Raw genomic sequence first — 109,833 nt, forward strand, 5'->3', positions numbered from 1 at the left:
CCAAAACAGTTGATTCTGTGCCAAATAGTTCCATGTGATGAAAGAAGTTCAAATAAGATGTTTTTTTCTTTTTACCTCAAAAGAGCCTAAAAATACATATTTGAGCTTAAGAAGATTTTTTGTTCAGGTTGATTTTGGATTTTAAGGCAGTTTTTTACATTTTCTGGAGGTCATGGATTGGTTTGACAAGGTTCTTAGAGTGTTTTCTAGGTGTTTTGGATTGAAATTGAGTTGAAAATGAGTTTTCAAAAGAAAAATCAGGAACTTGTTTTTTCAATCACTGTGGAGAGCTCTAGATAACGCGTTATTTATTTTTTTGAAAGTAAATTGGAACGAACAACATGTCGTCCACTCCATTAACTATAAAAAAATAAAGGTTCACACACGAGTTTTTTTTTTTATAGGTCAAGTGTTTGGTCTGGCTTAACAGCTCCTAACCTCATTCTTATCTTTTTTTAAAAAAATTTAATATTTTATGTCTTTTTTAAAATAATTTTAAGTTTATGTTTTCATTAATGCTCATTCTTTGTGATTTTGTTTTTTTAAATAAAAATTATTTTTTAATTATATTGGATGTGTTTAATTTTTGAAGAGGTTAATATAATTCATCTATGATTTTTTTATATTTATATATATTAAATTTATTTGTTAAAAAAATATTTATTTTTTTACAATATTTTAAATATGTGCAGCCTTGCATATTGTTTTTCCTTTTATTTTATTCAATAAATTTTATATGCATGTCAATTTCTATTACAAATTAATTTAATAAACACAACTGGGTAAATGACTCTTGTTGCGATATTAAATATCTTGATCTATATTTTACTCTTAATTTTTCCAATTTTGTTTTTCTTTATCGTTAATGATTTTTTTTAATATATTTATACAATGGTTCTTGATTTATTTAATTAGATGCGTGTATAAGGTTTTCAATTACATTTAGAAAAACAAATTTATGTAAAAAAACACGTTGAAAAATTTTATATATTCATTTTTTTTCATTTACTAATGTTTTCAATTTGATTCTTATTCTTTTGATTTTTAATTTTTTTTCCTTAACCTTTTTATAAAAGTTTTATTGTTTATAATTTCACCCTTCAAACCAAGTTTATAGTGTTTTTTGTTTCATTTTGTCCCTTATTTTTTTTTATTTTTTTTGCTTTATATTTTTAATCCTTTTATTTTGGCTCTTATTATTTTGGATTTTTTTTTAATTTTATCATTCAATATTTTATTTTTTAGAAATTAATTTTCATGATTTTTTCATATATAATGCTTCTGGTATAATAAACTGTAGTTTAAAAAGCTAATAAGAGTTAATATTTTTTTAATCTTATTTTATTTCCTAATATTACTATTCGACGTTGTTTTTTTAGTCATCTCCCAAACTTTTTTTTCATGTTAAAAATTTTTGGTCCAGCATGCAGCACAACCCTAGCCACCAATCTAATTACTGTTGCAGTAAAGGTATTTCTACGTTTTTGTTTTTTTTTTTTATGATAAACCTCGTTTTACCATGGAATTCATCGCGGTGCTACTTTCAAATTATAGCTGCAATCTTCTTGAGTAAAACTTCTTTTTTGGTCCATGCATAGCCTCTTGATTGTTTTCAGGAAATAATCTATTGACTACAGTCCTCAAGAATGGGACTATTGCGTTGTTCATCAAGTATGAGTGATATACTTAGCTTTCTTAGCACACGCTCCTTTCTTAGCACACGCTCTTACCATCTCATAAATTCTTATCTTTTGTTCCTTCTGCTTATGTCGATCTTCATGTTCTGTAATTCTCTTTGCAGGTCTCCAGATGGTATTTGATTTTTTTAAAAGGAGGCCGCCGCCGCGGCGGCTGCTGCTGCTTTATAAGAAAATCAATATTAGGCTCCGTTTGTTTGCAGGAAAGTTGTTTCCTTTTGGAAAGTGAATTTCGGGGAAAGTGAATTCCGAGAAAGTGAATTCCGATGTTTGGTAGTGTTATGGAAAATGAACTGGAAAACACTTTCCTGTGTTTGGTTATGTTATGGAAAAGAAACTGGAAAATAATTTATTAATGAATTAATTTTTTTTTTCAAGTTTATCTAATATATATAAAATATTTAATATAAAAATTTAATCAGTAACAATAAAAGAATGAAATCTAAAAAGTATAATGATGAATTTTTTTTATTATAATATATATTCATACATAGCTTATTTTATAAAATATAACTATATATGTCATATCATATTATATAGAAATAAGCTTGTGAAATATTTTTTAAGTAAAACCTATTACTATATTTTTTTCAATTTTAAAAACTTAAAATAAGCGGACAATAATTCCCTATTTTTCCTGTTATATTCATTCCACATTTTCCCTATAATTTCGTTATAACCGATTTGTATAATTTCCCATTAGCATTCAACAATTTCACTGTTCCCATTCACAAATCTCCTCCAATTCCCCTGCTCCCCAATTCCCTCTCCTCTCGGTCCAGTCCCCCAATTCCCCTGCTCCCATTCACAAATGTCCTCCAATTCCCCTGCTCCCCAATTCCCTCTCCTCTCGGTCCAGTCCCCCAATTCCCCTGCTCCCATTCACAAATCTCCTCCAATTCCCCTGCTCCCCAATTCCCTCTCCTCTCGGTCCAGTCCCCCAATTCCCCTGCTCCCATTCCCCCCCCCCCCAAGGATTCACAGAAACAGAAATCCCCCCCCGATTTGTCTCTCTTTGATAACAGATGGATCGCCCCCACAACAGAAATCGGCCGCCTCACAGCAATCGATCGCCCCTCCCCCCCCCCGTTTTGGCCTCTCTGTCAACAGAAATCGATCGCCCCTCCCCCCCGTTTTGGCCTCTCTGTCAACAGAAATCGATCGCCCCCCCCCCCCCGTTTTGGCCTCTCTGTCAACAGAAATCGATCGCCCCCGGTTTTGGCCTCTCTGTCAACAGAAATCGATCGCCCCTCCCCCCCCCCCGTTTTGGCCTCTCTGTCAACAAAAATCGATCGCCCCTCCCCCATCGCGTTGCCTCTTCATGTTAACAGAAATCGCCTCCCCCCCCCCCCCCACCGCGTTGCCTCTTCATGTTAACAGAAATCGCCTCCCCCCCCCCACCGTTTTGCCTCTCTCTGTCACAGTTATCTCTCCCGCCCTCCCCCCACCGTTTTGCCTCTCTCTGTCACAGTTATCCCCCCCGGCCGGTTTTGTCTCTCTGTCAACAGAATGTGTTTTTTTGGGTTGTGTTTGTTTGGGTTGCTTGATTAATTGAATGTGACGAGATTAATAGTTGTTGACAGTAGCAGTAGTAGATTTATGAAGATGAAAAGTTGGAAATGTTATGGAAAAAATATGACAGTAGCAGTAGCAGATTTATCAAGAATTAATTGGTCTAGAAAAATACTCTTGTTCCTGCTCAGTTTCCTCTTGTTCCCAGTTTCCTCTGTGATTTTGAAGAAAAAATTCCAGTTGAGAGCTGATACACAGCTGTATGAGAAAATGAACGGAAGAAAAGGCCCGAAGGAAAGTGTTTTCCTCTATTTAACAAAAGGAAAACACTTTCCTTTCCTAACGTTACTTTTTTAAAGTTGACCGGAATTCAGTTTCCTTTGACTATTTTTTTATATTGCTGCCAAACATGGGAAAACAAGAAAAGTGAATTCCAGGAATTCACTTTCCTGCAATCAAACACGGCCTTAATGTTCCGATCAACAACGCTGGTGCATTTGTTGGATGCTCACTTGAAAGGAGTATACTTGCAACTGTACAATTTCCACATTATAATTCATCGCTGATGAACACAGCGTTTGCGATTGTAGGTAAGAGGTCTCACTGTCTCTCTCACTATCGCCCGCACACACACAAACGCACCGAGCCATTTTCCATCACCAACATGCTTAGGTGGAGGACATCAAACCTGAATCAATTCCGTAGTTTTTGGAGACAAGAACTGATGGCTAACCAACGTGATAAGGCAAAGAATGGACTCGTAAAAGACTTGATTGAAAACTTTGAAAAATTGTTAAAGCGAAGGGGCCAAGCCAAGCCCATCTTTGTGGTTGTTGCACACTCCTTGTCAACGAAAACTCCTGGTCAGATATCATACGTGGCACCACACGAACAGGGCACTCAAATGTTTTGGTCAAAAGATGTTCGATACATTCAAAAAGACATAACATTTGGCCATTCTAATTTCTTGATTTCAGGTGGCAAGCTAGTAATGATCTGGTCCGAGACAGTCATCATTTTCTATAAAGTGGTTTCTTGATGATAGCTCACCCACTCTCTACTTGCAATAATAGGATTGAATTTACCCTTCTGTCATCTATTGAAAAGAAATCTTTTCTTCATGAAAGCGCAACAAGGGTAATGAAGAAAAGCTAAAACGGAAGTGAAAATTATAATATGAACAATACATTTCAATGCCAAAGAATACACAAAAAGCATTGAATTACAATTCCATTCACTTGAGTCACTGAGCATTACTCTTCAATGGCAAACCAGAAACTGAAGGAAGACGACCGGTTGAAGCAGTTCTTCCAATAGAATTTAGAGTGAAACTAACCAAGTGAAAGGGTGAAACCACGTCTCACTTTGAAGCACTATCTATGTGTTATCCAGAAAAAAGTTAAAGCAAACAGTGAAAAATAAATAAACATGCAGAGGGCAGCAAGGGCTAATTACTCACCAAGATCCCTTATACAACTCAGTAGTAAAAACATACAATGAAAGTTCATGCAAGGAAGCTCACTCGGGAATTTTCATTTTTGCAATTGTTTATCTGCATTTCAACAAGATTCAAGTAAACAACAGTAGAATTGATCTATTTAATCAAATATCATGCCAGCTCACCTGGTTCTTGAGTTCCCAAGCGTTAGCTCTAGATCGTCTGATCCACATTCTTCATGGATCCTCTCTCCTTCCCATGGCTTCACTAGACCAGTAGCATTACATCGAAATGCAAACTCATCTGAAATCTCGGCCATGGGAATATCAGCTGTATGATCAGAGCCAGCTGCAATGGCAGGTGAACATGTACCACTTTGACCTGGAGTCCACATGCGGGATCCACCATTGGATCCACCACCACCAAAAGCCTCTTCCTTGAAGCCAAATGGGTTGGAGGCAACTAGGCTAAATGTGGGAGACGTTGGACCGCCTTGTGGCATTCGAACCCCCCTAAACCATTCTGGATCGGGAACAATTTGGCGGCCAGGACTCGGTGGAGTTGAAGATGGCAAGAAGGAGTAGTGCTGCCCACCCCAGCCTGGGCGGATAGATTGGTCTTCCCAGTCAGCTTTTATTCGAGCGGTTCGAGCTGTTGGAGAGCTCAAAGGAGGAGTAACAGGAGCACTTATGGAGCCACCATGGATGTAGAGATGAGGAAACTTAGAGGAGGAAGCTGATGAAGATGCCGATGAGAGGTTTTTGAGCCATGGTATGAGGGAATTGCAATCCATATTGGCATTAGCAGCGTATGAGGATGAAGCTGGACTGGGAAAGGAAGAGGATCCAGGACTTGGGTTGTAGGAAGCACAAGGGCTAGGGTGGTACGAGGAGCATGGACTTGTTGTTGCAGAAACACCAAGAATGTCCATGCGTTCTACAGGTTTGCATCCCTAAAAAAAGAAAAAAACGATGAAACCAGGGGCTTGGAAAAAACATTAACGAAGTCATAAAAAGTTCACCACAGATCACTTGACGAAGTGATACAGGTAAGGCTATTGCAAAGAATATGCCAAACAATAACAAAAACAAGTAACATTATTTTGATGAAAAAATATATTTTTCCAGCCTTACAAGCATATCCTCGGTGCATGCCAGTATCCAATTTAAGAACAGCGCCTAAAGTTTCAACCATACTAGTAACAGGGACGAGTCAGTTTCCAATGGCATTTGACAAAGCAGTGTCAGGATGCAAAGATAGGAGCTCTAACACGTGTCTACAACTGAAGAAGGCATTATAAAATGACCAGAGCAGCTGGAAAATATGGCATGGAATTGGAAGTGAATTTAGAGAAATAAGCCAGCAAGTTTACGTATAGATAAACAATTAAAACCTAACAGTGGATGAAGGTTAAATATCCACATTTTTTTAAATTTAACAAATTCACTTCCGCAGGTCATTTCTTCACAAGATACAGATATTACTCTCAACAATCACCATAAATTTCCTCTATAATCCACTACTGCATCCTTCCCAATGCTTCATTCCTCTAGATTATATCATATAGATGGGGAGACAATTTTGCCGTCTTTTTTCCCCTGGACTTACCCACCTACATCTGGATGAATGAGTTTCAGCTCAGGAAATACCATTATTCTTGTATTTCTTGTTAAAGAACTATATAAATTATATTTGAAGATCTTATCTAATAGGTTTTCATTTTAGAAGGAGATCACCTGACAATCTTTAACATTCCTTAAAACGACCCGCATACCCAACAAGACAAGTATTTTGACAATCTCCAAGCCCAACAGACATTATTTACTAGACTTACGTAAATTTATTCTCAACTTGTTGAACAGTAATTGAACTCCAGTGGAACTCCACAAAAGAAGCAGCAACACTATCACCAGCAGAAACACCTCCCAAATGGGAAACTGAACAGAACTGAAAAAAGGGTCTGCATTTCTACTGGCAAGGAACTAAAAGCAACTCAACCAAATCTATGAAAGAGAGCCCCAGACCCCTACAGTCAAGATGACCCTTTACCACATGCTACGGCTCTCATGTTGTTTTCAAGGGCATTTTGGTCTTCTTGGGAGGTCTGTGCTGCTGCTCCATGTTCTCTCTAACAGACTAAAGTGAGTCTTAAAGTTGGTTGGCAAAAGAAGGAAAGAAGGAAGAAAAGAGAGAATCTTGTGGTTCACGCGAGAAAGCAAAAACACTGACATCACCCAGACTAAAAAAGGAAACAAGATCGCTAAAGCAGTGCTGACCGGATCTAACGTACGCCGGTGAACACCGCACTCATAAAAAAAGCAGCCAATAAAACACAAGGCTGACGATCTAACGTGCGCTGGAGATAAACCCCAGAAAGGCGATACAAAAAAATCAGCAAACGAATCTAACCCCACTGATCACACCAGCTTTAGAGCGAAGAAAAATACCTCAGTAATGCCACCGCTACGGCAACAGAAACCGGCGCACGTTAGCATGCAATGTCAAGCTTATGTTAATATGCGCCACAACTAGCCCCGCCCAGTTAACACCTAAAGTAACCACTGCCAAGCTAGCTTAAGCAAAATTGAGCAATAATCATGAAATGCAGGAGCTGGGTTCATAGTATTTTTGTGATTTCCAACGCTTATTGTGATAACAGAGTCATGAATGATTCTAAAATGCACAGAGAGGATAGTAATGCGATTAAATAGACAAAACTAATCAAACTAGAAGTAACCCAGAATTCATGTTCAAGTAATAAGAAAATTAATCACTTCTCTTTTTTTGTTTCTTCATTAAACGAAATTAAAACACGAAAACTGTTACTTTTTCAAGTTTTGGCTACCTAAAAGCCTAAAACCAAAGTTAAGCAGAAATGAAATACAGATGGTGAATAAACGAGTAAAAAGAAAAGTACCTTACGGAAAGTAGTGCCATCGGGCTCGACGGTCCAGCCAGCCTCATTGCAGAGGGCTTTAAGGACTTCATTATTGTCACAATGTTTTGGAAGCTTGTAGTTGCCATACATTCTTAGCCCAGAAAATATCTTTGCTGCAATGGCTCTTCTTCTCCTTTCTCTTCTCTTGTTGTTCTCTCTTTCTTTCCATGTTGGTAGTCTCGTACCTGAAGTCATACTTCTAGTCTATAACAAAATTGATCTACGAAGTGACTGGATTAGCAAGAAAGGAGCAAGATTCTATATGGGCGGTACTTGGAAGACTCAGTAAAACTGAGTTTAAATTTTCGGACTAAAATTTTGTTGTGGAAGTCTGGTTTTTTATTAAAAAAAGTGTGTTCAATGAGGACTGGAATAAGTAGATAATGATGAGAAATCAATGAAAGCTGCAATATTTTAGGGACCTAAAAACGAAAGAAACCTGTTATGGCTTGAATGAGAGCAATTGGAATTGGTAAAGGGTAACTGGTCAGATCAGATCCATTTGAATATAGATTTTAGAAGGTGGCCATGAAACTGGAGGTGATGTTTTTTTGGTTGAACCCGGGAAGAAGCAAAACCTGAAGAAATCATCAGGAGAACTGTCAGCTAAATATGTTGGAGCTGGGTGCTTTCCACTATTAGTCCTTGTTGATGTTTTATCTACGAATTTGCCACTGACATTGGATGGAATTTTCTGAATAGATATAGTTCTTCAAATTGTATAGCAAGACCATATAAATATTCTCTCAGGTCAATAAAATAAACTGAAAAAAAATATATCAATAAAAAACATAAGTATTAAGATTCAAAAAACCCAACTAATTTGTTAGGTTTCTTAAAACACATATACATAGCGGAAATGATAAATTTAAAATTTTTCAAGAGTTTTAAAGATCTCGTTAGACAAATTTAAAGTTGTTTAAAGTTTATACAAAAATTATCTGAAGAGCAAATGTTCTTTTCATCTTTAAATAATTTATTCAAGGCTAGTTATTACAAATCATAAGTTGTCCAAATGTCCGATTGGGTTTCTTGAAACACATTCACGTAGCAAGAACAATAAAATTAAATTTTTTTAGGAGTCCCAAGGATCTCATAAAACAGATTTAAAGTTGTTCAGGGTTTATAAGAAAATTACTTGAAGAGCAGTTCTTTTCGACTTTAAATAACTTCTTCAAGGCTAGTTGTTGCAAACCACAAGTTGTCCAAGTGTCTAGAATTTAACGATAATCCACACAAACTACAGGTGATAAATCTTCTAAAAAAAGGGATTTCTAAACCTTAGAGTGACAACTCTTTTTTTTTTTTTAAAGTGCTTTTGTATTGTACAATACTTACTTTCTTTTAGAAAATAAGAAGCATGACATTCTATTTATAGAAAAATCTAAAAATATTATAAATGACAAAAAATCAAATTTTCCCTTAAATAATATCACACGTATTATTTTAGAATAATTTTAGAAAATTATTCAATCAAGTCCTTACTTGATTTTTTCTATATTTAGATTGTAATCCTCTGTATTAATTACATTTCAGTTCTTAATTTCTAAAATTTATTTACAATCAAGTCATACTTGATTAACCAATGTATGATTTATTAGGTTTTCTAATAAGTTAGCTCAAATATAAGTCATAATTCTAAGTAAAATAAAATTAAATAAATGCAACAATTTAATTTATTATCAATTCAAAATTTGATTGACCAATATTTAAATATCAAGTACAATGTTTAATAACCTATCAGGATTCCCTAATATTTAGAAAGTCATAAGTGATTTGACTTAACATTTCAGTGATTAGTTTCTTAGTGTAATAATTATCCTTTCATTAATATGTTTTGATTTAGATATTATAGTATAGAGTGTGTCTGCTTTGTTAAATCGTTCTAATTCTTAACATTATAGTAATTAATTATTTGAATAAAATTTTAAAACTCTTTTCAAAATTTATTTCATCTTGACTAAGAATTTCACAATCAATACTATTTGAGAATAGAATGAATATTTTTTTTAATTCACCTAGAGTGATAAATCATCTCTTCATTACTCAAATATCTTCATATAGTTTATGTTAGACCCAATATATGTCTGTTTGTTACCCTTAATTAGGATAACATTTAATCAGGATCAAAGCATAACACTTTCTATATAGAATTTTTTTACGGGTTAAATTAGTGTTTATGTTATATGACAAGCACGTGCATATTAGTTTTAGGTATCCCTCATATCTCAGTTTATAAAAGCATTTACTTCTTTTCATAAAGGAAAGAACATAATATGTATTAATCTTAACAGTTCTAATTAATGTTCAGTCTTAATAGAACATTGACAAAAAACATTTAGGAACAATACTTTACTGTATGAATTTTATTTTTACTCTTGATTTATTAATCAAACATTAAATTAATTAATTAAATATTAAAGATAAAAAAGATTTTATCGATAATAGATATATTTTATATGAATAAAATCAATATTACGTGTAACCAACTAATTGACTACAATGTATATTTTTCTATATGTATCCTATCCTATAATATTTTTTTGGAAAGAATTATAAGTTTTTTATTATTTCTTGTTAATAATTTTTAATAATTTATTTCTTTTTTTTTCTTAAAGACGTTTTGAAGTTCACAACACCCTAAATTTTAAAATTATTTCTCTTTTATATCATATATCATTGATATATGATGCATAATTTAATGTAATTTTGTTATGAAACTTTTAGATGTGATTATAATATTAATAAAATACATTAATGGCCATGAGAAATAAATCCAACCTTAGATTTTATTTTCTTGATAAATCAGGTTAAAAAACCTCATCTTTGGTTATCTATAAAGAAAAATAAAAAACAAAAATAAGAAAAGAAAAAGGTAACATAAACCTTTTGTAAGGAAAATAACTACCAATTTAAATAATTAAAGAAAGCAACATAAATCTTTAATGAGAAAAATAATTAAATAAAATAACAGTCTAAATAATTAAAGAAACCTTCAATAATTTGTTTTAATTACAAACATCTCAAGACCTTATAACATTAAACACCCACATATACCAGTGATGTTTCGAAGGGGCATATTTGACATTTAAGAATGTCAACGGACCAATCCAACACGCCAACGGTTACTTAGTCCACTCAAGCCTGACCAACAGCCATGATTATCGCCACGTGGCGATGTCATCGTTGTTATTCAGTAACCGTCTCTGTCTAAGCCATCCAATGAGAGGCTACACGGCTTTCGCACGTGTCAGTAATCGGTGCACCTGTCAAGACCTCACCCCTTGGTCCCTTGGTAGAGGAGGTTAATCTTGGTGTGCATGCGCCTACATTAGAAGATGATGCGGATGCGCACCTCGCTGTTCACGTGACAAGATGAGCAACGGCGTGATCAAAGTGGGGCCCTATTGCATAAAAATTGTTGAACGACGCGCATAAAAAGAAGAATGAAAATGAGTTGCCAATCACGTGTCTGCTGGGCTCTTCCTCAACAGTACAAAAAGGTCACCTTGGTAATTAATAGATGGTGGTAAATAATTGCTTCAGCCATCAGCACACCTTCATTTATAGTTATCATTTTCGGTCCTGGATTGATACGGCCAACTAATCAGATAATTAACTCATATTACCTTGGAATAATTAATTAGGTTTTGAATCACAGAATAATTTAAATTAACTCAAATTAACTTAAAATAATTAATTTTTAAAATTTTTAATATGTTATATAAAAAAAAATTAAGAAACAATACATTTAAAAGTAATCTAAATAATAAAGTTTAAAAATATATTTTATTCCACGTTGGAAATATAGTATTTATCTTTTTAAGTTTAAGTATTTAAATTAAAAATATTTTTTATTCCATATTAAAAAACAATAATTTTTTTCTTATGAATATAAAATATATATATTAACAAGCTTTTAATTTTACATTAAAAAAATAATTTTTTTTAATATTTATATAATAAACTTTGATATAAGATAATAATTAATAAAAAAAATATAATAGGCTCTCGTGTGTACAAGGTTGGATCGACTAAGGAAAAAACCTTTAATTACTCTCCATACATGCGAGACAATACTTTTTTTTTTCCTCCTTTAACTTGAACCCAATGCCCTTTTTGTACATGAATATTTTCCTCTAATGCTCTTGATTTAAATTCTCACTTTGCTAGGAAAAATAGTGGCATAATTCGGCGTCGTAATGTTCGTGGGCATGCTGTAGAAAAATATTACCTTGCTACGCCTTCATGTAATTTTTCTGTTTATAAAGAAAATGTTCCCTCTTTGTTCCTTCCTCAGCAAATAGAGAAATGATACCTTGCGGTGCCTTTAATTCTTTTCTTCTTTGTAAGAAAAAGTTCAGTTTTTATTTTTAAGAAAAAGGGTTTCTTGCGGGTTTTGTCGGGTCATCTAGGTTATGGGTTGAGCCGGCAGGTCATACAAATCTCACCAGGCCAATTGCAAGCCCAATTTTTACCTTTTATGGACCCGGCCAGGATCCTAGATGGCGGCGGGCAATGGTGGAGCTAGGATTTTTTAAAGGAGGGGGCAAATTACAAATAAATATTTGATAATATATGTTATATAGACATATGTTATAATAAGAAATTAATTTGAAATATATGTACCAACTCAAGTCAAGTAAAATTAATTTAAGAATATTTTTAAAATAAAAAAACTTACATTATAATTGTTCTCTTCGAGATTTTATATTTTAAAACTGCTTCATAATGATTTTATTTTTAATCTCCTTAAAAATATATTTCTCAATATATACAACAAACTTTCATTTATCTATTTCTAAATCTTCCAAGGACTACGAAAGTTCTTGGCAATAATTTTATGCTGACATATGATACATAACATCTAAAATCATAGCTTAAAAGGATTGTCACATATTGATATTATTATTGCTGACTTGTTGTTTTGTACAAGTGAATTAAACATAAATATTAAATGTTTTCTTTTTAATTTATCTATTGTGTCTCTAATTTTTTGAGTTGTCCTGTACTTTATTTTTAATCACTAGTAAATTCATCACCATCATTTTTCATATGAAATTCATAGCAAAATACTTATTAATTCATCAAAACTCATTTCAATTAATATCCATTAGCATATAATATTACCCATACACATATTAATTCAACAAACTCATAAATTATTATAAACCCCAACATTTTCAATAACTAATTATAAAGAAATAAAACTAAAATTAGATAATGAAATAAATAGAAAAGATAAATGAAACTTTCCTAAAACATAAAGCATAAGAGGTTATTTGCTTAACTAATTAATAAATTAGGGTTTGAAGAAAAATTTTGTAGAAAAGAGAGAGACATGGACAATAGTGAACAACAAAAAGAACTTAGATCAATTAGTAGCTAACAAAGAAAATTAACCCTGTAAAGCTATTATATTAATATTTTAATATAAAAAATACTTAGAAATAAAATTAAGGAGCAATTGCACCCTGTTGCCCCATTATGGCTCCGCCATTGCGTACCAAACCTTTTGATGGAGGAGCAAATAAAAGAATTCAAAGCAGTTAAAAATCAATATTGATTTCATAAAGGGTAACCAAGATTATTTCATGCAAAAATAAATCATATCAATCCTAGGTCTTATCTGGGATCAAGTGTTCTTTGTTTTAAGAAGAGACATTTCCATGTTTAAAGATACTCTCGATCTTCAATTGTAAAAGTTGATGCATCGATTGCAGTGGGCACAAAGTACATGGATACCATTGAAAATACTGTTATCGCTTATACAGCTTTTGCAATACACGATTCAAATTTTGAAAAATCCCTATTATATTAATATTTTAATATAAAAAAATACTTAAAAAAAAAAAAGGGAGCAATTGCCTCCTCTTGCCTCATTGTGGCTCCGCCACGCCACTGGCGGCAGGTCAACCCACTAGAATAGATTTAGTCTGATAACTATGTCTATATTAATTGGGTGTTTGAAAGTGTGATAATAATTGTGTTTTTAAAATATATTTTGCTCTTAAATGCATTAAAATAATTTATTTAAAAAAAAATTATTTTTCACATTAGCATATTAAAACAATCTAAAAACATATAAAATTATGTTTAAAGAAAAAAAGTCATTTTTTTTTTTAGAAATGTGGTTTCAACCGCTTTTCAAAATGCTATCTAAATTTTGAGATCCTAACAAGAAATTTTTACAGCCATCAAGCCTAGAATTAGAGAGTACAGTACCGTTTGAAATCATAATAGTAATTGTTTTTTAAAATATTTTTTATTTGAAAATATATTAAAATATATTTTTATAGTTTTAAAATTTATTTTTAATATTAGCATATTAAAACAATTTAAAATAAAAATAATAATTTTTTTTCATAAATATTTTTTAAACACAAAAACAAAAACAATCTACATGATTCATCATTACATTTCTCATCATGGTTTATCTCATTGTTAAAGCAATAGAACTACTTACCAACAGAGAACCCAACCTGTATAGAATTCAAGAATCTTTCACCTTCAAAAGTTGTCGAGATATATATATATATATATATATATATATATATATATATATATATATATATATATATATATATAATTAAAGCTATTTACAATCCAATCTAGAGCTTTATGATATTATGATGTTTGAGTAATAAGTACGTTCCGATCTTCCACTCCTCTTTCGCATCATAACAAGATCCATAGATGATTTAAATGGTGGGTTCCACCTTCATATTTGATAGAAACACACAAAAATCATCAAATATTCGTTGATGATTTTCAAAATGGATAAATTACAATAGCATCTCCGTGGTATCTTGAAATTACAAATACTACCCAAAAGTTTGAAGAAATGTTTTTTTTCCCTTAAAAAAATAAGAACATAATACAAATATTTCATTTTATAGAGGAAATTATGCAGTATATTCTTATATTATGAGATGAGTTTCCAATCTGTGTTTATATTTCTAATTGAGCTAATATTATCCTTGTAATTAATTGAGTTTCTAGTTTATCATTTTATGAGAAGTAGGTTTCGAAAAGGAAGAAAAATACTGTTTCGTGTGATTGTTTTTAAGCAATTATTTTATTTGTCATGTACGTGACTGACATGTTCATAAGGCTTAGGGTCATTTTCAATGCTATATCAAGTAAAGATAAGGAAAAAACTGACAAACTGATTAAACCAAAAAAATTAAAAAAAAATAATTGAAAAAACTGAACCATGAAAAAAATTAATTAAACCGATTAGAATATTTTAAAAGAATTTGGTTCGGTTCAGTTTTGATTTCTTAAGCCTGAAATCAAAAAACCGAATCGAACCGGTGTAGTTAAGAAAAAACCAAACCAAATCGAAAAAAACCCATTAGAAAGTCCAAAAAAACCCAAAAAACAATACATTTTTTAATTTTTAATATAAAATAACCAAATTGAACCAAAACCGAATCGAATCGTAACCGGTTGGTTGGGTTTCGGTTTTTAACTTAAAATAATCAAACCGAAACCGGTCGGTTGAAATTAGTTTTGGTTTTTTTTGCAAAATTTCAGTTTGGTTGTTTTCATAGATGAGAACCAAATCGAACCGAAAATAATCACTCTTAATATCAAGCCATGTACACTAAAAAATTCGTCAATTTAGATAAAAAAATTTTTTAATAAAAGAATACATTGGACACTTGATCGTTTTATAAGAATAAAATAGGCTCAGTTAAGGATACAAGTGCATATTGAAACCTTACTATACTATAAAGATAGAAAAGGTCATTTCTCCCATTTAATATCCATAATGCATCTACTAACAAAGTGAAGGTTATTCTAATTTACCATTTCAAAGTATTTAAGAAACTACCATTTATAAAATAATTCAATCAAATGCCCAATTCATTGAGATGATTTGTGGGTTACTCGATTTACCCTTAGATTTATTTTTATTTTTTTAATAAAGTTATTTTTTTGACGTAATTTAGTTTTAACTGTGCCAATCATATTTTAATTGCTTTTTCGGGTGAAAAAAAAAAAAGATGGACGCGTCGTCTGGTATATATATATATATATGCACCATTTTGGATTTAGGGTTTTAATTTAGGGATTTGGTCAAAGTTCAATTTAGTCCTTCAACTTTTAAATTCTTTCAATTGTATCCTTAAATGACCCTAAAATTTTGATTTAATACAATTTTGTCCCTGCCGAATTTCAACATCAGCCCTGAATTTTAGCGTCTTTTCATTATGGTCATTGGCTTTGGATTTATACAATTTTACCCTTAATTAACTATTAAACTTTCAAGTTCACCCCTGTCGTCAACCAAATTAAATCCCTAAAGTTTGATGTCTTTTTAAAAAAGGTTTTTAGCTTCAAATTTCTTCAATTTAGCTCTCAATTGACCCTAAATTTTAATAATCAAATTGGCTAATTAAAAATCTAATTATGTTTATGGACTTAATTTTAATGCAGATTCTTTCAATAATCATTTAATTTGACCCTGAATCTGTATTGTTTCTCCAATTTTGAGTACAACAGGGTTTGACTAGGCTTCAAATTTTGTCCAAAACTTATGTAGTTCGGGAATGGTATTAACTTTGGAGATGGATTTATGGAGGTATGATTCCATTCTTGGTATATTTATTATGCATTTGAATTTTTTATTTCAAAATCAGAAATTGAACTTCTTACATTATCCTATGGATTTGATAATGGTTCGTGGCATGTTTTTCGTTGCACTGTGATGGTTATTTATTTGTGGTTAGCCTCTTTCCTTTCACATTTGACGTGTGCCTTTGAGGGATTTTCCTGTTGCGCTTGAGAGTGCTACTATTTATAATTTTGCAACAACAGTAGCATGTTATTCTTACCCATATACAGAGGAAATAATTTAAGGGCATATTCACCTCCCACCATGATAGAGTAAGAAGTCAGGGAAAACTTATTCAGGAAAATGATCTTCGAGCAATGCATACATGCTAGAAATGTTCATGTGAGCAAATGTTGGTAACTTAGAGAGAAAGCATGCCCTAACACTCAGTTGTTGAATTACATAGCTAATTTTAATGGATTGTAATACTCTAATTAGAAAAGAAGTGTGAATGATGTTTTTTTTAGATCAAAATAAAAGTTTTTATTTCAATGAGAAAAGTGTTACAACTACAAAAAGTAGTTTGATGGATTAAATTTTATTTTAATTTAAATTTTGGTCATCGAATGAATTTTTAATCTTATAAGAGGGCATTTTGGTCATTGAATTTTTAGTCTATAGTTTTTTTATTGATGTAAATTAGATAAAAAAAAAAAAAATAACAAGCTCCCCGTATCATGATATTATATATCTCTTAATATACATCTTTCTCTCAACCTTCCCTCACAATCTTTGATTAACATTAACAAATTGTTTACCATTTATTGTCACTTATTTTTATTTATTTTATTAAATACGTGTATTGGATTTCCAACTCATAATTGAAATTTTTTATGGTTGTAGAAAACATGTTGACAATGCTTTTTTTCTTTGCAAAAAAAAAAAAAACCTTCATCCCACAGCATAGTGCGGGGACCTTCACTAGTATTTTCATATTTAATGTCATTCTCTAATCTATCTTTCTAATAAATATTTGTATTTAAATGAATAAAAATATCATCAAATGAGAAACTAAAAACCCCTATAATTTATATAAAAAATCTAAAAATTTAAACTATTAGATAAAATTTTATTAATAATTTTATATTAATTCTTTAACACACTTTCTCAGATCTCAAATAAAAATCTTTTGGATTTGAAATTTACACAAACATATACTATCTTGCTTTGAAATTATAATTTTTATTAGTAAAAATAAAAATAAAAATATTCTAACTTGTGATTATTTAATTATAAAAAATATAATAAAAATTATAATATTCTAATTATCAAAAATATAATACCGTGTTAAAAAATCATGTAAACCAAAAATTCTTTAACAATGCTAGAAAAACGATCTCACATCGTATAAATAAGCAACGAGATGACATGCCCGCGCGCTGCCGCGGGCTTATAAAACAAATACACTTGATAGTGTTATAATTGTGAACCAGTGCTAGATAAGTAATAGAAATTAAAAGTATGATTGAGCAAATATTTCATAACGAAAAAGAAAGTTGTGTTGGTGATCAAAAACTTAGAGACTGAACAAAATGATTTGTAGCAATCTACAGTGTTTTGTGAGGAAAGATACAGTGCTTTCGCCACATGATTTAACTTTTCAGTTTATAAAAAGAAAAAAAATTACAAAGCTAAATTCTCTATCAACTTAATATTAAAAAAAAAAACCAATAAAGATAATTTTGGAAGGAAAAAACCCATGAGAAAAAACGTTGTAGCAATTGACAATGTTTTGTGAGGAAAACTATAACGCTTTTCCTAATAAAATAAAATAAAAAACCATTTAGAGAAATATTGTAGCAATCCACAGTGTTTTGTGAGAAAAACTACAACACTTTCCTCATATGATTTAGCTTTATTGTAATTATAATTCTTAACCAACTCAATATTAAAAACAAAATCGACAAAGATAATTTTGGAAAAAATCATAAAAAAATCACATGGAAAAACACTACAACAATTCACAGTGTTTTAAACAAAAACAATTACAAAGCTAAATTCTTAATCAGCTCAATATTAAAAAAAATCGACAGAGATAATTTTAGAAAAACAAAATAACAAAACAAACACCAAAAAGAGGAAAAAAAATCATGTTGGAAACACTATAGCAATTCATAGTGTTTTGTGATGAAAGCTACAGTGCTTCCCCACATGATTTAGCCTTATTTGTAATGACTTGTGATTGTAATTCACAAACAACTCAATATTAAAAAAATAAAATTGAAAAAGATAATTTGAAAAAAATTATAACAAAAAAAACCATGCGGAGAGACACTGTAGCAATCCATAATGTTTTATGAGCAAAGCTATAATGTTTTCCCCACATGATTAAGCTTTATTACAAAGTTAAATTCTAACCAACTCAATATTAAAAAAAAATCGACTAAGATAATTTTGGAAAAAAATATCACAAAAAAAGAAAACACAAAAGAAACTGGAAAAAAACCATGTGAGGAAAAACTGTATCAATCCATAGTGTTTTGTGAGGAAAAACTTGTATTTACTTGTAATTACAATTCTTAACCAGCTTAATATTTAAAAAATAAAATTGACAAAGATCATTTTAGGAAAAAACATAACAAAAACAGAAAAAAACCATGTGAGAAAAAACATTGTAGCAATCAACAGTAATTTTTTAGGAAAGTTACAGTGTTTTCCTCACATATTGTAACTGTAATTTTTAACCAGCTCTATATTAAAAAATAAAATTAAAAAAAAAAGATAATTTCGGAGAAAATCATAAAAAAACCATGCGGAGAAACATTGTAGCAATCAACAATGTTTTAAAGAAAAACAAATTACAAAACTAAATTCTCAATCAGCTCAATATTAAAAAAAATTGACAAATATAATTTTAAAAAATAAAGAAATAAAATAGAAAAACTATATGGAAAAACATCACAGCAATCCACAGTATTTTAAAGAAAAAAATTACAAAGCAAAAATTTTAACTAGATCAATATTTAAAAAGTAAAATCAACAAAAAAAATTTTAGACAAAAAAAATAGAAAAAAAAGAAAAAATAGGAAAGTTGAAAAAAATAAAAAAGGAAAAGTTAGCAAAAAAAAAAAAGAGGAGAATCACTGTGGATTACTATTGTAATTCACAGTAATTTAGGTGTGGGGGGACAGTAATCCCCCACACCATTTAGATAGTGTTATAATATAATAATAATATATAAAATTGTTATGTTTAGAATAAAATCTAATCTCAATTATGTAATATAATATGGTATTAAAGGCTTAAAAAGGCCCAATAGCCGATAAAAAACCCTGTAATCTAAGTCACGTTTTCGAACTCTATTATTTATCGGAATACTCTCTTAAATGCAGAAGCAGTAGAAGCAACTGATCTTGGAATTAAATTATCATTTGAATGCTGTAAATGCCTTCAGTTTGTGGGCTGAAAGAGCTTCTATTACTATGGATTGATTGAGCTTGTCTTTTGAATTCCATAGTTTTTCTGCTTCACATGTCAAAACAAATGGAAATACAGCAGCTCATACATCATGAGAAAATTAGTTGATTTTCGTACCCCTCAACGAATCCAGGTGAAATATGTCTTTTGAATTTCGTAGTCCCTCTAGTTTAACTTTTCGGTCAAATTCGCCCTTCAACAATGAAATTAGATGTGACATGCCTTAAACTTCCCCTGCCTTCAAAACTTGTGTAAAATCTAACCATCACAAGGAAACAAAACAAACATATAGTAGAAGAGAGGCTTGCAAAATTGTCTCATCAACAATATAGAGTTGAAATGAAAGGTTTACTTCAACAATTATATTAAATATAAGCGACGATCAAACAAGATAAGATTGAAATAAAGGATTTGTTACAGTGATTGGATTTTCTGAATTTAAGTTTACTTATTTCAAGTGATGCAAATTATTGGAAAACAATTTCCTTTATATATATATATATATATATGTGTGTGTGTGTGTGTGTGTGTGTGTGTGTGTGTGTGTGTGTGGATTTCTTGCCAAACAAATGAAACCATTACCGTATATTACACTCACATATAAAAATTTCAAATTAGATCTGGAGTTTCTCAAGACTGTTTGATGGGGTGATTGGGATAACGACTCTCCAATATTTAAATTAGTAAATGTAAAATAAAAAATAATGTAATGGAAATAAAAGGAGAGTGAAGAATGCATGGTTGTTTTTATAGAGTCATGTTTTGTGTTGTGTAATTGTGTTTAGTTTATCTACTAACCCGATATATTTTATAATCTTGATCACATGAAATTAATTTTTTTTATGGAAAATTAAGCAACGATGAGGAATAATAATTTTTTTTTTATAGGTGTGTTAATTGTTATGCTTTATTGTGTCATTTATAGAAAGGTTGGTACTCGTAAGTAATTTATAAGAAAAATTAATATCTTTTAAAGATATATGCTGGAAAAAAATAGTAAATATAATATTTAAAATTTATACAAGAGAAATACTATGTTATACTAACTTTCTTGAAAGTAGTAATTCTGCTGCCAGACATTAAACTTCTTGATAATTTGCAGTGGATTTAGATTCAGTTCCAAGATGGTTGGGATTTGACCTAGTCTAGAGCATGTGCTTGGGCTGGTGTAGTCGCTTAAGCTGGTGGTGGACTAGTTGGCTGGAGAGCAATTAGAGAGTTGAACTACATGATGTGCACGTGCACAATACTTCTTTTTCTATTTCCCCTTTCCTCCGTGTTAATTTAATTTCAGAGAATGAACTAGAGAATTATATGAGAACTAGGGATTGAAGTGGAGGGAAGGAAAAGTTGGTTGGCTCGTGTACTATACGCGCTAACATGGGAGCCTTGCCCAGCCATCTTTAGACAGCATCATTGTCTCATCCTCGAATATGTTTTATTTTATAGTCCTACTTGATAAAATAATTGATAACAAGCACAAACTCCATCACAAAAAGGTACAAACTAAAACCATCTGTGTATTAATTTATATTGTTGATTTAATTCCTGAAAAATAAAAAAACTAAATTATATAACATTTTTAGAAATACTTTTAATATTTTAAATTATATGAGGATTGATTTGATGTGACTTAATTGATTTGATTAATTTAAAGACAATATCATTAAATTTTTTTTAAAAAAAAATTCTTGAAAATTTCGCTCTTCATTAATATATATTATTTCTTTTAACTAAAGGCTTTGATTTCGCTATTTTTTGTGGGATGCTATTACAACAAGATTGATGAAAATAGAGATTTGATGGTGTGTCTATGTTGAGAGATTGAAACCAAAAGAAAAGGAAGAGAGAATGGATACATCATGGTTGTTAAGAGAATGAAAATAAAGTTGGGGTATATAGTTGACTATATCATTGATTCATGCTATGAGTTTAATATTTTTAATATAAAAAATATTTAAATGTTTTAATTATTTGTTTTGGTAAAAATAAATTTTAAATTATATAGGAATTGATTTGATATGACTTGATTAACTTGGCTGGTTTAAAAATAATTCGGAAAAAAACTAAAAAAAAACAAAGTTCTTACCTTTTTTTTTAATATTAAAATAATAATATATTGAATATATCTTACCAAATTAGATCAACGAGCAATCCAAGTTGAATCAAGTACAAAATAATATTAAAAAGGAAAACAGAGAAAAGTGATCGCATAACATTAGCTTTACTAAAGTAATTTATCAGTGGCCTCTGAGTACTCTAGAGCTGAAGCATCATCCTTTTTGCTGTCTTTATTATCTTCAACAGCATTAAAGCCAAAAGGATCAATGTTTTCTTCCCTGACACTAACTTCAATCCTCTTTGAAATTCTAAGAACATTATGGATTTTTGGCCCGTATTCTCCTTTGCTCACGATCCTCTCCCTTTTCGAGCTGCACATCTTCTGCTCCAATAAAACATAAAAATAGCTCACTCCAAGTAAAACTAATCATCTCTTAATAGAATATAAACCTCAGTTTAACAGGACATGAGAAAATTATTTTGGAATACAAGAATCAATGAAAGTTTCAGCAAGCCAGTGTTCGATAGGCACTTGTTAATTAAAGAACGAGCTAGTGCTCTAAATTAGACGCTCATTAGTCGAACTCGAATCCAAGAAATATTCTTTTTCATAAACTAATTCGCAGTTCCCCGTACAACAGAAAGATCAACTTACATGGTCACAGCCTTCTGATGGTAGGAGATGGAGTTAGGCAAGTGTAAGCATGGTATTTGGCATGAAACCAGAACCCACTAGAGCCATGATCAGAGTTAAATGAAGAACTTCTCACTGATTTAATTTCTTCACAGCTCTCTGAATTCAGTTGCTTCTCTCTGTGATCGATCCTACTGAGTTTTGATGCCAGATTTTTATATGCAATAGCTCCAACAAAAGGCTACTTCAAATACTGTGGTATAGCCTGTCTGAATGATCAACGAAATAAAATAAATAAATAAAAATTTCACGCTTGCTCTTTCACGTGGTTAATATTTCTAGTTGCTAGAAGCCAGAAGCTTACGTTAATTATAGATTTTAAACCTACATGCGTCTGACTTGTTAAAATATAGTACGAAATAAAATATAATTCTACAACTTCCGTATCAAGATGAGGACAAAATTGGTACAAGTCATAACTTATCCAAAAATGTATCTCCATTCCATGACGTGTTGACCCCGACTCAAGCAGTCATACGCGTGCGTTCTTCGCTAGCCTTTGCCTTGAAATTTTTTTCTTTCCTCCCAACTATGAACAGGATTTGACTCCACATTAAGGCTTCATTTTACAAAGAGAAGATGATTGGAAACTGCCCCAAGGAGGCTCAAAAGACCGTAGACCTGGACCCAAAAAGAAGTTTAAAGGTGTTATTATAATCACCATCAGAAAATTATAAAACAATCATGAACTTTCTCCTATAATTAAAATATTAATAGAATTGCCGACGGAAACATATTGTCGGCAAGTTTCTTGTCAAAGACTTGCATTGACTTGCATTCTATTTGATGTTTTCGTCATCAGCTTTCTTTTTCAATAGAATATTCATATCAAAATATCATATTTTAATGTTCATCTTCAATCGAGAAGTCCATCAGGGAATTTTTTTTAAACTGTGATGTACACATCAGATTACATGTATTTCTTGATTAATCTTTTCTTGAGAACTTAAAATTAATAATTAGATAAATTTTTAATAGCTCTAAAATTTATAATATTAAAATTAATAATTTTTAAAAAATAAACTGAAAATCTAACTAGTTAAATTTAATATGCTTAATTTCCTTAAAAGTAGAGTGCTACTGCCCGAGACATGTAAGTTTGATCCGGCCATCTTAGAAGAGCTGCTGTAATAAACTCCTCAAAGACTCTGAAGCAAAAATATATATATGATCGTCATTATTCATCAAATATGACTCAGGTCAAAACAACTGAAAAGAAAACTAAAAAAATATAAAGTTAATTTGATATGCTTTTTCGATTAATAAGTTTAGCAAATGGAAAACCAAGTCCCCAAGAGACGTAACGTAATGGTAAAGGACTTGAGATCTGTACAGCAGGTCTTGAGTTCGAGTCACGGCGTGCACCTCTGGTAAGAGCCTGGGACAGACGGGGTTTTATTCGCTCACCTGGGCTCACAAAATACACTTTTCGGGGATGAGATTTCCTCAAATCCAAAAAAAAAAAAATGGAAAACCAAACAACCTCAATTATAGACCTATATATACATATTGAATAAAAATACATGAACGATGGTACGACTTTACTTTAGAGAAAAAAATTTAAATTTTTTTTTATTAAAATTTAATATGATTTGTACGTTTTGGATTGTTTTGATGTGCTGGTGTCAAAAATAATTTTTAAAAAATAAAAAAATATGATCATTGGCATGTATTTCGACACAAAAAAGTTATTTAAAAAACAACCGATACCACACTGTCAAGCACCCTTTGTCTGACTTGTAGCCCTGTTTTACATTGCATAGTAAATGGGAGCCGGGTAAAATTTGAGATTTTATTTGTCTAAAATTAATTTTTATATATTTTTAAATTGTTTTGATACGATATTTGATATAAAAATAATTTTAAAAAATCAAAAAAATATAATTTTAATAAATTTCCAGCCACACAACATTTAAAAAAAAATACATTACTGCAATCACTCACAAATACATTAGAAATATAATAGAGAGAAGTACAGCAGTGGAGAACCAATTTTTGCTCTCCATACAGAAGCAACTACGTACACCTTAAGTCCAAGCCATAGCTACTACATACTGCATAAACTTAACTTCTGCTACTAAAATCCAATCCAAACCTATATACATATCTTGTCATTCTCAAGCAACACAGGAAAAAAAAAAAAAACTCGACGTCCAGTACTACTACTTCACACAACTAGGCGACCTAATTTTGCTTCTTAGCAGGCAGTTCAGAGCTGCCAGAACAGAAACACACCTGATGGAGTCCCCCTACTAATAATATCAATCTTTCAGCACTGTTTACATGGCAAGCCCAGCTCACCGTACAGTCCTGCCCCTTTTAATTGACCATTAACCAGTGGCTTCATTGTCCACCGTAGTGCCATCGTCTACTTTCTCTTCGCTTTTCTTCTTCTTTTCTTTTTCACTGTTGAAGCCGCCAAGAGGGAGCTTCTCCTTTGCAACATTAGCCGCATCCTTGGGTTTGCGTCCTCCATTGTTGGTTTGGCCACCGCCCCCGTGACTAACATCAGGTCCACGTCCAGCACTTCTGATCACACACAAGAAGAAATTAAAGGATAATGACATGGACGTAATTAGTGAGATTTCATATCTAAATCAAGTGACTGTCACTAACGATAATCATTAAAGAAAGACCTTAAATAATTCCTAGTTAAATTTGCTGTCAGTCATTTGTTTTTATAAACAAACCAAACTCTTTCAAAATTTCCTTTATAATCTAAAAACATATTTTTGTTCGGCAAACACATGAAAATGATTTCTGAATTATCAGCTGAGTGGTTAAGAAACTATTGATATAGCCCCGGCGAGAAGAGGAGGAAGAAGAAGAAGAAGAAGAAGAAGATTAAATCTAGCCCAAGAAAACCCTCACGGCTCAACCCGACCAAAAAAAGAAGGAAATAAAGAAGAAAAAAAATGTCAAATGCATGTTCATCACTTATTTGAGTACTGGACTGGAATGAGATCCAGAAATTCGTAAGCGAAATGACAAGAAAATTTCCAAATATATAGCCACATGCATAGGAAACTTGACCTACATGATCAAAGTTTTACGCTGGTAGCATAGCCTGGTATTAGGCATGCGGACCAAGGTCGACTTTGGCATGAAGCCACCGGCCACCAGAGACATGCAAGCCATAATGGAGAAGTTTTTTTCTCTCTGAAATGCTCTGGAACTCTAAATCTATCTACTATACTCTAGCTTATGAGGTCCTAGTGAGACTTGAGGCATGGTTTTATAATGGAAAGCATGGATGACTTCATTGACCTCAACAGTAGTTTTCCTGTCTACTGTTCACCAATGGGAGATTTTAGCGTTTTCTATATGTACTTTAGGAAACCACAATATATGTATATTTTTAAAAAGATAAGTTTGAGTAATATATATATATATATATATATATATATATATATATATATATATATATATATATATAAGGGTGGAGCCAGGAATTTTCCTGTCATGAGCTGTTAAATAAATATATAAATATTTTTTAAAATCAATTATTAACTTATGTACATAAATTTTTGAAGGTAATAGTAAAATTTAAATTTAAATACACTATCCAAAATATTAACAAGTAAATTTAAAGAATATAAAATTGAAGTGAAAGTAAAAATAAATTCACTATTAAAGTTACATTCTTCGATGTTTTGTGGAATATAATTCATCTATAATTGAATCTAAATCGATATTGTAACAACCCCTCAACCGAGATAAAATAACAATCTCATGTCAACTAGAAAATAAAGTAATGAAATTTTTTTCCTCTTTCAATTCCTCCTTCCTTCACTTGATTCTTCCTTAGATTAGTGTTTTATAAGTTGGACTTTGTAAGTTTACAAGGTTATTCTCTCACTTTAATCTTATTTTTTTTCCTTGGATTTTTTTTTTGTTAGCATTACCAAGCTCCGTTCATCCTAAAATTTTAACCGGATTTTATTCAATATATTTTAAGATCCCTCGTAAAATTTCAGCTCAATCCGATGGTTGGATTGAAAATTACGTCCAATAACGTAAAACTGGTCAAATTATGATTTTTCATTAAATTTCTGAATTTCTCCAAAAAACTCTAAAATTTTAAGTCAAGCTAAAACATCATATTAGAAGGTTTCATGCAAATTTTCAGAATATTTTGATAACTCAATCAAGAATTATGAATTTTATTTTACATTCAAAAAATATTGATAAAATCTTGATCTAGGTTATAGCTCACCCAAGCCTTTAACATTCGTGTCTATATATATATATATATATATAGTGTGACTTGACTCCATAAAGTGTGTGAGGTCCCCTCACAAATAATGCAAAAAGCGACATGTTCTTCTCGTGGGCTCGGTAATGCTAGCATGATTGCCCAACTTTATTTTTGTATATAATGCGGGTGGAATTACCTTTCTTTCCTTCTTTCAATCGTTCACCTTTTCTTCTCATTAGGATTTAAAGACAGTGATCAGTTGAAGACAAATCGTAAGAAACGAGAGAATATGAATTATTGTGCAGAGACCACATCCTCAATAATCTATTAAATTATTTGTGTGATCTTTTTATATCTATATAGTCCCCAAAGAAAATTTTATCAACATGTTTCCTCGAAAGAATCCTACTTCCTTGTTATTGGCTTTCCCGCTAACCTATCTCCTTGAAGGGGCGTCAATCTCACATACCAATTACCATTTACACTACCATAATCTTTAAATTTATTGACAGAATTTTCTGTCAGTATTTGCACTATTATTCTGTTGATAATTAATTTACCAACAAAATCACTGATGAAAATGCTCCATCGGTGAATCTTGTGTCGGTAATATTTTGTCCGTCGGTAAATCCGTTGATAATAAAAAAATATTGTTACCGATAGATTTACTGATGGAAAAAGCGAGCAAAAACAAATTACCCACTTCATTCCGTTGGTATTTCCCTCGGCAAAATACTGTATGTAATTCCGTCGGTAATTATTTAAAAATATTTTTTTTTAAATCTATTTTACAAAACTATAAAATAATTAAATTAATATAAATCAACACTCTATAATACTCAAAATGCTTGGAAAAAAGAAGAAGAAAATCAACTCAAACAAATTTGCAACAAATAAATTCAACTAAAAAAATTCATATAAAAAAAATTTAAAAATCCTATAAATAAATCAACTAAAAATTGATCTCATATGAAAAACAAATCCTACAACAACATTCATACAATTATTAATAACAAAAACAATTAAAAATAAAATAAAAAAACAAATATAGTGAAAAAAGCACGAAAAAAAAAGCATACCTTAATGTAGTTGCAAGTGAAGTCAAGAAGAGAAAAAAAAAACAAATTCATAAAGTATATACTAATTAAAAAAAAAATTGAAAAGAAAAAAGAAGAAAGGAGAAGAAGACATACCTGAGCATGGGGGAGAAGAGAAAGAGTTGAGGAGAGAAGAGAAGAAAAAGAAATGAATATTGATGTTTTTTACATATGGGGAAGAAGAAGAAGAAGAAAGGAGACCGGTTTGTTGTGAAATTAAGGATTCTAGGCTTTTTATTGGGGCGTTTTACCGATGGTTTTACTGACGGATAATTAAATGTTAATATTTTTAATCATTCTATCGGTGATTCCGTATGTAATATTTAATTAAAATTTTTAATTTAATCTAAATTTTTCAGAAAACCGCCAAATAACACCAACGACTTTTCAATCCGTCAGTGATTTTGTCTGTAAAGAACAGTAATTAACAGTGAAATTAGAAAATGAACAGTTCTAGAGCTCTTTGAAAAATACCGATGGAATTCCGTCGGTGATTCCCCTTTTTAATTGACATGATAAACAGTGTTCACAGTTTACCAATGAATTTTATCGACGGAATTTATTTCGTCGGTAATTCCGTTGGTAAAATCATCACGTAAATGTTTTTTTTTCTTTGTTTTATTTATTTTGTTTCCCACTGTAATTCCCTCGGTATATACCGAGGGAATATTGCCATCGGTAAAATCCGTCGGTAAATTTCCGACGGAAATATTCCCTTGATATTTCCATTTGTATTTATCAATTTTCTCATAATGTGAGTGCTAACCTTTCCATCAATGGCATAGAAATAAACAATAACCAACTACTCAATTTTTCAACTCACTTACCAAGAAAATCAATTATTTTTAATTATTACTTCACTCTCCATGAGATAAGATTAAGTGATCGAGGGGTATAAATATATTGGTTTATCAAGTAAACAATGACAATTCTACCAAGTCCATTCAAGAAATCAAGCAGAAAACAAGTTCATCGTAATATTCATTATCTTAAGCTCAAGATGCAGCTATTTAAATATATTGGTTCATCAAGTAAACAACTTTCCTTCTCTCTTATAAGTTATTGACTTAAATATTGGAGGGTCCTATTGTAATAAAGACTTGTTTTGTAAGGAATATCAAGTCTAGAAATAAAGCCTATACACATTAAACTCAAGATGCAGCTATTTAAAATCCAAATCCAATATGATGTTTTCATGACTTTATCGCCCCCTAATTGTTTATGCGGTGATAAATGAAATTAGAGGATTAACAATACCCGTACAGACACACACGCACACACACCATTTGCATTCTCTAAGAACGAAGAAACAACTTGGTTCACTACCAGAAAATTAGTAAATACAAATAAAAATACCGATGAAATTTTTCTATCAGTATTTTGGGATGATTTTTTTCGACAAAATTTTACATACTCGTATCCATCGGCAAATACCGACAGAAAAATTATCTCGGTATATACTAAGGGAATTGCAGTGAGAAAATAAGAAATGAAAAATAAAAGTTAAACAGTACGATGACGTGTAACTTTTATAGACAATATTACTGGGGGAATGTATCCGTCAGTATATTCCAGAGACCATGAGAACTGTTCTCTTTCTCTTTGGTGTTCAAGGTGTTCATTACATACAGGTATACCGACGAAATGTGTTCGTTGATATATCCTAAAAACTATAGGAACTATTCCTCTTCTCTCTGATACTGTTCACGGTGTTTATTACATATGAGTATACCTACAGAATGTGTCTGTCAATATATTCCAAAGACCATGAGAACTGTTTCACTTATCAATGTGCTGCTAATTATTGTTTTTTACAAACGAAATCATCAATGGATTAAAAAGTCATCGGTAATATTTGAGGGATTTCTAAAAAAATTTATTAAACTAAAAATTTAAATTAAATATTACAGAAATGCTATTAATTATTATTCTTTAACTACGGAATCATCAAATGATTTAAAAGAAGAGACTTCAATTTTTTTAACCAAATGTCAGCGCTCATAATTCTTTCAAAGCTGCATTTCTTCGAACATCCTTCCTGCTTTGGCTAAAATGCTAATTAAAGTCTTTTGCGTCTACTTGAGATTGGCCCAGTTGATCATAGTTTGAACACTTGCGATAAAGGTGTAGACTGTGGAGTTTTACAGCGTTCTTTTGCTGAATAATGGGTGGTGGCAAGCTGCAAAGTGGACTCGTGAGCCTACATATATATTATACTTGAATATATAATAGAGATTGAATATTCAGTTGATCCCATGAATGACATGTTTATTCTTCTCTTTCTTTTTTTTTTCTCACTCTAACTCAATCTTTTTTCAACTTCAACTTTTTCTATCTCTCTCTCTCTCTCTCTCTCTCTCTCTTACACTTTATTTCATTGTCCCCTCCATTTTTATTTCAAGCTCTTTTTTTCCATCACATTCTCTCTCTCTCTCTCATTAATTAAAGTTTCTCATAAAAATGAATTGTCTAACAATTAATTCAAAAATTTTACTTTTTTATTTAAATAATAGCTCATAACAGTGTAAACTAAAAAATAAAATGATGTTGGTAAAAATTAATACCAAGATTGTTTTTACACGACACGAAAAATACAATATAAATTTGAGTTTTAAAATCACATCAGTTAAATTTTTTTAACTAATTATATATTAATAATTACAGTTAATTAGTAAATAATTGCATAGCATAATTAAAACAAAAGTAAAATAAACAATGTAAAATTTCAAACACTTTAAAATAGTAATAATTGTAGAACCTAGTTCTTTATATATAGAAAAATAGATTAAAAAAATTCACAGAGCATGCTTAATGAACACTGATTTCGACAAAGAAGAAGAAGAAGAATGGAAGCATTCATGGTATATTTTCATCAATTATTTTAAAACTTATTTTAAATAGTTCATACATGCTAATTGACTGGGAAACAAGCAACTTATGCACCGCTAACAATGTTTATTTTTTATATAAATTAAAAAAATTATCTCTTTTATCACTAGTCTAAGTATAATTAACAATCTAAATATATATAAATTGTAGTGTTTAATCCCTTTTAAGAGCTTGAAAGAGTCTTTGCCTTCCTTTCTCTTGTTGTAAGAACTTCCATGTAAAGATTTGTTTTCTTATTTACTTTTCCTCACAAGTTATCATCTCTCGATCTCACACAATTTTGTACCCTTTATTTGAAGAAGGCCTTTATCAGAAAAGAAACTGGGCTAAAAAAACAAAGAAAGAAGATCGGTTTGTAGTTTGCATATTCCCATCTTTTAAAGCGAAGAAGAGCATCTCTTGATATATATTGTGGATAGGATAGCAGCAATATACAATTGTAGAAAACCAAAAATAATATGGAAGAAATACGTCTTTCTAATGACAACTAACAGCACCTAATTAATTAATTAATTAATGGGAAAAATAAATAGATGAACACCCAACACATATCATTATATGCCTTCCTCAAAAAAAAAAATTTAATAAATTATAAAGGGTATATCTCAATTAGTCAGGTCATGTGTTTGTTTTTTAGATATTATTAGTTTGAGTTTCATAAACTTTAAGGTCACTAAAGACTTATATTATTATTAATTTTAGATCAATAAAATTAATTGAGATACGAAGAAACTCGTTAACATTAATATTAATTAAAAAATAATAATAAAATAATAAAATCTGTCCCGATATGTTTGTCTGGAATCTTCCTATATATTCTGTCCTTCAAATTAAATAAAAAAAAGTAATAAAATAAATGGACATTCTTACCCCTTAAATATAAAGACGACGACAGCATATACACGTGGAAGCAGATAACTGGTTTCTGATTGTCCAATCACACTTGTCATCCTTGCGTAATCACTGCCTGACCTTTCCTTTTTGTCCATTTTGCCGTGCTCACTTCGCCACTCTCACCGTCTCCTCGCATCCCCGCCAGTACCGTCCCCCCTCCTCTCTCTTCAATGTCAAATACCCTCTCTCGCATGCCTCCTCCTCTCAAAAACCCTAACTTCCTTTACTACCAATTTTCCCAAAATGCCGTCCCACTTCCTCTCTAATTCCCCTTCTACCCCTACAACCAAGGCCTCCGATCGCCAAAACGACACCTCCGTTTCTCTCCCCTCAACCTCCACCTCATCTTCTATTTCCCCAGATATGTGGAATTACCTTTGGATCCCTTTCTTAATCTCGCTCTCTAAAGAGCTAACCCTAGCTCGATCAGCAACAGCTACAACTTCTCCTTCGATTCTCCTCCCGAGTCAACTCGCCGATGACTCGCCTTCCGCGCCTAAGTGTCCGGCCCCCGACACAAATCTGAATTACCGTCCGGTGATTGGAATTTTGAGTCATCCGGGGGACGGTGCCTCCGGGAGGCTTAATAACGCGACGAACGCTTCGTATATTGCGGCGTCGTACGTGAAGTTTGTTGAATCAGCTGGTGCTAGGATTATTCCATTGATTTATAACGAGCCAAGAGAGATTCTTTTTGAGGTATCTAGATTCTTTAAGGAGAAGTGCAAAGATTGATTTTAGAGTGGGTTGGATCATATGATAAGATTAGATTGGAGAGGAAGTGAAGTGGAAACTGAAAAGGGATTTTTTTTAAAACGGTTGTAATTGAGAGAACTTTTAAGTAATTCCGAAATTAAGTATTTGCTTATTCGAGATAATGATTTGGAGTTAGAAACTTTGTTGATGAAAAAGAAAATGAAAATGAAATTAAACAAAAACAAAATCTGAATTTTTGAAGTTTTGTGCATGATCATTAAAAGGGATAGTCTGGCTTGAATGCAATGCTTGCACGGTGTAGGGGTATGTTATCATTATTTTATAATCTTAGTAATTTATAAATGTTACTTAAGCTTGCTTGTTTGGTGTTGCATTACAGAAGCTCAATCTGGTAAATGGAGTGCTCTTTACTGGAGGTTGGGCTAAAACTGGTTTGTACTTCGACACTGCGAAGGCAATTTTCAAGGTAGGTAATTTTTTCAAACAAACCTTCCATACTAAAATTGATTTCAATAAAAAAATTATTTCAATAAAAAAAATTGTTTTGCAAGACGATGCATCCCACGTTTGCAATATGTTTAGAATTCACCAAAAAGAATAAAAGAAGACATGGCATTTTCTACTTTTAGTTTTCCCCCCTAACTGTTGTCAGTACAATCATCTTGTACTTGCAGGAAGTTTTAGCAAGGAATGATGCAGGCGTCCATTTCCCAGTGTATGCCATCTGCTTAGGCTTTGAAATTCTGACAATGATCATTAGTGAGGTAATATATGGCCAAAACATATGTATATATATAGCCTGTAATGATCAGACATTCCCATTCCAATTATTCCCATATTTTCCATTTTGACAGACTGATTCCGTGCGAGAAGAAGGATTACCAATTTATATGTTATTTAAAATATATAGTCCATAGTGATTAGGACTCTTCAGGACTTTTGGTGTGCCTGTAAGTACACACATTATGTATATCTTTTGCCATAGTGACAGTAAATTGAGAGTTTCAGTTTCAATTTACAGCGGTGGATTTCCTTCAGTGTTTCACTGTGGATTCCGCTTTCTCTCTTGGATTCGAGGAAGCCCTGGTGGATATCTGGGATTTAGCTTGGTGATTCTAGGTTTTCTACCCCTTTTCTATCTGTCGAGTCTGTTACCCTTTCTACAGCAATTGGTATTTGTTTTGCGTTGCCAAGCTACATGTCTCAAACTTTATTCCTAATGTTATTGTTCTTGTTCTAGGTGGTTATTTCTGTTGTTTTCTATTGCTGCTTAACCTGATTGTATGCTGAGAGGAGGTAAAACTTTAGGTTTTGTTTTTCTGTGAGATGTATAATTAAATTAAATATGGCCTTACAGTGCAATGATGATGTTGGTGGTAAAGTTATTGCCAGAAAAATGTCTGAGTAATTGTTTTGTTTACTCTATCATCCATCAATGTCAAAATGTCCGAGTAGTTGTTTCAAATATTAGTGCACTCTTGTTAGTGGAAATTCTTACAAGTCCCACTTGAGAAATGTTATGAGCATAACTTTTATTTTTCCTTGAAAATAGGACAATCAAATTCTGGAAACATATAATGCAACTGATCAGGCTTCTACTCTTCAATTTATGGAAAACATAAGTATCGAAGGAACTGTGTTTCAGAGGTATACATGCTGTAATCCCCCCCCCCCTCCATCTCGTTAGCTTTGGTAAAATTCAAGCATTTCTCTTATACCAGTTTGTATAAACATTCTCAATTTTTTGCATTTATCAAACATGATGCATGTAATTTTATTTTCTTACCAAGTTTTTAGTTTCTTTATAGAGCCACAAAAGGATATTAATGAATTTGTAAACAGTGTAAATACCAATTAACTTTTCTGTCAATAACTGAACGAAAGAGTTTTTCAAATTCTTTTATATGTAAGATAACTGTTCTGAATCCCAATTAATAGTTCCTTGATCATCATTATTTGTTTTACTTCTTAATTCTTAACATGCTGTTATCTCAATTTCGTCTTTGACATGCCAAATGCTTACCCTTTATTTTTGTGTGACTTGGTTACTGGCATGGAGAAGATGTCCTAACTTGATATAGTTACCTAATATCCAATATGGATGTGTGCTGAATAAGTGAATACTTACAAGATGATGTAGTGTCAAATTGTATTATCCAGTTTGCACACTGCGAAGCATGATATGTGGCATTATGCAATCTGCAAGGGATAAATGGAGGTCTTTTGTTATCATGTCAGGAACTGTTTTGCCTAGCTACTTTGGCATTTATTGTGAATTGTTTTTCTTAAAGAAGTTCTATAATTATTCAATATTGGCAAAATGATACTTTTAGTTGTACCAAGCAAAAAACTGCTAGTTAACATCAATATTCCTTTGCAGATTTCCTCCAGTTTTGCTTAAAAAGTTGAGTACAGATTGCCTAGTCATGCAAAACCATCATGTGAGTTCACAAAACTGGTAGTACCTTTGGACTTTGGTTGCATGGTCAAATAGAGACACATGATGCTCTGTTTCTTGTTTCTTTCTTTGTTTAGATTTCTGTAATATATGACATTTTACACTTTAAAAAGGACTATATTTAAAAAAAATTTATTTTGGTGCAGTGTTCTGTCTTATAAACCAGCATTACCTATCCATTTCCTCGTGATTGGAGATCTAAGAATATCTTGATATTCATTAAATTTGAAGCCAAAAAGGAAAATGTAAATTAGACTTTCCTCCATATCTGGCCATATTTTAATACTCTTATACTGAAGAACCGTCCCTCAAAAGTAAACTAAAATATACTGGCTGATGAGTATCACTCGAGTGGAAGACGGAACGATGATGCTGTTGTCAGGAGAGTATGATCTGGAGTTTCCACTTTCTTGGGAAATATTTATGTTTTGCATTTCCATAATTTAGACAGGATTGGGGAGATGATACTTGAATGTTTACATCTCCCAATTCTAAGTTTTGCCACCTGCCCTTGAACATGACTGTTGCATCAATGCCGTCTTAATCTTTAATATTCTACTTTTATTTTCAAATTAGAATACTAATCCAAAGGCTGCTTTCCCCTTTTTATCTAACTTATCTGATCTTCCAATGCAACAGTATGGCATCTCACCACAACGGTTTCAGGGAAATGAACATCTATCTAGTTTCTTTGAGATCCTGACTAATAGTGCAGACGAAGATAACCAGGTAATGGATGCAATAATTTTGTGATGTAGTTTTCTATACACTTGAAGAATTCTAATTCTTTTCCCAACATCTATTTTAGGTTTATGTCTCCACTGTACAAGCACGCAACTATCCTGTGACTGCCTTCCAATGGCATCCCGAGGTATTGCTATCATGTGCTTTGCATTAGAGCCATTGTGTTTTTCTGTGGAGATACATCTTTGGATGGGCAAATTCCATACTTGAAGTATAAAATATGGATTTAGATAATCAGGAAATTCAGGAAGGATGACAAGTCCTGTATACCCTAAAAAAAATTAGTGTGGGATAATGGATGCAGCTGTTTGTGCTTTGTAGTTACAGGAGAAATTTTTGTCAATTTTCACTCCTTGTATTACACTCCTACTCTTCTATATGTAGAATACATGCAAACCTGGTCATCATATAAGAAAGTCTTGCGTGTATGTGTTTAAGCTGGGTCTGGTACTTTTACATAGATCAATTTGGGTATTTAGTTTAAAAACATTAAAGTGGCTTTAATGTCCAAACAATGTAGGCAATTATTTTATTAGCATTACCATAGCAAAAGGAGCAGTGGGAGGTGGCAGGGGATAAAATAACATCATAATATTTTTATAGCTCAGCTTAATTTCTAAACATAATTGAGCAATCGATCGTCATGGTATGGTGCACAAGTGTCGATTCTCCTTTGTTTTTCAAAATTTGCTTATGGTAGTAGGATTACTAGTGACTGAAATCCAAATGCATTTCAGAAAAATGCTTTTGAATGGGGGTTATCAATGATTCCACACTCAGAGGATGCCATTCAAGTGACCCAACATGTTGCCAACTTCTTTGTTAGGTGAGGATTTTGTTGTGCTGAAAAGTTATTAGCTTATGCTGCAAACTTTTTTTATGAGATGTGCTGAGGATGTACTTTGAGCCTTGGACATTCTGAACTGAGGTTTTGCATATTTTAAACAGGCTCCAATAAATCATCTACTCATTCACATGCATGTTAAGAAGGCTGGTTAATTCCTTCTGTTGTAAACTTAGTATTCATGGAAATTTTGTAGCAGAAAATATGAAGGCATAGTTCATGTTCAGACCTTTCAAAACACAGAAAGTACCAGAATGATCAAATGATACACGCAAGCTTAGATATATTTGAAGTTGTTTACAGTGGTTGTATCGAATACAACCAGTAGCATTTGAAAATCATAAACACTGTATTTTTAACATTTTGACATTTTAACTAATAATCTTGATTAAATTCATTCTATACTACCCTTATCAATATTGATATTGAAACTTTTGTGTTCTGCTGTGTTTATTTTCTGAGAACCCTGTCAGAAGTCCAAACGAAGGAAATTAAAGTCCTATGGTCTGGCCTGCTTCGTGAACCTTTTCATTTATCTATGGTGCTTTGTTGTTCACAGCAGAGTAATGAGATGAAAAAAAAAAAAAAAAACTGATTTCAATGTTTGTTTTGTGCCTGCAGTGAAGCTAGAAAGTCCTTGAACAGGCCACCTGCTCGGAAGGTACTTGACAATTTAATTTACAATTACAGTCCCACATATTGTGGGAAAGCTGGGTAAGTGAATTGACTCCGAGAACCAAGTTTGGCACACAAATTTATTGTTACCAAGGTTGGCACTTGCATTTTCTGATTTGCTTTTCTTCTTTTATCCTACTGTAGGAAGGGATATGATGAAGTTTACATCTTCGCAGAACCAGAAACACCAAACAATACGAGGTGTGCGCATGGTAATTGTCATGGACGTGTGAAATTATAAATATTTGAGACTCAGCACTGAAGTCTGAACACATAAATTGTATCATTATCAACAATGTAAAGCTTAAGATCGAACTGAAATAAGTGCATTTGTTAATAATTCAAGACATGATGGTTTGTGTTCGCAAATGCTTTCAGTATTGACATTACGCCACTGCCAATTAAGATGTATGACAGCATCCTAGTCATAACTCATAACTTCACTGGTGACCCTGTTTGACTATGATGTAAAGTACCTGCATATTACATCAAAACACTATGATGTCTTGTTCATCCATTCTCTCCCATGCTTCAATTCCATTTCCCGTTATTGTTTCCATCAAACCAATGTAATTCAAATACATTGAATCATGCGTGATGAATGCCTTGGTGCCCATCCAAATAGCTTACCCCAGCCGAAATCAGCTTTATATCAACACGTTTTATTTATACAAACTGGCAGCTGTGATATAATCACAATTCTCATCAGAAAACATTTCTCCTTTCTTTCAGTGGCTGGATAACCTTGAAAAAATACCCTTCATCGCTATGTATTTCTGCCATGAATTGGCTGTCAATTTTCCCCTCGGCTTCCCTTAGATAGCTCACTAAGGCATCCAATTCTACTTTGTCACTAGCTTTGCATTACACAGGTTCTTTCCAAAGAAGATTTCCAATATTATGTTCAGGCAAAGGTCGACTTTTTGAGTCATTTCCTGTTCTTGAAGCAACTATGACACTTGTCCAGATAATTGCTAGCACGACCTCAATTGAAGTTGGGGACTGGACAAACAGGGATCAACTTGCTTCTGCCTTGAGCTGTCTTATCGCCAATGCATCAAACACAAATCTTCTCCAAGCACACTTTCCTTTTCTGAACATAGCGGGCTGAGAGAAATGGAGCAATAAAACTGGGATATGCTGCTTGTGATGTAAAACAAGCAGTAGTTGACCGAGCTTTCATAAAGGTGCAAAATGATGCCCCATCAAAGACATTGTGAGAAACACCAGCACAAATAGCTATAACGCCGCACAAATGTGTTTACTTCAACCAGAAGAACATAATTACCTAATTTTGATGAATCTGCTGGGTTTCAGGGAAAGAACTGGTGCATAAAGTGGCTCCCCGTTTTTTTCAAGAAATGTTGATAGGTGAAAAGTTTTCATTTGGGCTTCGATGAAATAAACTCCCTCGTCACTGCAATCAATGTAAAGGTCATGTTTGATCTTTCCTGCAAACGGGTAAAAGTGAGATGGCAGTTACAAGCATGACTAGTTGTGGAAGAACTTGGCCAGATCATGAGAACATGACGAGACAGACAAACATGGAGCATGGTTGAAAATGCTTTTGAGGCAACTAAGTTCTGCAAACTGGCTGCGGCCTTGTTTGAAGAGAGAATCACTAAGTTCATGGAGGAGGAACACAAGAGCAAACTGCTGGGGGGGAGTAATAGCTCTATAAATAGGCTGCAAGTAAGTTTTGTATATATTACACACACGAATTTATATATATTCCTTTATTAATAGTTAATAAAAAGTTGGAAAAGAATTTACTTGCTTTGTTTGTGTTAATTTCATTTACTTGCAAGTGAGAAAAGACTGAATCTAGACTACAGCATGGGGCTGGAATCTTGAGCGAAAAATTTATCGCTATGATAGTTGTCTTCTAGCTATAACTCGGAATACACTTACTCTTTGTTGCAAATAATTCTATAAAATCTATTTTAGTATTTCATATAATTTAAAAATTTAAGGGAATAAAATAAAAATAAATTCAATATTAATTGTGAAAATTTTTAATTTAACATGTATTTTATAGTATTTAACACCGTATATGTATTTTATATTTAAGTTCAAATATAATATGTTTGATCTTGATTAATAAAAACTAATTGTATCGGAAGTAATTATTTATTTTTTAAAAATCAAACTAAAAGAGTCAATGATAATCAACAAAAATGCTAGAAAGGTGTTTAATTTTAGTTAATGATTTATATAAATATCATAAGAGAAGAAGCTTTTTTATTTTGAGAAAATAAAAATGAAAACAAAGAAAAAAGATATATGATTTGAATTGCGAGTTTAGTAAATTAACTTGAGTTGATTAAAAATTAAGCTTCATAATTTATTTGTAATTATTTTCTACGGGGTTATCACAGTCTTAAACAAACATCACAACATTAGGGCAGTGCTTGGTTTTATGAGGATCTATTATTTCATCATATAATTAAATAAAAATACTTTTAAAAAAATATTAAACTCATTGAATTCCATAACTTGGATCGTTGATTTTGTAGGTTAACTTAAATTGATTGTAAACTAGATTTCATAATTTATTTTAATTTAATTTTTATAGGGTTATTGAGGTCTCAAACAAACGTTCCGATATTGAGTTGGTGTTTAATTTTATATGTAACTATTTTTATCATCATATAATTAAATAAAAAATAATTTTAAATTATTTTAAACTCATTGCAGCTCATGACCCAGTTATAGGTTTTATAGGTTAAACTATGAATCTCGGATTGAATCAAAATGTCATCATCTCAATATTTTTTTAAAAAAATATTATTTTAATTTTTTTCTTAAAGTTAAATAATTTTTTTTATAATTCGGATTATTTTTGAATTCATCATGTCAATTATATTACATCAAAAAAAACTTTTAAATAATTTAATTTAAAACTCAAGCGTTATAAAAAATCAAGTTTAAAAATTTCAGAGATTTACCCATTGCCAACCAAAAATTTCTTGTTATTTAGACATTTTTTTATGTTTTTTAAAAAATTGCTCCAATATACAACATAACGGGAGCTAATTATCTAGTCTAAAACTAAGGACAACGATCATTTCCTTCCTATGTAATCAACAAGAAAATAAAAGAACATCTCACATGAATTAGTTGTTTGGACTCCGCTATACATGTGGGTCCTTTATATTTGTGTGTATTTATTTATGTGGTGCACACGGAAGCATAAAAAACAAAAAAAGATAGCAACATGAAAGATCAAGCTTGACAAAATAAGTTCAGCACACCAACAACCCTAATTTCTAGTTTTATTTTCTACAATAAAATTTGATATATATTTACTGAAAAATAAGCTAAATAATTTTATTTATACTCATTCATTCTAGATCTATCTTAAATTCTAGATCTATCTTAAAAACAACAAGAGTCTTAATTATAGACTTGTTTTAGGAATTCCTAAACTAAAAGGAAAAAATAAAATTATTAATATTAATATTGGATTTACTAAAATAAATAGAAATAAATAAAAATCCCATAATATTTTTAAACTAAATAGAAAATAGCAAAAGCTAAGAAAAATGATTTTTTAAAAAAAATTCTTATTTCATTAGTCTTTATAGGTTGGAGAGAACTTATCTTCAAGTTTTGATTATTTATTAAACAAAGAGCTAACTATTGAACATTGAAAATATTGATCATCTTTGAATCCCTGTCGAGTGAATTACATTATTGTTATTAATGATTATTAGAGTCATAAAATTAAAAAATCTTTTATTTGTGGTTTCTTAAAAATAAGTTATTTAAATATCATTTCACGGTCACATCAAGTAACTCTAGCCATTGAAGTGTACCATCATTAAAATTATATGAATGTTTTTGCGATCTATTGACCTTGACATATCGGCCCGACTTAGATAAAGCTAGCTAAAAATGAACTCCCATAACACTTTCAATAGTTATATAACTATTACTAGTTGTCAATGGCTTATTCCAAACTAATTTCTTTCTACACCACTTTGATTTTTCACACTCTAATTCTTTTTCTTCTTAACAAACTAGGATAAAAACAATATATTTTTACGGTTATCACAAAAATCACCTCTTTATTAAGCACTAATATTATAAGCTTTTTCTTGATTCTGATGATATATGTATTACATTGTCTGTCATACAAGATATTCAAGCCATATTACTATGGAACAATATTTATAAACATCACATCAAACATTATTAAAATATCTCTTACTTATAAAAAATAAAATAAGATAGCATTTATCGATGATTACTTTAGCATCTCGATTCAACTATTTTTATGTATAGGGTCTTTGATGTTTTTCTATTTTGAGCTGCAATTTTTTTATAATTTCTATTAATATAATACTCTTGTAATTATCATCATTAATTAATGATCAAATTATATACTTTTTTTTTAGTGGTACCAAAAAAGAATGGAGTATAATCAATCCTCATCTAAATTAGTTTTAAGAGCAGACGAGTTTTTTTGGATGACGAAGGCAGCACAGTCATCTCTTTTATGTAAAATATCCATCCATAACGTTATCCTTACCTCCTAAAGGTCTCTTTTATCTCCACATCCACCCCCTTATCCACATATTCAATACTCTCTAGGATAATAATCTTCCCTTTTATTTCTAAGTTCAAGCACTATAATTTAATCCATTTTCTTCCTGTTAAATTATGGGCCTAGCTGATGCACCCTTGGCCCAGAATATGGATCCATGGAAAACACAGGTGATATATGTCACCTGCCTGCATTGCTATTCCACCCTTGAAAAAAAGAACGCAGAACCCCCAAAAACAACATGGCGGGAAAACCAGTGTCTTTGTAGAGGGAAAATCAAACACTCTCATTTTGTCCTTGATTGATGGAGTGGGTAATTTCTTTCTCTTCATCCACCCGCACACCTACCCGCACAACCACCTGCACAATTTCTTCCGTCTCTAATTTCTCTTTGAGCCCAAAACCCAAATAAATTATGTCCCAAATGGAAACCCTAGGCATTCTCGATGAAATTGAAGTTCTTGTCTCTGATAAACTCCAAGTGGTACTTCTACTCCTCTTCAATCCCCTTAGTTTTACTGGGTTTTGTTGTTGTAATCTTGGGTCGGTTTTAGTGAATCTAGAAAATTAATTAATTATTTAATCACTTGGTTTCAGGTTTCATACAAGTGGTTGAGTCGAAATTTCATGGTTTCATCGAATGCTGCAAAAAGGTAATTTTCCTCTCTGAAATTTGTGATTTTTATTTTTATTTTCCTGGTTTGTGCATTCAATTAACAAATGGTTGGTGTTGCTTCCTTAAGGTTGCTTCAAGAATTTGTTAACACACGCGGAAGTGGATTCGAAGTAGTATACACTCTATCCGGTTGGTTAAAGAACAACCCTTCAAGTTACCATATAAGGCTTGTTTCCGGTCCCAAACTTGAAGGTCAGGTCTTTGAATGGTGCTAACATCATTGTAGTTATTGTTGGTTAGAAACGAGAGATACTTGAAATCGCAAGGATTTCCATCTATCCCATTATAATAGATGAGTTTTAGGGTGGCATTGCTAGCTGCTGCTCTTAGATTTGCAATAATGTGTCCTGGAAGAATCATTAGGTGACTTGTTAGTATGCCATAACCATAGGTTTGTGCTTTCGCCTAAGCAATTTAAGCATTTTTCACTTAGCTTTTTTTTTTCCCCTGGCTCATCTATGATCCCTCTTCCTGGAAGAGAGTTTAGCAGTTAGAATTTCTTTCCTTCGAATTGGCCATGGAAATGTAGTTGGAATTCTTTGAATTCTATTGATTAGAACAAAGAATTATAGAAGTGCAACAAGCATATTATGCATTCACATGAATATGTGTGATGAAAGTTGTTTTTGTCTATTTCAATACCTCGGCTACTTGATTCTGGATCGATGCTGTTGCACCCGTTGCTGGTACATAAATTTCATGCATTCTTTCGTGGTTTGTTAGTATCATCCATACTTGAGTGTTGTGCCTGAGACAAGGATACAGGGATATGCTGAGATTTCCTTTTTCGATTTTTTTTCTTGCAGAAGCTAAACAAGAATTCAATGGCAATTGCTCAGTTCAGGTATATAGTGTTCAAGCTTGCATCCCAAAAGATCCAGCTGCACTTTGGAATGCTGAATTTGTTCAGGCAGAAGAGCTCTTCAAGCAATCCTTCACAGTTGATAATTGCTTAAGAGATAACAGGTATGATGCACCTGTAGTCTGCAATCAGTTCCAGTATCTTACAAGAACTTGACTTGTGTAGATCATGGAATTGCTAGATATGATTATTATTTCATTTATGAAATTCATATGCAGCCTTTACAATAATGCAGCTGCCGTAGTAACAGCTTATTACTTTGCAAATATTCAGACAATGAAAGCCTGAACCGATGATCCTCAATAATTTTCTGACTGCTGACCTGCCTCGTGCAACAAAACTATTAGTACTAAACTGTTCTAGAAGAGAGTTGACTGGTTATGTCAAGTTTGTTGATGATGCACTTTGAACTCATTTTTTAATGTAATTAGCACACACAAATGTGTTCTTATTGGGGGTGGGAATTGGTTGGGGGTAATGAGATGAGATATTTCAAGCCTTGGATGGTTACAGATTGAGGGTTTCCCTCTCTCTCCCTTCTCATGAATTGCAGCAGAAATTAGCTTATTTTCCTTGGTGCTTGAATTTTTCTTCTGCAGATTTTGTGGGATTCTTAATTCCTTTGTTAAGTACAATTGTGATGGACCTGCTGCAACCAAAAGTATGGAAATCCCAGTAATTCAAGTGTGTCAAACTATTACAGCTCCACCATCTAAGCAAACCAAAGTTCAGCAAAGCCCAAAGGTTGGTCCTCCATCTCCCAATCTGGTGAACAGTGTCAAAAGTGAAAGGAATGGAACAGGAGTTCGTGATCTGGCTACCAAGCAGACTGTGGATGAAGAAAAGGTTTCTCTCTTGCCTGCCAATAAGAAGAAAGGCCAGAGTGATAAAACCTCTTCTGGAAATGGAGGTTCGTTGGCAAATTTGTGGGGTCGTGCATCTGCCAAGTCAAAGCCATCTAGTGCACAAGCTGATAATGATAAGCACATTCCAAATCCTACTGGTAGGTTTTTTATTTGGTTGCCATACAACAAGGAAATTGTCTGCTTAACTAGGATGTAGGATTTTCTAATGTGACTTCTGCAAGACAAGCTCCTATTCTACACCTGGGATTTAATTCTTATCTGCTGTTTCTTTTTCAATTTCTGAATTGGTTTATTTCATGTTATTAGTGAGTGCAGAAGCTCAAATTTCTGCTTGTGAAGAAATTGAAATTGGGAGCAGTGATGATGAGGCTCAGGGTGTGAATTTTAAGCGAACTTCTAATGGGGATAGCAGTAGAAAAAGGAGGGTAGTTTTAGATTATTCCGATGATGAGTTTGAAGATGCAGTCAATCTAGCATCACCAGAACTTCCAAAGGGCCAAAGCAGTACAGCCTTGGTTTTGGAGAAGCCCCACTTCAAGAAGCAAGCAGAAGATAAACCAGTGATCAAGGTAGAGAAATCAACTGAAGGAGCACCTAATCAGTTGTTGAGAGATGATTCTTCAGTTGGAGAAGGCATTGACTCTAAAACTTCCTCTTTGGAGAAGATCCAGAGTGACTTCACCTTCTGTGATGCTCAGAAGGATACGGCTGCTGGTGCTGCTCCAAACTCCCCCAAAAGGAGAAAAGTGCTAAAGACACGGATTGATGAGCGTGGAAGAGAAGGTACTCCCTTGCTCATCCTTCTCAAATTCCAGAAAATCCTCCAAGAAATATGATGACTTGGATTTTTTGTTTTTTGCTTAAAAGCTCTATATCCTACCCGTTAAATCTTTGTATTTTGGTTATTTCTTCTTTGTTTTTGTTTTCCTTTTCTTTTAAATTCCTTTCTTGGATTCTTCTCTCTAGTTTTGAAATGTTCCACAAAACCTAATTTCTTGTTTTCCTTTTTTGTTAATATATGTCTTTCTCTCTGCTGCAGTAACTGAGGTAGTCTGGGAAGGGGAGGAGACAGAAACTAAGAAAGTTGAGTCACAGGATTCGAAAAAGAAAGCAGAAAATACTGCAGTTACAAATACTGTTAACAACAGGTCAAAACTATTACATTATAATTTCACTTGCATGTATTCGGTGTATGCTTTGCCTAGTTGATTCTTGTTGTCAATTGCCATTTAGGATTTGGTGATAAAACTTTAGCGTGTACCTGGTAACTGCACTATTAATCTTGTCTCGTTCATTCAGGGCACCTCTGACTAAGAAGTCTCCAGCAGCAGGAAACGGTGCTCCGTCTAATCCAGGAAGCAAAGCAGGGAACAAGAAGGGAGGGAACAAGGACCCTAAACAAGGCAACATTCTATCATTCTTCAAGAGGGTTTGAGCAAACCAACTAAATATGAATACGTCATCTGATAACCTACTTTTATTTTCGTCTTTTTGCCCCCTCTTCCCTCTTTTGTGGTTTTCTTTTTGCATATTCCTTTTTGGCGTTGTGAATGGAGGATTAGGGCCTTGAGGCAATCGATATGCTAAACCTTTTGTGTTGTATGAAATCAATACATGTTTATCATTACTAATTGCTCACGTGAAATCTCTTCTGCCAAATATTCAGATGTAATTATTACAGCATAATGAGAAGCTCGAATGGCAATTAGAACCGTATGCAAAGGCAATTTTAACAAACACTAAAGCCCATAAACCGTACAAAGAAAGATTGACCAAAGATACCTGTCTGCATCAAGGAAAGACGCTCGCACATCCCCACTCGTTTAGCATTACCAACGCTCAACAGTGGTGAAGTCATAGAAGAAAAGAAAAGCACTCAGCAGTAGAAACTGAAGCTTACCTTTTCGATTTGCCAAAATTACACCCATGATCTCTCTTTTTTTTCTTGCAAAAAGTAATCAAGTTCTTTAGCTTTTACTCCATGCCTGAAAATCCAATAGCATGCATAATTCATGATGTTCTGCTCCTAAATGCAGTAAACTAAGAATGTTTAAAATGCGTTTCCCTTAAAAAGCTATTAAATTGATATTTTTTTTAATACTTTTTAATATTTTGATGTTTTGAAATGAAAAATAAAGAGATCTAAAAAGAAAAATCATTTTGATACGAATTCCAAAGTTATTCTAGTTTGAAAAACTATAAAATCCATAAACCAATCAAAACTCCTTGAAGCCCCATTTCTGAGAGAACTCATCATCATATAATAAATTTCAACTCAATAATATGGTCAAGCACCAAACAACACCGCCCAGTAGCCCAGTAGCCCAGCAACCAACCTCTGGCTATTAAGGTTTTGTGAACACATCTTTTCACTAAATACAAACAATTGTTATGCTGTTGTCAGTTAACGACAATAACTTACAGCACAGCAGGAAAATCTAGTGGCAAATGTAAAGAAATAAAATGACCCAACTTTTTGAAAGGCATTTTTGGAGATAATTTACATGATTTACATTCAATCCGTGCACACACAGTGCTAATTGATCTCTGTTCTCTGTTTTAAGTTTCTCGGATCAAATTTGTTGGCTCACTCAAAACATACTTGGGTAGTTCATACTTTGCACCTGCGGGAACATTTTGAATACAACATGAAAGTAAGAAATATATCAAATTTGTATCACATACATGGAAAGACCAACATTAAATACACTTTAGCCGCATAAGAAAAATTTAGAATACTCTTATGTGGAAAAGTAAGAAGTCCGTAAATTCTGGTTTTTGCAAACAAAAAAATCACCACTTTTTTTAGAGAGATTTGGTGTTGAACACAAAAGGTTACGCAATAAGGAATTGAAGGATTAAGTACCTCTTTCATCATAGCATACTGTCAAATCGGCATTTTGAATGATGACACCAGCACTGTCCACAATTGCTTGTGCAAGGGATAATTCAGCTTCGGCAGCAGCTTGAAGAGCATCCCAAATCTCTGGCATCCAGAAAATTGGAATCTATATCTCAGAATCAGATACAATAAATGATTGGAAAGCATATTATAAGCAATTTTTTATAATGTGAAATTAACCGGATCTTATTTTTTGTCCTAGAAAATTCAAAACCTTTCATCTTCATTCATAACAACTTTTAGCAAGACTAGATAGATAGTGAGACAGCATAATGAACATCTGATCTTCATATTTGATAACTTCTCTTCTATCCCTTTTTTTATCAACTGTGGAAAGCAAACACAGCTACTAATCACTGAAGTGATAAATTTAATCTTCATATGCGGTAACCTCCCCTCTAAACCCCAATTTCTATAACACAAAAAAAAAAAAAAACTTTCACTGACCACTGAAATGATAAAATGCTGATTCAGTAATAGTTAATGATGTTATGATAAAGCCTTGGAATGTGACAAGCTAGGTCGGCATGTGGTTGATATCGTCACATGTACCGTATCAGTATGACAACTGTCTGATATAGAGACACAAGTCTGCAGTAGCTCCAGTCAAAGTTGCCTACAGTAATTTTTTTGGGGTAACCTGTACAGCCTATATAGCATATTCAGGTCCAATTACAACTTTTACTTGATCCTCAAGGCACAGTTGCCACTAAATAAAAATCCTAGGAATTGTCATTTCAAATTCTTTACTAGTGCCATCCATTATTCCAAAACCATCCTATCGCTTGCTTCCTTTTTATTTTTCGTTTCTTTTGTCAATGCTAGAGATAATTTCTACTCAATTGAACGTATCCTAAATATAGACTAGATAATAGAAGCATATGTGGTAGGCTTTGCAAGCTGCGTTAAGATTCTTAAGTAGCAAGTAAAATATTATATGAGAGAAGAAATAGATCTTGTGCAATGGCAATGGCAAAAACAGTATTAAGGAAAGTAGAAACCTAATCTACAAAGCACAGCACCAGCAATGCCAATGGCCAAACTGTCGTCAAGGAAAGTGGAACCTTAAAATTACGAAGCACATCTCCACTCTGAAGTAGATTCTAAAATTTTCCAATATTCCTTGTACATCAACAGAAAGGAGCCTACTAATTATAAATCTATAAATGAACTATCAAGAATAGTCCTTTCAAAATCTTCATGGATACTGCGGCATAATGATACCCTGCCTCATTACGGGTCAAAACGTAAAGTTCAGATCAGCAGATTAATGTTTTAAAAATAATTATGTGCTCGAATTACGCACGCTGATTGCTTGATTAGAGACATGACAGACAATTCATGGGTAATAGCTAATAACTGATAGGGGAATCTAAATCAAACATCCCTTCAGCTTGAATATTTTATGTAGCAAAGCAATTAAGAATAGTTTGCAATTGTTTTCTTTATGTTCATTCCTAAACATTCAGCGACTGTTATTGATGAACACATATGTATCACAGTCCAGTCAGTGTACTGTGGTGGCAATTTCTGAGGTTCTTCCCAAAACTCCCTCTATATGGTTTCCAATAACTTAGACCTGCACTTCTCAATGTAATTGCTCTCAAGGTTTCTTACTTTTATTCTGTATTTCAATGTCACTCTGGATTTTTTGTTTTTTTTACTTGGGAAAAAAAGGACAGATTTCACGTATTCAACAAAAGATCAATTAGTATCTTCTTCTCATTCCTAAGATAAATTCAATCATTATAAAAATTAATATATTACTCAACCCAAGGTTAATTTCTATGAAAATCCTAGTGAAGAGCCACAAGTGGTATGACATTCCAGAAAAGGTACCTTTCCTTCCACCATAGTGAGGCGAAGTATCCCAAAACTCCTCACGCATCTGTAAAAGCTGAGACTTTGTAATAGGCTGAGGATGCTTCCAAGGTTTTGGCTTCCGTATTTTCTTAGCACTCCCTGTCATAATAACAAATATGACATTCGTCTCTGTTAATTACCATGATTAAATAAAGAATACATAAAAAACTGGTTGGCATTCAAATATTTCTCTTCATAACTACTGTTACCTAACATTCATCCCTTATTAATGGAATCAAGGAAGAGATAGAAAAAGGCATGTTATGACTATTATGCATATGACATACCATGCCACAAAGTACACTGAAATATATATTTAAGGAAAAGAAAAGGTGCTTTACATAGGATTGCTGGTTAAATTTGAGTGCTCTGGGTTCATTTTTTACATAAAAGTGGCAATGTAAAAAAGCAGATGGCAAGGAAATATTCTAGAGATAAGATTCAATTCTCCTCCTCTCCTTAATTGTCTATCTAATCCTGCATCTTCAATAAAAAGGATAGCCTAGAAAAACAAAATAAAACATAGAAATTATAAGCCCACTGAAGAGTATACAGACAAATAAACACATACATGGAAACATAAGATCTCTCTCACACACAGACATGAACTTAAAAGATCAGCAAATACTCTTATGTTTAGATTACATAAATATGGTGACCAAAAGAAGCTTGAGACCACTGCGGAAATTTCCAGAAATCCGTTAAACAGCGGTGCATAGAAACTCGTGAATTGAAGATTTCACTATTCCAGCTATTACATGTGTCTACAGAACATACTTACCAAACATGCTAATTAGACCTCATTAAAAGCAAGCACATTTTAACGAAATTACAGTAATTAAAGCTTTTCAATACTTGCATAAATGGAAGCTAAGCTGGAACCGAAGCGGCAATCACATGTACAATATATTTTACAGTTGATATACAACTAGTACATCTGTTTGGTAATTCGATCACCTCATGTCCTAAATCCGGAAAATAATAAACTCGCCTATAACTGTAATTTGAAGCTAGTTAAAATGCCGCTCAAATCATTGATTGGTCTCAAACCTCTTGCATGATAGCAGGCTTAATAGATAACCCGAAAAGAATGAACCAATCATCCATAGTCCTTCAAAATCACACAGAGGTCTAGCACCGATAACAAATTATACTCATTCCGATTCATTGGATTTTATCAATTTAAAAATCCGTATTAAAACTCTTTACACGAAAAAGAAAGCAACCACGGCATTCAGTCAAACATTCAGTTTTTGAATATGTTCCAAAATGAATGAAATCTTCAACTTTCTGTTTCTGTTTCGCAAAGAAATTAAATTATTTGTTTTTAATTTCAATAGAGAAAATCTCAAATTCACAAAGAGAAGCATTTTGACCTAAATTAAATCCTGATATTGAGAAATCTCACATTTAAGTAGTAATTAAATCTGAAAAACTATAATCACCGTCACCAAATCACTCTCTCTATCATCCAGGTTTCAGAAGTCACCAGTGCATTGTAATAACAGTACAGAAAACAGAAAACTAACAATCTTGTTAATGCAACAAATAACGTCCAAAATCAGTTACGATTAGTTTCTGCCCTTTTCTTTTTCCTTTTAATAATAATAAAAAAAATCCAAAACATTATGTATTCTTGATTAATTGTTTTCCTTGAGGTTTCTCGGCTGCCAAACAAACAAAGAGAATTAGAGGGGGTGAGAGAAAGAGAGACGATAGAGTGAGGTTACCGTCTGCTTTGGCTTGTGAGGATCCAGCACATCCCATTCTGTATTTGCTTTTTAAACACAAAAAAATCACTTCGATAAAGAATTTTGTTTTCGAGAAGGAGAGCTCTTAGAGAAGCTTCATTGAAATGCAAGTCAAAATGAAGTTCCCTTCGGTCCCTGCTGGTTTCTAGAGAGTGAAACAGAGGGGTTTATATTTTTTATTTTTTTTGAGGGGAGGGAGTGGGGAGATGGTTTTTTATTTATATTCAGCTTCCGGTGAGAGCTGTGTGCGGTTATTCCGGTGAGGTTTGTAATAATGAGGGTGATATGTGAAAGAAATTAATTAAGAGGGTTACCTTAATTGTGGATGATGATTGCTTAATTATAAGATAATGTTTAGAGTGAGAAGGGGGGTTAAGAGCGAAGCTGATGGTTGGCAGTCATGATCTTTGTTTGCTGCCTGTAGGTAATCTGTTGAGTAAGGGGCTTTTTCGGAATTCTCAGTTTCATTATTGGGCGGGTTGATTTTTAACGATATTTTCACTGACAACAATTGTCTGAACTCTTTAAAGAATATTTCGAGCACTCTAAATTTAATTTAATTTAATATTTTAATGAAATTTCGTGTGTAAAATTATTTTGATGGTAAAGAAAATTGAATTTTAAATGAAATTTATTATTTAAAAAGTATACAAAATAAATCAAAGATCAATTTATATTATTTGCAATTTCAAAAAATATAAAAAATTAATGTTAAAATTAGTTTTGTCTCAAAATATCTATCCACCAACCTTTGTTTTTTTGCAAGACTTTTTTAAAGTAAAAGGATAAAAAGATAAAGGTGATGATTTGTAATATAGAAAACAAAATAAATTGAATTTTTTTTTAATATATGAATTTAACTAATTTATTAATTAAATTCAAATTAAACAATATAATTAAATTCAATTATAGTAAATAATTGGTTTCAAACATGTTATTATAGATTATACCATTAGCTATTACTAGATTGCATGTTCGTGCTGTATTGTGAGGGACTAAATTTTTTTTAAATATAAAACAAATATATATAGGTCTCAAGAAATTTTTGAGATTTTTATTATACCTAAAGATATTGTCATTTTGAAAAAACAAATTCCCATCAAAATAAATTTTTATTGCAAAATAAAATGCTAATATGTGTGCTCAATAAACTAAATAAAAAAATATATGAGTTAATAAATGATAATAAATTTGTTGATTTAAATTAAGAGTTGAGTTAGAAAGTTGAGATAGAGATGCATAATAAGCTATTTGATATCGTATCACGTGTAGCTTTTTGAAACATTTTATCTAATTATAAAACAATACATTTTTTTGTTAAAAATATAAGTCATTTTAAATAAGCATAGAATTAGTTTTTCTCAAGTCTAAAATTAATTTTCTTATTAATTAATCTCTTGTTTATCTTAGTGAACGCAATGTTTTTAATTGAAATTAATGTTTTGTTATATATATATATATATATATATATATATATATTATAATTCTAAAGCAAATTTAAAAATATCAAAATAATATATTCATATTTTATACGTGATTAAAAGCTAAAAGAATTATAAATGTGATAAATCATGTTTAAAATTAATTTAATTTTTTTAAAAAAAAAACCCTGAATCAAATGTATTTAATTTTAAAAAAAATATATTTGAATCAAATCTTCATGAACAATTTATTATTAGTATTATTATTTTAATATCATATACATAATAATTGAAAAAAAATTAAAAATCAAATAACAATTTATAATATTATTTAAGAATTATACAAAAACAAAAAGTAAATGAATTAATATAGCATGTTGAGTGCAAAACAAATCAAAGAAAAAAAAAACATAGAAAAGGGTTAGATCCAGCAGCTAGCCGCATGTCCAATTTCTATTTTTTTCGCTTTATAGCCCGAGTTTTAATTTGTATGTTGAATTGTTATTATATGTATAAGGAAGTCCAAGCATTAATCCTGCTACAGATGTACAACCCTATAATAATCGATGTACTGAGTTAAAACCTAAATCTCAAGTATTATATTAGAATTAAACTAATCTAAAATGCAGTGATACCTTGCACTAAACCTATTATTAATAGATTTTTATATTTAAATCCGTGATATGATAATTTATCTGATATTTAAAATTTAATCCAAGTTAAATTATTAGTTAAATCAATCGAGATTTTAAAATGATAAAATATTTGTTTAATCCGATAAGATTTTAAATAAAGAGAATAACCTGGCTAAACTTGATCGAGTCAACTATAAGTCAATTAAATCTTGTTTGATTAATAGATTTTTTTGTTTTTTGAATCAATTAAATGTGTAGAGATTAGAAGTTATGTTGAAATTGATGCATGTCATTGACTCATCCATTGATTTGTAGATATACCTAATAATCAAAATCTTTTTCCGGATCAATTTTCCAAAAACTATAATTTTTATTGACTTTTTAAATCAGAATAGCATTGCCAAACTTGTACACGTTTCATTGGAAAGAAGTAGATGGATACAGTGGAGGCATGAGAAAAACATATCAAGTGGTCAAAATAGTGACGTTAGTGGATATTTTCTGGTCACTTAACATGGCAGCCGGGAAGATTTTGACCTGCGGCATGGCTCGATGCGAAAACCCAACAGCGTTTTACAGTTATCTATCATGGCACACTTGAAAAGTATCCGCCACTGTGCCACCTTGGAAATGACGAACCCTGCAAAAGGGTTCTGGGCTGATAGATTTCTCTTTACCACGTGAATTCCTTGATTTCCACTAAAATCTCTGGGAAAAATGCTGATATACATCACATCAGCACTAGCTCTTTCGATCTTCTTGTTTTGTGTCACCGTCCAAATTCCAATTATCAATCTCACTTTCCAGTCGTTGCTATTTTTTTAATGAATCCACTTTCAGTGATGCAAGATAAGTCGAGCTCTTATCCCTCACAAAGGAACTAATCCTAGTCAGTCTGAAGCGTATCACATGTTGCGAATGAAAAGTTTCTTTTTATATATAGAATAACATAGATATTCAGATCAGTTTGCACGTATCTTAATTAATCTCACGAGTCGTGAAATTAACGATCAGATAAATCTCTAGTAACTATAATATCTATAAAACTCAGATAATGATCTCTAAAAAATAAACTCAAGATCTAAGTGGTAATTTCTTTTTTATGAAGGTTAACCATCATTGAAATGGATTGAAAAAAGGAGAAAAATGGTGTAAAAAGTTGTTCAGTCCAACTAAACAAAGTTATCATCTCTAACCACAAGAATCTCAAGACCATTTCTTTTTGTGTTTGTATATTATAAATAAATAAAAATTATTTTAATATATTTTCAAGGAAAAAAACAATTTCGAAAAAATTATCCATAGCAATAAATACACCTTCAGTGTTCATAAGCTTATCCTTGTATGATGATGAATTGTTACATGATGCCAATGCCAGACTAATCCCACCCTCTAAATGCGATACTTCAAAATAATCTAGAGTACAAGCATATACTAAATAAGTTTTGTAGATTTAAAAGGCCGACTACATAAAGAAAGCAAAATGAGTCTACAAAGACGCTCAACCTTCGCACGGAGAGTTTCTTCTGAACAAATATATGCTTCCAGAAACCAAGAATGCATGATCAGTTCCCTTTTGGACTACCAGCAGCTCAACTCCTGAATGCTCATCAGTTCTTGCACCCGTTCTGCAGATGGATTGTGTTGCAGCAGCCAGTTTAAAAAATATCATGAACTCCTTTATGAACGTGTCTGACAGATAAACCCTTGCTTACAAGTTTAAACTTGAATTAGATATTAGTTCAATAACAGACATAAGGGTACAAAAAGGGTGGAGAAAAAAACAAGCTAAGCTGGATTTGGCAGGCAGTATAATACTGAGAGTAGTAGTCTATCAAAATCGGTAGGAGCTATCAGGCCCATACTTGCTTCTGATATTGTAATGCTCAAATTTTGGACTTTCGTAGTCCACATGCTTCATCTCAGCAGGTTTTGGCTCAGCCCCTACTGCTCCGAAAACGACTTCACCACTTTTATCTCGTTGGCGATGCCTTGATTTTTCTTTGTGATTCTTTGACCTGCCATGAGACGGAACCTCACCTGAACCATAGAATTCTGCATATTCTTGTCGTTTTGAAGACCGATGCTTGCTTAACAAAGAAGGATCCTTAAAACTGGCAGACTTGATCTTTGGTGGTTTCACTTCCGAGTATCTATCACTTGTAGTTGGAGTATGGCCCTGGCGACTTTCAGATACAGGAGCAGGAGTACTCTGCCTCGGAACTGATGGAGGCTCTACTTTATCTTCAGGCAGTGTTAGAGAATCTTTCAAAGGGGTGAGGCCTGTTCTGGCTTCACCATGAGACGGAACCTCACCTGAACCATAGAATCCTGCATATTCTTGTCGTTTTGAAGACCAATGCTTGCTTAACAAAGAAGGATCCTTAAAACTGGCAGACTTGATCTTTGGTGGTTTCCCTTCCAAGTATTTATCACTTGTAGTTGGAGTATGGACCTGGCGACTTTCAGATACAGGAGCAGGAGTACTCTGACTCTGAACTGATGGAGGCTCAACTTTATCTTCAGGCAGTGTTAGAGAATCTTTCAAAGGGGTGAGGCCTGTTCTGGCTTCACCTGGTCTGTTCCAAGAAGGAACAAAACAGAGGAGTATACCAACCAATGCTTCAAGAGCAAGCTTAGATAGATCAATCAAAAGCTGTCCAAAAGATGGCCACTTGGGCTCCTCTTTCATGTTCTCCATAATAGGAATGGGTTTTTCCTTACTTGATTTCTTTTTAAATTCACTCTCTGAAGATTGTTTCTGCATTATAAGCATTGGATTTAGAGAACAGGATAAGAAGAATCCAAAAGGAAAAACATTATGATGCAACTGAAAACATGCATCTCCATTGGAGTAACAATCTAGTATATGTTCTAACCTTCCCTAACCAAACCAAAACAACTTCTAAAACTATATCAATGCTACAGATAATGGAAACAAAGCCAAATTCACTTCTAATCTACAGTTCAACAACAGATAGAATCAGATAACTACAGCCAAAAAGATGCTCATACATTCTCAAGCAGCATACAAGCTTCCCTCAAGATTGCTTCCGTGTCAGAATTATTTTAAAATTAAATTGGCTGCTTAATGGAATAATTATTTTTAAAATTAAATTGGCTACTTAATGGAATGCCGAACAGATAGTTACTGAATTGAAGGAAAGAAATGATATCTTCGTAAGGCTAATGAGGATGAAACAAGTAGGTATTTGAATCCCAGATTAACCATTTCGAGGATATCAGACAAATCATAAGAAATCATACCATTCTTGAGAAGAAAGAAGACCCAAACCCCTGCTGAAGCATGCATGTAGCATATCCAATCAAGACGGCACCAACAACCATAATCACATCTTCCAAAAGATCCATGAAGTACATCAGTCAGTAAGGGATAGTCCCAAATGGCATTCAAAATCCAAGTGATGTAAAACAGTGTTTAATTCCATTGACCTCAAGAAACATTACAACAAAAATAAATGCCTAAAATAGAAAAAAAAGAATTTTTGGTTGGGTTGGGTATGGGAGATATGCTTGGGGCCTTGGACAATGGGCATGAGACTTGGAGATTCAATGTTGAAACCAAAATGCAATCATGTTTTTGGTTGCTGAACCAATCCATTTTTTCACATTTCTAGGATCATTAGCACATGCTTGGGAACTTGTATCCAAAAAGACTAAATGACATTCACTAAAAGAATACCATGCATTGCACAATCTTTCAACAGGAGTTAATGACCAGTGGATCATTGACGGTATGATAAAAAAAAGTTACAACCAGCATGAAGCAACCAAATCCTGTACCAGAGTAGGACAGCATACACATGAATTGCGTTGATTGACCCATAGGTATTTTGGTTCCATAGCTCATTATGTTTTAGTGGTTCTCTGTTTCCTATGTGGTGTTACAGCAGGAAGTCGCAAATTATGTGAAAATTTGAGTATATCTTTGCACTAAAGCTAAAGATTTTATCATGGAAGACAAAAATTCAAATGGCAGAAAAGGCATGGACAATCAAAGAGAACACCCCAACACCTTGTTTTGCTCACTAGTCTGTTGCTTTCTATTGTTGTCTTCCTTGTGCACTCTATTGATTGGATGTGTACATCTCTTCACTATGATAAACTAAACACCTCCCCTGCAGCCAACTACCATATTACACATTTTCTGTCAATGACTAATCCATGGCAAGGTCAAACTAGAGACTAGGCTGGTAAAGTTAGATTCAAAACTTAAATTCTGTTCCACGTGTAGTTCTTGGCTTGGTTGAAATGGACTGTATTCCAGATAAAGTTTAAACAATCTAATGCCACAAACCAGCAACATGACTTAATCACTGCCCCATCTTTAAAAGAAAGGTGATAAAAAAGAATATGGAATCATACCTGTCATAGTAAATGAACTGGACTGATAATCACAATCCTCTTGGTTAAGCGAGATTTGCCTAAGAGCAGCATTTCCTCTATCGACAACTAACAAAGAACAGGTAGAGTGAAGATACACCACATCAAAATCATTTGAGAATTTGGCATCTTCGCTGGGCCCATCTCGAAAACCTGCAACATTTGATTTCCCCCCAGCAATGGTTGTGACACCTGCAGATAATTTCCAAACTTAACATCTTTATTCCATCATATACACTCAAATGTTCAACTTTCAACAATTAAGATTTTTCAAATCTTAGTGCATCATCTTTTACATTATAACTAGTCAAGGATTGTCAAAATTGATCACATGCCAGTAACTCCATACAGAACTACACACCTTATGAGTATATATGGCACAGAATTAGGGTGCTATAAAAGGCCTTTTCAACCCAAAACATGATTTAGAAACCCAAAAATGATTGGCTATCAATGCAGTATGAATGGATGGAAAACTGACCACATCCCATACTATGGTTTGGGGGAAGCTACCATACAAGATTTGTCCACGCAAGCAATGCCAAACACACCGTATATGTAGTTGAATTAAGTCATTTTCTCATAAAAAACACTAATATTTACAACTTCACATCTTGTGCAAACTCTTCATACCTGCATCTCCAATCTTTCTGATGGCTAGATTCAAAGTATCGGCGACATATATGTTCCCTTTATCATCCATGGTTAGACCTCTGGGATGATTAAAACGAGCCTCATTTGGTTTTCCGTCAATATGTCCTGTGTAACCCTGAAATGACCCAGCCACCAATCTTGCCCTACTATCTGTAAGAAATAAAATTACAGATCAAAACACAAAAAGTCCACCAAATCTATAGCTCAAATCCAAACCTTCATTTATTTATTGTGGATAGAATTGCTGTTTCCTCACTCAGTGCAAAGAAGGCATCATATAGGCTCACAGAGTTGGATTTTAAACTGAGTTGCTCTTAAAATAGGAAATGCACCTAAAAGAATTCTTTATCTCATTCTACTTTTTGAGAAAGCCAACAATAGCAGGCCCATCGATACATCTGTTTTACGTTGTTTACAGCAAACGGTTGAATTATGCTTAACAGAATGAATTATCTACTATTTTTCAGGCCCTGAAAGGCTAAACTATAAAGAAACATAACCTCAACAATAAATTGGCTGTCTTGAAACATTTTCACAGCATTCAAACACAGCTTAAAACCAATAAACTGCAACAAAAGAAAGGAAAGCAACAAGCATAAATACATACATTGTGACAATGGTGGAGTGATTTTAACAACGTTGCTATTAACTTCATCGACAGCATACAGTTCACCATCCTCAGAAACGCGTATTTTGTAAGGAACCACTCCCATTGCATTTCCTTCCACAACAGTCTCAACTAAGTATCCATCCTCAAACTGAAGAACATTCCCATCTGCAGAAAAAAAGCAAACCACGCAGAAAAAATTATCATAAAGCTTGATCATGAAATAACAAGAAGAAGAGAACACAAAAGGGTAATTCAAATAAACCTGAATGGGGTGTTTTTGAGGATGCCACAGTGGTGGTCCATTTGAGAAGAGAAGACAAGTGCTTAATCAAAGGTGCTAAGCATCCAAATACCAAAAAAAATAAGCTAAATCACGAACGAGAAAAAAATCAAAGAAAAATAACCAAACCCCTCTAAGTAAAACATATCAAAACTAAGGACAAGAGAGAAAAACCTGGAGGAGCAGCATGAGCTTGGAATTGAAAAGTACAAGCCACAGAAAGTAGCAGAGCTAGTATAAAAGTAGAGTAGAAATGCGATCTTCTCATAGCTCTCTCTCTCTCCAGACAAACCCAAACTCAAAAAATAACGACAGAGAGAGAGAGAGATTAGTAGTCTAGCAGTAAAATTTATGGGGTTAGATTATCAAGAAGAAGAGAACGGGACGGACATTATTTTTGGCAGCACTGTGCGTTGTAGCTGTTACTTGGCAGCTATCTAGCTAGCTCGTTTCTAGCAGTGATTACTGTGTAATAAAGCAGCTTTATTTTATTTATTTATTGGCATCTCTCTTTGCATGTGGATTTTTTATCCTCTTTTTTTTTTTTTTTTCATTTTCTTTTAGAGGTATAATAATAAAAAGATAGGATAAATAGAAAGTGAAATTCCAAAGGAGGACAGAGGAAAGAGATGGCTAGGATCTTCTACATGGGGTTCCACCTTTGTTGTCGTCTGTGTCATCGTGGATACTCTTGATTGGTTATTGCTTTGCATCCTTCTTCTTTTTTGACATCTTCTTCAAGCAAAAATATAATAATTCAGCTAAAATTAGTCTTTTTTTTTTAAAAAAAAATTAAGTAATCCCTCTAATTTTAGAAACTATTTATTTAATGCCTTCATCATTGCTAGTCAAATTTAGTTTAATATTACCTTTTTTTTTTCAAAAAATGTCTTCTCCTTGATCTTTCTGTATTATTTATTTATTTTTTATTTTTCTAATAAATTGGAATGAGCTTGGCCCAGTTTAATTATTCAATATTATTTCATGCACAATGCCCGTTATCATTAAAGGTGTCGAATTTAACTTTTTCTTAGAACTAAATCTAAAAATCAATTTATTTTTAGGATTGGTGGCTTGATATTAAAGCGTGACTCTCAAAATAATTTTTCAAGTTAAATATATATGAAGTAATTTGTTTTATGAGATATTTTAGATTATTATTTTTTCTCTTTTATATAACCATTCCTTTATTGTAAATTAAACTAATAATAGGTGTTCTCGTTACCTTTAAAACTAGATTACAAATAATTTATTATATAAAAAAATTATATTAAGTAAAAATCCTCACAAACTTGTAATTTAGTTAACTGATAAGAAGTCAATTAGAAGGAGATAACATCATTAATTCAAATTCTACTATTTACATTTCATAACTCAGATATAATTATGCAGTTGATAGTGAACAACATCACTAATTCGAATTCTACTATTTGTATTTCATAACTCACATATAAGTGTGCAGTGAGAGTAAATCTTGAGTTGATGGATTCTTCCCTGTAGTTTGGTTTTTAGAAGTAGCCGCTCACCCGTGAATCTCGTCCAGAAATGTGTTCATAATATTTTTAAAAATTTTTTTAAGTTTGAAACTTAAATAAAATTACTACTATCTTGTGTTTGATTTTATTAATAAAATAAAAGTAGTGAGATTTGACTTAAAGTACTTCGTATTAAAACTTCAATATTATATTAAAAAATCATTATAATTCAAAAGCTAAAATTATTAAATGAAATTTTAAAATATAATTAATATTATTTTTTAACATTTATCTTTTATTTGCCCTTTTTAGTTTGCCTAAATATCCTTTGCCGTATAAATATGCTAAAATATGCTAAAAAGTTATTCTTTTTTTTTATTTTTTAATTAATTATTTTAGTTTTTTCACTATTATTTTTCCTTGGTTCCCTTTCTAGATATCTATCTCACTTCCAATGCTTTCTCTGTTAATAGTTTTTGACATCCAGATTCACATTTGGAGCATCTAGTAGTCAAGGACTTGTAAGGTTTAATAGTTTTACTTTGCATGCTTGGCTGCGCCTTTTCAGTTTGTTTATGTCTCCTTCTCTTGATTACTAGTTTTTCCTTCCTTAATTACTAGTTTTTCCTTATCTTAGTTTTTCAATTAAAAAAATGGTACATCAATTTTAGCCAATTTATATGGTTAGGAAGAGAGCTTACCCTTTTCTTAAAGGTGGCTAAAATTAAAGGCACCCTTTTTTTTAAAAAAAAAAAATAGGTATAGGAATAGGAATTAAAGGTCCATATGATATTTTTTATGTTTTTGGTAAAACAAAAAAAAACAAATGTTGAAATTCATAAACTTGTAACTTAATTCTTAGGGTACATAAACTTGTACCTTAATTTTTTTTATCACTTGAAACACCTTTAATGATTGAAAAATATAACAGGTAGATAATACATAATTTGTCTATGTGAAAGACATATTGTTCATGCTATTTTTTTAAAAAAAAATATACGGGCAAAAGATATATCATCTATCTTCTTTTAAAGAAAAAAAAAAACTAGGCAAACGAATTTGGCCTTCCAAGCCCAAGTGCGCTTGGATTTTATAATTTCGGGTCAGACACGCATATCATTCTTTTTAGGCTAGTCACACCTATCTTTTTTTTTAAAAGGAAATGGCCCTAATTTGTTTTTAAATTTTATAATAGAATTAACATTAAATAAATTTATTCAAATGATATTAAAATAATTATATAATTATGTCACAGTTTTCAAACTAGTCATTTGACTCACGCTTCGTTGCGGGTCATATAATTTTTTTTTAGTAAAACAAATGAATATGCAAGTTTTTCCAACACGTTTTTGGATATAAAAAATTCTCAATCATAAATTGAAATGATTATACATGCATCTAATTAATTAAAATTAATACTTGATCAAGAAATAACTAAGATTAAGATATTTGACCTCACAACACAGGTCATGTACTCGGTCATGCTTAATAACTTTGTTTCCTATGATAAATATTTTATTCAATTAAATGATTATTTGTGCCAGTAAAAGGTAAAAACAAATCATTAATGAAAGCTAATTGAATAAAACTGTGAAGCTCAATCATAAAACAACTCAATGTTGAATAGGAAAAAAATAAAATTAAATCAATCTAATATTGGAGGATAAAATAAAAAAATATCCATTTAAAAAAACCAAGACAAACTGGGTGAGCCTCTTAAACACAAGTTGATTTCTAAAACTAGCAATTGTGAAATCTTAGACCCAGGTTCAACCAAGAAGCTTGATTCCAAACCAATTTCATGTTGAATGATGAAATAAAAAAATTAATTTAAAAAAATTGTTAAAGTGAAAAAAAAAACAATCAAAAGAATAGAGATTAAATTTGATAGGAAAAAAAAACCTAAGGAGGATGAAATTATAAAAAATCAAATTTAAAAATTATTTTAAGCTAAATAAATAGTAATCAAAAGAATGGGGACTAAATTTGAAAGATAAAAAAATTAAAAGGGGTGAAGTTAAAAAAGAATTTCAATTCTATAAATAAATCCAGATAAAACAAATAGTTATATATAAAAAAGGGAACAAAATCCAAAGAGAAAAAAATTTGAAGGGCCTCTCTGATATTTTGAAGGGGCATACATGAAAATCAAAAAGGAGAGAAGGAAGAAGAAAAAAGAAAATGCCTTCAACGCTAAACCGAGCGGGCTTTGGCCACATGCACCACCTCTCTGAGAAGGTAATGCCAAGACGATTCAAACGATATCATGAAAGACGGTGTTTGACCATCGAACGACCCCTTATATGCTGCCCGAAAGGCGCGAGGGCCATCACTCGCTGATACGTGCAACACATGTGTGAACAATTTTTTTTAATAATGTTTATATATTAAATTACACAATTACCCTTAAATCAATTTGATAATTACAAAAAAGCCTAAGTGCAAATACAAAAATATCCCTGAACTTAAGTTATATAAAATCCACTCCCAAGTGCATGTGAGTTATTCTACTATTCATTAAAAAAATGAAAACGCCCTTAGACGTAAGCTTTTAAAAAAATTGAATTTAAGGGTATAAAGGTCTTTTCCTTGTGCATTACAAAAACAAAAAGATGTAATTACCCCATTTAAATTTTAGAATGCCAAATGGACCATTGTGAAATCATTGAATTACCCCTAATAAAATGGTTTCTTGGTTTTTTTAAGAGAAAAACAGGAATTACCCCAAATTCTAAAAATACCACCTATTTCCTTCTCTTCTTTAACTTTGGTCCCATGTCTTTTAATCTCACCCTCCCCTACAAGATTAGCCTAAATTGGCCTACAATTTGGTTCAATAAAAGCTAAAATGAAAGAAAGAAAGAAAAGGAGTGAAAAAAAAAACATGTGAATAATCTATCCACAATGTCTTGTAATGAGATCCACAATGCATTTTTCACGGTGAATACTCCATACGTTTAGATTTACTTATAATAATAACATTTTAGCTTTTAGGGTAATATTAACAATTACTTTCTTAATAATTATAAATGAACCTAACATGCTTCATTGTTTTTTTAAAAATCCCTCATAAAAATTTAATGCAAATAAAAAAATATATATATTTTTAATATTTTTAATATTTTTCTCATATTTTGTATTTTTTTGATATTTCATATAAAAATTATTGATTTAAGATGCTTTTTAATTATTGAAACTTGCTTTTAAAATTATAATAAGTTTTAATTTTAAAAAACAATACTTCTAATGAAAAAAAACATGTTGTATATATAAAGGTAACATATGAATGAGAAAACAAAGCTTTGATTAGAGGGATATATTTTTTTACTTTGTATTTCCAACCAATATAATTTTTTCTAATTTGTTTTCTCATGTTTTGTTTTATAAATCATATTGCTAATAAAAAAGTATTTGATTTTTTTAAATAAAAGAATACATGAATAAAAAAAGAGATTTTTGACTAAAAAATATATTTTCTACAAAATTTAAATCATTGTATTTCTTATGAATATATGTTTTTATTTTCACACAATTAAATAAAAAATTTGAAAAGCTACCCACATCATTAGGTTAAAATATTTACAAGTGCATCTATTTTTTGCTTCTTGCAATGAAGATGAACTTCTTACTCTAATCTTTAATTAGTGTTAAAAATTGTTTCTATGATTTATGAGTTCATATATTTTTCAATTTGTTTTATAAAATGCAAGCATCATCTTTTTAATTTTTCAATTAAAAATGTTTATCTTACTGAAAAACATATCGATAGTGCTAAAACCTTCTAATTTTGTGTAGCAAATTAGCTAGGAATCTTACTGATAACGTAACGCGAGGTGTACTAACTAGTTAGTTGTAACTAAATAATTTGTTTGCATTAACAAATCGTAATCTACACAACATGCTATGTGCTAAAGAAAACTTACAGAATTTGACTCAATTTTAGAAAATTAAGAATTAACAAATCATATTAAACAAAGCGATGACAAAAAAGGGAAGTTTTTCCAAAAAAATATATTTCTTAAGTCATTTGTGCTTGACCGAAACGATTGGAGTTTAAACCTAAAAATCTAACAAAGACTCAGTTTGTCCAATCCTACCCAGCATGCCTTTTTATGGATTTTTTTGGTTTCCATGAGTCGTTCACACAAACTTTTCATGCACATAATTTTTTTTATGCACACGAGTTTTTCTATACAGACCATACACCATTTTTTGCACCAATAACATTCTCCACCACCAACATTTTCATCAATTACATGTGTGGCACAATAACCACTATATGACACATCAACTAACAAGAAACCATGGCTGGCCAATGGCGACATCGAGAGCACTAACAAATCAGAGCAACTTAACAACCAATATCAACACTAATTTTTACATGAATGATACGTACTTTTTTGCCATGAAATTGTTTTTGACACTGGGTGTATAAATACACCTAGTCACACAGGCAAGAAAGCCAGAGCACAACCAAGCCTACAAGTTAGGGAGAAATTTCTAACAAGACAAGTCCTATGTAGCCAAAGACCTTAAAATCCAACTTAAACTAGACTAGGCTATACAATTTATAGGCCAAATACACACTCCATTACCTTCATTTTATTTTTCTCTTCTTGTATATTTTTTTCTCTACATACACATATTGACTTAAGCATCAGGAAATTTCCTATGCCTTACAAGACTCTTTTTTTTAAGCAAATCAAACAACCACCAATTAAGCCAATCAACTAAGCCATGGAAAGCTTAACATTTTTTTCATGATTATATCAGTGGTGTTGTTTATAGGAATTGTTATAACCTAATTTTTGAATTTTTTTTAAAATAAAATAAATAAATAATAAAAAATAAATGAATGAAAAATAATTTGCGAATTGGGTCAAGACGGCACAAATTGAAAGTTTGAGGACTAATAAGGATGAATTATAAAATTGAGAGTCAATTTGATCAAAAATTAGAAGAATTGATAAGTTTATGGACTTAATTAAACTATGATTTATTTAATTAATTCAATCAAAGGCTTAATTGAAGAAATACTAAAGTTTGGGGCTAATTTGGGTCAAAATTACAAGAAATTAAAGTCCAAGGACCATATTGAATAGGTGAAGATACCATAGGGGGTTAATTGATTTTTCTAGGGGTAATTTTGAAAGAATTAAAAGTTGAAGAGCCAATTAAGGACTGAATTGATTAAATTGGAAACTAAGGACTGTTTTATAAATGGCATCGAAATCCAGAGGTTCACTTGCAATTGATCCAGGGGTGAAATTAAAAAAAAAAAAGATTTCCATAAGGTCCTAATTGCTAAATGTCAGAAGTTCAGGGGGCAAATTTAAAATATCCATTTTAGGTGAAAACGGTGCCGTTTCAAAATTAACTATTCATTTTTTTCATGCCACCGATTTAATAGAAACTGCAGCAAATCATGGGTCATGTCTCAGTTGCCCATGATCTCTCTTACCGCCACGATGTATGTCGTTACCGAGGCACGAACACATGACATTCTTTGGCTTTATAAAAGCTATAGAAAGGCCACAAAGAAGGGAGGATAGAGATAACGGAAATGGGGAGGGGGATCATATGTAGAGAATAACGAAGATACACATAGAACAAAGGAGAAGAGGGAGAGGGAAAACGAGCAAACACAAGGGATAAAAAAAGAGAACAAAGACAAGAGGCACAAGACAAAAAGATAGAAGAAAAGAATATAGACACAGAAAAAAAAAAAACAAAAAACAGAGAAGAAACAAAAGAAGAGAGAGCAGTATTAGCCAGGTAGAGCCATGGAGGAAAAGGGAGAGAATAAAGACAAAAAAAACTAGAAGAATGAAGGGAAGGTTGAGACGGTTGCCATGCTACCAGTTTCTAGCGTCACCCGATCAGACAGAAAGAGCTTCACCATCGTCTTCATCCCCAAGCATCAGCTTCATCTCTTATTGCACCAGGTGAGTTTGTTTTGTTTTCCCCGCTTGCAAAATATAATTACCCTGTCACTGTTGCAAGGATGCATGATTAATTCACGCATGCTTGCTATAGTGACTAGCTCGGTCTTGAGCCCGTGACTAGGTCGGGCTGGCTGGATCCAGACCAGCTCGTATGACTAGCCTAAATCCAGACCCCACCCCCCCCCACAAAAAAAAAAAAAAACAAAGAACAGCTGAGGTCGAGATGTGCCTTGGCCTCTGGCCCAACCAGCTCAATTTGTTTTGGGTCAAGGGTGTGTTTGGCAAAACACACCTTTATGCTCTACCCCTTTTATTTCATCCCTTTTTGTTTTGATATCTAGCCAAACATAGCTTTTTTAATATAAAAAAAATCCAAAAAAAGCTTTGTGGACCCTTTTGAATTTATTTGTGGATCCCTCATGTTTTTTTTTATGATTTCACTGTATATTTGATTTATGAATTTTACTATGAAATGCAAATCTATTATGCGATACATGCATGTCTTTTTTTATTCACAAAAAATAAAAAAATATATATGTAAGCTTTGCGTTTAATTCATTTTACTGGTTCATTCACTGGCATCAGAGTCAGGAACACCGTATGTTTTTTTTGCTACAAAATATTTACCAACGCCAAAGTTGGAAGTATCCGTAGTCGAGTATTCATTGACGTCAAAGTCAGGAATATTACAAGTAGACCATCGATAGCCTAATACAATAAACCCTTAATAATTTAAGACAAAACCAGCAATACAACCTAGTAGCGTACCTCAGGTATAATGCTTAAGGGGTGATAATATCTTTCATTTTATGTAACCAATCTCGTACCGTAGAATCTCTGGTGACCATTTAGGGTTTTTAGTGACCATAATACTAGGTGGTGACTCCTTAAACAAGACATTTCTCATCCAAGAGCAAGATGCCAAAAAATTGCTATTTTTGCAATTTAATTTTTAAAGGTCGTCGCGACGTCGAGTGCGCAAGAACAAAATAAAAGCTTGTTCATTATCTTTCACTCTCCATTATAAATATTTTTCATGACTAAGAAAACTCTAGGACAATAAAGAGTAATTGATCTCCTTACCACTAGGAATCTAGTTCCCTAGGTCTCTAACAAGTGCAGGTGCTCAACAATGTCATTCTAGCCATACAAGAATAACTTCATACCCTTCCATTCCATCAACATGAAATTCAATAAACAACTCCATTATGTGTACAAGATGCACAAAGATAACTTCAATTCCATAAATAATAAGACAAAATGATATACAAGTATACATAACACTTCAACTCTATGAAGAAGCTTATTTTTTCCATGAAAAGCACTCGTTCATAGATTTTAGCCACAAGTGTAACTATCTCCATCAATCCTCCTCTAACTCGCACTCGTATGTTCCCACCAGATGCAAGATGAGATTACTTCTAAAATTAAACATCATTTCCACCAGGTGCGAGACTCTCCACTTTGTCATATATCATTACATTCATCTCTCCAAAAACCTTATTGCTGAAAAGGCTAATTTAGATAATTACGATGGACTTATCGATCTTAGAAAACATATACAAAATATTAGAAGCATCCGAGAACTCGTAACATAAAAGAGTGATGGCATGTATAAAACTCTCCTCACAACCTCTCATAGATCTACTAGGGTATGATATCATAGCCTTGAACCTGGCTTTATCATTGACCTTCATGATCTCTGCATGAAGTTCATCTCTTGTTTTAGCATTGAATTCCAAATATTAGGAAAACCATTTAGAGTTTGTAGTTATTATAAAATTGAAGGGGCTTTTTTTTACCTAAAAATCCATTTTCGATTCATTTTCATCTAAAAACACCTAAAAAGTTAGAATTGTCAAAAATCAATTTATCAATCTAAAAAACAAATCCAAAAACACAAAGTTATACCGACAAAGTTTTTTTTCTCTCTCAATTAGATTTACTTTTTTAGACAACTTTAAGGTTCAAAAAACATTTCAATGAAAGTTGCTAAACTAACAACTTTCTCTCTCTCTTTTTTTTTTTTCAGGTTATTTTCTCTTAAACTCAGAGGCTGAAATATTAAGAAAATGAATTTTTTGACCAAAATTAAAATTGCAAAAGCTATAAAGACTATAGAGGAAAGAAAATGAAAGTAGGGAACTAAACCAAATTTCTTTTAGTGAATTTGAGATTGGTTATGAGATTTCACATTGTTTAATACTTTCATTCTTTTTTGTCGAATTTCATCTTTCCTTAAGAGATTTTGACAGATTAATCATTAATTTAGACATAAAAGGCAACAGTTGAAAAAAAAACATTTCAGGGTGATTTTTTTTTATGGCTATGATGTATTCCTACAATATTTTGCCTAAGCATTTTAGCTGTAGTATATGTTGTAATAGATGTTTGTTGGGCCACTAAAGTTATTTTACATGTCTATGATTTAGGTATAAATTTAATTAAGGTTGCGCCAAATTTAATATCAATAATTTAACGGAAGATATAAATTATATATGAATAAAATTGATGAGAAAAAAAATCCTTTACAGCTTATAACCTCAAAACTTAATATTTGAAATATTTTCTCATTTATCATTAACAATTTAACGTTTCATTTATTAATGTAACTCACCCAAAATTTATTAATGTACCTAATATTTTTTAAAAATAATTTTTACACCTTTAATAATTTTCATAATAATTAACCTTACAAAATTTTGCATTAATTTTCAATCTTATATCAACGCATCTAAGTATCACGGAAGCTTGAAGGATTTAGCTCATGTAACTCACCCAAAACCAACAATTAATCATTATTTATTTTTCATGAAAAGCATACAAATCTAGCCCAGCTTATAAATGTAACGTGGTAATCCATTAAATCCATTTGTTTTATATAATGATATCAAAATCTATAAATATGATGATATCTTATTACATAAGTGTCCAACACTACGTGATTAAATCTTTCCTGACACAAAAAGAGAATTCCCATGTGATGATAACGTTTTTAAAGGAGTAAAAAAAATTTAGTATCCAAGTCAATGATTTTAATGATTTCAATAAGCTCGGTTAATTTAATAATATAATTATCGCATATATATGGCATCGCGGCAAAAAATCCACTCTCATATAGTGTATTCTATTTATCTGGCAAACATGGAGAGACGATGAATTCTTGTCTTTTATCAATGGAAAATGGAATGAGAGTCGCCATCAAGTATTTGGTCACTAGGAACCCTAACTGGTCTCAGAGATCAGATACGAGAACTGATTGCGTAAAGAAAAGGTATTAGCACCCCAAATATATCTTACATAAGGTAAGCCGCATTATTTAATTGTCTGATAAAATCTAAAGTATTATTGTATTTCTAATTGCTAGTTTGTCTATGGTTTAAGAAAAGTTATCCTTGATAAGGAGATCCTTATCTTATTGGGTAAAACCTAACTGTTCTAACGTCAACCAAAGAAAATAATTTTAATATTAGGAGTACGTCTTACGTGTAAGTTCGTAATCCCAGATATTAAAAGAAAAAAATAATTTTTTTGGATTTTTTGAAATGTTGGCCTAGTTCTCATGACTTTAATAAACTGGTTATTAAAGCCGAAATGCATGTTAACACATATTTTGAATTTTTTTGTCTTATGAAAATACGATATGACTTTTTTTATTTCTAGACTTGGGCGTATGCATGAAAACAAAACATTATTTTTTGCAACATTTCGATGAAAACCGAGTATTTTAATATCAAATTTATATCTTTACAATCACAAAATAAATACACGATAAAAAAAAACCACCAATCTTATTTTTATTTATTTATTGGGTTGGGTCCAGCTCGACCCATGTGGCTGGGCTGGACCCAGCAGGCCTAGTCGGGTCATTGGCTTCCAGTGACCCGGCTGGGCAAACAAGAGGTACGTGTGAGCTTCCTCACGCGTGCTTGCTTAATTACTGTTCAAATGAATTATAATTCACTTGAACAGTAAAATGCAAATGGAAGTAGTTACTATTCAAGTGAATTATAATTCACTTGAACAGTAAAATGCAAATGGAAATGCACGTACAGAGACGAGGAGAACAAACCTGGAGGCGAAAACAAAGTCGAAGACGATGGTAATAGCGTGCTTTAGACAACGCTTCTGTCTTTCTTCTTTGCATGTTGTTGGGTTTTTTTGTTCTCTTTAGTTTCCTTGCTTCTTCGTTTGCTCGTTCTTGGTTCTCTACTTTCTTGTTTTCTTTATGTCTCTCCTCTATATTTTACTTTTCGTCTCCCTCTCTCTCTACTGGTTTCTTTCACTTTGGCTCTCTGTTTTTGTTGCTCTAGTTCTTCTCTAGGTTCTAACAGCCTTTTCTTTCTCCTCTACTCTCTTCTCCCCTATACTCTCTCTCTCTCTCTCCTCCTCCTCTCTTTTTTTTTCTGCCCCTCTCTATTCGGTCCCTTCTCTGGCTTTTCTAGCCAGAGAATGCATGTGATTTCCTTGATTATAAAGACATTAAGGACCATTATTGCAAGAGTAATGGTAATGGACGGCGATGGCAAGGGCGTACGTTTTTTCTCTGGTTTTATAGCTGAATAAATGCCATACGTTTCAGTAACGTATTGCATCGTGGGCAGCTGAGGCTAATTGTTTCTTTCTGCTGAAACGGCTTCCCTAGTGTAATGAAGAAGGTGATGAACAATGTCTTTTGAAACGATGCTGTTTTGAGATGTGAAATGGCCATTTTTAGTTTGGTCACCCAAATTCTGAAATTTTGTAGTCAAGTCCTTGGATAAATTGTAATTGGATCCCTGAACTTTAATTTCTTCCAAATAAAGCCGAAATTGACTAAACAATTTTTCTTGCAATCGAACCCTCTATAAATTCAATTAAACCTTCAATAAAATTTAATTGAGTCCATAAATATCTGATTTTGAACTTTTCTTCTTCAAATTGAATTTTCCTTGTCAACAAGGCTTTCATCAGTAAAAAATATACTATAAAATTTCAATCCTTGTATTTTATGAACCTTCTCAACCAATTTCTAGCTATTTTATGGGCATTTCAGCATCATTTTCTCGCTGCTATTATTTTTTGGATTTCTTCCGAATACTTTTGATATATATTTTTTATTTTCTCATTTTTGTGCGGGAACCCAAAAATGGGTACTAACATGATTATAAAAAAATTCAAGGAAAAAAAATAACAATGGCTAATCGAGAAAAATGAATGTTTGCCAATATTATAAAAAGATACTCTTTAAATTTTCTTAAAAGGTCTCAACAATCTCATTTGGTTACAAAACAAAAATTCAATGAGAACAAAATAACCTCATAAAAAGAAAAAAAAAGAAGCTTAATTACCAGCAAATCAAACGCTGGAGGACAGATTGAAAAAAAAATCAATTTAAAAAACAAAAAAACTATATTCGAGTCAGCATGTCAAATTTGCAACCAAATTGTGAGGTTAGGTAACCTCATATAAAATAAATTGAATAAAACAATGGAAGTCAATTATTAAGCAAACTAAATAATAAAAGGAAAAATTGAAGAAAAAAAAACCCAAGTTAACCCGGGTTAACTCAACTACCCGTACCCTTATGAGATCATAATAACTTCATAGAAAGGAAAGTGATAGAAATCACGAAGTTGAAGGCCTAACAACCTAATGTCGAATGACGATAATGAAAAAAAAATCAATTTAAAAAAATATCGATGACAAATTAGGGTAATCTTCAAAACTTGTGACTCGGGTTATGAAACCAGGTTAACCCATAGAAGAAAAATCTGAAATAATTATGAAGTGAAATTCTCAATCATTCAAAACTAAAAAACACAAAATAAATAGCAATTAAAAAAATAAGAAAAAAATCTGGTATAAAAATTAAATGAAATAAAGCAATGAGGGATGAATTTGAAAATGAAATAAATCAAGATAATGATAAAAAAAACATGGCAATCAAAATAATGAGGATCAAATCTGGTATAGAATTAAATAAAATTAAATTAAATAATTCAAGATAAGGATAAAAAACCAAAAAAATAGCAATCGAAAGAATATGGACCAAATATGATATATGAACAAATTAAAGGAGGATGAAATTGAAAAATAATTTTAATTCTAAAAATTATCTCAAATAAAACAAATAGTAATCAAAAGAATAATGATGAAATTTGAAGGAAAAACTTATCAAGGGAGAGAGAAAATAATGAAAAAAAAGCTGTTATGCCAAACCAAAGGTTCATGAGCCACACGCGCTACCCTAAGATGAAGGGTCGACAATGACGATTCAAATGACACCCTAGAAGTCGTTGTTAGGCCACAGGAAGAAGCCTCATGCATTGCCTAAATGGCAAAAATGTCTCTTATTCGTTAACATGTGTGTTGCATGCGCCAACCATTTTTCTTATAAAATAATATTTATATTAATTAAAATACCAAATTGCTCCTATTTTAACTTGATTATAACAAAAAAAAAAAAACAAGTTGAAAATATAAAAAACCTCTACACCCTTGCTTAATAATTTTTTATTCAAAGTGTAAGTATGTCATTTCATCATGCTTTAAAAATAAAAAGACGAATAAGCCCCTGGATGCTAGTTTTTTTTTTTACACTTTTAAAGGTAATTAAGTAATTTTACTATGCTAAAAAAAATACAAAAAATCCAATTTTTCCCAGTTAATTTGGTAATGACCAATGAGTCATGTGGAAAAGACCTTGTTATCCCATCAACAAGGCCTTTAATTTTTGTAGAGAAGGGAAATATCATCATTATATTGTTTCAATCCATAATATTTTATGTCCTCATCTACATGAAAAATTGATTTTTTTAGGTTTTGTTTAATTTAACAATCCTAAAATTGAGTTTTTTTTCCCACATTAACATAGTGGACAAACTTATTTCCCAACTAGCATAGTTGAAAAAATAATTGTCACTCTAGCACAGAAACAATGGTTGCATATGTACTGCATGCATAACCACCTAGTTAAGTATTTTGAAGACAATTTCCCTTTCTTTTCTTCTTTCATTACTTTTTTCTTTCTTCCCTTGCTCCTTCTTCCTCATGGCGTCGCTCTTAACTTAAGCAAGATGATCTCTTTCTCTACCATTAAAAAAACTATCTCTCTTTTTTCCCCATGACAAACCTCACTTTTCTCTCTCTTTCAGCTGTGAATTCTCTCTTTCGCTATCCACCAATGACAACCACCGATTTCTCCCCATTGTCATTGCCATCACCACCCACAAGCACCCCATTTAACCAATTTGAGGTATATTCACCTTCCCCTTTATTAATTTGTTATTTTACTTGGCTAATTTATGAATTTTCTAGGATAAGGGTTTTAGGATTTAGGTTGGGGTTTTTGTTTATTTTGCTTAATTGAACTATAATTTGAGATTCATTAGATATAAAATTAGTTAAGTAAGTGTATCCATTGTCTGATTTGGTATGAAAAATAAATGAATTATGTTGTGTTGATTATGTTAGTGTTAGGGTTTAGTTAATGATTTTGTTAATTTTGGATTTTTTAATGTAACTTGAATAATTTGCTATATTGAAAAATTAACATTGTGTTTTGTTTTGGTTTTCACAAAACATGTCTTCTATAATGTGAATTCTATGTTATTATAGTGGTAAAATCATCGATAATAATAATAATATCATTTACCATGGAGGAAATACCGAGTTATGTAGCTTGGGATTAGATAGTTCATTTGATGAATTTAAAATTTTAGTTTGTGAAGGAATTTGGTGGAATTTGATGGAATTTGATGTTAATATTACTTGGAGGATGTTGGGTGGGGGCCATCCGAATTGTTTTGTCGGTGTGCCCATTAGTAGTGATATAGGTTTTAATGGAATGGCTGGGTTGATCACTGTAAATTGGTTGTAAATACTAGAGCTTTATTTAAGTAGAAACCCAAAAGTATGAAACTTTTTGAGTTTGGAGTTGACTCGGGTCCTAAGTTACAGTTAAATGACTACAAAATCATCACATGCAGCAGGTCCATCTAGAACAATTAATGATGCAATGAATCTAACATCGATTCAAGAAATGATACACAAGGAACCTTGGTTGGGTATGGTAATAACTCCATATTGTTATGATGAATTTGAACCGAGGATGAGGAAGATGATTGCCATATTGACAATGTAGTTGAGGAAGAAAAGCAAGGTAAGCCAACAAACCAAACAATAAGACCCCCTATTCTTGAATTCGAAGATGCTAGTAGGTCTACTTATATGATGAGTTTTGATTGGGTTTTGAGTCGTAGGAATTCAAGCTTAAGTACCGAGTTAGAGGCTGGACAAATATTCTGAACCAAGGTTGATTTAACCAATGCAGTTAAGTGGTGACATGTAAAAAAATTCACTTCAATACAAAATGAAACGTTCAACCACAACTTATGTGCAGTTACAATGTAAGTATAAACTATCATGTCAATGGTATTTGCGTGGGAGATATCACAAGAATTCTGATTCATTTGAGATTTCAGAATTGAAAGAGCCCTATATATGTCATAATAATTCTATTAATATGATGTTTACTATTGTCAAAGCTGAAATAAATATTAAAATTGCAACCATCCAGGCAACTATCCATAAAGATTTTTTGTATAATATATCGTATAAAAAAGCTTGGTTAGCTAAATAGAAAATATTAGAGAGGTTGTTTAGATCATATGAGAAGTCTTTTCAAATGCTGCCTAGGATGATATTAGTTTTGAAAGAATCAAATCCTATTGGAGATCGCATATTTACATAGCTATATTCGCATATTAAGTTAAATTTCTACATGTCTTGGTACATAAACATAACAAGGTGATTCATAACACCACCATGGAAGCATGTTATGAGATGTCCACGTGACACTTTGTGTTAGCCAACACTTAATTCAGATAATTATAAGCTTTGTGAACCAAGATATCATAAATTGGTATGTATGGATTAGTTTTTTTAACATGTAATAAAAATATTATTTATATCTTATAAATGATAATATAATCTTTTCTAATATATTAGGTGAATTTTTTAATATGCAAGGGTTTGAGAGTTGCGATCGCAATTCATGATGCTACTGACGATATTGTGCACTGTGCTTTCAAAACTTGGTTCTCATTGTACCGTTCTTCAATTAACAAGGTTGGGAAGGCTTAGGCTTTGGACAACACAATAGAGGAGGATAGCCGTGTTTATCATGCACGATGACAACATGCCCGTGGTTCTAATGGTGCAGGCTCATCAACATGTTAATTTGTTAGATGTTTATCTATGTAATTTAACTAATTTGTAATTGAATTGATATTGTTTACTGTGATGAATTATTTGGTGTTAAGATTAAGTTTTTTCTAATTATAAATTTACCTGCTATAAAAATTAGGTGATTTCGTTGGCTTGAACTATAAATGTTGTTTTTATGATTTTGTAAAACTGTGTTTTTATCGGGCAGGAAGCTGAAATGGCTGAGACCGGCAGCGTGGTAGGTTTTAATTAGTTGCATATGTACTACATACACACGATTACTTATTATAAATTTACTATGGCCTCATTTGTTTGCTGGAAAGTAGTTTTTTTTTGGAAAGTGAATTATTTTCTTATGTTTGGTAGTGTAATGAAAAATAAGTTGGAAAACATTTTTCAGTATTTGGTTATGTCATGAAAAATGAGCTGGAAAATAACTTATTAATGTTTTATTTTTCTCAAGTTTATTAAAATAACGAAGAACAAATCTTATAAATTAAAAAGTTGAATGATAATGAAATTGAAAAAAAATATAATTTCATAAATTATCTCAAATAAAATAAATAATAATCAAAATAATAGAGATCAAATTTAAAAATAAAAAAATAAAAGATGAAAAAATTAAAATAATAATAATTAACATTTCATAAATTATTTCAAATAAAATAAGTAACAATCAAAAGAATGAGAATCAAATTTGATAGATAAAAAATTTCAATAAAAAAATGATAAGGAAAAAGCAAATAACAATTATAAAAATAAGGACTAAAGTTAATATACAAATTAAATTTTAAGAGATGAAATTGAAAAATAAATATTCAAAACAATATATATATATATATATATATATATATATATATATATATATATATAGATATAGATAGAGAGAGAGAGAGAGAGGATCAAATTTGATATAATCAGCAAATAATATGACATTTCTAAATTTTTTACAACTTTCAGAAAGTGTTTTCCGTCCAAATTTTTCAGGAAAACATTTTTTTAAAAATAAAGCCAAATTTTCCTTTAACTGGAAAATATTTTTTGTTAAATAATTTTTAATTACAAACAAACATAAAAAATTTAAAAAATAATTTTCTAGAAATTACTTTCTAGAAAACAAAAAAAATATATATACGCGACTATTTGTTGCAAATATAAAATATAATACATGAATAATCTCTAAGTTGTAAATCTATTACGTGTGACCTAAAGGTGCCACATGTGCTCCATGCATTTCCATTATTTCTGTGCTAAAATAAAAATTATTTTTTTAATTGTATTAATTTAAAAATAAATTTGTTCACTGTACCAATTGGACCACCTTAAGTGTTTCTTTTTTACCCGATCAATCAACTGGCCACGCCATTCATTACCTGCCAATTAAGTGTTCCTGTTTTACCCGATCAATCTGCTCGGTCAAACGTGCCGACTCCCCCACACGTTAAATCCACATCACTATTAGTCACACGTGGCATTCATTTATTGGCATGATCTCGTGGCCTCTACGCCACGCGAACACCTCTACTATATCAATCCCCTATAAAAAGTACAAAAAAAAAAAACAAAACTATCTCTACCTTCAGATCACAGCTCTCCTCCTTTTCTCTATCCAGATACTTTTCATTTCTCTACGGTTACGATCACGTACGGTTAGTTCCTCAGATCTCACGATTTACACTTTTTATATTTTTTTTCTCAGATCTGATTTCGTTGAATCCGTGTCAATGTTATACAGTTTGGTCTGATTGGTTTATTAAGAGATCTGAAATGAAATTTTCTCATAGTTTCTCGGCATCCGAACAGAGAGTTACTGAATTGTTTTATGGATGCATACAGATCTGTTTGTTTAGCTTTGTCTAGGTTGTTTGAGATTGAATTGAATCTCGTAATCCTGTAAATGATCCGTAATATTAAGTTTGATTATAATATTTAAATTTTTAAATGTTGATGGTGAGATTTAGATTTTTACTATTTCTGCGATTTTTTGCGATTTGTTTATTCATCCTGAATTAATTACATCCAGTTGTGATATTTAGTTGGATCCGGTTGTGATAATTAATCACATCTATCTGTCATTTATTTATAGGCTGAATAATAAAAAAAGATGGGAGGTGGATTTAGGGTGCTTCACCTTGTCAGACCATTTCTCTCATTTCTTCCCGAAGTTCAGAGTGCTGACAGAAAAATCCCGTTTCGTGAGAAGGTCATATACACTGTGATTGCTCTTTTCATTTTCTTAGTATGCAGTCAACTCCCGTTGTATGGCATTCATTCAACAACCGGTGCGGATCCTTTCTATTGGATGCGTGTCATTCTTGCTTCGAACCGTGGTACTGTCATGGAACTTGGTATCACTCCAATTGTGACTTCTGGACTAGTGATGCAACTGCTTGCTGGTTCAAAGATCATTGAAGTGGACAACAACGTGCGTGAAGATCGTGCATTATTGTAAGTATCCTTGTGCGGATAAAATCATGTTGGTGCTCTCTCAGTTGAAGTTGCTTTGTTTTCTATGTCATTCTGTGATGGGGGCCTCTTAGAGTGTCTTGTGCTATATGTTATATTATTATGCATATTATCATCCGAGTGGCATTGCTGGTGTTTCGTTGCTTGTTACAATCGGGTTCAAATTTATTGTAATGGTCTTTCCGTGAACAATGAACTTTGGAAAAAACTAAAAGATGCCTCATTTCACTTGGCTACTTGATATTATGTATAAATTGTCTTAATTTATTAATTTTGGTTGGGTGGTGATTTGCATTTAAGTGTACTGCATTTTCAGTCAATTTCTAGGATGATTTTGTTCCATGTTGCACCTTGTGATCAGGGATGCTTGTGCCTTACTTGGGGCTCTCTCTCATCAGCAAACACTAAGATGGCTTTTTATCATTTACTTTGTGGCAATGCAACTTGCTTGTGCTATTTGCATTGACATGATGAATGCTTGCTTCTCACAGGAACGGTGCACAGAAGTTATTGGGTATCTTGATTGCTGTTGGTGAAGCGGTGGCATATGTGCTCTCAGGGATGTATGGAAGTGTTGGCCAACTTGGAGTAGGAAATGCCATTCTTATCATCATTCAGCTTTGTTTTGCCGGGATCATTGTGATCTGTTTGGATGAACTTCTCCAGAAAGGATATGGTCTGGGCTCTGGAATTTCTCTTTTCATTGCAACCAATATCTGGTGAGTTTGATTCTTCTGTTTATGGATCCACTTGTCTAATTTCCTTCTCTGTGTTGAGTATTGTGAGATTAATGTGCTTTGTGGAGTTATCCTTACCATCTCTATGAAAATTTGGATACTTATATAGTGCTGTTCATTTTCAGTGAAAATATTATCTGGAAAGCATTTAGTCCAACCACCATTAATAGTGGGCGAGGTGCTGAATTTGAAGGAGCTGTCATTGCTTTATTCCATCTTCTGATAACTCGAACAGACAAAGTTCGTGCTCTCCGAGAAGCATTTTACCGGCAGAATCTTCCAAATGTGACAAATCTGCTTGCTACAGTGCTTATCTTTCTCATTGTCATCTACTTCCAAGGGTTCCGTGTGGTTTTGCCTGTGAGGTCAAAGAATGCTCGTGGGCAGCAGGGTTCATATCCAATCAAGTTGTTCTACACCTCAAACATGCCCATTATTTTGCAGTCTGCTCTTGTATCTAACCTTTACTTCATCTCTCAGGTACTGAGGTTATATGGTTTTGTGTACTGCTTGAGATTTGGTTTTCCAGTTCATCTATTAACTTGCTTGTTTACAGTTGCTGTACAGGAGGTACAGCGGAAACTTCCTTGTGAATCTTTTGGGCAAATGGAAGGAATCTGAATATTCAGGTGGTCAGTTTGTCCCTGTTGGTGGCCTTGCATATTATATCACTGCGCCCTCAAGGTAACTGAGATTGTTTCATTCGAGATTTTTTTTTCCATTTGGTTTATTTATCTGCACTCATATGGGTTCATAAATAATTTTCCTGCCTTATATTTGATTGCCAATAACTATCTGCTGTTGGCAATGCTAATGCTGGTTTAACATGTTTGTTCTAATTTTTTGCAGCTTAGCTGATATGGCAGCAAATCCTTTCCATGCACTTTTCTATTTCGTGTTTATGTTGTCAGCATGTGCCCTCTTCTCAAAAACTTGGATTGAAGTGTCTGGATCATCTGCCAAAGACGTGGCCAAGCAGCTCAAGGTATGTGGACTTTTTTTATTTCATATGTTCTATGATGAAAAAAATTCTAACTTTGCATTTAGCACAACACATCTTTTCAGCTTTTGCATTGCATAATATGATTTCAGTTTGACCTTTTGTTCTGGTTGCATTTGTATCTTAGGATTTTCAGTCTATTGTATGGGGCTTGTCTTTGCTGACATTTTAGTGGATCCTTTGAAAGTCTTCTGTGCAACTTTATGCGTGCTACATGTCAAACAACCAAACTTCTTCATATATTTGGTGTGTGGATCATAAGCAGGTGACCTAATAATCAAAGAGTCTTGAACAAACTCTCAATCTCATGTTAGAACTGAAGAGTAGTTGGATCCACTTAAAAAACTGCCATTTATCTTGTTTGATCCATTTATTTAAGACATGACAATGATGTAAATGTTTTTAAAATTCAAGCCAGTTATTGTACTATCCAGAATTTTAGGACTCTTGAGGTTCATCAACAGTTATACTGGCTTAAATCTACTGTCAAAGACATGTAGTAGGTGTTTGGTATTTTGGTTGCTTATAAGCCACTGGTAAGGTACCTGCAGTGGAGTGCCCCAACTGGAGACCTTGTACTGTAGCTTAAGTGGCTTACAAGGCACCACAATACCAAGCTCAACCATAATCATGGTTTGTTGTTGGTTTGAGTCATGGATGTGCCTGTTTTTTTGTTAAGAGACAGGACTAAACCTGCCAACATATTTATGTTCAAAGTATAGGTGGTTACTTGTCTTTTTGTGTCGAAATGCATGTAAAAAGAACTTGAAATAAAAGTTAAGATCTACTAATTCATCGGAATTTGAATCTGATCAGTAGAAGCTTGATTACAAAGCTTAAAGTATCTACAAGTATTTAAAGGCATCATGTGCTATTGTTTGTATAATGTATTTTATATAAAAGGTTAGCAGGTTGGTTATGGTTTGATCAGTTGTTAGCCTCGCCTGTTATTAACTTAACTTCTAGCTGTCTCATTATGTATTTAAGCAGAATTGATTGCACAATATGCAAATTAGCCATATTCAGTTAATGGATTAGAATGTGATTAGGTAAAGTTGACGGCTTTTGGTGAATCCCTTTTTTGCAATTTTAGGAAATTTCCTTTTCCAACACATGGTTATGAAAATGGGAGCTCCTCCTTTGTACTTTAATCTCTTCATTTGTATAGTCAACGCCTTAGAATTTATAAAGATGGGCAGCCTGACTAGGTCATGCAGGGATTTTTCTTTTCTGAATTCTAGGATAAGGTAAATTTTGATGTGGTCATCAGGTTTCTGTGTTTGCATGTTCCAAGGATTATTTTTATTTGTTACCTGCATATGCACTAGCACCTTTAGCCCGATACTTGAGTTCTGTCTCATGAACCTGAGCCCAACAATTACTAACTGTACTGCATTTTCTCTATATTGTAATGATAATGTGTAAAATGACAGCATGTGCTGGTCTGGAGCTCCCAACTACTGTCAGGTCATGTTTGACTGTCTCCCATCCAGGTTACATAATTGTAATTAGTGGCACCCAGTCTTTAGGATGAACGACTGTCTGAATTTGTTTTGGTCAATCTCTCTCTCAAATGTGAAAATCAATCTCCCCTGCATGTCTTTGGACACTCTCTCTCTCCCTCTTCCTCTTCCTAAACCAAAAAGGCAAGGAGGAAAACACCAACGCTAGGAATTTGAACCATAGTGACCTCCTAGAAAAAACTAAAGTGTACTTTGCCCCATGGCTTGGAGAATATAGATAAGACACTTAAAATGTCAAAAGGCCATCCTAAGAAAAAACTAAAGTGTACAATGCCATTGGCATGATACATACACATGGCATTGGCATGATACATACACATGGCATTGGCATGATACATACACATGGCCTTTTGACATTTTAAGTGTCTTATCTATATTCTCCAAGCCATGGACATTGAATGTGGATTTGCTGCAAGGGTTGTCTCTCCCTAGCCTTTAACAGAGGTGGAAATTGAGATTGAATTGTCATGCTCACTGAATTAAGAATTTTAATATGACCACTTTTAAGCTAAGAGTTCATTGTTTCCTGCACAAATTTTGAATGGGACTTAAGACTAGGAAGGATATTGACCAATTATAAAGTGTATCCTACTTTATCATGCTTACTCTGGATTGAAAAGTCTGCCCGTGCCTCTACATTTTGCTTTACCAGAAGCCTGCTAGTAATGGATTTCTGTCAGAATTTTCTAATAAAACAATTTCTTTCAAGTATCAATCTCTGTGGTGTCTAGCCAGCATGAGAAATTGAACTTTGGATGATTGCTGTTCATTCCTTGTTTGTTTATTGTTTTTTTTTTTCCTTTTTGGTTGTGATTTGGTGATATTGCATCCTTTGAATTAATTGCTAGAATTAACGTTTTGTTTTTCCTCTACTGCTACAATAGCTCCTGCTCGCAGCTATTATCCTAATCTCATCATGTTTTATTTCCTGTAAATTATGAAAGTTCAATTTATGGGGATTCATGGGTCGATAATCTGCTGAGTTTTATCAGCTTGACGAGTTTTATCAGCTTGACATGTATAATAATAACGTGGTTTCCTCATGCAGGAGCAACAAATGGTTATGCCTGGGCATCGGGAGTCCAACTTACAGAAAGAGTTGAACCGTTACATACCCACTGCTGCAGCTTTCGGAGGTATTTGCATTGGGGCACTGACAGTATTGGCAGATTTCATGGGAGCTATCGGATCAGGGACAGGAATACTACTTGCAGTTACGATCATTTATCAGTACTTTGAGACCTTTGAAAAGGAGAAGGCTAGTGAACTTGGTTTCTTTGGTTTCTAAACTGTCTCGACTTGAGTGATGGATGGTGGTGGCAACGAGCTCCCCCGCAATTTTGGTGCGTCAAGAGATGTATGGAGGTCCTGTTGACACCAAAGTGAAGTTAGAAGACATATTGGGGTAGTTTGTAGTTATCAAGTACAAATCACATAAAGGTTAATGTTTGCTCTTTTTTTCATCTTCCCCTGCTCCATTAACTGAGTTTCTCATGTATCGGTGGATCTATATGGGCGCATGCTACTGGTCCTGAGTTCTATGAATCGTAGGAATTTATTTACTCGTTGAAAACTTCTAATGACCATTGAAGGGAATGGGGCAGGGATTGGTGCCCTTCATGTTAATGAAGGATTCCTGTAAGTTACCCTTACGCTCACTCACACTTCAAGGTTTTGAATTTAGCAGAACAAGTAGTGGTTGACTTGTATGTTTTAACTACAGGGGTTTTCTTTTTTGTCTGTGACCTTTTGGCTGTTAGCCATCGCCATTTTGTATTTTGTTGTACTCCTGCCTCCAGTTAAAGGCAGGTGCACAAATGCCTAAAGTTGCCGTTTCTCTCTCGTGTTTCTCTTGCTGGCAATGCCATGGTGAAAGTATTGGACCGAACTCTTGTAAATGATTGTTGTTGTCGAGGGCCATGAGACGCTCCAACCAATGGTTCCCCACAGTTTGTGGGTTTTTATTTTTTACGTCTTACCGCTAGTGGGGTGAGATTAAGGTCCGGCTCGGGTGAGTGTAGAGACTTGAATATGTATCCATATTTTTTTTCAAATTAATTTTTTAGTATTTTTAGAAAATTGATTTTTTTATTTTTTTATAATGATTTTGATATAAAAATAAAAAATAAAAAATTTACTTTAATGTGATTTTAAATTAAAATTAATTTTAATAAGTATTATGTTTCATGTTACCAAATAAACACTTAGAAGTTGGAAAATTCAAAATTGTTTAACGGAAATTTAATTGTTTGTCGTTAAGGTCTTTATTGTTATTACTGTTTAACTGTATTTTTAAGTTTGTTTTTATTATTTTAGTTTTTAATTTATTTTTTTTAAATGTTTTAATGTTAAAAATAAAATTTAAAAAATAAAAAAAATATTATATTGATGTATTTTATTTTTAAAAAAATACTTTCAAAAATTCAAACAAGCTTTTAGTAAACAAGCCACTGGTGTGTTTAAATCTTCATTGTACAGGACACTATTTGGGAAATTGTTGTCATGGAAGTAGAACCCCTTACTAAATCATTGAGAAAAATGGTAATAAAATAGTGTCATCAAGATTTACATGTGCTTGCAATTTTGCGTAAATAAGGGAGATAAATAGGGTCTACAGTCTGCTACTCTGCTTTAACCAATTGGGCTTTCTTCATTGTCTCTTAAAACCCAAAGGCATGGAAAGAGGCACCCACTTTCCTCATTAGTTAGGGCATGGAACTCCACCAAGGCAGCTGCAACTAACGTCCGGTATAAGAGTAATTATATTTTGTTTGGTTTGATTTTTATATATAAAAATAATAAATTATTTTTTTTTAAAAAAAATAAATAAATTGAAACTAAATTCAACCGAGTGGTTTCGGTTCGGTTTTTTATGTCAAAACCCGAAAAAAACTATATTGTTTTTTTGGGGTTTTTTTGACTTTCTAATGGGTTTTTAATGAGCTTTTTGATGGGTTTGAAATTGATATTAATGTTGTTTAATTTTCTTATAAGATTCCACTATTTTTTTTGCCACCGAATATTCATTTATATTAAATTGTTAGTGCCAATCTTGTGTTTATTAATTTTTTTTGTCACTAAATATTCATTTATATTAAATTGTTAGTGTCAATCTTGTGTTCAATATGTTTTTTACCTTCCTAATATTTTTCTTCTATTTTGTTTGAGTGAGCAGGACTCCTGCTGCAGAAGAGTTTAAATAACATACACTAATAAATTAGCATTACCTTCAAAGGACATAAAAAAAACAATAAATAACATTATTATATAACACTCCAAGCCAAAAAAATAAATCTTCATTGTGCACATCATGTCTAATTATCATTCATTGCTAGATGTAACTTTCTATCAAATTCTACAAAATAAAAAATTAGACATGTTATGATAAAAATGCGTTAATTAATAAATCATTAAATAAAAACTGTAATTTTATAAGAAAAATTACTTGATTTAAGGTTTTTGTAGGTTTCAAAATAATTCATTAAGGTTATAATATCAACTTGAATTAGTCCATGATGCAACCAATTTTGACAACAAATAAGTACTTGAACTATTGCCGGAGATAAAGAACTTTGAAATTGGTCGAGTATACGACCGCCTGTGCTAAAAGCTAATTCAGAAGCCACTGTGGATATAGGAATAGCTAGAACATGTTGTGCAACTTTCGAAAGTATCTTATATTTTAAAGCATTATTCTTCCACCAACCAAAAATATCTATTTTATCATCATTAAGATTCTCACAACCATCAACCAAATACCTCTCAATCTTATTTCTATTTTCCACACTATTTTCCTCTTGTAAATGCCTTTTTAATCGAGCTAAAGTTTTAACATCTACCTCCATGTCATCAATGACATCATTAACATCCTATTTATGCTTATTATCATCCACCACTTCATTGACTTTCAAATAAAACTCATACAAGCTCACCAAATTATCTTTCACATTCTTTGTTAGCAATTGTGCTTTGTCATAATCATACAACTCACCAAAATAAGATTCACATATTTCAATTTGAGATGTGGATCCAAAACATTAGCCATATACAATAAAAAATTATGATTTACTTCACAACCTCAATACTTCTCAAACTTTAACATCATGTTCATTGTCATTCCACTTAAAAGATTATCTTTATTTTTACACAATTGCAACAAGTTTGTATGCATGTAAATCAATTCATTGAAGAAAGAATTTGATGTGACATGCAATGAGCCAAAAAATCTCAATGTAATCACGTAAAAGATCTTTAAGAACTTCACCAAAGTTTTAGCATTTTCCCAATCCTAACTAGATGGCCCTATGTTTTTTTTATTCCCTTTTGAATCAACCTCCAAAGAGTAATTCATATACCTAGGTTCACTTTCACCTAAGCTCACAAACACCTTCTCAAACTTTTTAGCAACTTCTAACATATGATAAGTTGAATTCCATTAAGTTGCAACATTCAAACACAATGATTTCTTACACTCTATATGCAACTTTTCTACACTTCTTAAATGCAAGTTGCCTAGAAGGTGGAGATCTTACAAACTTAATTGTATTTTGAATGAGGTTGACAATGTGTGCACAACATCTAACATGCAAATGCTCATTTGACAATATATTAGTTGGCCAATCTTTCATTACATTCTTTAAATATGAAATACTCATATTATTAGAGCTTTGATTGTCTACTGTAACAGTCAGAAGTTGATCAATCCCTTACTCTGACAAACAATTTTCAATAACTTGACCAATTGTCTTACCCATATGATTGGAAACTTGACAAAAAATAAGAATTTTTTAATGCAAATTCCACTCATTATCAATCCAATGAGTCATTAAGGACATATAGTTAATGTTTTGGAATGATATCCATGTATCTGTTGTTAAACATAATCATTAAACCTTAAGAGTTGTCCTTAATCTTTCCTTCTCTTCAACATAAAGTTTCAAATAATCTCTCATAAAAATGAAATGGGAAGGAATGTCAAATCTAGGTTACATGGTCCTAGAAAATAATCTAAATCCGTTACCATCCATAAAATTAAAAGGCAACTCATTAATTATAACTATTTTTACTAGTGCTTGTCTACATTCATCACAAGTATAATCTATTGCTTTAAAAGTTCTATCACACCCTCGCGGCGGAGCGCGGCGACCCTCGATTGATTTCGGGGTCTTTGTTTTGTTTTTGGATAAAGGAGTCGCCACCTAATATTTTGGTCACTAGGAACCTTAACTGGTCTTTCAGAGATTCTAAGGCAAGGGACTGGTTGCGTAAAAGGAAGGTATTAACACCCCTAGTACGCCCTACCTAAGGTAAGCTGCTTGGTGTTCGGTTTGCCTTATAATTACTATGGTGTTGGTGTTTTCTAATCCCATCAGTTTTCCTAGGTTTGATTCAAACTAAATTCATTAAGATAGAAATCCAAGGAGATTTCATGTGCTTTAAAAGCTCATTTTTCCCTTAGTATTTCAAGAGTTTGCGACTCGTAAATCGCAAGGAGGAGGGACAAAAATATAAGGAAATTCAGGGCGCTTTAAAAACCTATTTTTACCTTAGTGGTTCATACTCTCACGGCTCATAAACCGTGGAGTAAAAAAAAATGAAATTTCCTTGATTATAATCAAGGCTTCTTTCAAGGATGTGTGATGACTTATTATTCCTAGAAAATTATTTTGGATATCTACCACTTTGGGTTTCTTTATTCAAATATTAACAGTGAATAATAACAAGTTATTCACAATAATATTTTGGGATTTCTTTATCTAAACATTAACGGTGAATAATAGATAAATTCCCCCCAAAATAAGATTTTTTATTTTTTTTGGAATATTGGCCAATACCCTTTGGAGTTTTACAAACATGTTGTAAAATCCAGAAATGTAAGAAAATAATTTTTGTTGTGTTTAAGAAATCCATGCGAAAACACATTTTCGAAACTTCCAATATTTTTTTATATAAAAAAAATGTTCAAAACATGTTATGGTATTGGTCGTATGCACGAAAACATTTATATATATATATATACTTGTCACATTGCGTAAAAAAAACTCGGGTATTCTAAATGCGAGATTGATATTTTTTACAAAAAAAAAAACTCAAACCTTAAAATAAATATGCCAAAAAAAATCATAAATCTCCTTTTCTTTCTTTTATTATTTTTTTTAGAAAAAAAGGTTGGAATCAGTAGGTCCGGCCGGGTCACTTGCCCAAGCAAGTGACCCGGCTGGACACCAATAGGGGCGCAGTCCTCTCAATGAACAAAGTAAAATGCATGCAAAGAGACCACGTTACTGTTCAAGTGAATTAAAATTCACTTGAACAGTGCAAACACAAAGCAAAAAAATGCATGGTGCGCGAGGTGAAGAGAACAGACCTGGGAACGGAAGCGAAGAAGCTGCAGCGACGTTGAAAGCGTGATGGTTGATCGGTTTTTTTTGTCTATTTCAAACCTTTTCCTCCTATTCCGTATTTGCGTCAGTTTTCTGGTTTTTTCTTTCCTCCGCGTCTTTGTCACTCTCTCTCCACTGGTTCCTGCACTTTCTTCTTCCCTGTTCTGCATATGTTATATGCAGAAAAATGAAAGCAAAGACCGAAAGGTAGTCCCTGCTTATTTATGGTTTCTCTTTCTTTTCTCGTTTTTCCCGCTCTTTTTTTTTTTCACGCTAGGACATTAGAGGGGCTTATATATAGTCTAATATATCTCTATTTAGGAAAGATTCAATGCCTTAATTCTAGGATGCAAATCCCTCCTGATTTGCAGTAAAAAAACACAAAAAGGAAACTGAAATATTCTGATTCCTGTTTTGATTTCAGCAATTAGTTTTCATTGATCAAAGGGTGGTACAACTCCTTTCTTTCCTTCCATAGCTAGGACCATGAGTCACCAACTGTTTCCTTTGAAATGAGGCAATAAAAACGTGGTCTGCAGCTCTCTAATCCAGCAAGAGAAACATGGAAACCAGCAGGAAATTTGCAAAGAAAAAGGAAAGAAATCAGATGGGTAAGGGTGCATGCTACAAAGTCTTATTTTCCTTATTCGGTGTGGTAGAAATCCCATCATTTATGATGATCCAACCCCCCTCTTCAGCTTCCAATATCCTTCTTCAATTAAATCCCTCATTTTAGCACTTTTCAATTCAGTCCTTGGTCCAAAAAATCTTTCAAATCAGGCCCGCGAACTTGGGCTAAACCCTTCTCGCGACAGGATTCTCTACTTTCACATTAGATATTCAAATGAGAATATCTTGAACTTCTGATATCGAAATCAAGCGATTCAAAAGCCCAAATTCATCTACGTGTCTAGGACTACAACTTTGATGAAGGATTCGAAGTGAGATAAAATCATTTTAGAGAACAGAATCTGGCAGTAATCTGGTTGGTCAAAAAGGGTCTCCTAATCTGATTCAGAAACTGACAACGCCGAGCATCCCGATATGACTGAGAGTATGACCTAAGAACAAATCAACAAAATTTGTGATGAAAATAGAGCATTTAGTGCAAAACTCGGGTCAGGATCCTTCTCGCGGCATAATTCTCTGCTTTCACGTTAGATATTCAAATGAGAATATTATGAGCTTTTGATATCGAAACCAAGCGATTCAAAAGTCCCAAGTTCATCTACACTTGTAGAGCTACAACTTTCATGAAGGATAAAAAATGAGATAAATTCATTTTGAAGAACATAATTGCAACCAAACTCGGCTGGAAACCTTCGCGGCAGGATTCTATGCTTTCACGCTAGATTTCAAACAGGAATATCTTGAGCTTCTGATATCGAAATCAAGCAATTCAAAAGCCCAAAATTGATCTACGTGTCCCGGACTACAACTTTGATGAAGGATTTGAAGTGAGATAAAATCGTTTTAGATAACAGAATCTGGTTGGTCAAAAAGGTTTTCTTGATCTGACAATGCCGAACATCTAAATCTGACTGAGAGTCTGCCTTAAGAACAGTGATCCCTAGGACCCAATAAAGATGTAGGTCAATTCTTCAACATGTCATGAGTGACAGAATATAGCTAGGATGGTCAGATATCGTACGAAACCAAGTCAGAATCAGAGCCTAAATTGGAACAAAAAATTACGACAACAGCAGAATCAATTTTTTTTAAAATGCAAATTCTGAGGGATTTATATGAAAACTCCTTATTAGCCTAAGAAACCTAACGCTTTTGGCAGCAAAGGGGGAGGAAAAAAAAAGTAGAAAACAACTCAAACAAGGTTGGAAAAAAATATTTCTTTCTCCTATGCTTTTGTCAATTTCCCAGCAAACATGAGCTACACTCCTGCACTTGGTTCAAAAGGGGTACACACCATCTTCAGCACGTGGGGTCAAAAAATGAGTAACAACAAGTTCCCACATTTCGATGTCCCAATTCATCCTCCTTTTTCTTAAGTTCTAATACCAAAAGTTTTTTATTCTTATCAACCACAAAAGAAAACTTTTTGCATACTTTTAAATGACTCAACATATTACTTGTCCCATTAAAAATAATATGACATGCATAATTCTTTTCACAATAATTACATTAAGCTCTAGGGATTTTAGGATCACCATCAAGTTTTGTAAAGTGATTCTAAATTTGTGATTTTTTTCCATCATCAATATTTTTTTCCTTGATGTAAGGACTTAAGGCTATTTACCTTTGTTATCCATGACAGATCCTACAGTAGTTGATGTTGGGTTAGTGTTTGAAGTTGGGTTAGTGTTTGAAGTTGGGGCATTGGTTGATATTGGGGTAATGCCAGTGAATGAAACATTTTGATTTTAAAGGTTTTTCATTTATAATTACCAAATAAAATCATGTTAATATTTATACATGTTGAGTTATGCAGCACAATATTTATACTGTATATCTTACAAATTAAATCATTAATAAGCAGTTGACATTGACATGCATACACTATTGACAACTATTTAATGTATTTAAGAATCGAGGAATCACTATTTTGCTTTGCAATGGTGAATTCAACTACATTTAAAAGTGAAAGCCTAGATTTTTAGACCGGATTTGCTATGGTAGATTTCATTATTTTGATGTGCAAAATGCTTGTCAGATGCAATGCTTGGTATTTAGCAGGATGTGACCAAAGTTAAACAACTGGATAAAAAGTTCATAAGTAGCAAGAAATAAATGGCAGCATTGTATTACAGTTAAAAATCAGATAGGTGTACAAAAATCTCACTACCTCGCAAGTGTTGTAAATCTGAATCTGACTGAATTCATTAAATTAAAGACAAACCTTGCAAAACGTATATGTTCAAGGGAACAACTATCGTATTTTTGAATTATAACACATTTAAATATCATTATTATAAATTATCACGTTTAATAACAACAATATTTAATAAATTATGTTGTTATATATAAAAAAATATTATTTTATTTTAACGTTATTTTACCAAAAAGTTTAATCTAAATTGTTTTTGGAAAACCCCAAAATTCATTGGATACCATGATTTTGATGGGACATTGGTGCGTCCAGAGCCAAAAGCCGGTCATTCCCACTGTATCGTCAGCTAAAGTTTGTCTTGTCAAATCAAACCCTTTCAATGCCCATGTGGTGCCCTGAAAAGAAGGGTAGAAGGAACAATTGGCCTTTCAAGTTGGCACCACTCGGTCATTATTCCTCCTCACCCATAGCTCTCATTTTGCTTTTGAAAAGGCTACATCGCCATTCAGAAGGAGCACCGCAGATATGGCCAAACGTAGATCAGCAAAAGTATGTTGAAAACTCAAAACTTTCCATCCTCTTTTCGAGTATATTCTTGCTGGCCAACCCTCCTGTCGTCAGTCAGCATTGTCTTTAGACTATGATGAAGCTTTGGTGGTGCATGGTGCTTCGAAAATAACTCAAAGAGGCATCATTGAAGAACTACTATTCATCAGAATAAAAAGCATTTTTTAAAGAAAAGAATCGCTATTTATCAAAAAAAAAAAGAAGGGAAAGGACATATTTTCTTGAAAAATATTTTTCATGTCCAATTAAGTCCATTCATCGATAGGTTGTATTTGTCGCAACCCAACTGAGTCCTCCATCTATGGGCGACTGGTTCAATTAATCATCCATTCTCAGCTACACTTAAAAGATCTGTTAATTTATCGCATGACTAATTGCACATACATTGGATCTTAGATGTATTGTTAGTTTGGTGTTTTTTTTTTTATTATTTTAACGTGAGTGTCTGGGTTAACTTACGCGTACCTCGACTAATTCTACGGGCCCTGAAATTAACGACCATGTAAGCCTCTAGTGACCATTATATTAGCAACCACATGATTCAAACCTGAGATCACAAGGGGAACAAACCCCTTAGTTCCAAGCTGTTAGTTTAATATTTTTCTTTGAGGGTAATGTATTTTTAATATTGTGATAGTTTTTTTTTAAAGAAAAACAGAATATTTTAACTTTTATAAAATTGAGTTTTGAAACATAATTATATATAAAACTTAGAATTATTTTTTAAAATTTATTTTTAATATTAGTATATTAAAAAAATAAAAAAAATTAATTTAAAATAAAAAAAATAAAAAAATAATGAAATGATCCTACAACAACCGCTAGGCCAAGCGGTCCTTTCAGCTTAACATAAGAAAGGCCGGCAATTCCTTTCGTAACTCATAATCTTCCGAGTCACAGCAACGACAGCTTTCTTGTCATTCATAGCATTGGTCTAAATCTAATTGCCATGCAATGCAATGTGTATATCTAAAGAAAAGTAGGTAAATAATTATTTAGTGCACATCTAATAAAAATAAAATAAAAAATACTAGCCAATTTTTTTAAAAAATTGTTTCACACATAGACATACATAAAAAGACAACGATATAATTTTACAAAATTCAGCTAATGCTATTGCAAATCCAATAAAAATGAAATAAATAATTTTTTGTACGCATGTGTTTTCATTTGATTGCAGGTGAGAATGCCATTAATTGTACCTTATGAGAGAGAGAGAGGGGCCAATGATTTCTGGATTTGGTAGATCATTAGGGCATGCATTCTTTTATGAATACTGATCTTTGAAATTTTCACAAACTTGATAGGGAGTCTTGGCATGAACAACTCCTTCGGCTAAATTGGGTTCCACTCATGAACCGTGATAAAATCATGTTTTTGCATTGATTAATTACATAGAGCATAATCTGTAGGATATTCTATCTCTGAATTAAGGTGGCTAAATTGCTCCGTTGATGAAGCCACTTTTCTTATTGGCTATATATGAGAACATGAATCATAGATTTGGTCCATGATGGATAATTGGTGGATCCATACCAGAACTGCTGCTGCTACTGCTGTTTGAATGTGAACTATTGTTGTTGCTATTTGACTATTTAGAATGAGGTTTTAATTTCTAGCATTGTTTGATCTTTATTTGCTGTGGTACTCGAAGGTGTTTAGGGTTTGAACAGTTAAGTAATAAGATACCGAGACCTTGCTCTCCTCTGATATCATCTTAAGAAAATGAAGAGTAAGCTTTGAAAGAATATATAGTAAAGATTGGCCTAAAAGTTTACGCTTCTTTTTCATTAACTAAACGTGTTTATACACACACCCTAATTTACCTATTTAGTTCTAAGGCTAAAAAATAATTAATGGTTCACTTGTAGTGGAACTTGACTTATACGCAACCCTATTATGAGAGATTCCCAAAATGGTCTTGGACATGCATGTTGAGAGCGAGGAAAATACACCACTGACCTAACCCTAAATCCTAACATGATGACATAAATAGGAAAATAAAGTCACATATTTTCAAGATAAACATGCATACAGGTAGATTTGCTAGCTCTAGAGTGGTGTGAACCGGTGGTGAATGGTTATTACTATGCTAGAAGCTGTGGTGTGAGCAAATGTCATGGGCAGTAGAGCTCTCTTGAATGGAAACAAGGTTCTGCAAATAAAAATTAGTTTCACATCCATTTATATGCAAAGTTTAAATTTTCAAGGAAAAAGATTTCAAGATATAATTTATATTATTTTTTAACATATCTTTTTAAGTAAAAATTATTTAAACTTGAAACTTACACAAATTAATACTATTTTATATTTAATTTTTATCAAATAAATAGAGATGATAAGATTTGAACTCATGACTGTTTAATCATTAATGATATGATATCATATCAAAAAATCAATTTAACTAAAAAACTTAAACTATTAAATAAAATTCTAAAATATAATTTATATTATTTTCTAATAATTTATACAACACATTATCTCAATTCTAAACCCCATAATAAATATAGTTACACCTACGATTCCAAGTAAAATCAAGGGGTCGAAATCACATAGCTAAAAAAAGGTCACGCAATCATGATCCACCTCAACTTACATTCTTGACTTGTGTACTTTATTTAGTTATAAAGAAAGAAAGAAACTACCACGGAACAACAATTTTTTCTTCAGCCATGACAAGTTATGGGCATTAATAAATTAAATAAAACAATAAGAAACGACTTGCATTCTTTTTATTTTTGTTATCTTTTTAATTAAAAATATTCGAGTCAGCTTATAGACACTTCAACTAATCCTTCAAGACCCTAAAATTAACGATTATGTAAGTTTTCAATGATTTTAAAATTTATAATGATAATTTTTAAAAAATAAATTTAAAATTTAACTAATTTAATAGTGTTTTTTTAAATCTTGATCAAAATCATAAAATAAAAAAATACATGATGAAAGAGAAGCCTCAAGGAATGATTTGGCTTTATAGTCAACTTAAATTCTTGGGCCATGGTTGATAGGAAAGCTTAAGCTATCAACCACATACTATGCGTGTTTCATGATCATGGCTTAACTATGGTAGTTGTCTAGTTAGGGTCTTGTTTCGTTATCACTGTTTTGATACTTCCCAGTCTTAAGCCGACGATACTACGTGGCAACATACATGATTTAGACTTGCTGCCTTATTGACTTTTTACTTATAATATTTATCTATTAAAAAAAAACTTATTTCGTATTTTCGTTTTCTTCTTATATCCTCAATTTAGTTAAATGACTAAGTTTTTAATCCATCATTCCGTTAGTTTTTCTATCCAAATTAACAAAATCAGTCAATGCACGTAGAGTTGTGGTGCAGGATAATTTTTAAAATAATTTTTTTTGCTTGATAATACTTGAAAATATTTTTATTTTATTTTTTACATTAAAACTATTAAAAAATACTAAAAAAATTAATTTAATACACTTTTAAACTAAAAAAATTTTAAAAAAATTAAAATCTATATACCCCAAACACCCTCTTAATTTTATTTAGAAGATGACCATAAACTATATGGACATAGCGCGCACATATATAGAAAAAAAAAAAAAAAAAAAAAAAACCAAACCTCTTTCATTTTGAAACCTCCAGCTTTCCTTCTTCGATGACCCCTCCTCCTTCAGTAGGAGGTGTTATTTCTATATAATATTAAGTCGTGTTTAAAACTTTTTATGTTAATTTGGATGATAAAAATTAACACAATGATAGATTAAAAACTCATTTACTTTATAAGGATATATTGAAAACTTATCCATTTGTTAAAGTACTAAGTTTTTAATCGATCAATCTGTTAATTTTCCTATACAAATTAACAATTAAAATCGATGATGACTATAACTTAATATTATCTTAAAGATGACCATAAACACATAACATAACATAACATTATCAATAAGAAAATAGAAGTTTGAAATTAATTGGTTAAAACAAACTACTCATGGATGAATCATTTAAATATACATAACTTTTTAAATTAAGTGGTAAAAAACAAACTGCTCATAGGTGGACTATTTAAAAATACATGTGCTTTAAACTCATTTTCAAATAAATTTGATGATCCTTAAAATTCATTTCATATCAATTATTGCGGGTGCGACGTCGAATGATGCGCTAACCTCCTGAGAGGTATTGGGAAAGGATAGAGTTTTGAGTATAATCATAAAATTATGATTGTAAGATTCAAGAATCGCCACCTAATATTATGGTTACTAGAAAACCTATAGTCTACGAGAGTCCGGGTAAAGAACTGGTTATGCAAAGAGAAGATGCATCACCCCTAATACACATTACCTAAGATAAGCTGCATTGTTGTTTGATTGTTTTTCTAGGTCGCTTTTCTATCCATTGGTCTTGTCTAAGGTTTAAGGTAGATTTCTCTTCGTGAGGAAGTCTCTATCTTATCGGATTAAATCCTAACCGTTCTAACATCTAAATTTTAGCATCGCATTTATTCTGCACTTTGTATCTTTAATACCTAAGGGTATGTTTTACAATGCAATTTTATACCTTCAAATATTAAATTCTACAACTAAATCATAACATTTTAAATATAAAGTGAACAAAATAGTTAATGAAGGATTTTTGATATTTTGACCAAACCCTAACGGATAATCATAAACTGGTTATGATATCTATTTTACATTTTAAAACATGAGAAAGATGCAATTTGTTTTTTATTTTTTTAATGAAAATATACTTAGAAAACTTTTAGGATTTGACTGTATGCATGAAAATAAAACATTATTGTTTTTTTGTTATTGTTTTTTGAGAGAAGAAATTAATTTAAAAATTTTTAGATTTTTTTTTTATCTTCAATTTTTTTTTGAGAAATGTTTTGGAGAAAATTAAGTATTTTAATACCGGATTTATATATTACGGTGTAAATATACAACCCAATATTATACAAAATTGGTAGAAAAACATGTGAGAAAATTTTGAAAGGAATTTTGAATATTTTTTGGAATATTTTTTATTTTGTTTCTTACTGTTCAACCAAAACAGTGTTGTTTTGGACAAAATATGTCATTTCATTTAAATGAAACGGTGTTGTTTTTGCTTTTAGGGTTTTAATTTAGGGATTTGGCAAAAGCTCAATTTAGTCCTCTGTCTTTTAATTTTTTCTATTGCATCTTTAATTGACCATAAATTTTCAATTTTATGCAATTTTGCCCATGCTGAACTTCAATGCCAACCCCAAATTTTAGCGTCCTTTTCACATTAGTCTTTGATCTTGGATTTATGCAATTTAACCTTCAATTGACCATTAAACTTTTAATTTTCTTTAATTTCACTTATGATTTGAATCAATTGAGTCCTAATAGTTCGGCACCTCTTGCAAAATGATTATTGACTGTGATTTCTTCAATTTAACCCTAAAGCTTTGATTTTCTTGCGATTTTACCCCTGATTTGAATCAATTGACTTGGTAAAAATTAAATTTGATCTCTTAAAATTTCAATCTTCTCAATTAAGCCAAAATTGGGGCCCCAAACTTAAATTTTCACCAATTAAGCTTCAAATAAAATTAATTAGACCCATTTAAAGTCTAATTAAGTCCTCGCACCTAATTAAATCCTTCAATTGGACCCAAATTAATTCTTAAACATAATTAAACTTTAATTTGGCTCATGATTAAATCAAATTGACCTATTAAAAATCTAATTATGTATTTAGGCTTAATTTTTATACAAATTTATCCAATAATGATTTAATTTGATTTTGAATATGCGTTGTCTCTTCAATTTTAGGTATAATGAGGTGCAATTATGCTTACGATTCCATCCAAAATTGCAGTTTGATTTTTTCTATATTTGAAATCCTTCCAGCTTGCTTTTGTCAAAATATCAGTCTTCTTGCTATTATTATTTTATGTTTTTATTTTTATTTTGGAAAGAAAAAAGATAAATTTTTTGGAGAATAATCCAGAAATAAGTTATGATATCAATGATTAGGACACAAAAATAATCAAGCACTAATATTCACCAAGTCATCTCATACCAATAAAAATCTAATCACACAATCGAAATCGAATTACAAAATTCAAGATTTCATCTCACAAAATAAGTTATGTTGATTTATTCGTACACAAAACATGTGGAAATAATCAATTAAATGATTACAATTAATTAAATTATCGATCATACAAACTAATCATTTATATCATCCAAACATAAACCTAGTAAACATTGGGATCGCCAATTATCTTAGATAATGCTAAAAAATTAAATCACAATCTTGTCCTCCCAGTTTAATTGTGGATTATCAACATTCCTTGGTTCTCCTAAAAATTACCTAGGGTTTCAGATCCCTTGTGTTTGAAGTGCTCCGACGTGCCGAGGACATTTCAATTAGGCAAATCTCCACAAATACACATAATAAAACAATTATTTTTAATTACAAACTCAAGTAAAATAAAAATAAAATTCGGACTTGAAAAATTATTGAAATGTCCCTGGTCTAGGTAAAATTATTGTTCTTCCTATGTCATGACTAAAATTACCAAAATGTCTTAATAGTGCATTGCACTATTCATGTGGCGCCACTGTTGGGGCTCCGTGATGATTTTGGAGAGATGGTGGTGCATCAACCAACCTATCATATAGATCTTGATCTCGTACCCACTGGAAGGAGATCGAGGATGAAAAAACTTTGGTTTGACCATACAATTTTTTTTCTTTTTTCAAGCTAATTCCGACGGTGTTGGCAACTAGGACACGATCAGGTGTGGTGCAATCTTTGTTAGACGTGTGAGCTCGCTTGGATTGAGTGGTCCAGATTTGGTTGATTTGATCTAACGGTCTAGATCCGAATGGCTTTAAACTGATTTGTTGGCTTGAGATCTGGCGTGGATGAATTTATTAAAGTTACCGAATCAAAGGGTGTTTGTTTCCCGGAAAATAGTTTTTGGAAAATTATTTTTTAAATTTTTTTGTGTTTGTTTGTCATTAGAAAAGTTAGTCAACGGAAAATACTTTTCAGTCAATGGAAAACACTTTCTAGTCAAAGAAAAATTTAGTTTGGTTTCCAGGAAAGTGTTTTCCTTTTATTTTGGGCGGAAAATACTTTCTAGAAGTTGTGAAAAATTTAGAAATGTCATATTATTTGCTGATTATATCAAATTTGGTCCTCGAACTTTTAATTGCTATATATATATATATATTGTTATGAATATATTTTTTTTAATTTCATCCCTTAGAATTTAATTTTTATATTAACTTTTGTCCTTATTTTTATAATTATTATTTTCTTTTCCCTTATCATTTTTTAATTGAAATTTTTTATCTATCAAATTTGGTCCTCATTCTTTTGATTGTTACTTATTTTATTTGAAATAATTTATGAAATATTAATTATTATTATTTTAATTTCTTCATCTTTTAATTTTTTAATTTTTTAGATTTGATTTCTATTATTTTTATTATTATTATTTATTTTATTTGAGATAATTTATGAAGTTATATTTTTTTTTCAATTTCATTCACTTTCAATTTTTTAATTTGTAAAATTTGTTTCTCATTATTTTAATAAATCTAAAAAAAATAAAACATTAATAAGTTATTTTTCAGCTCATTTTCCATGACATAACCAAACATTGAAAAATATTTTACAACTTATTTTCTATTACACTACCAAACATAAAAAAATAATTCACTTTTCTGGAATTTATTTTCCTCAAATTTACTTTCCAAAAAAAATTACTTTCCAGCAAATAAATGGGCTTAGGATTTCGGTGGGTATTTAAGTGGATGACTGGGATTAGTTTGGGTCTTAAACTGGTGTGGGCGAGAGCAGATCAAGTCTATGAATCCGACGACTATGATATTTGAAAGTTGGATTTAAAGGTTGTGATCTCTTCTGGGCTTTGATCCGATGTGGGTGAGGTCATATCATGATTTGATTAGCGGCTGAGATCCATTTGGGCAATAGGATCTACAACCAACCTGATTTCTTTTCACCTAACCAACGCCCTCAGATTCAATCTCTGTTTCTTCTATTGAAACCAAAGTCGAAAAACAAAAAGAGAGGTTAATTAAGCTGAGAGCTCTTTCAAAGCTTTCCCCAACACATTTTTTTTTTTTTTAAGTATGCATGGGCTTATATAGAGTGGATTGATGGGATGTGATTAATCATAAAAAAAATAATTTAATATTTCTTTAAATAAAAAAGACAATTAAAAACACTGTTAAGAAAAAGCAAAAACACTTTCTCAAAGTACCTCGGTGCGCTCACTGAGATGTCGTGTTCTGTCGAAAAACCCTAAAATATCCCTGTACTTTCTCGGAAACCTCCATGCCTCTCCCCTTACAACGGCTATGCAATAGGCGAACAACCCAAGGGCAAAAAGTATAAGAAGAAATGCCTTAAGACCCCGCCCTGGAATCTTTTTAATTCTCGACACAGTTCAGTGTCGGACATTTTTCCTACTGTGGCCTGACATCTTTTTGTTCGAAACGAGGCATGATTGTTTCAAGTTGTTAACCTATTGGAAGATGGATTCTCCGAGATAGTTTGAAAGGATTAATTGGTTTAAGAAAGTGGTTATCCCGGCCCTATCGAATTAAAAAAACAAATACAAAATGGAATAACCAAGAAATTAGGCAGAGCTATGGAAGGTTCAAGGTGGTCCAATTTGTTAATTCCCCGAATGCTTTCACACTATTTCTGCCTAAACATACTTTCTTACCGAGGAGCAAATTCTGTTCTGTAACGTCAGCAACAAAATTTATTGTATTTTTGAGTAAAAAATACTATTGTTTATTAAAATAATTTTTATTAAAAATATATTAAAATATTTTTTTTTAATTTAGTTTTAATATAATTACATCAAAATAATTTAACAACAAAAAAAAAATTAAAATTTTAAAAAACATGACCAGCTGAAACAAGCACGTCCTTGGTTTACAATAGACAAGCATATAGAGCTTTTTTTTAGCATCTTGAATTGTCTTTTCTTTTTTCTTTAAGCGTCTTAGAGCGTGTTTGACAGTGTGGTTATGAGTGCTTTTTAAATAATTTTTCGTGTCAAAATGTATACCAATAATATTTTTTTATTTTTTAAAAATTATTTTTGATATCAGCACATCAAAACGATACAAAATATATAAATCATAATAAATTTTAATAAAAAAAAATTAAATTTTTTAAGAACACATCAATAACTGTGTTTCCAAACGTTCCTAAAGTCTTGACTTGCTCCATTAATGGCCTCGATATAGGTGCTAAAGTAATTTGCTTTTCTCTTTTTTTTTTTCAATAAACTTCTCATCACCACCATCATCCTAAATCTTTTTTGTTCTCACTTTCCCCCCTTCAATTTGCAATCACTTAATTTCCTTTTTTTGGTCTTCTTATCACTATCGTCGTTGTCGTCATTTGTGATACTTTCTACTGATGGATTCTGTAAAACCATCCGCGGTGACTTCGAAGAAGAGTAAATTTGCACGCAACGTAGCCAAAGTTATTCAACTTCGAGCAGCAACTGGGATTGCTCCTGCTGATGGGGTTCAGAAAGTTGTGTCCCAAGAAGAGGTCAAGCATGATAAGCATCACCGTAAAAGTGCAGCTAGCCGGCCTCAGCCATTTGATATTAATAATATTGATGAACATCAAAAAAGTTTGGCCTTGGAAGCACTTGTTGCCAAAATGTTCGCTAGCGTTTCATGTGTTAAAGCTGCATATGCCCAGTTACAGTATTCTCAGTCTCCTTATGATGCTGATGGGATTCAAGCAGCTGATCAATTTGTAGTCTCGGAGTTGAAGAATCTGTCTGAGTTGAAGCAGTGCTATATAAAGAAACAGTTTGATCCTTCTCCTGAGACTGCTCTGGTTTTGGCTGACGTTCAGGAGCAGAAGAGTCTTTCAAAGACCTATGAGGTAATGGGGAAGAAATTGGAGTCTCAGTTAAGGCTCAAGGAGTCTGAAATCATGTATCTGAGAGAAAAAATGGAGGAATCTAATAGACAAAACCGATTACTTGAGAAGAGGTTAAATAAAAGTGGACATTTATCTATGCCTGACAATCTACGGCTACCAGGCTTAAGTCCCAGCCATTTCATTACAGTTCTTCTACATACAGTCAAGTCTATTCGAAGCTTTGTTAAGTTGATGATTGATGAGATGAAATCTACCGGCTGGGATCTAGATGCTGCAGCCAAATGTATTGTATCTGATGTGGCTTACCGGAGAGCAGATGATAAATGTTTTGCATTCGAAAGCTTCGTAAGCAGAGAGATGTTCGATGGTTTCCATTTGACTAATTTCTCTCCCCAAAAAGAATCTCCACCAGAGAAAAAGAATCAGCAACAGTTGTTTTTCAAGAGATTCGTTGAACTAAAATCAACGAAAGCAACCGAATACATTGCCCACAAGCCCAAATCAACATTTGCAAAATTTTGTCGTGCCAAGTATTTGCAGCTTATTCACCCCCAGATGGAAACATCCTTTTTTGGCAACTTGAGTAAAAGAAGCCTCGTGAATTCAGGTGAATTTCCTGACACTATTTTTTTTACCACATTTGCGGAAATGGCTAGGCGGGTCTGGCTTCTACATTGCCTGGCCTATTCTTTCGATCCTGAAGCCTCAATCTTCCAAGTCCGTAGAGGGTGTCGTTTCTCCGAAGTTTACATGGAATGTGTCGCCGAGGATGCACTTCTTTCTTCAGAAAATGCACCGGACGTCGACCCATCAGTTGCATTCACTGTAGTTCCTGGGTTCAGGATTGGTAAAACTGTTATTCAGTGCCAGGTGTATCTCTCTCCGCTACAGGCTAAGGTAAACCGTGGATAAAAACTTAGCATGGACCCACAACATCGAAGAATGAACCGGTGCAGGCCATTGTCGTGATTATTTTGAGTAAACATCTGATTATACGCCTTGTTGCTAAGTGTTTATTGTGGGGTCTTGGAATTGTATGTATGCATGGTGACTTGGGGCAGCTTGTCTTTGTATTTTCGTGGCCATTTTGAAAAAAGGAAAGCGCGTGGACCGTTGTTAGGAAACAACTTTTGAATCTTTTATTTCAATTATGAAAGATCCTCAAAACAATTTTGTTAACATTAGGCCATTGACAGAAGGATTGTTCAGCTGCATTGCACCATTTCCCTGTGTCTTGGATGCTTTCAATGTACAGAGTACTATATATAAGCATAAATGTTGATTTTATAATCACATATTTTAGTCATCATGCTAAGTGCTTTTTTATATTTCTAATCGATATGGTAAAAAATATTATTTTAACTTTCTGGGTTTTTTTTTCCTTTAGAAGTTACCATGTTTGCCTCAATTATTTAGTTCTCTTTTCTGCACCATGTCCCTGTAGTACCTTGAATCCTTTTTTTACCGTTTTGTTCTTTTACTGGGTGTCTGGACAGTGTAAATTGTGACTGCCCAGCCCTGCTCATAGAAATGCACAACCTTTATTGGAATATGTATCATGTATAGGACAACACGATGCCAACTCTATTTAATGTGGGGCTGGTCATGCAAGTTAACACGTGATGACAAATATCTGTGACGCTCTGTTATTGGGAAGAGAGGATGATGTAGCTTGAATGATGGAGTACGTTCATCTTCTTACACAGTATCAGAAATAGAAAAGGATGGAACAAATTGTACAGTTGTGGCATTAATGTCTGGTGGTAGCATTAAGAATTCAGATAAAATCCTAAAAATTTTATAGCTACTGCAAACTTACATTCTCGGTATACACAAACTAATCTGAACACTACTCATGTTCATCTAAAAAAACACCAATAAACTAGTGGTTCACTTGTCTCCCAGCAATTGTACCACTTGATTTTGTTGCATAAATGTATTGGAGGCTTGGAATCAGAATCGTAATCGATGGAAAGGGGATTGTTTGGGGTGTAATTTCATCATTTGATAGTTTGGTGCTGCTCTTGCAAAGTAAAAGGAGAGAGGTCAAATTGGGAGCATTATCTTCGTAAATTCCTTGCTGATGATCTCAAAATTTCAAGAATCTTACCAATATCAGCTTGGAAAAACAAAACAAAACAAATTCACCACTGTGTGGAGGTGTTTTTTTCTCGGCCAGGGGCATTTCTCAGGTTAAAAACTGGATTTTTTCCCCAGAAAGTGTAGTTGGGTTGATTACAGAGCATGGGTCTAATATGGAAGCGCGGGCTTCCAGATGGCCTGAATGTTCTGTTCTCACGAACTGAACGGAGGCAAGGTTGCTCATCCAATGGGTTGATCGAATGTAGCTCTGTGGCTTTGGGGCTCTGGTTTATTGATAGCCTCATTTATTAGAGGGCTCTAGGAAGGCAATGCTATATTTTTTTCTCGGCGTGCGGAATATTTTGGACGAGAGAAAATACATCCAACTAGTTCATTTGTTTGCCCTCGGCTGCTGTATCTTTACCTACAGAGACCTTCCACTTGAATTATATAAAAGCTAACTAAATGTGAATTAGTTTGTTTAATAGGTTGAAAAGAAACTTGAATAAAACTGTTTTTTTTTTTAAAAATTAATATTAAATAATAAAATTAAAAAAAATAAGATAAAAAATAAAAAAAGATGACTTTTCAAACCCATAACTCAGGTTATTAAATCTAACATTGAATGATGAATCATCACTATTATTATTATAACTATTATTATTCTCATCATTATTGTTATTATTTATACTATTATCACTATCATTATAGCTATCACCATTACTACTATTATCAATAAGTAATATCTTCAATTCTTCATCATCATCATTAGTATTATTATCGTGATCACTATTACTATTATTATTACCATCGTTATATTATTATTGTTAATACTATTGTTGCTGCTGTTGTTGTTGTTATTATTATTTTTATTACTACCACCACCACTAATATTGCTATTATTTTTTCTTATCAATGTTATCATTATCATCATTATTAATATTATAACAACAATTACTATTATTATAATAAACTATTATTACTACTATTATTACCATTATTATTACTGCTAATAGTATTATTGTTAGTATCTTTATTATTGTTACAATCATCATCATCATCACTATTATTATTTTAATAAACTATTATTATCACAATTATTAGTGTTGTTATTATCATCATCATCATCCTATTAATATTATCATTTCTTACCATTATTGCTACCACTATTACTATTATCATTACTATTAATAGTATTATTACTATTACTATCACAATTAGTATTATTATTATTATCATCATCATCACTATCATTGCAACTATTATTATCATAACAAACTATTATTATTAGTACAATTATTATCACTATTATTGGTTTCATCATTGCTATTACTATTACTATTATTATTATTATTATTATTATTATTATGACGACGACAATGACCATTATTACTATCATAATAAATTATTATTATTACCACTATTATTAACATTATCATCACTATTAGTAATTTTATTAATAATATTGTTAGTATCATTATCATTATTACTATTACTATTACTATTACTATTACTATTATGATGATCACTATTACTATCATAATAAATTATTATTATTACCACAATTATTAATATTATCATCACTATTAGTAGTTTTATTAATAATATCGTTAGTATCATTACCATTATCATTACTACTACTACTACTACTACTACTACAATTATTATTATTATTATTACAAAAATCATAAACTTGATTTGAAAGATAAAATTAAAACCATAAAACATTTGATAAAAGGGCAAAGGAAACAAATAAGAAATTAAAAGAAGGAGGAGAAAACTGAAATAAATACTATTACTTTTGAAAAAAAATCATAAATTTGATTTGAAAGATAAAATTAAAAACTATAAAAACTTTGACAAAAAAGCCAAGAAAAAAAATAAGAAAACAAAAATAGAAGAACTGAATCGAAAAACACCATATACACAAATTATAATTGAAGGACTAAATTAAAAACAAATAAAATTTTAACAAAAGAGAAAATGACTGAAATACAAAATTAAAACTAAGATGATGGTTTCTGAAACACCAACAAAAATCACGGACATATTTAGTTTTTAGGGGGCAGGAGAGAGAAATGAGGGAAAAAAAAGAAGAGAAAGGGCCACAAATGATAAATCAACTATTTTTAGATGACACACACCACCTATATAAGAAGATGACATAGTGGAGAACAAAATGACACGAAAAATGCATAAAATAAATAGATAACCATATGTGCTAATAAATGTTAAAAAGAGATGTTAATGATAAACAAAGATTGAACTAGGACTCTAACCGATGAATGCAAACAAAAAAACATGATGTTGTGATGAGTGAGGTCATTCAACATTATTTAATTACATGTCAATATTATTTTTTGAATAAAAAAAACTTGCAAGAATAATTTAAATCTAATCGTGTTGAAGTTGGCTCAACATAGTTAGTTTGACCAGGAGACTCGATTGTGACCCGATTAAACCTGTTCAAAACCTAATTTAGCTCCCAAAAAATATCTAAATGTTTTTTTTTTGTTTCAACTCCTACCTAACTTGATCAGGCTGAAATGAGAAACAACAAAATGTTAAAAAAAACAGAGAGTTTAGGGAGTGAAACGAAAAGACAACGCCACATTGAATTGACCCCCACCAATTAGGTCTAACCTACTAAACGCATGGTCAGGATCATAATGACCCTGATATGATCATAATGAGCTTACCTGGTTTAGCCAGCTGTCATTTCCATTTCCCTTCATTTCCTTTCTTCCTATTTAGGCTTTCATTGAGTTTGAGTGGGATGAAGTTTGAAACTAAATTACAAAGCCTCAAAAGAACTAGGGACTAAAATAAAAAATTCAAGAGTTATCAAAGTACCAAAGAACAAATGAAAAAATAATCTCTTTAACTTTCCTTACCTTCATTTCTCTTTGGTTGAGACTTAAATAGGTTCGGTTGGGATGAATTTTAGAACCAAATTAAAAAGTCTATAAAGAATCAAGGATCAAATTAAAAAATCCTATAGTTTTCAAAGAACCAGGGACTAAATAAAAAAAATGTAGGAATAAATTAAAAAAATGGCTGGAAAGTGCAAAGAACTCACCAACGAGCGCGGAAGTCACCAACTTTGGGTAGCATGTGCAACTTGCTTTGTGATCTGTGAGGGAATTTATTTCATATATTTTTTTAGTACAAATTATTTTGATTTAGATTATTTTGTATGTTTCTTAGCTTGTTTTTCTAGAATTTTAGGTGTTTATTTATTTATTGTGAATTCTTGGTATTTAATTATTAAATTAGATTGAAAATTAAGATGATGTGAAAAGGAAGAAAACAGGCTAAGCCTAGAGAACAAGTCCTAGTTGGTATGGTCTAATCAAACAAGAACATTATTTGGTTTTTAGGTTCTAACTAAAGTTACATACTGTAATCTTAGATGTTCCTTAGCTTTCTAGAAAGCTAAGAGATAGGTTTAAAACTTTAAACATGATTTAGAATCTAATTTTACCTTTTAAAGCTCAAAATTTAGAAGAAACAAAAAAGTCTGAATATGTCCAGAAGTTACTGCAGCTTAGACACTATTTTGTTTTCAGTCTATATCTATCTAGAGTTCTAAAGTCAGAACAGATGTGTTGGAAAGATAATATAGATACCTAAAACCATGATGAAAGGCCCAATGCCAAACTATACGGTTTGGATACCCTAAAGGTCGCTGAAAGTTTGTCATCTAGGAATTCTAAGTTTTTAACAACAATTATCTATTTTAAAAAGGAAAGGAGAATTGGATTTGGGAGATCAGATTTTTAGCTGCAAAAAGGGAATAAAAGTTTTCTCATAGAGAGACATCTAAGAAAAGTACCATATTAGAAAAAAAAAAACATCCTAACAATCGCACGATAAGAAAAAAAAGGATTGTAATTATGAGAGAAGAGCAAAGCTCAAGGTTTCTACAATTCCTGAGCCTTCTTTCTTATTTCTCTAATTCTTTTAGTTGCAGAATTTTTATTAAGGATCTTGAATTTAACTTATATGTTGGATTGTTTTATTAATTATGATTTGCTAGTTTTTCTTATTATAGGGCTAGGATGTAGTCATTGAATTCTTATCTGGAGTTGAATATAGTTATATTAAGTATCCTTTATTAATTATAATTTGATGATTTTGGTTTTTATTCTTGCAATTTATTGGCCATAGATTGCATGTTTAAGATATTGAATGAAATAGTGAATTTTGGAATTTAATACTAGAAAGAAATAAAAACACACTTTTGTGACCTCATTCAAGAATTCCATAAAGCATAATGAATTTATATTAATTTATTTGATCATGAAAGTAGACATAGTGAAACAAAAGAATGTGAAATAGAGGAAAACAGAATTGCAGAGAGAAATTCCTAATGTATATTGAATGATGCAGCTCGTCCACTTATATACAGCAAGCAAAGAATATTCTAACTAACTTATCCCATGCAATGTCAACATTACCCTTTATGTACAGCTCATTACAGAAGCAACAAATAATAAGTAACAGAGTAACAGAATTCAGGTAACCATGCCATCCTTCTCTTTAGTGACGTGGGGAGGTGATGATTCATCCTCTAATACCCCCCCGCAAGATGGAGTGTAAAGATTTACAACTCCCATCTTGGATAAGTGAAAATTAAGAACTGAGGATGATAAAGCTTTTGTCATAATATCAGCAAGTTGATTGGAGCTGGAGACATAACGAGTGCATATATGGCCGGCCTGAATCTGGTCTCGAATTAGATGGCAGTCGAGTTCAATGTGTTTAGTCCTCTCATGGAAGACTGGATTTGCCGCAATATGCATAGCAGCTTGGTTGTCACAGTGTAATGAAACTGGTTGAAAATGCTGGACATGGAGGGCAGACAGAATGTATTTCAGCCAAGTTAATTCAGCGCAAGTGACAGCCATGGAACGGTATTCGGCCTCTGCCGAGGACTTGGAGACCACAGATTGTTTCTTGGATTTCCAAGAGATCAAGGAAGAGCCAAGGAAAATACAGTAGCCACTAATAGAACGTCTGGTATCGGGGCAAGAAGCCCAATCAGAATCGCAATAAGCCTCAAGATGTAAAGATGAAGAACTAGAGAACAAAAGTCCTTGTCCTGGTGCACCCTTAAGGTAGCGAAGGACTTTGTGGGCTGCATGTAAATGAGCATCAGTAGGATTAGCCATGAATTGGCTCAAATTGTTGACACTATAGCAAATATCTGGCCGAGAGACTGTAAGATAAAGGAGCCTGCCAATAAGACGTCGATAAACACTGGGATCAGATAATGGAGTGCCAGTTGTTTGAGTAAGATTGAGGTTTTGCTGCATGGGAACCTTAGCAGGGGTGCTGCCTAAGGTGCCAGAATCTGCAAGAATATCCAGTGTGTACTTCCTCTGGCAGAGATAAATGCCTTGGGAGGATCTTGCAACCTCTATGCCGAGAAAGTAGCGTAAGGTGCCAAGGTCCTTGATCTGAAAATGGCTGTGAAAAATAGATTTCAATTCATGCACAGCAGCAATGTCACTGCTTGCAACCAATATATCGTCGACATAAACAAGGATAACAACAAATGTGCCATTAATGTCACGGGTGAAAAGGCTATAATCAGCCTTGGATTGAGAGAAACCTGCAGCAAAAAGAACATTAGAAAATTTGGAATACCATTGCCTTGAAGCTTGTTTGAGACCATACAAGCTCTTGAGCAATTTACAGACTTGAGTAGGTGATCCTTTTATGTAGCCAGGAGGTTTATTCATATAGATATCTTCATGCAAGTCCCCATGCAAGAACGCATTATTTACATCGAATTGATGTAAATGCCATCCTTTAACCGATGCAGTAGCCAAGAGACACCTCACAGTAACCAACTTAGCCACAGGAGAAAAAGTCTCGTGATAGTCCACTCCCTCAAGTTGGGTGAAACCGCGAGCCACAAGTCTTGCTTTAAGTCGTTCAACACTCCCATCAGAATTATACTTAATTTTATAAACATATTTGCAATCAATAGGAACCTTGCCAGGAGGTAAATCTGTAAGTTGCCAAGTCTGATTTGCCTCCAAGGTTGCTAATTCAGTGTCCATGGCCTTACACCATCCGGGGTCTTTAAGAGCTTGTTTATATGTTTTTGGTTCAATATGAGTGGAAATACTGGTTGAAAAAGCTTTATAAGTAGGAGAAAAATGCTGGTAAGAAATAGTAGTATGAAGAGGTGAAGATGTACCTGAAGGGGAACATAGTAGCTGGTTCAACAACGAGATAGGAGGAGTTAGAGTAGTCTGATGGCAATGGTAATCCTGCAGGTACTCAGGAGCACGTCGGGTTCTAGTTGACCTGCGAAAAGGGGAAACTGAAGAAGGAGGAGAAGCTAAGGTAGCAGGAGATAATGTAGGTGGAGAAATAAAAGTCTGTGGTGGGGAAGGTGTAGGAGGGGGAGAACCTGGAGCTAAAAAATTTTGAGATGAAGACTGGTTAGCAGGAAGGGCAGGGGAGGGAGTAAGGGAGGAGAGAGAAGGAGGAGAGGATGGTGAAGTAGGAATAGAAATAGAAGAAGGCAGTGAAGAAGGTAAAGGATGTGTAATAGAGTTGGAAGGTAGAACAGAAGGCGAAAAAGATGAATGGAAGGGAAAAATAGATTCATGAAAATGAACATCTCGGGATAAAAAAATTTGATCAGTTTGTAGATCAAGTAATTTATATGCTTTAACTCCAAAAGGGTAGCCTAAAAACACACATGCTCTGCCTCTAGGATCAAACTTCTTACGTCCATGGGACAAGGTAGAGGCATAGGCAAGGCAACCAAAAACTCTCAAGTGTTTGTACTGGGGAGGGGTTTGGAAGAGAGATTCATATGGTGTTTTGTTATGAAGAAGAGGGGTAGGAGTACGATTAATAAGGTAGGTTGCTGTGAGAACACAGTCAGTCCAATGTTGGGGTGAAAGGTGGGATTGAAACATTAAGGCTCGGGCAATATTCATTATGTGTTGATGTTTTCTCTCGACCCTTCCATTTTGTTGGGGTGTGTCGACACAACTCCTTTGGTGGATAATGCCCTTAGTTTGAAAAAAATCTGTCATGCGGAACTCGGCTCCATTGTCACTTCTAATGATTTTGATTTTAGTGTGAAATTGAGTTTCAATTAAACTGTAAAAAGCCATAAAACAAGACCGGGTATCAGATTTATTTCTAAGCATATAAACCCATGTTGTCCGAGAGTGGTCATCAACAATTGTAAGAAAGAAACGTGATCCATCCACTGCAATAACTGAGTTGGGACCCCATATATCACAGTGGACAAGATCAAAATTATTTAAAGCAGAATGTGCAGAAGTTGGAAAAGAAACACGCCGCTGCTTAGCCAAAGGACAAATGGAACATGGTATTGGATTATGAAATGTTCGAT

At 32.3% G+C, this 109,833-nt stretch overlaps 7 protein-coding genes and 1 long non-coding RNA gene across 15 annotated transcripts; 4 read left to right on the plus strand and 4 right to left on the minus strand.

The window, feature by feature from the left end:
• Positions 1 to 4,284: 4,284 nt before the first annotated feature.
• LOC18109687 (BES1/BZR1 homolog protein 4) lies at positions 4,285 to 8,234 on the minus strand. Of its 4 annotated transcripts, XM_024601047.2 has the most exons (3): positions 7,565 to 8,232; positions 4,833 to 5,599; positions 4,351 to 4,761 (listed from the first exon to the last, which is right to left on the minus strand). In XM_024601047.2, the coding sequence occupies exons 1-3, from the start codon at positions 7,778 to 7,780 to the stop codon at positions 4,758 to 4,760; spliced, it is 987 nt and encodes a 328-aa protein (XP_024456815.1). In that variant the 5' UTR covers positions 7,781 to 8,232; the 3' UTR covers positions 4,351 to 4,757. The 4 variants fall into 4 exon arrangements, with proteins under 4 accessions (XP_052306451.1, XP_024456821.1, XP_024456815.1 ...); XM_052450491.1 differs by lacking the exon at positions 7,565 to 8,232 and adding an exon at positions 6,384 to 6,950 and having other exon boundaries at positions 4,285 to 5,599; XM_024601053.2 differs by lacking the exon at positions 7,565 to 8,232 and adding an exon at positions 5,781 to 6,293 and having other exon boundaries at positions 4,285 to 5,599.
• Positions 8,235 to 21,742: 13,508 nt separating this feature from the next.
• Positions 21,743 to 22,645, minus strand: LOC112326662 (uncharacterized). The gene is made up of 2 exons (XR_002980557.2): positions 22,342 to 22,645; positions 21,743 to 22,068 (listed from the first exon to the last, which is right to left on the minus strand). It is a non-coding gene; the product is annotated as an uncharacterized LOC112326662 (long non-coding RNA).
• An 8,918-nt stretch (positions 22,646 to 31,563) lies between these two features.
• LOC18095447 (gamma-glutamyl hydrolase 2) lies at positions 31,564 to 37,265 on the plus strand. The gene is made up of 10 exons (XM_006370044.3): positions 31,564 to 32,157; positions 32,555 to 32,641; positions 32,850 to 32,939; positions 33,728 to 33,822; positions 34,556 to 34,616; positions 35,273 to 35,362; positions 35,442 to 35,504; positions 36,115 to 36,203; positions 36,843 to 36,935; positions 37,041 to 37,265. The coding sequence occupies exons 1-10, from the start codon at positions 31,702 to 31,704 to the stop codon at positions 37,135 to 37,137; spliced, it is 1,221 nt and encodes a 406-aa protein (XP_006370106.2). The 5' UTR covers positions 31,564 to 31,701; the 3' UTR covers positions 37,138 to 37,265.
• A 4,371-nt stretch (positions 37,266 to 41,636) lies between these two features.
• On the plus strand, positions 41,637 to 45,487 carry LOC18095449 (uncharacterized). The gene is made up of 8 exons (XM_006370046.3): positions 41,637 to 41,929; positions 42,043 to 42,098; positions 42,189 to 42,313; positions 42,928 to 43,087; positions 43,583 to 43,986; positions 44,156 to 44,632; positions 44,889 to 44,997; positions 45,149 to 45,487. The coding sequence occupies exons 1-8, from the start codon at positions 41,861 to 41,863 to the stop codon at positions 45,282 to 45,284; spliced, it is 1,536 nt and encodes a 511-aa protein (XP_006370108.3). The 5' UTR covers positions 41,637 to 41,860; the 3' UTR covers positions 45,285 to 45,487.
• A 599-nt stretch (positions 45,488 to 46,086) lies between these two features.
• On the minus strand, positions 46,087 to 50,763 carry LOC18095450 (uncharacterized). The gene is made up of 4 exons (XM_006370047.3): positions 50,345 to 50,763; positions 48,591 to 48,713; positions 46,716 to 46,835; positions 46,087 to 46,473 (listed from the first exon to the last, which is right to left on the minus strand). The coding sequence occupies exons 1-4, from the start codon at positions 50,379 to 50,381 to the stop codon at positions 46,409 to 46,411; spliced, it is 345 nt and encodes a 114-aa protein (XP_006370109.1). The 5' UTR covers positions 50,382 to 50,763; the 3' UTR covers positions 46,087 to 46,408.
• Positions 50,764 to 53,705: 2,942 nt separating this feature from the next.
• Positions 53,706 to 58,837, minus strand: LOC18095451 (uncharacterized). 4 transcript variants are annotated; one of them, XM_052447832.1, is made up of 8 exons: positions 58,544 to 58,837; positions 58,352 to 58,426; positions 58,087 to 58,254; positions 57,459 to 57,629; positions 56,808 to 57,017; positions 55,689 to 55,777; positions 54,240 to 55,182; positions 53,706 to 54,127 (listed from the first exon to the last, which is right to left on the minus strand). In XM_052447832.1, exons 1-7 carry the CDS (start codon positions 58,635 to 58,637, stop codon positions 54,256 to 54,258), a joined length of 1,734 nt encoding a protein of 577 aa, XP_052303792.1. In that variant the 5' UTR covers positions 58,638 to 58,837; the 3' UTR covers positions 53,706 to 54,127; positions 54,240 to 54,255. The 4 variants fall into 4 exon arrangements, with proteins under 4 accessions (XP_052303792.1, XP_052303789.1, XP_052303798.1 ...); XM_052447829.1 differs by having other exon boundaries at positions 53,706 to 54,131; XM_052447838.1 differs by having other exon boundaries at positions 53,706 to 54,600; positions 54,877 to 55,182; positions 58,544 to 58,836.
• Positions 58,838 to 76,505: 17,668 nt separating this feature from the next.
• Positions 76,506 to 82,567, plus strand: LOC18095452 (uncharacterized). Of its 2 annotated transcripts, none has more exons than XM_006370050.3 (7): positions 76,506 to 76,648; positions 77,086 to 77,447; positions 77,957 to 78,184; positions 78,328 to 78,682; positions 78,759 to 78,886; positions 79,052 to 79,187; positions 81,774 to 82,567. In XM_006370050.3, the coding sequence occupies exons 2-7, from the start codon at positions 77,104 to 77,106 to the stop codon at positions 82,011 to 82,013; spliced, it is 1,431 nt and encodes a 476-aa protein (XP_006370112.1). In that variant the 5' UTR covers positions 76,506 to 76,648; positions 77,086 to 77,103; the 3' UTR covers positions 82,014 to 82,567. The 2 variants fall into 2 exon arrangements, with proteins under 2 accessions (XP_006370112.1, XP_006370111.1); XM_006370049.3 differs by having other exon boundaries at positions 76,549 to 76,643.
• Positions 82,568 to 99,670: 17,103 nt separating this feature from the next.
• LOC18095453 (protein GRAVITROPIC IN THE LIGHT 1) lies at positions 99,671 to 101,667 on the plus strand. Its single transcript, XM_006370051.3, has one exon. The coding sequence runs from the start codon at positions 99,879 to 99,881 to the stop codon at positions 101,271 to 101,273; it is 1,395 nt and encodes a 464-aa protein (XP_006370113.3). The 5' UTR covers positions 99,671 to 99,878; the 3' UTR covers positions 101,274 to 101,667.
• Positions 101,668 to 109,833: the final 8,166 nt, after the last annotated feature.

This window comes from Populus trichocarpa, chromosome 1 (genome assembly GCF_000002775.5).
Source record: "Populus trichocarpa isolate Nisqually-1 chromosome 1, P.trichocarpa_v4.1, whole genome shotgun sequence".
NCBI classification, from domain to species: domain Eukaryota; kingdom Viridiplantae; phylum Streptophyta; class Magnoliopsida; order Malpighiales; family Salicaceae; genus Populus; species Populus trichocarpa.

Bases quoted from the DNA above. Each gene is read 5' to 3' on its own strand.
- LOC18095447 (XM_006370044.3), top strand. From the start codon at position 31,702: ATGCCGTCCCACTTCCTCTCTAATTCCCCTTCTACCCCTACAACCAAG. The intron at 32,158-32,554 runs GTATCTAGATTC...GTTGCATTACAG, and splicing joins CAAGAGAGATTCTTTTTGAG to AAGCTCAATCTGGTAAATGG. The intron at 33,823-34,555 runs GTATACATGCTG...ATTCCTTTGCAG, and splicing joins GAAGGAACTGTGTTTCAGAG to ATTTCCTCCAGTTTTGCTTA.
- LOC18109687 (XM_024601044.2), bottom strand. From the start codon at position 7,780: ATGACTTCAGGTACGAGACTACCAACATGGAAAGAAAGAGAGAACAAC. The intron at 5,600-7,564 runs GTACTTTTCTTT...TTCTTTTTTTAG, and splicing joins ATGGCACTACTTTCCGTAAG to GGATGCAAACCTGTAGAACG.
- LOC18095451 (XM_052447832.1), bottom strand. From the start codon at position 58,637: ATGAGAAGATCGCATTTCTACTCTACTTTTATACTAGCTCTGCTACTT. The intron at 58,427-58,543 runs GTTTTTCTCTCT...TTGGATGCTTAG, and splicing joins AGCTCATGCTGCTCCTCCAG to CACCTTTGATTAAGCACTTG. The intron at 55,778-56,807 runs GTATGATTCCAT...ATCTTTTGGAAG, and splicing joins CAGTTCATTTACTATGACAG to ATGTGATTATGGTTGTTGGT.
- LOC18095453 (XM_006370051.3), top strand. From the start codon at position 99,879: ATGGATTCTGTAAAACCATCCGCGGTGACTTCGAAGAAGAGTAAATTT.
- LOC18095452 (XM_006370050.3), top strand. From the start codon at position 77,104: ATGGGAGGTGGATTTAGGGTGCTTCACCTTGTCAGACCATTTCTCTCA. The intron at 77,448-77,956 runs GTAAGTATCCTT...TGCTTCTCACAG, and splicing joins CGTGAAGATCGTGCATTATT to GAACGGTGCACAGAAGTTAT. The intron at 78,185-78,327 runs GTGAGTTTGATT...GTTCATTTTCAG, and splicing joins TTCATTGCAACCAATATCTG to TGAAAATATTATCTGGAAAG.
- LOC18095450 (XM_006370047.3), bottom strand. From the start codon at position 50,381: ATGGGATGTGCTGGATCCTCACAAGCCAAAGCAGACG. The intron at 46,836-48,590 runs GTACCTTTTCTG...TCTGGATGCCAG, and splicing joins TCACTATGGTGGAAGGAAAG to AGATTTGGGATGCTCTTCAA. The intron at 46,474-46,715 runs GTACTTAATCCT...ATGTTCCCGCAG, and splicing joins AGTATGCTATGATGAAAGAG to GTGCAAAGTATGAACTACCC.
- LOC18095449 (XM_006370046.3), top strand. From the start codon at position 41,861: ATGTCCCAAATGGAAACCCTAGGCATTCTCGATGAAATTGAAGTTCTT. The intron at 42,099-42,188 runs GTAATTTTCCTC...TGCTTCCTTAAG, and splicing joins TCATCGAATGCTGCAAAAAG to GTTGCTTCAAGAATTTGTTA. The intron at 43,088-43,582 runs GTATGATGCACC...TTTCTTCTGCAG, and splicing joins AATTGCTTAAGAGATAACAG to ATTTTGTGGGATTCTTAATT.